This window comes from Acanthochromis polyacanthus, chromosome 23 (genome assembly GCF_021347895.1).
Source record: "Acanthochromis polyacanthus isolate Apoly-LR-REF ecotype Palm Island chromosome 23, KAUST_Apoly_ChrSc, whole genome shotgun sequence".
NCBI classification, from domain to species: Eukaryota; Metazoa; Chordata; class Actinopteri; family Pomacentridae; genus Acanthochromis; species Acanthochromis polyacanthus.
This window is the reverse complement of record NC_067135.1, coordinates 17,221,951-17,347,564: the sequence shown is the minus strand read 5'-3', so window position 1 is coordinate 17,347,564 and position 125,614 is coordinate 17,221,951. Positions and strand designations below refer to the sequence as shown.

General features: G+C 40.4%; 2 protein-coding genes and 1 long non-coding RNA gene across 5 annotated transcripts; 1 reads left to right on the top strand and 2 right to left on the bottom strand.

Moving 5' to 3' along the window:
• Positions 1 to 8,447: 8,447 nt before the first annotated feature.
• Positions 8,448 to 10,575, top strand: LOC110962999 (uncharacterized). Its single transcript, XR_007939921.1, has 2 exons — positions 8,448 to 8,693; positions 9,466 to 10,575. It is a non-coding gene; the product is annotated as an uncharacterized LOC110962999 (long non-coding RNA).
• Positions 10,576 to 16,921: 6,346 nt separating this feature from the next.
• On the bottom strand, positions 16,922 to 43,571 carry zgc:194930 (uncharacterized protein LOC557813 homolog). Its single transcript, XM_022211154.2, has 3 exons — positions 43,297 to 43,571; positions 26,928 to 26,980; positions 16,922 to 19,626 (listed from the first exon to the last, which is right to left on the bottom strand). The coding sequence occupies exons 2-3, from the start codon at positions 26,957 to 26,959 to the stop codon at positions 18,840 to 18,842; spliced, it is 819 nt and encodes a 272-aa protein (XP_022066846.1). The 5' UTR covers positions 26,960 to 26,980; positions 43,297 to 43,571; the 3' UTR covers positions 16,922 to 18,839.
• A 6,673-nt stretch (positions 43,572 to 50,244) lies between these two features.
• On the bottom strand, positions 50,245 to 123,406 carry LOC110963001 (NACHT and WD repeat domain-containing protein 2). 3 transcript variants are annotated; one of them, XM_051944257.1, is made up of 9 exons: positions 123,276 to 123,406; positions 122,088 to 122,255; positions 120,596 to 120,767; positions 105,417 to 105,505; positions 82,473 to 82,589; positions 65,802 to 66,005; positions 64,601 to 64,751; positions 61,059 to 61,648; positions 50,245 to 57,574 (listed from the first exon to the last, which is right to left on the bottom strand). In XM_051944257.1, the coding sequence occupies exons 3-9, from the start codon at positions 120,744 to 120,746 to the stop codon at positions 53,642 to 53,644; spliced, it is 5,235 nt and encodes a 1,744-aa protein (XP_051800217.1). In that variant the 5' UTR covers positions 120,747 to 120,767; positions 122,088 to 122,255; positions 123,276 to 123,406; the 3' UTR covers positions 50,245 to 53,641. The 3 variants fall into 3 exon arrangements, with proteins under 3 accessions (XP_051800217.1, XP_051800216.1, XP_051800215.1); XM_051944256.1 differs by lacking the exons at positions 122,088 to 122,255; positions 123,276 to 123,406 and adding an exon at positions 121,383 to 121,872; XM_051944255.1 differs by lacking the exons at positions 122,088 to 122,255; positions 123,276 to 123,406 and adding an exon at positions 121,685 to 121,872.
• Positions 123,407 to 125,614: the final 2,208 nt, after the last annotated feature.

The following is a 125,614-nucleotide window of genomic DNA, read 5'->3' as shown; positions in this document are numbered from 1 at the left end:
GCTGCTCAGTTGTTGTATGATTTGGGATGAACGGATGAAATCTTGAAAACATTTGTGGTAGAAATCACAGCACTATAGAATGTGGCCATTAAATATAGATGTACCCCAAACAAAATGACCATGCAGTGAGCACAGGTGTGTCTTATGCAGGTGTACGCTATGTACAGATACCAAATTGCGTGACCTAAATATGTAGCAGGAGGCAGGAATGGATGGGACTCGGAAACACCCGCACAATTAAATTGATTGTTCCTTGTATCATATCCAACAGAGTCCGCAGCGGTGGATTTTGTAGTAGGATCACAATCATGTGATCATCATCAGCAGGCAGCTTATGTAGTGCTCATTTGTCATAGTTACAGTGATGCTGTGTCACTATCTCGTAATATACAGAAGTCTTTAACAATTCCGTGGATCCAGACTATAAACTGCATCACTGCCAAAATCTATCCACTTGGTCCTTGTGTCATTTCTGACCTTCCCTGAAAATTTCATCTAAATTCGTTGGTCCGTTTTTGAGTAATGTTGCTAACACACAGACAGACGGACAGACAAACCAACGTCGATCGTAACATAATGACCACAATGACAAATGAATACGCTTTAGCACAGACTCTTTCTACAGTCATCAAATAATTTTTTAAATGCTAATTGACACCAAAAATGAGTCAATCTTGAACCCCAGTTTAGCAATACTTGCACAAAAGGAGCGTAACCAAAGTAAGTTTACTAATCTTAATAGTCTGATTAATAGTCATGATTCAACCTAAATACTGTATGTGTGTATGAGGTAAATAACCCTGATGATGAGGAGCCAGTTTTAGGAGCTTGAAATATACTCAAAGCTAAAAGGGTCACTTTGACGCTGAACTACCAGAGTAGCCCTTTAAAGACCTTTGAGAGGTGAGACTTCAATCAGACATCTTTATTTTTGCATTATTTGGATTCAAATGTATCATTTTGGGGTTTTCTTTTCACCTTTGTATCTGTGAATGTCTTTTCATTGTGCGTAATTTAAAGAAAAAAAGTCTGCACACCTTTTTTATTCATATTATATGACTGCATTGTTATTGTTGAATAATGAAAACAAATAAAATGACTAACACCTACGGTTCATTTTGTTGTATAGCGGTTACATTACTATGATAAAAGCTGGTGTCTGCTGACCTGCAGGCTAACTTCTCCCTCTCCTCCCTCATCTGACTCAACCATCCGTCTTCATATTCCATTCTTTCTCATTTCCTTCTTTCCTCAACGCTGCTTCCCTCTCTTTTCTAATGAAAAGATGATTTGTCTTATTCATCTCGGGTAGGTAGTCCAACGACCCCCGGCTCTCTATCATATCATTTCCAGATAATAGAGATGAGATGGAGACGGAGAGGTGTTCGGAGCGCGAGAATGAGGATTAACAGTCCTTGACTCTTCTTGTCGCCTCTTGACCTGCTGAGTCTTGTCAGGTTCACTCATGCAAAGACGCTTCCTGATGAATATGCAATCCTGTGACCTTAAAGAGACCACATGAGGCCAGAAGAGAAGAGCAAAATCTGTTAATTCGGGTTATTACTTCACTCGGTTGTTAACAGATGCCTAACTGTTCCAAGCAACAGCCGGGATGTGATTAAACGAGGCTTCTGAGTGACATATCATCGCCACCGGTGTCGCTTGACGTGCGCTGGAGGGAGGATTGACTTTCAAGGTGTTGACAGGGATGGGGGACATTTACATGCAGTGGAAAAGAAACCACCCCGCCCATGACTGTAGGCCTCAAAGGACACCTGCCTTTTATAAACACACAAAGATGGCTTCAGGGAGTTAAACCTGTCAGAGAGATGGCGGTTGACGGAGCAGGACATGAGCCGGGTGCAAATATTGACTCCTGTTGCATGTTGGTGTGTTTACATTAGTTCTTAAAAAATAAAAGGGCAGATGTTACATACATACCCAACCGCTAGAGTCAGCAACCAGTTGTTGTTGGTTTAGGTAAAGCAATTTGTTGCTCAGTGACAAATTTAACATAAAAATGGTCAAACAAAGAAAAAAAAGATTGGTGTTGCTAAATCAAAGAACAAGAAGAGCTATCAGAGAGGGCAATACTCCTCCAAGGCTGCTCAGTCGTTGTATGATTTCTGATGGATGAGTCCCGGTAAGTCCGTAGCTGTCGATTTGTAGTAGGATCGCAATCGTGTGATCGTTAACTGAGGGAACAGGATGGCGGTCCAATCAAAGAGGTCGAAAGGTGGGGAGAACAAATGTTGGAGGGCAGATCTTCAGCTCCAGACTCTTTAGCTGAGATGACTGGTAGCTGTGGTTCTGGAGAGGCTCTCAAACCAGCCACAGATGGGCCTACACTAGACATCTCCCCATACAAAGGCCCAAAAAGACTGCAGAAGCAAGACGGCACACTATCACCAGTGGCCGTAACAGCAGACATCACCGGAACTGTGCAAAAGTTTCTCGCACCCCATTAAAGATTCCACAAATTAGGTATGCACATGAAACAAGGTCCTGATAATAATACAGCTCCGATCTGTCTCTTTTGTGTGACTTCATAAGCCGTAAATTTATCTCAGGCACTGAATTATTCAGGCCTCCAGGCGACAGGGTTCCCACGCCGATGCCAGGCTAAGTGCCCTACATCTTATCTCTGTCTCTGGCTATCAGCCAAGAGGACGGAGCTCTGGCTCAGGGGCTGAAGCTGTTTTTTTTTCCCCCCGATTTTTTTTTCGGGAAACATTGGGGACCACAGGGAGGAAGTCTAGTCAGTGTTTAACACCTTTGAGCTGCATCAGGAGCACGGACTTTATGAGATTACTCTCTGCCTACCTTTCCTCAACTCCAGGGGTGTGGCTCCACTGTCCTAAAAGCTTGTCAGACATGGACAGTGAGGAGGCAGAAATGAGCATCTGGAGCAGCAATCTACCCTCTGAAAATAGAATCAGAATAAACCTTTAAAACCATGAGTAGTTAGACAAAGTACTGTTTGGGTCCAATTTACTCCTAGAACTGTCAGTACTTTAACAGGATGTACTATTTTGGGTGGAGCAAACCTTGAAAAACACACAGTTGGTAGGTGGCACAGCGGTGGAAAATACGATCCAAAAACTGTGGCCTCCTCTACTGCAGAAACACAATAATGAATAAAATTGGTCTGGTGTGATCAGTAGCCTTTTAAAACCCAGTGCTTAACATCTGAAATTAAATTTCTGTGATACTGAGCTGCCTTACTGATTTCATGAATGATGTGCTTCTGTGCCGTTGTATTATTTTATCATTTAGCAACATTTGATGAAAAAAAAACCTCGAAGAAATGCAGTTTCTAATTTAAAAGAACATCTAGTTCAGTGAAAGTGAAAACGAATATTAATATATAATATTTTTATGGCATTTTTTTTGACTCAGACATTTTTATTCTCTAAGATCACAAGTTAAGTTGTTGCTAATGATCAACATATCCCAGAGTGTGACAATAATAATAATAATGATAAACTTTGTGAAAGTGGAAAAACATTAATACATAAAATTTGTAAATATTTTTATATAAATATTACACTAGTACAGAGCACTTTATCATTGTATTGTTATAATAATAATAATAATAATAATAATAATAATAATAATGATAATTGATGAGTTCATATCCTGAAAATCTATTATTTATTTTCCTTAATTTAATAATATTAATAATTATTTACTTTGTAATAATTATAGAATATAATTAGATCATATATATTAATAATTATTATTATATAATTATAAAAATATTGCATAATAATAGTAATAATTTAAAATAATGAAAAAAAATTACTTCTGAAATGTAAGACATTAATATACAATATTGGTATATATTTTAAGGTATAAATATTACATAAATACACAATATTTTAACACTGTAGTATTTTATCACTAATATTCTATAACAATAATAACATCACCAACAATAATAATGATGATGATAAAAACATTGCTATTATTATTATTATTCAATTAAAGAGTTAAAATCCTTAAAATCTATAATTAATTTTCTTCATAATAATAATAATAATAATAATAATTTACTGTCATAATTATATAATATACTTATGTAATACATCATTATATAATAACAATTAATATTAATATATTGTTTGATAATAACATTAATAATAGTGATAATAATAACAATTATTAATATTATTGTTTTTAATATTATTATTATTAGTAGTAGTAGTAGTAATAGTAGTATAAAATTAAAGAGTTAAAATTCTGACTCTCATTTTCCTTAGTTTTTTCTTCTTTTAACAATTCAGTTATTTTCTCTTTGTCACAGAACATTTATTTGCCTGATAGAGGTGTAGAACCAAATATCACAAATAAACATGCAGGAGTTAGTTTAAAATTATGAAGCCTTTTGGCACTAAAAACCAAACAGTGACCACTTCAAGAAAACGTCCCATTTTCGTTTCCAGGTTAAACTTTTAATATTTACCCCTGGGTGAAACATTAACACGATTCCAAGGATGTTGGCTGAATTCCAACAAAGGGACTATTTTGAGCTGTTTTCTCAGACATTTAAAAGGTAACAGATTACATTTGATGTCGACTTTGACTCGTGGGTTATTGAATGGCTTTTCAGGACAGCGAGAAGTTAAATCAACAAGAAGGCTGACCATTAAAAGCAGCAGCCTTAACAAAGAGAGACCAGGAAATACATTCAGAGAAAATACCTCGACAAAGCCACAGCTCCAGATAAGTGGGAATTTCACAAACAGTGTCAGGTTCATTCTTTTGAAAAACTTATCTTAACTCATACAAACCTGGAACGATGTGATTGAAAAGCAGCCTTTAACCTCAAAGTAATTCTAAGCTAAGAGGGTAGTTACAACCATATTATTTTCAGTAGAAAATAGCAATAAATGTATCAGTTCCAGACGGTTATTGCCTCTTTAAATATACATTCTTACCTTTTCCTCTGAGACGAGGAAGTGTGTTTGTGTGCCACAATTAAGGATGACATCATTAACTCCAACAAAGCCGTGAGAAAAACAAACATGTTAAGCGAGCGCTCACACCTCGGGGACTCTACAGCCGGCTGCCTAATGGACCTAATGAAGACAACATGAAGGAATCTGACACACAAGTGCTCTTTATTTGCCCGCATACACTCCATTTGTGCTCAACACACAGCAGGTTGTGGCACAAATTGGCTCGTTGCTGAACCACTTTTGCGCCGTTATCTTGAGGTGGGGTGAGATTACTGAGTCACTGGAAGGAAAGAACAGCGAAAGATGGAAAAATGGAGTCCATAAATTGTCAATTTCCATGTTTCAGTTCAACAAAAAACAGCTGGATACTATAGATTTCAGAGAATGTTTTTCAGTAGATGGCACTCCATTCGATGGGAGCAGCTTTAGATCATTGACTGTATGTAAAAATGGACAAAGCTAATCCAAAACTGAACAAAGAGGTGAGTGGGGCTGAGGCGGGCCATGCAAATGCCTCTTTAAACCTTAACATAATGTATACAAGGAAGTTATGTAAAAATTAATCCCGTTATAGTTGTCATGAATGGGGAAAGCAGCTGTCTAAGTTTTAACATGGAGGTTTATGGGGACTGACTTTGAGCCAGCGTCAATGGTCATTCAAGGAAGAGCCATTTTTGAGACTTCCATGTTGGTCTTTTTGGGGTATTTTTGAGAGGATTACTGCATTAATAGCTGGTCAAATGTCAGTTGGCTCGCTGGAAACAAAGCACATGGCTCTCACCTGATCACACTTTTTAAAATATCAGCTTAACAATATTTTCATGATGTTGAAGAGCGACAGATACAACAATCAAGTTAAGTCGGTAAACTAATATGATGGCTGCTCCACATGAAACCTGTAGCCTTTGCGCATTTTCTTGTCAAGCATTTGGGTAATTTAGAGGTCGTGAATCACTGAAGTCACGTTAAATCCCTTATATCGTTTTATTAACATTAAGTACGATCTTTTTGCTCTTAAAAACTGTCAGTCTCTTCCCTCTGGTCTCATCTGGTTTCCAGGTGAGCTCCAAATCTCCATCTCATCATCTCAATTTAGCCTAATGACATCAAATAAGACACACCTGTGCTTTTCCGTGAACACACACTTGGGAAATGTAATTCAGCCGTCGCTGCTATAATTCAAGCGCATAAGAAGCTCCACAGACATATCCTATAAAAGCCAAAATTGCTTCCTAGACATACTATTTCCCCCCGCTCCTTTAAACATTCATTTTCTCTCAGCTGTACTGAAGTCAAATATGTGTTTAGTGTTTGGGAACTTCATTTCCCATGTGTACTTGCATGAAAAGTCACAGGTGTGCCGTGTCTAGTGTCATTATAAGCTTGGAGATTTCATTTCACAGTTGAGGGCCTGAGGACTAAAAGCTTCATTTATATATTGATTCTTTAGTCAAATAGCTTCAAGCCGACATCTGCATTCTTTTATGTTGGCTTTGAGTTGAGAGCGAGGTTTTCAGAAACTGCTGAACAAAATGTTCCTCTACTCATTATGTAGCCTCTGGTAGTTCATTTTGGGTTGGTGCTAAATATGAATTCTGTAGCTGTAATTTCGCAGAAGAGCACAAAATGTTTAAGAAATATTTGCTAAAATGCCGCAGTATTTTGGTAATATCTTGAAAGGTTTCAAAGAGTATCTGCTGTGTTTTAGATAGTGTAGGGAAGGCAGGAGGTTTGAAGATTCACCAACTGGGGATCCTTTAGCTGCAAGGCAACGGTGCTAACTACCAAGCCACTGTGCAGCCATTAAGATAAGATGGAGATTGGTCGTTAAGAGCTTTGTATGTCAGGAGAAGGATTTTGAATTCTATTCTAGATTTCACTAGGCTAGCCGTGCTAGACAACCCACGGCAAGGAATTTAATTCTCTGCCAGGGTGGGTCGAGTTACCCTCCATAAGGCTCGTGGCTGGATTCTCCTAAAACTGGCCGGACCAATCACCATGAAGTGTAGAGTCAGAAGGCGGGCGTAACGAAGTGACGACAGAGGCATGACGATTCTGACAGAAACAACCAGCGCACAATAAACAGTTATCTTTCGACTCGGCTTTGGCCACAGCCCTTAAAGATTTGAAGCTAAAATTCAACTTGAAAGATAAACAAAGGACGGCACTGAAGTGTTTCATTGAGAAGAAAGACGTATTTGGACTTATGCAGACGGGATATGGCAAATCCTTAATATACCAGTTGACTCCGCGGCTCCGCTGGTTGGGAAGCTAATGGGACTTAGCCACAATCCGCCGGTGCTCTCGGAACTACGTCAGCCTATTCGTTGCGCTGATTGGTTGTATACCTACCCAATTGCTGCAGAGTGATTTGATAGACAACCTTTTAGCCCGCCTCCCTCCCTGTCGAGCTTCCCTAGACCCTGGTGCCATCAGAAACATGGGTATAGCGTGGCTAGGCTAAGATTTCACAGGAAGCCACTGAAGAGAAGCCAGTAAAGGAGAAATATAATCTCTCTTGCTAACTCCTGTCAGTACTCCGGCTGTAGGTCTCTGTAGCTGTTTCAGAGAGCTACTGGGACATCCTGATAGTAAGGAATTGCAATAGTCAAGCCTGAAAGAAACAAATGCATGGACTTGTCTTTCTGCATCACTCTGAGAGGGGCTGTTCCTGATTTTTACAATATTTCTCAGGTGAAAAAAGACTCGTTTTATGTGCCAGTTAAAGGGCATGTCCTGGTCAAAGATAACTTCGAGGTTCTTCAACTGGAGGTCAAAGTAATCTAGAGTAACTATATGTGTGAACATCCATAGCATTTTTCTGCCACTGATGGATTCTATGAATATTCAGTGGATTTTAGATTTTTTTTTCTCCATTGGGTAATGTATTTGGATCAAGGATGTGCACAAAGCTGGTCTATTTATTGGTGCCCAAGCAGCAGCCCATTAGCCATCTTTGGCTGAGCTGCTGTTTCAGAAAAGAAAAAAAATCACATTGTTCCTGATGTGGCCGCATACGAAGTATCATCCAAACTTTTATTAGTTTTTGGACTGGTGTGGCCAAAAGGTGTAAAAAATGATTAAAGACAAATATAACCGGAGTCACTCCCTCTGAATACAAATTGCCACATGTTCTGATATTACGCTTTGTGGCCAAACTTTTCTTTCTAAATTCTCTTTCTGCAAACATTAAGCTGCTTTTTTATCAGCCTGTACACAGGTATAATCTACCTCTCTGTGAATCCTAGAACTGATTGAAAGGATCAAAGTAATCTGGTGACGCACAAGCTGAGCTCGGCTCTGTTGTTGTGCCGCGAAACGATGCACTGATGAAAAGATGAGTCACTGGTTTGATGAAGCTGATTCTGTTGTCATCACACTGCGTGGATATATGGAAATAGCCTCTTATTTTGTGAAACAATCACTCACACAGTATTAACACCAACTGCAAATACAGGATGCGCATTCAGAACTTCAAAAGTACTCACTCTAATGACTTTTGATTCAGAAAAAGCATCCCACCAGCAGATTTTTTTTAATATAATCACAAGAAGGTGCATTAATGAACCTTAGAGTTGATCAGTTATGTAGCAGTAGCAGCATGTATATTACAGCTGTTAATGCTGGGCTGCTTCAACTGGTGGCCAACCACTGAAGTGGGGCGGGGCATTTAAGCTGCGGTCCTTCCCCCGTTTCTTCCGCTGCTTCCTCTGCGTCACGTCCGTGTAACAGGTAAGTCCACTCACTGCTAGGGTTTTTCTGTGGCTATGCTGCTTACGGCTTTTGTTTTGTGCCTTAGAGCAAGTGGTGGCCCCATTTGGTGCACTCTAAGAGTCCGTGTGTGTAGTGCGCGCGTCACCCGCTCCAGGCTGCAGTACTATGTGTATGTGTCCTCTCTTGTACCGTGTTACTGGGTACGCTATCACCTGGCTAACCCTCCTGTAAGCTGCCTGGGTTTCCGTCCTCCCTCCTCGCTAGTGTGTGCGCTTGCCGCGACAGACAGGTACCTATGTACACTCCTCATTATAGCGACCGCGCTGTGTGCTAACATGTAGCATAGTAATGCTAATATCGTTTTTAGCTGGATTGGAGGCCCCTGCGCTGCTGGTGTTAGCCAACTGGGACTCCTGCTGCTTTGTCTCCCGTTGTTTTGTCTCCTCAAAGCTGCTTGCTCTCCGCCACTGTTGTTTTCTTCCACTGTTTACCTCTGCAGTGTGGGCTTCTGTTTTGTCACCTGCAGACTTTTGTGTATGCGCATGTGGACCCATACGCTATATTTTACCATCTAAATCTTAATTGTATGATTGAGAAATGGTATTAATTGGTTTGGACTGTTTTGTTGATTGATTCATTGTTTCTGTTTATTTGGGGGCATTTAGTGTTCTATATAATTTATATAGTTTAACTTGAACCCCTCCTATTTAGTATATTTTGTGTCATTAGTATATTTTTTTGTATTCATCGCTTGTTTTCCCCCAGTAATTTGTTTTTGTTTGCTTTTCAGTTGCTGAGGGCCTGCGGTGGTGGTGCTGGTGTCCGGTGGTGGCGTCCCCCTCCCTTTGGTGTGCTGTGTCCCTGGGGAAGTGGTTCATGTCCAGAGTGTGTGTCACGTGTGCTTGGGGTGTTTTTTTTTTTTTTTTTTAAATATTATTTTGGGGTACTTCCTTCACCTCCACTAGCCCCATCCACCGAGCAGCCAGCAACTGATTATAGTTCTCTTTTGTTTCTTTTTCATTTGGCCCCTGGTGTGAATGGTGTTTATCTGTTTTTTTGATTCTGCTCTTTTAGAAAAATTATAATAAATTGCTTTAAATTTGGATCCATGTCTCAGCCTCCTGTAGTAATGAACTTGCGTGCCTTAAGTATTAAAGGAAAACAATTCACTGGGTGAAATTCCCAGGGTGGCGTTGTTGGACATCAGACTTAATTTTTGAACTGGTGCAATGTACATTGTGCTTGTGTAGAGTCGCGCCACGACAGTTATTTAACATGTTTTCATTGTGGGTTGTCTCTTTGTGTGTTTGTACCTCAGCTTGTGATTTCACCACCCTGTAACCTGCTGACTAAACACACACCCGCTGTATCCACAAGTTGTCTATCAGGAGGGAGAATAAAATCACAACAGTGCCTTTAGGGGGGACACGTACTTGGTGGTTCACTTGCTCCAAGGTATTTCGAATGAAAGCCTTGCTTAAACTGCATGCTTTCAGACACGAGTCTCAGCATAAACTCAAGGCTGCTGATCTTTCCCACTGTGTGACAGGATGTGACATGACACTGGTTTCATGTGGTTTCCTTGCGATGTTTGAAACTCAACGCTGAGGTGGACGAGTGGAAGAATTTTGTGAAATGTCAAGACAGGAAATATTTTTTTAAAACCCACCAGAGATTCTGGTACAAACTCGAAGATTAAACTCTCCACAAGGATCCAAAATAAGTTGGACTTCTACCTGAGAGCTTTAGTTATTCATCTACTTCCTGAAAAGTTTGGTCAATAAAAAAGACAAACTAATATTTTCAGCTGAACCAAAGACAGACTTTGATTTTTCTACTCAGATGTTGTGTTGTTGTAAAATTACTCTTTCAAATAAATAGCCTCCGAACTCCCTGGAAACCAGTGTTTGTCCTGTTTTTGTTGCTCCTTGGCGACCCTAAACAACCAGTCGTAATGTTTTTGAGCAACACGCCATACTATGATGTTTTTACAGTGGAGGTTCTACTATGGAACCAGTTTGACATGTTCAGGCGTTCTTTGTGTGAAAACTCATATTTCAGTTATCAGAAGGTGGTTTTCAACTTTCTTTAACTTTCTGATTCAACTTTAAACTAAATTTACTTCACTAAGCCAGCCCTCTGGACTTCCAGTAAGCTGTGTTCCTATTGGCTGTCCTGGTGGCTGCTTGGTGTTATCAGGAACACCTGAGCAGCTCAGTGTCTTCCTGCTTTATGTCTGCAGTCAAACATTTCCTCTGCTTCTCTTCACTGAACTGGGTTTATCTCTGTTGCTTTAGTTTTTTCTTTAGGTGTTGGCTTGCAGCTTCCATCAGTAAAATCATCTTTAATGTGTTTCTTGGTGTGCTTTAGGGCTTTGTACTGGATAGTTGTCTTGGTAAATGTGGTTCTTTAGCCACAGTTAGCACATGGTGCTAATGTGTGCAGTGATTAGTGGATTTGGTGCAGCTGAGTTGTCTTCATCTTGGCTGTAGTGAGTCTTTAGAGGTTTTTGGTCAGACACATTCTGTGTTCTTGTTTGTGAACCAGCGTTGGTTGTCCAGAAGGTAAGAGTTCTTGTCCTGATTCTCTGTTTAAAGAGGTTCTCTGGTAGGCTGCAGGAGACTTTTGCGTTTGGGTTGTGCTAGTTTGGTTTTCGTACGGTTTCATTTGGACGACTATCTTGAGGCCCCTCCATGTGGTTTAGTGAGGTTTTCTGTAACAGTTCTACAAAGCAACCTGCAGCAGAAGAAACTTTGAGAGTTTTTAGGAAGTTCTGGAGACCAGACTTTAGAGCAGCAGAAACATTTGTCAGCAATTTGAGCAGGAGAAGGTGAGCTTCAGAGTAGAAATGAGAAGGAAACCTTCTTGACCCGTGTGGTGAGGTCCTGTACCAAGAGTTCGAGCAGGTTGTGAAGAGTCTGTAGTTCTTTGGTCTGACTCATTAAAGGAGAAAACAGGAGATATTGTTGGTTCTTCTGTCGCTCTGCAGTTTCCTTTGACTGAATATCAAGTTTCTATTTTAAATGATTTACCGTGTGAGCCCAAGAAGACTTCAATAAACTCCCTCCATCCCCTGAACACAACAGATTAAATCTTTTTTTTAATCCGTTTTTGAGTTTTAGCATAGTTTTTCTTTGCTTGTGCAGTTTTGTCATCTGTGTGAAAGGTGCTAAACAAATAAAAGTTGAATTGATAAGCTGAATAAGTGACTAATGATTGTGACAACAGAAGTATTTTTATTGTGATTTGAGGGTTTGCTTAATTTTTAAGTTTGGGGTTAAAACCTTGGCAGAAAAAAGATTAAAGAAATAAACTACATTTAAAAAAGCAATTAAATCAAAGGAAAAACCATCTAATACAATGAAACATTTGAAAAGAAAATTAAACATTAAATGCAATTAAATTATATTAAACAAAATATTTAATTGGATAATAAAACAGAAGATAGAAAACATAATTCTGAAATTAAACATTTTTAAATCAAAATATTAAATGTTAAAGATGAAATATTTTAAACATTTCCAAAATACAATTAAACAAGAAGAATATTAAAAATTTAAAAAATGCAAAACATTTAATTGTTATTAAACCTTTAAAAAGACAAAACATTTAATTAAAAATGAAATGTTTAATTAGAAAATTAAATCTTAAAGACAAAACTTTAAATAGGAATTAAACAGAAAATACAATGAAGCAAATAAAAAGTAAATTAAACATTAAAAGGTGGTGAAACATTCAAAAAGAAAAACCTTAAAGATTTATTCTAAAAAATAAAACATTGGGAAAGAAAAGAAAATTTTTCAAACAAGCCGATAAACATTTGACAAAACAATTAAACATTAAAAAGACAAAACATTTAGAAAGCAAAGCAGACATTAAAAAAGAATTAAAGGTGAGAAAAGAGCAAAACTAAACATTTAAGAAGAATCAAACTAAAGACAAAACATTTGAAAAGACACCAGTTAGACTTTAGAAGATCAAATTAAACAGAAGAGACGATAAAATGATCAAAAAGAGCAAAAACAGATGAAGGTCTTAAAGTGTTTTCTAGTCTGAAATGAAAACATCAAGTTGTTTCTTCAAACATTTCCTCTTTCTGTGTTCTTGGTTTGATTGTAGACAGAATTACTAAGAACTCATTTCAGAAAACTGCTTTCCAGATAAAGTCTACTAGTAGCTGAAGGCATCGATCAAACTAATGTTACCTTCTGATCTCCACAAACTTTACTGTTCAGTGAAGAGAATCAAAGTTTGTTCAGGATTTCTAAAGAACCCACAGGTGAAGGTCTGAGAAGAACTCAGATGGATGGTCTAAATGTGAAATCAAGACTCGTGGTCACAAGTTTTAAGGCTTCTGTTAACCACAAAGTTCAAACTAACAGAACTGCTGAGAAACTTTTAAAACTTCAGTCCTCAGACTGTCTGAAGGTTCAAACTAACAGTGAACTACTCAGGAACTTTTAGGATTTCAGTCCTCAGACTGTCTGAAAGATAAATCTAACATAGATCTACTGTGGGACTTAGAAAATTTCAGCCCTCAGACTGTGTGAAAGCTCAGGTCCTGAGGACTTGGGAGGTCTGGAGGCTTGGGAAAGTCTTGGAACTGAGGGTTCAACCCTCCAGCACAAAGGCAAAAGTCCAACCTCTTGAGAAAAACGGTCGAGTCGAGACTCAAGTTTAAAAACAACAACTTGAAAACGGCAAAAAATCGATGATAAATGCGCAAAAAAAAGAAGAATTAGTATCTGAGCAAGAAGCTCAGGGGGTAAGAAGAGCGACTACCAAGTGGAAGGTAGTAGGTTCAAGACCCACCACTGGCATTTTTCTTTCTTTGTCTAAGTTTTTCACAAAATTTGAGAATGGCCTGGTTTTGAACCAGTAACCTGCAGCTCCATAGGCAAACCCTTAACTCACTGAGCTACAGATCAGATAAATAAAAATAATTTCGTCGTCCCTTTGACATCGTCGTTTCCGTTCCTAATAAAGTGATCACATGGGTGGAGCCAAGGCGGAGTCTGGGTGGGGTCAGGGCAGAGAGTGGGAGGGGAGGTGGGTGGCAGCCTCCCCCTCTACTCCCCCACCTCCCCCCACTGCCCACCACACCTTCCCCCGCCCGACGAGTTTTTCGAAAATCCGAGTCTCGACGGGTTTTCCCGAGTTTCTGGAGTTTCCACGAGGTCGGAGGCAGAACAAGTTGTTATGAAGAGGTGTTGAAGTCGGTGAGGATGGAGTGACTTTTTACAGCAACTAGAAGGAAGACGAGTAGAAGAGCAGGTCTTTAACCAGCATCCCTAGAATTCATGGAGTCGGCTCCAGAGAAATGAAGGGAGGTCAACTTTTATCAACCTCCATCCAGATGCTCAACTTGATATCTTTACTTTGAGATTTTTAGCACCACAAACCTTTAGTACCAAACTTTATTATCATTTATTAGGACTTTAATGGAATCCATCAGCAGATTTAGTTTTTGTTGAGAAACTTTATTCTTGTCGTCGTGGGACTGCAGGATTTAAAACTGTTCCTTCTATTTGACCATGTTTATTAGTTTTAGTGGAGAAAGTCATTTTAATTGTTGATTAATCTGTTTAAAACCAAATAATAAATTGGATTAGTCAAGAGGTTTAAATTTCTTACTTTGTCATATTTTAAATAAGACAAAAAATATAAAAATAAAGCGTCTTGAGACAATTTGACCTGTAATTGACGTTATATAAATAAAACTGAATTTAAATTCTGTGTATCTTGTAATGTTGGAGTTTAGTCAGAAAGATAGTTGATAATGTGTGAATTGTTGCAGCTTGTGAGCCGTAAAAGGTTTTAATCTTTGGGGCCGAGTGTCAGAAAACATTTAGAAACCAACATCAACAAAACACTCAAAGATTTGAACACCATTGATGGGAAATCCAACTTTTGCATGACAATGTCTAATAAAAGGACATTTATTTCCAACGTAAATGTGTGATATTCAGCCTCTGGAGCTTCTCTTCACATCGTCTTCCACCTGGACTGGTTTGGACAGTTCAGATAAGACTTGAGAATGAGCTTATTTTGAACGAACATCTCAGACTTTCTGAGCTTCAGCACCTCTAGCAAGATATTTTACCAACAAGCAACTTAAGAGAACCAGAAGTTGGAGAGAGTTAGCTTCAGCTGAGCCAAAGAACATGTGGGACACTAACCTAGCAAACATTTCAGACTTTTCTCTGTGAATTCTGAGAAATAATTTCCTATCTAATGACAGAGCTACACATCTGAACTCAGTCTCATTAAAACAGACTCTAATTCAGTGTCATCCATCCATATTAAAGTGCAGTTACCCAAAATGTTTGTTGCATGAGCTTCAACAAAACCTGTCCAGGTAGAAGGCCACTTTGACAAACAGGAAGTGGAAGATTCCAAGCAGATTTATAGAAGGGGGAACCGGACTGTACTAAGTGTGGTCGAGTATAGAGGGGTGTTTTGTGGGTTTTTAAGGCTGATAATGATTATTAGTGAGACATTTGGAGGAGATATTCATTTGCAGTCAATGAAAGTATTTAAAATCTTGGAGTTAAACTTAGAAGAACACAAACTAACAGAAAACTTTGTTGATACGTTTTTGTTTCAGTAATGTAAATTTCCAACAAAAATTTTGGGGGGGCACACAGGGTGGCCAATCAGATTTACAAGGGGGGCCACTGCTCCCCCGTGCCCCCACGGAAGATCCACCACTGGGTGGGAGAGAAGAATAGACAAACGTCCAAAGAAAAGGCAATTTTGGTATCATCGGGGCTCAGTTCCACCTCCTGAGCTGAGAGAGACACGAGCACAGACAGCCCCAGTCAGTCAGATGATCAGGATATTTTTTTAACCTCGGCTGAATTTTCCACCATTTCGACATGCTGCGTTTGAGCCAAGTCAAAAAACCTCAGAGGTATTCATTAACAAAGACCCCGGGGACCCCGGATGCTGCCTGCTGAGGCTCTAACTGCTGCGATGGTGAGGTTTAAACACCTAAATCCCACTGTGATTGCACTTATTTATAAAGACGGAGAGAGGCAGCGCTCATAAACAAGATTTTGAAGTGCTGTAGGAGGGAATTTTTAAGATTTACTACAGTATATATGAAAGATTATGTCTAATTTGTAAGAAAGTGCAGAGTGTACAGCTAACAAGTTGCGAAAAGGAACCTATGTTAAAGGGAAAAAGCAAACAACTGAACTTCTACTTAAAAATAGTGAAATTTTGTGTTGAATCACCTTAATTAGAGTTTAAGTTTGGTGCCCTGTGGCTAACAAATATGCGTTGTATACCAGTAGCTAGCCACCACAGAGCTAGGGACTGAACTTCAAAGCAAGACTAATGGGCTGGCAAAGTATGTTGGGCCTATAGCCAGAGTTTTCCATTTCTTTTAATCGAGCTCAATCACTATGGTGGTGGCACATCTGCTAACATAATTGCATAAGGGTTTTCTAATCACCAATCTGCCTGTCTGTCTGCCTGTTTGCAACATTACTCAAAAATATACACACAGATTTGGGTGAAAATTTCAGAGGTCAGAAATGACACAAGGACCAAGTGATTAGATTTTGACAGTTATGTAGCTTATAGTCTCGATCAACGGATTTGTTAAAGATCTCTGTATTGTGAGATAGTGGCATGGCACCCCTGTAACTATGACAACAAGTGAACACTGCATCAGCTGCATGCTCACGATCACATGACTGTGATCCTACTACAAATCCACCGCTGCGGACTTACACCGGAAATAATACAAGGAACAATTGACTGAATTGTCCTATCAATGACTTGAGTAGCCTATGGAGTTTAAGTCTATGAACTCGAAAGTTTTAAGAACTAAAGCGTGCAAGTGGCTGCACTGAGTGTGCATTGGGTAGTAAAATAAATATTTTAACTTCAGCAATTAACAATTTTCTACCAGCATTTCTCTCTTGCATCATTTGCGCTACATTTACACAGTTTTATATCCCTGCATGACAACAGTCTGTTCCATTTGACTGAAGCAGACAGCACATGATTGGTCCATTTTGTGCAAGAAGAAAGTCACATAGTTTGATGGTACACAACTCCTGAGGACCACTTTTCCTTGTTGCCCCTGATGACATAGCTCCTGAGGGTCACAGTGATAAACCCCCCCCACTGCGATCACGTGGCAATTCTTTGGTATCTCCAGATCTTTTTTTAAAGTGATGCGAAATGGGGTGCAGACTTTAACTTCAGACACAACATACATAAAACATATACAATGAAGTATTACACGTACCTTTTTAATTTTGCAATACAAATATCAGTAGAAATGATTTGGCAGGCAAACAATGGCTGAAAACTGAGTTCCACAGAAACAAATTCAAAACTTATGGTACGTTACATTTGAACCGGGAAGGTTTCACTTCGTGTAGTCAGATTTCAGAATCAGAAAGTCGGAAAAAGACGACTAGTCAACACATCGACAGTGGTGAAAGCTGTAGCAATGCGCTGCCTCTATAAATCAGTCTCACATACTGTACAGTCCAGCTTCTACTTACTGACATGGTGTTTGTATGTGCATACACTACCATTCAAAAGTTTGAGGTCACTCAGACAATTTCATGTTTTCCATGAAAACTCACACTTTTAATCCATGTGCTAACATAACTGCACAAGGGTTTTCTAATCATCAATTAGCCTTTCAACACCATTAGCTAACACAATGTAGCATTAGAACACAGGAGTGATGGTTGCTGGAAATGTTCCTCTGTACTCCTATGGAGATATTCCATTAAAAATGCCTCGACTGTATTTCTGATTTATTTAATGCAATCTTCATTGATTTTCTTTCAATAATAAGAACATTTCTAAGGTGAATGGTAGTGAATGCTATCAACTGGTGTCGCTAACCTGAAAACAAGAACTTTCCTGGAGGCAACTTGATTTTTCGACTTGTCGTACTGGAACTCGTTCAACTCAGGTGCGATATTATTCCAATCTCTGACTTCCGAGGTAAATTAAACACAGCGTTAACTGAGCAAACAGCTTATTCATAGCAAGCCATATTTGTGTTTAGCATGTCTGGCCTCAATTAGCTCATTTATAGGCACATGAGCTGAACTAATGTCACAGGCCTGAGCAGAAACACAAAGCCTGACCTAGAAAACAGAAAACAAACTGATAGTCAGGTGAAAGGATGGCCTCTCTGTGGTTTAGTCAGCAGTGGTTTGACATTAGGTGGTCTTGTTAATCCAAAGCTGGAAAAGATCAGAATCTAAATAAGTACAGCTGGGTCTGATGTGTTTCACTGATATGACACAAAATGAGAAATGGTCTTACTTCTGAAAGACTTTCAGAGTGATGGTGTGCAAGGAAACTGCTTGTAACTGTCAAGAAAATCTGAACATGTGTCTGAAGTAAGTTATTTTTTGATAATTATTCCAAATCATACATAAAACAAAATATTCATTCTGCTTTACACTGAGATCAGTGGTGACACACAAGTTGAAAGCGATATGTAAAAGAAATGCTTCCTCGTCCTTGTGCTCTTCTACTCTAGTCTTTCGTAACGTCCTCTTTTTTCCACAATGAATCCAAAAAAGTGAGAATATTTCATAAATAACAAGAGCACACAAAATAGGAACAAAAACATGAGTAGAGTATAAAAAATAATGTGATGACCTTTCCTCTTTCACCTGCTCAATGAAACAGGGATGAGATTCCTGAAGAAACTGGAAATTATGGGGTTGGTGCTGAAAATATTGACTCTATGCTAACATTTAGCGACACTATGCTCCAAATTCGATAAAATGAACATGTGGCGTGCAGTATGGACATGGCAAAGCAGTGGGTGAGCACATTGCTAGGACTGTGGAGTGTTAAATACACTAGAATATGGCTGCAGGTAATAATCAGTCTGCACACTGATGTCTCTTCAGTTGCGGCTTTTTGCAAAACCTCGCAGCATCGGAAACATAGCCTTCCTCCCAAGGCAAACGTTATCTTCCGCCATCACGACCACAATAAAAAAATACCCACGAGTTCAAAAATAAATCTTCTTGTAAACAGAGTTATCCTTCATTCATTCATGTTCTCACATAAAAACGTTATTTGTCAGAGCCGTGGCAAAGATTCATTGTGGTTTGGAAGTCTTATGAGTTCCACCGTGGTCAGTGAGATTAAGCAGTCGGAGATCAGTCACTCGAAATCCTCCCCTGCAGTGGCGGCCTCCAAAGCAGCGAGAGCCTCCGCTACCATCGAGTCCGTGACGCTCTGTACCTCCTCCTCCTGGTTCCCCGCGTCCTCCTCCTCGTCCTCGCTCTTCGTCACAGAGATTCCGCTCTCCTCGGTGGAAGCGTCTGGAGTCTTTGGCAGCGTGAGCTCGTCCCTCGTGTCGGCTGAGGACAAGCTGGTGGTGCTGGTATGGATGTCCACTGACAGGACGCTGCTTTCGTCCCCCGTGTCGCAGGGGTACTCCGGCGTCGCGACCACGCCCTCGTCTATCTCATCTGTCGACTGGCTTTTGCTGCTGATCTCAGCGATGGAGCCGTCAAACCCGTCCCTTGTTGTTTGGTGCCCCTGTTTGCCATAGTTCCTCTGGTTCTCATACTCCTGTATGTTGGGGTAAACGGGCACCTGGCTCGGACCTGTATCATGTATGACCCATCGCGGTCCCACGACTTCTGGTTGGATGATGTACAGCTCGCCCTCTGCAGGCGGTGCGCTGCTCTGACGGTGCAGCTCGTTGGCAAGCGTAGGTCGGTGCAGTCGGTGGTTGACCTGGTTGTTGTCGGCCTCCAGCTTCAGCGTGCTGTCGTTGGACTTGTTGTAGCCCAGGTTGTGGAAGCCCTGCTTCTGCTCGTTGTGGCCGCTGAGCTGGTCGCTGCTGGACGCCCCGCCTGGATAGGCGTGGGGCTGGTAGAGCGAGCTGTCTGCAGAGTCGGCCTTCCTCACATCTACCGCTGCCGTCGGGTCGTAGATGTAGCTGTGATAGAGACATGGACAGGTCACCGCTAAAGCTAAAACCAATACTGTTTCCTGTGAAGTCTTATATAAAGGGCAGGTAGAGGTCAACACAAACAAATAGGCCAAGTAAAAACAGAGAACTGATATTATCAGCAGTCATATTATACCCACCAGCATGTTTTCATGCTCTAATTAATTCCAGTCATTTCTTCTTCGTCGTACACACTGATGTTAAGGAACAAGAACAATGACCTGGTTTGGTATCCACCAGCATTTGAGAATTTACAGTAAAAAAAAATTAAAGTTGGATGTTATATCTGAAATATCTCAAAAATGACTGAGTGGATGAAATTTGATGCATACATTTTATTATGGATTTATCTGCCAATCATTTTCTCAATTCCAGATTATTTGTTTTGCAAACATTTAAAAGTTGCCCAGAACCCAACATGAAATGTTCACAACTATCTGGTCCAACTAAAAATAATTAAATGCACTGTTGCTTAACATAAAAAATATCTTTGAAAAAAAAAAGTTTCCAGGTAAATATTAATCTATGTTGTGACTTAAGCTGTCAGAAAACACAATATTTATCTGTGAGATGTAGTGGAGTAGATCTATCAAATAAAAATTTGTACATAAGTGCAATATTTGATGATTCTATACAGTTACTTTTTTTAATTTAAAGAAGTTGCTTTGGCAAAATCATGCAGATGTGATTTTTTTTTCAGTTTTCTGATGCTTCAAAAACTTAAATATAAACATACAGCAGATGCAACCTAACACATTTAGAATACATAATTCTACCCACTTAACTGATCCCCAATTGTCTACAGAGACAAACAGAAAGAATGAAAGATTAATTTCCTACATCTTTCTAGCTTCCAGAGGAGTGACTCCATTTTGTTTTGTGGATCATTGTGGTGACAGACGGAGACTATCTCTGTCTGTCTGACCTGGGTCCAGGAGTCAAATGTTCCAACAACCGCGTACCGCACACTGACAGCAACAAGGATGTTTCACGGTGCTGCCGATGCACCTTTCTAAATGCCACTGTGATGTCTGAGGCATGCATTTGATGTTGAGACAGACTGCATGAGGCCTCAGCTGTGGTAAAGTTTGCACTGCTCATACAGTATGAATGTCGGATATATTATACAGACTGTTGTAGAATAATGGAAGTGCGCACAGGCCTGACTGCACTCCTGCTTTCTCTCTGGGTCAGACTGTGAAATATTGACTTTTTGCTTACAGATGTTGTTGTTTGTGCTTCTCAATTTCAGACAGGAGAGATAGCGACAAGAAAAAAAGGTGACAGAACAAACACAGATGTTTGGAGTATTGAGCATTACTGTTCAAAAGTTTGAGGTGACTTAGAAATGTCCTTATTTTTGAAAGAAAGGCAGTCTTTTTCAATGAAGATAACATTAAATGAATCAGAAATACAGTGTAGACATGGTTAATGTGGTAAATGACTATTCTAGCTGGAAATGGCTGATTTTTAATGGAATATCTACCTAGGGGTACAGAGGAACATTTCCAGCAACCATCACTCCTGTGTTCTAATGCTACACTGTGTTAGCTAATCATGTTGAAAGGCTAATGGTGTTGATTAGAAAACCCTTGTGCAATTATGTTAGCACATGAATAACAGTTTGAGATTTCATGGAAAATATTAAATTGTCAGGGTGACCCCAAACTTTTGAACAGTAGTGTATACCATATATATGTAACAGATTGATTTCTTTCTGATTCCAGCCATTATGCTAGGCTAGGTTAGCAGTCTCTAAGTGTAATATTGAGTTAATTTGCTTACATAGCTAACAGCCAAAAGATGTTTTACAGTCATGCAGCCTGAGGTAGCCTCTGCATCCCTTAATTGTTCCCTCACTTTCACGTAGGCATCATATTGACGTCAGAATTTGGTTATCATGACACACAGGGATATTCCAAGGCAATTTTTTAGCGACCGGTATCAGCACCAATCTGACACCATTAGTTTGCATCCACTGCCACATAAATTTCAGAGAATAAGAACTCAAATTGAAACTGGACACTTTGCATAAAACACATAAGTTCTAGCCAGAGGATAGAAAGCATTATAGAAGTCTCTGTCATAGTGCCGTTGCTAGCTAAACTCCCACAGTGCTCGCTGGTTGCCAACACGGAACTGCCTTTAGCCTGAAGGATAGCCTCCTCAGGTCACTACATTAATAAGCAGTATCTGGTGGTGTAACTAATAATGTTAGCTAATGTATAAAACAGTTTTTTTTGTGTCTTTTGGAGCCACCCTACCCTATTGACACTACATTTTAGATATTGCCCTACCAGATCTTTCCAAGGTTTGTCCACTTACATAACAATTAGGAACTGCTTGAAGACACAAGTGCACTTTTTTCCCCAATGTACTGTGGAGTTGCTGAGTTATCAAGCACATAAAATGGATTCATTTTAATAACTTTGATGTATTAGAAGTGTGTATTATGTGGGAATTGGTACTGGATTGGGACTTTCAATAAGCAGACACTGAATATTAAATAGCTCAGATTAGATCTGAGGCAAAACACTTTATGGGAACATCCATAGTGACAACTCTACATTCCATCTCTCTTTTATGTCCCCAAATGTTCATTTTTTATTACACTTTCTGCTGCCAGAGGATGCTGATCATCTGTTAACAGTAAATATGGTCCTTTTTTTGACATGAAGAGCTTATTCATCCAGTCCATTTCATTCAGTAAAAAACAAATAAATACACAAATTACACGCCAAAAACTCACGCGTTGTTACTTAAAAAAAAAAAAACACCAGAACGAACAATAAGCCTTGATTATGCCACACAGTCCCCTAATCAGCTCTTTAAGATGACTGATACTGAATACAACTGGGACATTTTCACCTGCACAAGGCTTGTTAGGATTCAATCACAAACAGCAAATGCAAATCATGCCAGTGTATTATTTGGCACCGCTGTTGTGCATTTCACTGCCTCATTTGATGTGTTTGTTGAATCTCTGTTCTCACCAGCTTCCTTTTCTCTGCTGTGAAACTAAATTTATTGCGTAATATTTGGTGATGTCCTGATTCCTTGTTGAATGGTAGAGCCTGATAAAGACTCAGTTAAAGTCCATTTAAGCTTCACACCTTCAGGCTGCAATGACTGTCTGACATCCCCACTTTGAATCATCTTCTTACAAGGGGCACACAGACAGGTGTTGCAGGTTGTTGGCAGGGGGGCTTTACTTTGTGGAAAGACTAACAGGCTGGCAGACATTACCTGCTGTGAGTGCCTCATGTTTTTCACGCCCATCTTTTCTTCATTACGTTTGTTCCCTCCTCCAACCTGCCAGCCTCGTAGCCCCAGCAGAGCTTCCCTCCATCTCGCACCTCTCCAGGTGCTCCCTCTCCAAAACAACCTTCTCTTTGTGTCTCCTTCAGTGTCACTGTAATGGAGCTGCAGCCCACTAATCTACTAAAACTTTGCACTTGACTTCTCCTTGATTTGAGAGTCTTCCCTCAAGCTTTTTCCATCTCCCGCCTCCTCCTCCTCCTTTCTCAAGTTGTCCTGTTCACTTGTCTTTTTTTATCTCACCTCTTTGACTTTACGTCCCACTGTTCAGTATTCGTGAACTTAACAAGAACACAAGAATTAAGGATATAACATTCGAATGTATCGACTGATTAAATAACAGTTTTCTGTCTCCCCTTGCAGCAAGCAGACACACAAAAATGCCACCTGCCCACGCAGTTGTAGTCACTCATACACATGCTCACCCTCTGACTTCAGCACCTCTCTCTCACCCTGCATCCTTTCCTTCTGTCTCTCTTCACAGTGGAAAGCTAAGAAAATGAATGTTTTCCATTTCTTTCGCTCCCGGGCAGCGCTGCTGCTGCTGTGTCCCGGCTGCCAAGGTGAAATTGGAGGCTCGCTTTCAGAAAAGTGAGACACACACAAGGCGTTTTACTTAGAGAAAAAAAACGACCAACAATTCATAAAGCTGGACTAAAGCTTTGTGGGGAATTTAAAGCATTTTCATCAGAGACCCATTCAGTCTTCAGGTTATTTTAGACTACTTGTTGCTCCAATTTTGCCTTTTGTTGTTGGACAAACAGAAACATCACCTCAACATAAAGCTAAAAGCTGCCTTTGCACACAACATCTTGTCTGGTGCTCCACTGATTTTAAAACAAGTGTAAAGAGTGACTTCTAGGATGGTGATGCACCCCACCAACTTTAGTCTGATGCTGATTTACATGAAAAAAAATCCTCCATCATTTTTAAGCCAATTGAATGATGTAACCACGATACCAGTTCACCTGCAGTACAAAAGAGATTGAAGCTGATTACATCTGTTCTAAAATACAATAGGTGCAGAGATACATATGGATTTTATGCCCTAAACCCATTAAACTGCTGATGAACATCCTAATGTTTGTTTTCCATTCAGGGAACATTGTCCTCTTAAGTTAATAAAAATGTCCACCTTGCAAGAGCAAAGAAAATAAAAAAAAAATCAGTAAAGCTGCAAGCTAAAGCGAAGGTAGGAAGGACTCCATTAACATCGGATCTACAGGGTGTCCCTAAAGTCTGGACACATAGGAAATCTCATTAACTGTCATTTTATTTACAGATTAAATATGGCTTTGTCAAAAGAAGAAAGAGTTGAACTGGTATTTCTCAGTGGACGTGAAGGATGGACATATTGAAATTTAGGGTTAGGTTTAAGGTTTAAGATGGGATTTTTTGGGGCGAGCATGGATTTTAGCAACGACCAGTTCTTTAGTTTGATAGATTTGGTCGTCCAGAACAGGTTTGTCCATGACACTGCCCGTTTCTTTAAACTTTTTTAACATCTTTGCCACCATGGAATCCTTCTGGGATGGTGTGCATTAAATTCATCTGCAATCTTTTAAAATGTCCATCCTTCACATCCACTGAGAAGTACCAGTTCAACTCTTTCTTCTTTTGACAAAGCCATATTTAATCTGTGGAGGCAAACATTTATGGTTAATGAGCTTTCCTTTGTGTCCAGACTTTAGGATCACTCTGTACAATAAGACGTAAGACGTGCTGCATTGTTCTTGAATAAGCAACACCTGGCGTGACAAGTTTTCTCTGAGGTTATTGGGAATCTGCAAGTGTCGTTTTGGTGATTCTGAGGCTGCACTGTTGACCCAGTAACCTAAAGGCCCACCATGCCCAACCCCAAACTCTGCTAATCCCAGAAATGTGACACTCCAGACAATTAGGGAGGTATGTGTGCGTGTCACAAGCATTCACATGTGTGTCTTTGACATGGGAAAGAAAAAAAAAACACCACAGCACGGACGGGGATTACGACTCTGGTATGCGAATCACAGCGTGCCCTTTCATTATTCTGCAATCAAAATCTCATTTCCAGGCCCTGTTCTGTGTCCTCGCTTTCCTCAAAAAGCACAGAGGTGTCGAGCCCTGACAATGATGCCTTGTAGGCTTTTAATGAATAGACAGTCCTGCAAAGAAATACAGTAACCAAGGGTGATGGCTATTGGCATATTGACTCATGGCTTGTACTAAGAGCCCACGTGAGGCTCACAGTGCCGACATGTTATAAATGGACTTCTCACTATCTGCATAAAACAAGACAAGAAATCATTATGTGGCCAAGGAGACGTTTGAATTGGCACGGTGGAGTTGCAGATAAGGAAATAAACAGCGAAGGGTTGTTATTGAGGAGGTGGACAGTCTTCAGAGGTTTAAGGTAACTGATAAGCCAAACAGACATTGTGATGCATTGGAAATTCATACAAGCACACTGAGACAAATCCACCACACAGTTAGACTGCATTCAGACATTTATCTTGTGCTCCTACTCATTTATCTTTGCTCCTAGCCAGCTCTCCAAGGCTGTACTGAGCCACAGCAGCTTAGAAATGCAGCCCAAGCTGATGCTAATGTTAGTTTTTGCAGGTTTTCTTTGGTGCTCTATGGAGGCAGTGTTCCACCTCCAAACACATCATCAAAAATTAACATACCGTACCAAATAAAATATTAACCTTGAACAGAGAGTGTAGAGGAGCGACTTCACAGTGCATATACCACATATTTAACGACTGTGGTTCTTATTAAGGTCATTGTAAAACAGATCGCAAAATGAGGAATATGACATTTTGGGTTTTTTTTTGTGATTAGAACTGCGGTTTAGAGTTTTATCATGACTTCATTTGACTTTGTTCCTCTTCTTTATGGCATTAAACAATTAACTAAGAAAAAATAAAGAAGGAAAATAATCATTAGTTGTGCCCTATGGTGAACATAATGAGAATTAAGACAAATAACAAAATAATATATAGACTCCTGCTAGTTCCCACAGCACTGACTGAGGTTACCTACAAGTCCTAATAATACTTCAAAAAATATATTTTAATCTACTGTTGAAGATCCGTTTCAGATATATTTATTGCTTCAAATAACGTTCTTTAGAGGCATGCATTAACTAAGACATTACGTTTTTAACTGCAACAGTCAGAGGATGTTTTGCAGATGTTGTCAGAGCCACAGATTATATTACAAAAGAACAGCCTCAAACCAACAATCTAAAAATGTTTTCAAGGCATTACTGACCGTAAGATGACCGAACGTCTTGTTCATGTTGCTGGCATAATACGCGAAAGGTTGTTGTATCAAACATTACCTTAGTTTTACACAATGTTACTTTAAAACAAAGGAGGACGCATTTCTAGAACAATAAACATTTCTAGAATGTTTTTGGCCTTTTACGAAGAGCATCCTGGGAACTAAAACAAGAAAGCTGCTGAAAATTGTTTGAATATTTGTAGAACAAAAAAAAAATTACTATTGCTGAGCTACAGCGCCCTCCATAATTATTGGCACCCCTGGGTTCTATAATACATTTTTGTACAATTTTCAATGTGTGCGTATGCTTCTGCAATAAAAATTTTCTTTTAAGGCTTTCAACACATCTTAACCAGAGGTGCCAATAATTATGGAGGGCGCTATATGTTGTGAAACGTGAAGCTTTAACTGGCAATAGTACTATTAAATTAAAGTGTTTTTGATTACACTAATGTTTCAACCCTTTGAGTCAACAGAAACAAGTGATTGTATTATTGCAAGCTGCTTGATAATGATCTTATTCTTCATAGTAAGTTTAATGAGAGGGATTTTTTCTTATCGCTGTCGGGTGTTACTGCACAGAAAATAAACTGACTTGACGAGAATGTTGTGACTACACCAAAGCAAGGTTGCGCAAAACTGAGAAGTGGCACATGACAAACAAACTAGGAGAGGAAATGACATTAGAGTCAGACAGTTCTCACCTTGTTATCATCCTGCAGCATCGGCACCCCATTTGGCCAGCTGTGTCGAGGAGCTGTGGAGGGACATTAACAAAGTGATTACACTTCAATCACACCTTACGACTCAATGCTGCAGACAAAATCTAACGCGATGAAACATTGCAGGTATCATTTTCAACAAGCCACGTTTTCACTCATGGAGGAAAGGCTACGGTCAGCTCCACAGGCTCTTCACGATGACACACGCCGACTATTGATCGGACAATAGTCGGTGTGTGTGTCACCGACAGTTCACCACTTCTGACATGCCAATGGTTTTTAAATGAAGGCTTTTTCAGGGCTCTCTTCACCTCATCAGTCAAGTTTTTGCTTTGCCCTTGGTCTCGACGGTGTTTGGACATGAGGATGAAAACTCTGTCTGCCTGAAGCGCCGATAAAGATGTTATTGCCATCCATCACTGTTCAGTGTGTGTCTATGTGCAGGATGGGAGTGACCTTTTCTCTCCTGGTGGTGTGTTTCTCTCGGCTTTGGCATTTCATTGCCCGGGTAAATAATTAATCACCGAGTCTTGAATAGGTTTGTCTGAAAGCGAAGGAGAAAGAGAGATCGACAGAGGTAGAGGACACAGCGTCTCTTTGTGAAACAGAAAGGAAGTTTCTCATCTCAACCTTAACAGTGTCTGACTTGTCGGACTTTATTCTAGCTCTAGTTGAATCTTTGAACACAAAGGAATAAGAGCTTAAGAAGTGCAGGCGAAAATCAAGCAGAGAAACAGTGGTGCAGATCCACATTCTCAACAGACGATTAATTACAGTCCAGACTGGGAGCAGAGTGTAGTTTTGTTCATTAGCAACAAGCAAAGATGCAGCGGCACCTCACTCCGAATCCTGTGTTGTAAATAAAAAAAAAAAAAAGATATGACTAGAGTTCATTAAAATGATCGCTCTCACATTCTTGTCAACAAACCTCTGTAACCCAAGTCCATTTGTTCCAAACATTTACCAAGGCAAGCAAGGAAAATCTTCCATGATCTAGAGACTGGCTCATTAAAACACTCTGCTATATGGAGGAAACCATTTGATTCAGGTTGCAAAGAACCATTATTTTCATTGTCTGTTGATCTGTTATTTATTTTCTCAATGTATAGATTACATATTTGGTTTATAAAATGGCAGTAAACGGTTAAAAAAATGGATAATTGCGTCTCAAACCCCAACACAGTGTCCTTAAATGTCATGTCTACAACAGAAACACTTTCAGTTTACCGTTATAGAGGAGAATAGAAACCAAAAATATTCAAGTTTAAGAAGCACATTTGGATGTTTTTCTCAAAATAGTTGGCAATGCCAGTATACGCTGCAAAAACTAAAAATCTTACCAAGTCTATTTGTCTTATTTTTAGTCAAAATGTCTCATCCCATTTAAGATAAATTCACTTAAGTGACATTTCAGCAAGATGGAGGGACTTGTTTTAAGACAATGCATCTTAAATATCTTAAGTCAAACAATTTTGAAATTTTCCTGTTTTGAGTTGTATTTTACAAGAAAACTCAAAATAAGTTTAACCCTCGTGTCGTCCTGCAGGTCAGAGTTGACTCGTTTTAAAGTTTGAAAATGTGGACAAAAAATATATTTTCACAGTGAAACTTCTGATGTCCACATTTTCAACATTTTTGGGAAATCTTTGAACATTTTTTGGTGGGAAAAAAGAAATGTTAAAAATGTTTCTTTAAGAACATTCACAATAAAAATACCAACCAAAATCCAGCAAAATTCCCTGGATTTTGGTTGATTTTTTTTTGTGAATGTTCTTAAAGAAAACATTAGAAGTTTTACTGATATATATGTGATCATTTTAGATATTTGTAAGGATTTTTTTTTGGAAGATTTGCACTCATTTTTAAAAAATATTTACAAGAATTTTCTTGCCAAATTTTGGGGATATTTCTTTTCTTAAATAAGCCTTTTTTTAAAATGGGAATTATTGGAATTTTCTTCCTGAAGGTTTTGCAAATTTTCTGAAACTTTGTGGATTTTTTTCAGACAAGGAAACAATAATTTTTGGTGCCCTTAATGAAGACAGCAGGAGGGTTAATACGTCTCAAATTAGGAGGCTACATGAAAGCAAAAATCTATTTTTGAGTGAAAAGCTACTATTTTTTAGCATGTCTGGCTTATTTTAAGACACCTAAGCTTGACAATCCTGGTAAAATCTAGCTTAAAATAAGTTTTCCCAGCTAATTTTAAGATCTCAATATTTTAAATATCATATCTTATTTCAAGAAAGCTTACCAGGCCATTTTTAATTTGTTCTATTGGCAGATGTTTTCACTTATTTCAAGGTAAAAGTTTCTTGAAATAAGTTTTTTTTCTTCTTGTTTTTAGAAGGGCATTTTTTCCAGTGTAACAATATAGCCTTGGGATGTATTTGAATGATGGAGAACTATGGTACAGCGGGGTCACTTTACTGTTAGTGCTGGGTCATTTCATGAGATTTGTTGACTGTAGAAAAATACTGTTAAACCCCTTATTACTTATGGAATGTAAGAATGTGCCTCAGCTCTGGCGATGACTTGTATCCATTACTCTTGTTTATTTTCAAGCTGCGGCACGATGATGTAAGAGGTTTTAGTTGCCGTGGGACTCCATACATCTTTGTGCAAAGTCCTGGAGGGATCCAGCTAAGAGGCCTATGAGGGCTCTGCTTGGGGGATTGCTTTGTCAAATGCAATGATTGATAAATGGATCTAAAGAGGGTCTGCCGATCTCTATAATAGTACAAAGTGCCGTACAAATGACTCCATCAGTCCAAACAACCTTCATGGCCGGGTCACTTTCTTTTTTTTGCATGAAAGGGTGTATTTGTAGAAAAGCAACAAAGCATGACTTAGCTCTCCCAAGACATCTAATTATCCTCCTACAGGTCTGGTGCTGTGTGCAAAGACATAAAAAGAGTTCAGTGCCAGAGGTGGGTGTAGTCACTGAGGATGCAGGAAAAAAAAAAAAATCAGCTCATACACAGAACTAATCTCAGAGTACCATCCTTTAGTTTCTGAGTGCCCTCTACTCGCTCCATAGAACTGGTCTCTTGTGATCTGAGGTGCAACCTGGACAAAACAATCCCCGCAACACATTCATCTACATTTTTACAGGGACCTCTGTCACATTCACAGCTACTTCTGAAAAAGCCAAGAGGTCGCCCCACACCAAGTGCAATTCAGAGAAGCCTGCTAGTTGGACAGGCTGTGCTTTAAATAGAGGAGCCCGTTTCACACACTGCTGCTCTGGCAGCACCCTCCCAGCTGAAATGTCCCTTATCTTCCAGGAGGGGAGCAAGAGAGGAGGTAATTTCCCAGTGGGCTATGGGGGACTATCACATAAATGGAGCGTTGTATTAGTCTGGGCAGGGCGCTGAAGTCACTATCAGGCCGCTTTTACAATTACCAGTAACATTCAGGCAGGTCAATAATCATCTGACAAGCTCCAAGTCTCAATCCTCTGATCGCTCAGGCTGCTGGATTTGCTGATTTCCCCCTCCGCCGCCGCCATCAGCTTCCTCTTCCTCCTTTCTTGTTGTGTGGTGGCATTTCTTTCCTTGTGCATTATGTATATTCCACATTTCAGTGATATGTGCTTGCTGCTTTCTGCTCTGTACACCCTTGGGGGTGTTTTAATGTGGTTGCCTTGGAGTCTTGAAGGCTGCTTGAACTCGTCCGGGGAGCATCCTCAAACTCAGAGCCTCCTCTGCCAAATACAACTGCATATCTGCTTGTTGCAATAAATGGCCCTAAACTTTTTGACATAATTGACTCTGACTGAATTGCTATGAATTAATTATGAGTATGAATAAGTTTAGTTCCTTCCTGGCACCATGTCCTCACTCCAGATAAAAACACCAGCGCATGGATTATCAAGTTCTGCAACAGTGGAGTAATTAATGAATAACTTACTTCAAGTTAACTCACTCTACTGTACGGTTGTTTTTCAAAATAAAACAAAGTCAAACAAGATGATAGAAAAGTTGTAGACATGTTTTAATTGAAACTATATTAATGGGAATTTCCAGTCAAACTAAAAGTGACAATGAACAGCATGAAGAAGCAGGAAGAGACTCTATTTTGAAAAATTGACATAAGTGGCCAATGTGTTTGTAGAATATGGTAAAACTAAAAAATTGTAGCACTAATGCAAACAACCGCACACAGTAATCATTTCCTGAAAAAGACAAATCTCGATGACATTTACATTTTCTAAAACGTACTTTAGCTGCAACTAACAATGTTTTTTGTAACATTTAATCTGAAAATACTTTTTAAAATGTATTTCTAATTGTTAAATTCTCAGTCTATAAAACATTAGCTGTGGAAATTTTCCCATAGCACTCATGACAGCTATAAAATACTTATTCTACTGCACCGAGAGAAGATGGTAAAGAATATTTAGAGCCAAGGTGAGTCTCATGACTTTCCCTCTCATGGGAATCATCTCAATTTTAGTTGGAAAACAAGCTTGTGTACTAAAACGCTGTGTAAATATTAGATAATGATGATGCAAATGAAACAAAACTGGTGGTCATCATTCACTCTTACCTTAATATTTGCATTGCTAGGTCATTTTGCAACATTAATCTAATGTTATATAAGAATGCACTTTGGACCAACATCTGTCATTGTAAATGTGTTGCATAAATAACAGGTGACTTGATTTGACTTGTATTGTTATTATGAAAACCTTACAGAGTTAACATACTGAGTTTCGTAAAGTTTTTGTTGACTGCAGCATGTTTATTCAGCTCTTGAATGCTAATAGAGTCATAACTAGCCACACAAAACTTTTAGAAGTGTCAGTAAAGCAAATATTAAAGTTTCAAATTGATAATTATTGCAAACAAATCTAGCAAAGAAATGCAACTAAATATAATAGGTTTAATTGATGCTTAAAACAACACAAATTAAAGATTCTTTTCTATCTTGCTAGCAAAAACACATCATTTATAGTCTGACATAAGACTAAAATAAATAAATTTTGGTGTGTTTTGGTCGACGTCTAACATCCAGTGAGGACAAACTGTTGAACAGACTGACAGACAGACTAATGGCTGGCTGACTGGGTCGGAAAAAGCTGGTCTGCATCGGAATGGAGTTGGGTTGCAAATTTGCAAGGCAAAAACTGCCTCTGGGTTTGTGTGAGTGCTGACAGTGTGATTGCAGTGTTACCTGCCTCAGACTAACCGCTCTGCTGCTGGTCAGCACAAACAGTCCGAGGGGAAACTAGTCCTGCAGGCATGAGATGACAGAGTAACGTCTTAGCCCAGGCGGCTAACCACGCTCCTTCAAGCAGCAGGGGCCAATGACTAACTAACTACATCGTTACATCACTGCTTTGATAACTAAGTGACAATAGCATTAAAAGGCTCCCAACAACTCTGCTTCAAGAAAATGACAAGACAAACACAGCTAACAAGGCAGGCTGATGTATGTTCTGGCTCCAGTGTGTCTGCGTGCAGCTGTCATCTTGCCACGCTGTGTTTGCAGAGTAAATATCCATAGATACACATGGAGAAGTGGAAAAACAAAGGAACTGCATACTAGTGCAGTGAACACCCATAGATTCCCATCTCAGCTGTGTGTTCTAAGATTAATACTTGCTAAAATACATCAATACCAGGGTACTTCAAAATTTTTTTAGCTTCACCTGGAAACAAGGGGTACAGCTCCTATTTTGGGGCACAGCTGGACACAAAAATCCTGGAATCACTGTGCACAAAACTGCAATGTTTAGCTTCCTCCTGTGACATTTTCTAGTAAGGTCAAGAACTTTTTGAAGTACCCTAGTATGCAGTTTTCACTTCTGCATGTTTGAAAAAGGAGACTCAAGCCCGGCCTGTACACGTGTACATCAGAGCGGACTGAACCAGACTGCTAGTCCTAAATTTGAGACAAAAACAAGTGACCTGACTCACTGCTGCACTCATCTGACACACATGGATGCAGATAATGAGGCTAGTCAGAGAGAGAAAGAAAAGAATTACTTGATGACTCGAAATAACCGAAGCCTCTATAATAAATATTTATACTTTAACAGTGAATCTGCAAATGAAATGACTACGTGCAATGTGAAAGGAGTCACTTGTAATAATAATGAATGCACAGAGAATTATGACCAACCTCTTCTGTTCAGCTCTAAGAAGCTTATGTAACATCTTTGAGCTAACTTTGTGGGTTTTCTTTCACTCCGACTACTCTTATCTGCAGTTTTCCATGAAAAGCTCATATGAATCTGCCGACGGCCAAACAACAGACAAAGTGTTTGGAACACAGTGATCCATTTAGCAGGTAAAAAGCCCCATATTTCCTGGAACAGAGACCAAAAACAAGCCAAAAGGTGAGAAGATGTTGCAGTGTTTTTTCCACAAACATAGCGGATGGAATGCTAATAGTCGCTTAAATGCCAATGAAAGTAGGAAACCGGTTGCTGAAATGCTTGCTGTAGCAACAATCTTTTGCGATTTTACAAAAATATTTGTATCATATAATTGCTTAGCTTAATCACAATTTTGACAGCTGGCATTCTGTGGGTAATACTTGTGTCCTTCTATGCAAAATTCTGTCGTAACTTAGCTGTAGATAATGCAGGGAGGAAACTCTCAGAGGATTTATGACAAAGTGTGAGAGCTGAGATGCAAACCTGTCAGTAATAAGCATTTCCTATCGGCATCTAAAACCTCCCACAGGCTTTACAGTAACCAACAGCAGCTGACTGAAGATTCACATCAGAACGTCCAAATGACCAATCATGTTGTTCCCCTGGAGACTTTCCAAACTCATAATGAGATCAAGGATTCAATCTGTGCATCAAATGACTATCATTCATTCAGATATTGGCCATTGTTGGCTGGCAATAATAGTCCCTTATCTGCTCCCTGTGCCATTCAATATATTATATATTGCTCGTGTTTTTTATGATAGGAAAGACCGTAGGACGATTACTGAAGGGGAGAGATATTTCAGCGCTGGCAGCTTGGCCAGGTGCCCATTTTTTCGCTTTCTGAGTTTTCTTCAGAGGAAATTGAAACATTTCATCTTGAAGAAACAGGTGCAATAAAAGTGAGATTGCTGTAGAGTGTCCTCTAAATGTGGAATGGATTGAAATCCAAGGGATACCCACAGAACTAGCAGTCAGGGCCACTGGTGAACGATTGCTGCAGGTGGAAAATTTCATCCGATAAGATAAGGCTTAAACTAATTCTTCCTTTGGAGGAGTCCAGCTGAAGTGATTTCACCTGTTGTGAGATTTGTTTGGAAACAGCACTTATTCTGTGTGCGTGGAGCCCTAAATGAAGGGTTTCATTAGCAGAGTAAATGATACTATAATTGAAAAAGTTACTGCTAATCTGAAATGAGAACAGAAATGGAGAAGAAATCTGAGCACCTAAGCTACTCTTGGGAATACAATTAATACATTTTTAAAGACTGGGTCACTTTTATTTCTAATGAAATGACAAAATGGTTTCCTTAAATGCACACAATGCAATTTAAATGAGGAATTAGCTTTTTATCTAATCAGAATCCTTTCCAAACCCATTCAAATCTTTGTTTAACTATAAACATTTGCAAGGAACTTAAGTTATAAATAACTAAGACTTCAGAGATCCTGGAAGTTAGGAGTTGGTGCGATAAGCATCCACCCCACCTTAATGTAGTTAATGTATGACGGCTCATTAAATATGTGGCTGGAAGCAGACCATGCTCTGAGTAATCTATGATCAGGTTTCGTAGGATTTTGGGAATTAAGAATTAACATTCAAATCCTTAAGCAGCATAGAAAATTGGCTTAAGTTGAATTTATTTGACAAACTGAAGCAACAAGTCGAACCTACCAATATTTACACCTTATTATTCCCATGCTGCCTTATCTAAACACTGAATTCTCCATTCATTTAACATTTCCCTGCAGAACTACTTTTTGTCTTGTCATTTTTAAAGATGGTCCTCCCATAAAAAAATAAAAGAAAATAGGTTATTATGGCCCACAATTCACTGTGGAAGTGCTATCTAGTGGCGGAGGTCAGGGGCCGATGGACGGGCCAACAAAGCTTGAACATGGCAGATTGCTGTTAGCTTCCCATTTTAAACCGACAGACAATATTACTGCTAACCATCTTTTGTTATCATCTCTGCCACTGCAACTATGACAACAAAGTATTGCAAAATCAGAATTTCAAAAAATCTAACAGGCTAATGTAATTTCGAGCAATCCAATAATTTCTTCAACAAATCTGAGTATTTTTGGAAACAGCTCCCAGTTCAAATAGTCGTTTCAACAGTTTACATTTGTACGGTCATATACTGATGTGTATGAAGCAATATGGAAGCAGCTATTTGAAAGCACTGCTTAATTTCACATCACAATCAAAATCTTAGTGTTATAAAGATATAAACTTCACTGGAAATGCATTTTAAAACACAGGTGTTTGAACTGTGATATTGTAGTGATTCAATCTCTTGACCCCAACACCACCTCACAACAACAAAAACACCCTCCTCCACCTCCTTAAGATGGTCTTCCCTCACTCTTGCATATCTGACACCATTTGTTTTTGTTGTGCCCGTGGAAAACTGAAATCTACCCACAACCGTTTCTGGGTGACTGTGGGTTTGAGTTGCTGGTCCAAATATTACACATATCAACACGATAAAACTAAATACAGGTAGACGATGTTTAGAGACAAAAACAAGGCTTTTTAAAAGATCACTGAAATCCCTGTTCCCTTCTCTACTGACAGTATTAGTAATTAAATGAACATTGGAGGAGTTGTTGCCTGAGGTGCAGATGTGAATATTTCTAAAAGTCTCTAGTGAGCCTTTCAGAAACAGAAACAAAGAGTCTTTTACAGATAAAGTTTTGCTGTTCCGCCATTTTTCAGTCACCTGATGGATCTCTTCAGTTTATGTAAGCGGCGTGTCGCACTATAAAGTCATAGTTTTTGTCTGTACATCTACTCAAGGAGGGTCAGAGTGTGTGTGTGAAGGGACAGTGAGAAGGGAGATCATGTTCATGTGGGTGACATGGAAAAGGGTGTGGTGATGGAAAAGTGGGCTAACTGGTCTGACACCCAGCTCACTGTCTGTTGCTTCAGTTTCTTGTTTTCATCCTTTTCTCCGTCTACGGTGGATTTCGTCAAGTCTGCTTTCTTTAAATTTGCGCTTTCAAATCGGAAAGAACAACGTAGACAGAAATACGGTGTGAATTTCCACCGCTATGATGAATATCTGGCATGTTAAAAGGAAGACCAAGGGACCTGTCGGACCTAAATTTGAGTTATTTCCACATTTCGCTCACTTTGAAACTTACAAATCAAATCATAAAACACATAACACATTCTTTTATTTTATACTTCTATTTTATTCTTCTGCTTTTCTTCTTTTATTATGATTTTACAATGTATATCTTTATGTTTTGGTTAGACAAAACATTCAATTCGAAGATGTTGCCTTGGGCTCTGGTAAACAGTAACAGGCATTTTTAAATATATTGCATAAAAAAGAAAATTAACAGGCTGTTGGTGGACAAACTATATTAGTTGAAGCTGAATACCAATTCATTATTACAGTCGGTAATTCATCTTTTCATGCATTTTTTTTGGAAACAGCATAGTTTCATATCTACACAGGAGACATTTCAGCTTCAGTTTGTAAGTCATCCTTCTTAAAACTTGTTTGACTAAACAGTTCTGCTCCAGTTCTATACAATGCAGCCTCCAATTTGCTTTGCACATGTACAGATTAGACCCAGTACATACACTAAAGTTCAAAAGTTCGGGGTCACACAGGCAATTTCATGTTTTCGATGCAAACTCACACTTTTATTCATGTGCTAACAGGATTGCACAAGGGTTTTCTAATCATCAGTTAGCCTTTCAGCACCATTAGCTAACACAATGTAGCATTAGAACACAGGAGTGATGGTTGCTGGAAATGTTCCTCTGTATCCCTATGGAGATATTCCATTAAAAAATCCAGCTAAAATAGTCATTTACCACATTAACAATGTCTAGATTGTATTTCTGATTATTTTAATGTTATCTTCATTGAAAAAAAACAGCTTTTCTGTCAAAAATAAGGACATTTCTAAGTGACCCCAAAGCTTTTGAATGGTAGCATACCTTTATTCTCCATTTTATACTCAAGTGTTTGTGTAATATGTTCGAGTGCTGTCAAAATGTGTATTACCTACACTCAGCACTATGCCTAAATGCATCCTGTGTAGACACAGATGGAGCGCTGAAGCTGCTGCTCTGTTAACATGCTGCTCTCACAGACTGTGTAGACACTGTGTCCCGACCAAAACATGAGCAGCCATTGCTTTTCGGCACAGACTCTCATCCCAAACACAAACGCGTTCGATCTCAGTGGGATTAAAGACGTGAGGAGTGTGGTGCTGCCTTACTGTCACAAGACTGGATTGGCAGTGACAACTGTGACCGCAGTGTCATCAGCAGTTTGGCAGTTTCGGCAGGTGTGTGCGGGCAAGATAATAGTGGTCGTTTTATCACAGGAACTTTCAAGCTTTAACCTTTATGAAATCCACACAGAGAGATTACTCTGGAACTCTAACATAGACTCCAAAATCAAACCATTTTTGCAGCGTATAGAAGAAACACTTTTTTGTTTTATTGATAATTTGCTTCAAATATCTATCTTTAATAATAGAGTTAATATCTTTGGGTTGTGGTCTGTCGCTATAAGAGCATGTCTTCAAAAATGATCAACTGACTAACTGATAATAAAAACTAAAATTCTCACCTCAAGGTTAAATTCTCTTCAAACCAGCCCGGTTACATTTGACTTTATTGCCTGTCCCGACTTCACCTTTGTCCTTTTGAATCTAAAATATATTAAACCACTGAATAAACCATTTTTTCATTTTGTTATATTGGAAGCTGGGTGTGCTTCTGTTGCTTTTAGAGTGCTATATAAGTAACCATGGCTTGGCTTATCTGACTAGACATTTTAGTGGAATGTTGTCATAATTAGCTCATGAATTGTTGACCAAAAATGAATGGACAACCTAAACACAAAACAACATCAGCCTTGGTTGTTGTCAACCATTAAAAAAATGCTAACAATATAAACATTTAGCTAAGAGGACACATTTTGAAAAGGTATAAAGGGCAGTGTCATTTCATGTGAGTGAGTCCAGCTTTGAAAACAACCTTCATGTGACCTGTCTGTAAAGATATTTGAAAATGGGAGCCAATTAGCAATCAATATCACATCAGCCAATTGATCCCAGCCCTTAAATGTATCAGGAACAATCTTCTTTACCGTCCACTTCGCAGCAATCCTTCCAGATCTACCCGATTTTTACTTCTAATACAACAAGCACTAAACAAAACCTTTCCCTTTAACCGTTCTTGACCTGAGCTACCACCATTTCCATCCTGTCAAACCGCGGCTGGATTTTGTCTTGCACATATGTGATCATTAAAATGCACGCAGTCCCACGGTAATGCTGAGAACAAAGCAATTACTGATGGGAGTTCCTGTTAGTCACCGGCGACCGATGTGGCCCTCTGTTGAAACAGAACTGCAGCATTCGATAAGGTGTTCAATTTAGGCCTCTTATCAGCTCTTCGGCTTTTAAAATCCTGCTGAAATGTCAATACGCTATTTTAAAGTCGCTACAGTGTCAAAAAAAGAAGAAAAAAAAATGACGCCGCCTCACTCACAGCCTGGTACTGCTTTTCATAACTTGCACATACAGAAGATGAGATAACCCTCCGCACCTAATAATGCTTCCCATAAAAGAGCCGGAGCTGTTCATCTGATTGATGTTACTGTGCTCGTTTTCCAATTACAGCTCGCACAAAGAGTCCCGAAAAGCTGCTAAGTGTGTGTCGTCGGATGAAAAGAAGGGGGCTCCCTCCGAATACGCAACTTCTGATTTGAGCGTTTGACACGTGGCGCTTGACAAGCTGACCGCGAGGTCGGCTGATTTGAATGAGCCAGGTGTGATTAGGCGAGGGTAGCCATGGTGAGTTGTCACGGCAACCAATTTATGTGAAGTCACACCTCGTTAGCAGGCAATCTACAGCACTTTTTGTTGTTTTTATACACACCGTTGTTGTTCGGATTCCTGCTGTTTGAACAAGCTGCCGTGCAATTAATTAAATGCTATCAATCATACGGTCCTATTAAGAAATACCAAATGTCTAATTTCAGAAGCTCAGAGTTCCCGTCTGCCCCTGTGTGTGTGTGTGTGTGTGTAATATGCTGTGCTCTGTCCAAACATCCTTCTTCACATGGCCTTGGGCAGCAGTCAGATGAAAACAAGCCCTGTCTCCTCTCTATTACCCAGCAGCCCACACTTATCGATAGCTCTCCCCTCCTCTAGTGCACGCTGCAAACAGACCTGCTGCTGTTTTCCTCCTGTGGATCCTCCTGACCCAGGAGCCCCGAGTTGTACTTTAGAAAGTAAACAAGCCTATGTGGAGCCTGAAAGAAGAGCGCCGGTTTAGATGATGTAGAGGCGGTGGTACAGAGGGAAAAAGAGAGAAGTGTGAACGATATTTTTAGGTACTGCTTCATAAGGAATGTATGTATGTGTGCAGGTAGACCTTGGGCTGCAACTAAGTTAGTCCAACAATATCATACATGTCATTTTTTCCCCCACAACAAATAGATTTCCTACTGTATCCAACCAACACTCCAACACACAAAGATCTTCCATTCACACTAATGTAAAGCACAGAAACAGTCAATATCTTTTCCTCCTTAAACCACTCAAATTATTAATCTATTGTCAAAATTATTAAAGTACTGCATTAAAGGACCAATTATTTCTCCGCCTCTTCTGTCTGTACTATGACTAAAGATCCAAAAAAAGGCAGATAAATTTCTCTTTTAGCGTATAACAGGTGAAAAAGAAATGGAAAATGATCACATTTCCCAGAGTCTGCAAATAATTAAATAAAACAGAAAAAAAGGCTGAAACCCTCGCATTCAAAAGGCTGACAGACGTGACAAAGTTCTCTCAACAACCGACGAAGAATTTCAGCTTTATGAAATCTTAACATGTTTTTGAAAGACGTCCAGTTGCTGGTTTTGTTTGTCCAAAAGTTTCTAATTATGTAAAGCAGAATAAGCAGCAAATCCTCCCATCTGAGGAGCTGAATCCGATCTGGCATTTTTGCTTTATAAATAATAATAACAACTACGATAGTGAATTGTTGCTGAGCACTCCCCCCCCGCTGAGGTTGTTTTCCACCTGACCATATTGTTGAGTTATAGTCCAAAATAATGAGCTCTGTGTTTAGTCTTAAAATTAATGAGTGGCCCTACAGCCACAAAACTGCATTTTTAGAATCACATGAAAGGCAGACAGACAGTCAACCCTTTATTTCAAAATAAATAAATTATAGTGCCTTTATTTAACTCTTTATTTCACTCAGAGGAACTTGGATTGTTTATTTTGGTTTAAATTTCAAAGTCATTTTACTATTACACTCCTCTGTTCTATTGAAACTGTATGATTTCTAATGGGGATCTGTTTCCCTGCTGTGACACAACAACACATCCTCTACAGCTAAAAGAACAAAAGTTATCGGCACAACGTATTTTTTACACCAGGGGTGTCAAACTCATTTTAGTTCTGGGGGCCACATTCAGCCCAATTTGATCTCAAGTGGGCTGGAGCAGGAAACTCATTAAATAATAACCAATAAATAACGACAACTCCAATTTTTTTCCTTTGTTTGAGTGCAAAAAAAAAAGTATATTCTGAAACTGTTGACATTGAATAAAATATCTTTTTCAGAAAATACAAACAACCTGAAATTTCTTCTGAAAAATAAGTGACATTTTAACAATATTATGCGTCAGTTTATCATTTACAACTTACAGATCACAGAGTGTCTACAAAGGCACAAAACATTCAGTCACAGGGATCTGGAACTGAAGAATGTAGCATTCTACAACTTGTCAAGACTTAGAAACCATTTTAAATTTACATTTACTCCCACATCTGTGTCGTAATTCTGATAATTTGAACTGACAGCATATAAACTAAAGTGGGAACTATTAAGGAAGACATTTAAGTGTAAATGTAGAAAATTTATTGGTAAAAATGAAGAGTTCATTTGCAAAAACAGGTAACTCCATTTTCAGAAAACTCATCTTTTATTGTTTACTTGAGATAATAATAATAATAATAATAACACTAATAATTAATTTTTTTCTCTATTTTGTCATGTATTTTTCTACTGAGTCAAATCCACTCAACTTCAGTTCGATATTATCTCAAGTAAACAATAAAAAAAAAAGTTTCTGAAAATTGATCAAAACGGAGTTATCTGTTTCTGCAAATGAACTCTTCAAATACATAAAAGTTGGCAGTGCATCAACAACAGGGTTCCACCAAAATCTTTTGTACTGAAGCTACACATCATTGTGCAAAATGTTCCATGTCTTTAAATATTAGAACAATAAGTATTCATTTTCACACTTTGCAAAGTCATCCGGCGGGTCAGTTTTGGACTGCGGGCCGTATGTTTGACACCCTGTTCTAGACCATAATGTAAACAGCAGCACAGAGCTCTGTTCTCAGGCGTAGATCCTGTTTCAGGTGTAGTCATCCAGCAGCAGCAGCAGCCCTGGTACAAAACCAGCTAGACCTTAGGCAAACAGTATTTGCATACACTTTTAATGGCTTGTTTTGTCAAATGAGCCGCCAGTGGGTGGAGTCTGCCACTAAAAACAAGAAAATGGCTGCAGCAAACCGCGGCCTAGCACGGTGTGTAAATCAACCATCACGATGTGGTAAATCTCACCTGCCTGGAGCTAAAAAAAAAAAGCAGGTTTGGGAGACACAGTGATGGATAACAGTCTATTCACATCGTGAATGAGAGAGTCAAACGGCATGACGGGTTCGGGCCAGCTGACCGAGAGTTCAACGAGGTCACATGTCGGACATGGCAAACACAGCTCAAGGCCGCGTACATGAGGTCTGGACTGAATCAAGACCCCTCCTCCACCTCCCTTCTCCATCCTAACAAAAAACAAAGCAGGCCTCCGTTCACTCATTAACTTCACCTGCATGCGATCATGCGTCCTCGGTGTTATGGAAATTTTTTGAGGCAGGCTCCCATACACCGAAACACTGCGGCGCTGACTTTTCAGGTTGCATTAAAGGGTATTCAAAGTATTATTTTACTAAATAAATTTAAACTTCACAACTTCAACTCTTACGGAAAAAAAACACATAACAAGAAGAACATATGAAGACCATCCAGCGTTTCCATTTCACGTTAAAATGACATTTAAAACAAGGGCAGCAATGATTTCTCACTATATACACACTACTGTTCAATTACATGTTTTCCAAGAAAAATCTACACTTTTATTCATGTGCTAACATGATCGCACAATTGTTTTCTAATCATCAATTAGCCTTTCATCACCATTAGCTAACACAATGTAGCATTAGAACACAGGAGTGTTGGTTGCTGGAAATGTTCCTCTGTACCCCTATGGAGATATTTCATTAGAAATCAGTCGTTTCCGGCTAGAATAGTCATTTACCACATTAACAATGTCTATAAAGTATGTATGACTCATATAATGTCATCTTCATTGAAAAAAAAACTGCTTTTCTTTCAAAAATAAGGACATTTCTCATTGACTCCAAGCTTTTGAATGTATACAGATGTAGATTATTTTATTTTATGCTTATTTTTAAAGGAATACATGTCAAAATCCTCTCATTTCAGCTTCAAAAATGTTATGTCCTTATTTTTTTGTCCTTCTCCTCGTCCATAAGTAGTTTTTCTGCCATTTTATCGACAACTAAACCACTAATCTGATAATCAAGAAAATAAAAGCTGCAGCCTTATTTTATTTTGTTTTAATTTTTTTCTTTGTGCGACTGCCAATAGATATGTTGGAGGTAGTTATTCATATACCATCTGTACATTTGTACTTTTTCAAAATAGACTGTGTTTTAATAGCATCTGCCATTTACACAACAGGTGTTCTTCAGCGGAAAATGACCTTAAATTCTTGACTAAGCTGCTCAAAATATCAGCTTTTAAGTGCTTTGTCATACTTAAACTGTGTTTTATTTACTGTAGCACAGTTTCACCACACATAATTAACTATTTTCAATCGTAGTTCTTTGTTTACTAAGCAGGGCTCTCTCCATATGTCTGACTGTACTCACCGTACACCTGTTGCTGCCAATGACCGTCGAAGCAGGGCTACCAAAGGTTTAATAATGTTTAACAACACTTTTCACTCTCTGCAAACTTATTTAAGACGAGAGGTTTTAATGGAAGCCGCTAACAATGATAACAACACGCAATAACATTAAAAAAACCGTGTTGCAGCTTACCTGTCGTGCTAAGCGAAGGTGTGGCGCTTCAGCCGCAGGTGTCAAAAATGCGCGGATGTCATTAAAGTTGTTTCCCTTCCGGTGCTTGTATTGAGTGAAAATTGAGAAACGCAGGTGGAAAAAGTAGAGGCTCCAGTTAACATGTTCGGCTAGAGAAGACTTCCTTCCTCTGGGTTGAGTTGTTGTGGTGAGTCGCTGGGAAGAGTTGCCCCCCCTCGGTGACTCCACGGTCCCATGTCTCCTGCGAGCAGCGGTCTGCTGATGGGAAACTAATGGACCGCGGTCAAGCTGAACGCCGAGACGCACAGCTACTTCCGGTCACATATTTCACTATAAAACTAAAGTTACTGTTGTCACTTTTACTGACTCTTCCATGCCCTTGTTGGTTCTCATCCTTTAACCAATTAGCTTTAAAACGATAATTATAATAATTAGAAAACAAGATTGTAAAAGCATAATCTTGACTTGAATTAAAGATAATCAGGTACATTTTTGTGTTAAATAATACTGTTTGATATTAACTGTAATTTCTTAGATTCATCAGGCAAATTTGAATAAGAACCCCAAACATTCAAATTAATTCTGTAAATTAATACGATATCATAAGGGTGTAATATTTAAAATTGTTAGGTACATTTCTAAAATCTGTCTTTTTTAAAAAAAACTGGAAAGCACTGCAATTTAATGTCTGTTGTTTACTAAAGATATATTACTAAGGATGTTATGCGATTGGCATTGATTTGTCTGTTTGTCTGTCTGTGAGCAACATTACTCAGGTAAAGACAAACGGATTTGAAAGAAAATTTGAGGAAAGGTCAGAACTGACGCAAGGACCAAGTGATTAGATTTTGGCAGTGATGCAACTTATAGTCTGGATCCAGGGATTTGTTAAAGATTTCTGTATCACTGCCAGATAGCGGCATGGCATCAGTAACTATGACAAGAAGTGAACACTACATCAGCTGCCTGCTGACGATCTGTAGTTCCTACTACAAATCCACCGGGACTTATCCATCGGAAATGATGCAAGAAACAATTGATTAAATTGTAGGGGTGTCTCCGAGTCCCATCAATTCTGGCTACATATTTAGGTCACACGATTCGGTATCCATACATAACATACACATGCAGACACACACCTGTGCTCAACGCAAGGTCATTTTGTTTGCGGGTACATCTATATTAAATGGCCACAATCTATGTTGACGTGATTTCTGATCATCAATAACTAGTGAACAAATGCTGCATTTCTAAAAAAAAAAAAAAAAAAAAAAAAAAGCTGCAATTTCTGACAATTCCATATGGGGGAATGACTGATTGGTGTAAATATTGTTGACCATACTTAGATTTTTAAATATTCAGTGTAGCCGACTATGAATGAACATAAGAAAAAGTAAACCTGTTTGTTGAGAATAATATTATTTTCATATTCAATGATCTGTTTGTCATAACAAATGGTTTAATTGCCTTGCTTGCCTTTTAAATGCCGAAACACTGAATATTATTCCTCAATTACACATTTTTGTTCTGTTTATATTTTATAGAACCATAACCTTATAACAGAGACTGATTTATTTTAGAACGTCCCAAACCAAACAGGTTGTTAACCGCTCGTAAACATGCTACAATATCATATTAATGGAGTAGTTAAGAGTATGTTTTTTTTAAAGCGGCATACTATGGCTGATTAGAATTTAGATTGTGGATGTCTGCTTATTTTTTATCCCGACCTGGGGGTTATAAAATACCCACTAAGCCAGCATCCTTCACTGTACACGAGGCTTTAAAATAAGTGACTTCCTGTCTTGACCCCCTAACCTGTCCAGCTTGACACAGCTTAACCTGACCTGCCTCTTCACAGTTACCATGGTTGATCATATGACTTAGATGAGATTAGAGTGAAACAACCCCTGAACGCTTGTTCTCCACTTAACAAAACCTGGCATCCGTCCAGAGAAGCAAGAAATATGAAGAGATGCTTTAAGTTTTTGGGCTAAGTCTGACCTAAAACCTACACTCTGAGTTTTTTCTTTTCCCAAGAATCATCAATCAAAGGTGAAAATTCTTTTAAAAACATGTCTTTGTTAGTCTGTATTGAACACAAGCAGCTTCATCCCATCTAAATGACACTCTGCAAAGGACATGACATTAATAAGTGTATTATTCTTCACAGTGTGAAGAGGGGACTGATTACTGTGACTTGATAGACAAAATTACCTCCCTGAGGCTGAAAAACCGGTTCGGTGTTTACAGATACACAAGTGCATTTTAGTGGGGATTGAGAGCAGAGATAATGAGCAGCATTTGAAATGTATTTAGAGCTGTAACACAAAGAAAACATTCATGTAAATGCAGAAGGTTCAAAGAACAAATAGCGCTAAAATAATAGCTTCTCATGCAGCCCTCTACTTAAAATGATGCATATTTCTAAGTACATGCATACGTGTACTGTTGTTTTTATCCATATGAGCATGGAGGTGTGGGTTTTGTCGGTTTTTCCACGGGCTTTGGGAAATAAAAATGCTCAGAATGCCATTGAAACCAGACGAGAGATGTCTTGTCAAGCTTGACAGGATGGCGTTTAACATTGTGGCTAAGACGCCAAACATGACAACAATGTGACACATCAGATGCAAAATAGAACCCTGCCAGACACATTCAAAGACATGGCCAGTGGTGCCGCATAAAAGCTTTCCATCACTTTTCACTCCGCTGCTTCCTCGCTTTTTTTTCTGGGATTTGTTGGAAACACCAACAAAACACACAAGCAATGAGAGTTACTAAAAGTCATAAATAAATGCTTTAAAATATGATAAATACACAAAAATAAATACAAATTTGACTTTTTCTAGAGAGAATATTATCTATCTATCTATCTATCTATCTATCTATCTATCTATCAAAAAAAGACTTTCATGTCAACATGTAAATGGATTTCTACATTGTAATGTAAATTAATTAGAAAATAAAACCCATTTAAAGTGACTCACCAAATTCAACTCAGGTGCAGCCAGTTGGTGCTAAAAGTCACACAGTTAGTGGAATTAAGATCATCTTAGTGTAGTGAATGTGTCTCAGAGATTGGAGTATCAAGGCACCTGTATTGGGAAGAATCAGTACTCCTTCATCTACTTAGACTTTGAATACAGTAAAAATTCACAAAGTATTCTATGTAAAGGTTATTGACAAGCTTAAGTCAGAGGATTGATACAAAAAAAGAAACAACAATCGACTTGATTCAGTGTGAACGTTTCCAAACAAGTTGCCATGTTGGTTTGAAATCCAGCAGGAAACAGCCTGTTTTTGGATGCGTTTTCAGTCATTTGTCAATCTTTACCCAATCGTTGACTCCTTTTTGGAAAGATTTTTAGCTATTTTGAACATTTCTTTTGTCATTTCAGGCAGCTTTTTTAAACAGGTTTTTGAGTCATGTATATATCTGAAGTTACTTTGGTAAAGTATTATGTAATTTTGGATAGATTTTGAATCATAAGTCTTAAGCCCATCAAAAAATGCCATCTGTGGATGCAAACCGTTACTGCTGGAATTTATTCATGGAGAAACTTTAAATCAGACATGTAGAAACATGGGCTGCATGGTGGCTTGATCGCTAGTACTTTCACTTTGAAGCTAGAAGATTCCTGGTTTGCGTCCCAACCTTCCCAGAATCTTTCTATCCATGGAGTTTGCATGTTCTCCTTGTGAACGTGTGGGTTTTCTTCAGGTTCTCCAGCTTTCTCCCACAGTCCAAGATCATGCTGAAGTGATCCTAAATTGTCTGTAGGTGTGAATGTGATTGTTTGTCTCTATGTGTAGTCCTGTGATAGACTGGTGACTTTACCCTAAGTCAGCTTGGATAGACTCCAGCCCCTGCGACCCTAATGAGGATTAGCGGTGTATAGATCATGGATAGATAAATGTAGAAAACATTGATTCTGATGAAATATCATGCTTGTATGTTTAGATTTGGTTCATTTTCATCATGAAACTGCACCTCACATGCAATATATATATAATACTTCTACATTTTTTTTAACCTAATGAGCACTTTTAAAAGTTTGCCATAAAATGTAACTCATATATTACAAGTGTAAAAAATACACTACCATTGAAAAGTTGGGGGTCACCCAGACACTCCAGGGTTTTCTAATCATCAATGAGCGTTTCAACACCATTAGCTAACACAATGTAGCATTAGAACACAGGAGTGATGGTTGCTGGAAATGTTCCTCTGTACCCCTATGGAGATATTCCATGAAAATCATCCATTTCCAGCTAGAATAGTCATTTACCACATTAACAATGTCTAGACTGTATTTCTGATTCATTTAATGTTATCTTCATTGATAAAAAAAATGCTTTTCTTTCAAAAATAAGGACATTTCTAAGTGACCCCAAACTTTTGAATGGTAGTGTATGTCCAATGTTGACCCAATCAGAGTTAATGTCCTTCTTTTTTTATACACAAACCAATCAGCCACAACATCAAACCACTGATCTTGTTACAGTACAATGTTCTGCTCTGAAGCTTTGGGTCCTGACACTCATGTCGACGTCGCTACACACCTGAACATTTTTGCACCGCTTCATGACAGTAGCCTCACCCAGAAGGACAATGTGCCCCACCACGCCACAAAATCCCCAAGGCGTTGACCTGACCCCCAAACTCCCCAGATGCCAATGTGATCAAACATCCATGGTGATCCAGCTCGATCCATTATCTCATCACACGCAGAACCCAAAGGATCCACCGCTAACCTTTTGGTCCCAGACCTCACAGGACACCCCAGATGTCCCCAATGGTTGACAGCTGTGTGGTGGACCTACACAGGTTTTAATATTGCAGCTAATTGTTATAAATGAGAGTAAAATAGACACAACACACCACTGCTGCTGTTTGATCCAATTCGAAAATAAAACAGACACTGGGGAAGCAATTCACGAGCTACTCAGTAACACTACTAAATGGAGCTTGTGGTTAGATTGTTTCCAAGGTCTAGAATTAGCTGCGGAGACAATGACTTTGTGGTTTTGACCTTTCCTCCTGCTAAAAAAACAGAGCTTAAACCCTATTGTCAGTCACTTTTTGTAGTTTCAGAAGGCCTTTCATTCCAAAAGTAAGACCTTTGATCTGATGTCAAACACTGCTGAATGTCCTCATTGTTGGGCTTCAGTGGTGACGCATCAGTTGACAGAAATGCTCATGGACTCCGGTGTGAGCTGAGTCACGGCTGCACCAGTAGTTCCCTTTAAAATGAGGTTACTGTACATGAAAACAGAAGGCACCCACACTAAAAGGATTCGATTCTTTGTTGTCAATCTTAAAGATCCTGCGCCAGAGCTTTTGTTTTGTGTATTGTCCATTAACTGTCACGAAGTTTCATTTCCTCCTCTGCCTCCAGTTCAGATGAACCCCCCCCAAAAGCTGCAGCACGGGGTGGCCGCTCTAATCTCATTAACCTATGACAAGCAAACAGCTCTTCTAACATTTCCCATTTCCTACTGTTCACCTGAAATCAAAATAGAGCAACGGACTCGGAGCGGAGAGCCTTCGCATGACGGCGTCTCTCCTCCCAGCATGCTTCAGAGGAATTAGGTCAGGGCTTGTTGGTAGCTAGCTTTTCCTAAGTGAGGTCTAGTGTTGATGCGTTGGGAAAACGTGGGGGACGAATAACTGAGGCGAAATTAGCGGCTGTCGATTGAAGGGATTCGTCGAAACTCACCTCACAGGCAAAATGTACCCAAATTGGTGGGATTTCTCTGTGCAAACACGCCATATTTGGAGAAGGGCTTTTAGTTAGTCAAACACGAGCTACTCAAACAACCAGAGGATGTTTTCAAAGCTGATACCGAGCTGGGTTTAATTTCAGCTGCCAGTAAGGTTAAAGTGTTTAGCGGTGGCTGGTTTATCTGGCCTTCCAGAGAGGAGGGAGAGGGAGAGAGAAAGGGGGAGGGAAGGGAGAGGAGGAGTGACTCATAGGCTTCCCCGTCGTGGAAAATACAGGTTACAGTCAGAAGAAGGAAAAAAAAAATATAAGGATGACAAAAGGAGGGCTCTGGCTTATAGAGCAAATGCCGCTGACAAAGAAGGTGGCTATTTTAGGGCTGGGTAAATAAGAGGCAATGTCATAGCGTACCTACAGTAGGACACACACACAGAAACACACCGCGTGACCTGTGGAGACCTCCTGTTCGGCAAACAAGCGGTGTAATTATATGCCTGCGCGGCACTGCAGGTGGAATGTGCTAGCGATAGTCAAGCCCTTGTTGTCCTAAGGACTGGAAGCAGCCCCAACAGCCAACAGACATGAGCTCACCATCATTACAATGAGAGGCGTGGCCAAGCCTGTGACTGCGGCCGACCTGATGTTGCCGTGGAGACAGGACACGCACGCACGCACACACACACACACACACAAGCACACACACATGCACACGTGCTGACAGATTGGCTTAGAGTGACACCATTGGGAAATTAAAACGGTAGCCCAAAGCAACAGGGTTTTATTGGCCAATCACAGTTTGATGCTGGATGTGTTTACTTTGCAAGTTTGTGTGTTTCAGCGTGTGTGTGTGTGTGTGTGTGTTTGGTGTAGAATAGGTAAAGGGCACATGCATTGCCTAATTATAATGACAATGTCAGCCAGTGTTGGAAAAATATTCACCACGCTTGTCTGGCATTCGGCATCAAGCAATTACTGGCCTATCAAATCCTTTTACTGCTCCGCTCTGCGTGTGTGTGTTTGTCAGCGCTGTCAGTGTTTTGTGACTCCAGGACACACACAAAAAAAATAACTTCATGAATTACCTGTTTCACAGCCTGCTCTGCAGCTTAACTTACAGCCAGCAGTACTTCAGGACTGGGTTGATTGTAGCCAATTAGACGGAGCTTATTCACCTCTCGGTTGTTTGTCTTGTGCTTTAATGATTTCCAGCGAGGCGGCGGAGTGGAGGCAAAAAGTGAACCATTTTATTACATTAAAATGTTTCATACAAACAATGCATACACACTAGTTTCATATTGCTTCAGACATAAGTTTCTTTTCTGTTTGAATTCCAGTTAAACAACTCTGTAACAAAATGTCAGTACAACATTTATGAAAATATAAATCTCTAAACAGGTAAGTCAGTCCTGACAATACAAAGAATACCATAGAAACATTCATTACCAGTATGTCAACTATGAGTTGCAAACATGTAAGTTATTAAAAGTCATTCAAGTTACTTAACATACAATAATACCATTTACTGGCTTCCATATGGACACATTCAAATATACTCTTAAACTGGCATTCCAATATATTTTATGAGGACTCTTTTTTAAACTTTTTAGCAAAGATAGCACATTTTCTCTATCATAAACAGAATCACAGTCCAACACTGAAACAATTTGGTAACAATATAATTACAGTATAAGCCTCAAAAACCAATGAGACGGTCAACAAAATGAAACACAAACTAAAATTGGGACTTTGGCAATTACATGATAGAATCTCTTCTTTATTTCAATTTAGAAACTCTTGAGTTGGAGTGAAATAAAGTATTTTAAAGCTTGGTGCTACTACCCGGTTTGAAATTATCCAAGGGCCATTACCTCAACTGTTCAAAACTCGTAAACATACAAATAAGGAGGAATGGAATAGCCCTTTAAAAGTATATGTAAAAGTGAAAGTGTGTCGTGTTTTGTTTTGTTGTAATCATGCCTGGCAGATGATTTGAGTCAGAGTTTTAATACTGTTGAAAACAAATTCAGTTTTCGGTTATTACAGACATGCTTTTAAAAGCTATCGCGGCACCTGCAAGGTACAACCTCATAGACTCTTAAATATTCTTTTAGATTGTCAGCAGTTTTAATTTTTAGCCTGTCATGCTGCTATCAGAGTCAGTTTCTGCAGACTCAAATAAGGGTCAAAAAGATCAAGAGCCTATGAAATAGTGTAGGACAAAAGTGGAAACCTGTGGTTTATACCACCTTCAGTAAAACAAGGAAAAATCTCTGTCTGAGACAATTTCATTTAGCAGATGCTTTTATCCAAAGCAACATACATCTGAGAGCAGATACAACATAGGTAGGCGGGGAAGCACTAAGGACCTTGCCTAAGGGTCCTCAAAGGGGGTTTGAACCACTGACCTCTTCTGCCAAAATGAAGGGTGCTAGTCATTGAGCTATCCAGCTATTGAGTAATGCTTGTGTGACAAAGTACATCTAAAATGCAACTTCTACTTTGAATCCCTGCTCATGACAGCAGTCAAATTGTTCAACTACCATTCACGATCTTGAAGACCTCAGGCAAAGGTTTTTCGCTGCTTTGCAAAAGGCGACACACAACCACAGGCCCTAAAATAGGGATGTCATGATATTAGGTTTCCACTACATCGTGATGGTAGCTAAAATAATTCACAATTATTTTAGCTACCAATTTATGGTACTGTCTATGGAAAACAAAGCTATTCGTCCGATTCATTTTTAATATCTTTTATTGTGTGTTTTGTCTCATTTTTACCAAATGAAATACACTCAAAAGTGAAGATACAGTCTGTAATTTTAATTGTACTGTATGTTGTCCCTAGTTACTAGCACTTGATTATGTATGATATTATCATATGTATAATAGTGTGACATGATATCAGTATTTCATTTTGTAAATATCGACAAAATGCCTATTTTTAATTGCATTTTAGCAGTTCATCACAATCTTCACGACCCTTGTTTAATCCCACAGATGTTCAAATTGCTCCCCTCTGATACAAAATGCTAAGATGACAGCATCCTCTTTGTTATATATATTAGGGCTGATCCAAATAGCAGATTCTGAGATCTGGATATTCGGGTGTCTATCTATTCCCGCTAATGACAAGTATCCGAAAATTCGTTATCGTCGGAGTCCGACAGCTTTAGCATTAGCATGGATATCTCCGTCTTCGCATTTTGTCTTCTGTTTAAAAACACGGGTGAAGTGAAGCGTGACGTCAGAGTTGGTAGGTCCGCGTGATACCAATCCAAAGTACCACTGACCCCTGAGGTCACTGCAGTCCATAAGACTGAGATATACCGATTTTTAGTGATGATAAAGCAGCAGATTTCATAATAATTATTCGGATACCACCACAACAACCGCATGCTCGGATATTCGAGTCCAGCCCTAATATATATATGTAGAGACTGTAGCTTTTCAAGTGAGTCAGCTGTAGCCTGCAAGTACCTGGATGGCCTGTGTGTTTCTGTAAGCACACCCAATCCATGTTTTAAGACAAATCTAGATCACTCTAAACAATTTATACAATGTTTCATATAAATAAATCTAATAATTTCTCACAAACCACTCATAAAGTGCTTCCACCTACTGTCTACACTTCTATATATATTCACATGGCCAAGTTGTTTCGAACATCGGGCTAACCACTCCTGTCCTGTAACACTGGAACATTTTGAACAAACTCCACTAAACCTAAAGCAAGAACACTGGTTAAGGCGTGAATGTGTATGGTGCTATGCTACACTGTATGCTCAATAGTGGTGTTTCCCTTAAAAGGAACAGCACACAAATTGACGGAACTGCAGGTAAATTCACATCAAATCTATGTAAACTGTTCCAAGAAATATCCTACAGCTATCATTACAAAGAGCAATGCCATCCGTCTCTCGCGTTGTTGACTGGATTTCATTACACTGATCGTCTAGATTTAACGTCAATGCAAGTATTGTGTAACGGTGCGTATACTGTGTTTACAAATTCCCTGCATTTTCATAAATCTTGTAATCTGCACATAAAGAACATTTTAAATTCCAGGCACTCACTTTGATTGCATTAAGCACAACATAACATTTTTAAGGAGTTGCACAAATTGCAGCAGCCAAAAAGAGATATGTACATATGTTCATAGTTCTTCCTTTTTGTACAGTACGGCCTGATGTAAATACAAACATAAATATACTCTTTTAAGAACAACATTATGGCTTAATGTGCACAATGAAAATAAAGACAGTGTACAATGAAAGTGGCTAAGATCACTGGAATGGCTTTGAAAATGTTTGACCGAGACATTTGAATAATAACTTTGTTCTTCAAATGCAAAAGGACACATAATGGCAAACTAATACTTCACAGAACTGACATTTTTCTTCTTTTCTAAAACAGTATTTTTCTAACAGTCTTAATGTGTAAAACAAACATAAAATGTATCATAAGTTGGAAGTAAGTAATACATAATTTGAGTGCAGCGTTAAAACGGTCGGCCCATTAACTACCCAGAGGGCTGACATCTGCAGCTGAATCACGTGGCTGTAAACAAGAATCAACTGCGACCCCAGAGATTCTAAGCTTTGTCACCTGTGCCCACCCAACTACCTTAACTCCTGATACTCCTTTCTTCTCCACCTATCACTGGAGCAGTTCAGTCTTTTTGTAGGCGTTGTCGACTCACCTTCTCCGGAGTCCGACACGTTGATGGGACTGTCCCTGGAGAACACCTCTGTTGACTCCCTCCAAGTGCAGTCAGCAACGGTTTTAAAGGAATGGTTGCCACATTTGGGCCGCACCTTCTGCGAGGCGTTGTTGACAATCTGTCGGCTGTTGGAGGTGGCTATCTTTATCTTGAGAGCAGCATCCACACGATCCACAACTGTGTATGTGCCGATGCTGCCATCCTCGAAGCCAATGATGATGTTTAGTGCTCGCTGGGAAAGAGACAGGAAGGTGGGGGTCTTGTAAAGCGAGCATGTGCCGATGCTCTTACCATCAGCAAGCCGCATCACGATCAGATTGGATACGACACCAGCATCGTCGTCTTCGTCGCAGTTCCGGAAACAGATGTATACAAGATAACGGCCATCTCTTGATAATTTCTGGCGCCAGATTATACCTGCAGCGTGGACAAGCCGTAACTTCCCACTGTGAAGATCCAGGACGTTAATATTCTCATCACCTTTAGAGACGATTCCTAATTTCCCATTGGGAGAAATCTGGAAGTCCTCTAGATTTTTGAGGAAGTTGGTTGGGAGCTGGACACGTCTGCAAACAGACTCATCTGCCACGCTCCAGATAAAGACGGTCTCTGTGGACGTAATGAAGACCACGCAGTCAGGGCAGTCAGGAATGAGCTTGAAGTTGGCAATGGTGATACCATCATCACAGACAAACTTCTTTGACACGCTGCCTGACCAAAGGCTGACAGCAAGGAGCTTGTTTTTGGATGTTCCTACCAGGAACGTGTTTGCTGTGGTGATCAGTGCATTCTGGAGAGTGACTAAGATGTTGCACACTTTGTGCCCAGTGGCAAGCCTCCACACTCTGGAAGCATTCTGCTCACAGAGGGACACCACAAACTGGTCGTTGTGGGTGATTAGCAGCTGTGATATTCTCTGTCCGTTGATGCGGAAAATATTTTCTCCGGTGTTGGTTTGCCAAATGTATTGACTGGACTTGTCGTCAGAAGTCACCATGAGATCCCCTGAGGAGGTTAGGACACAGTTTTCCACTATGCCCTCGTGCTTGAAAACGGTTTCAATAAATCCAGTGCTAAAGTTCCACTTGTGGACAGCTTCTGAGCCATCCATGGTAAACACGTAGTCCTCTCTGCCGGACAGCTGCAAGGTCTGGATCTTCTTGCCTGTTTTATCAATGTTGGACATGGCGGTGATGATATCAATGTCCCAGACAGACAGAACTCCACTGCTGGCAACAGAAAGGAGCAGATTGTGGTGGACTGATTTGATGAGTTTTACAATAGCCCCTGAGATCTCAATCAGGCTAGCCATACACTGTCCACTGTCCCTCCGCCAGACAAAGATAGAGGAGGTGTTTTCCATGGATGCCACAATGCTTTGTCCATTTTTGGAGAGAACAGCTGCAACAAAGCGTTCACTACGTTTGGCTTTGAACTTCTCTACCATTTTCCATACTTTTGTGTCCAGAACCTCAATACTCCTGGCCTTACAAATGAGAATGGAACGCTGGTCTTCAGACAACTCGATGCCCACCACTTCACTGTCATCCCCTCTACAATCATAATCTTCCATCAGTTTCGGGTTGGTGATCTCTTTGGTGTTCCACACGGACAGACTGCCTTCATTGTCAACCATCACCATTTGGTTAAGGGTGTCCAGCACAAGGATGGATTTGACGAACCCCCCAGAAAACTCAGATGTCATAGTGGCCAACTTGTCACCATTTCCTAGATGAAAGACGGATGCAGTGTTGAGGTACTGGCCACAGAAGGCATACATTCCATCTGGTGAGCACTGGACACAAGTCACCTCGTACCAGCAGTGGAACTGGTAGAGAGGCCAGCCGTAGAGGAGGTCAATGACATTGACGTCTTTACTAGCTTCAAGCCAAGCCAAAGCATGATGGGTAGACAAAGTAAAGCCATTGATGAAGGCAACCCCACCAGTGATGCCACCGTGCTTGGACCCCTTGATTTCAACCTCAGATAAAAGGCAGGACTTGTGATTATCATAGATGAGCAGTGTATTTTTAGTTGTGGCCACGACCAGATACTTCTCATCAGAGGTTAGCCTGATTCCCAGCACAACAGATCTGGCTGTGTCGATCTGCCGTAGAAGCTGTCTGCTTTCTACATCCCAGGTGCTGACAGACCCGTCCTCCAATGCAACAAGGACTATGTTTGGGGCGAGAGTGGGCAAGATCTCCACAATCTGCATATAACTGGAGCACAGAGGAAGCCTTTCTGGACTGTAGGTGACATCCATAGAGGAGTGGAGAGGCACAATAGAGCAGTACTTTGGGCCATCTTTGTCACACTCCAGCAGGAGGTGTCTGAGCTTTGGAAGGGAGGTGACTACTGGCAGAAGCCTTTGCTGCAGCTCTGCTGACAGTGATGCTGGGTTCTTCAGCACTTTTACCTTAATGCTACGGAGGGTGGTGGCCAGAAACTTCAGCTCTTTTTCTTGGGTGTAACTGTAAGCTAGGTCAATGTCTGTTAAAGCCTTTTCAAACTGGCCAATCTTAATCATTGTGTAGAGCCAACTGAAGTTCATAATGACGCCAAACATGAGGTCATCGGTGCGCCCGCTTCTAGTAAGGTGATACACCAGCTCCGTCATCTTTCTGTGATTGACAAAGAAAATGTCAGGCTCCAAAAGATTGCACTGGAACACCCAAGGTTGTTCAGGGGTCTGTCTGTCATAAGAGTACTTATCAGAAGATGTTTTTTCATGGGACTGTTGATGGTGTGGGTTTTTGTGATGAGAAATGTTCAGGGAAGTGAAGTGGTTGTTGTCGTAGGTGAAGATTTTCTTCCTGCCTCCTGACCAAGCCCCAAGGAAGTACTCAGCTAAGAGACTGTGCATTTGATGCACATCCTCTTCATTACTAAGATACAGCTTCTGGGCAATGAGATGCAGGTGTCTGTTGGCCCAAACCATCAAGGTGACGTTGCGCACCTGACGCTCCACCAGGTAGCCATCCAGTTCCTCTTTAAGCTTTGCAACCAAGTCATAGGAGATCCTCAGTGGGTTTTTGAGGTAAGTTGCCACAATGACATCCCCAAGAACGATGTTATCAAGTGACAGGATATCTTCCAGCTCAACCTCAGTTAACCCAGCCTTGGCCATGGTGATATATCCTAATGCTCTGAAGACAAATCGTTGGCCCAATTTGTTCTCGACAGAGTAGAATAGTTGCTCTATGCTTTCATGCACTGTGGAACAGAGGGACCTATCATCCACATCTTTGTGAGACCTCCAGTGAACTACTTCTCTGTAGATGAGGTTGACAAACATTGGCAATGTACACTTGGCAAGTGCCTCATTGACATAGATCTGTTGGCCTGAGGTGACTTTTCTCTTCACCCCCAACAATTGCTGTTTTAATGTCTGGCTGCAGACTTTGCGGTCTCTCTGGATTAACTCCACATAATAGCCCTCATCATGGATGAGGTGACGGAGCTTCTGCAAGATACCGTGCTTATTGGGCAACGTTGATACTACAATGCGGACTGTTCGAGGCAGGTGTATGGGGAGCCACCACAGTTTGCGAGCTTCATCGGCATCTGAAAGCTGCTCCAGCGCATCCAGGATGATGACCAAGGGCCTGTGGAACGAGGATTCCCCTAGGAGGTTGATCAGGAGCTCTCTCATCTCCTGAATCTTGTTAGGCAAAAAGTGAATCAGGCAGCGGTAGTTGATTGCAATCTGTTCACAGATGCTCTGGAGGAGGGTTCGTAGGTCTGTGGAGAGCTGGCTGGAGCCAATAAAACGAACAATGACCACTGGATCGGTTTCAGGGCCCATCTCTTTCTGCAGCCATGTGTAAGCCTGAAAAACAGTAATGAGACGTAACTGTCAGAATACATAGGGTAAGATTATTTAACAGAAAGATTTTTGAAATATGACCGTTGAACAAGGATATAAACTGTGGATCATTTGAGGATTGACAACATTTTCAGACACTTGTATGTGCTTCCTGAATAAAACTGACTTGAGTTCTTCTCTTCAGTAGTTGAAGAAACCAGAGGCAATCAACTAGAACAATCAGGGAAGGGCTCATTATCACAGCAAGAAGGAGAGGTTTAATTTTTTTTTCACAACAGAATAACAGTGTTACACTTAAGATTACTTTTGATACACATGGCAAAATGAAAGAAACTCAGTAATGTTGATATTTAATGTCTTCATTTTTAAAGTCATGAAAATATACACATTTTAAAATGTTTTTTTTTAAGAGAACTAATGTATGAATGAGAACTGCTTAAAATTTGAAGATTCATTGATCTTTTCTTTTAATTTCATTCCTAAATGCCTTAAATGACCCAGACTAGCTTTTGGGAGGAATTCAGATGTTATTTGACCCTTATGGAGAAACACAGATAAAGCCTACAACACACTGAGCTCTGAGACAAAGGGAGATAAAAAGAGAGAGGCACAAAATCTGTCTTCATTTCCTGTATTTTAAATATGCTTTACATTTGTGCCAAACTCATATATCAGCTTTTAATCACCCTTCTTGATTTGAGAAGTCTTGTCTGTTAATTGATATTCACAGTAAACTGGAGTTTAACTATAAGCGGTGTTCCATATGACCTTCAATACAGCCACAATATAACTATGCAAAAGTCTAATTTAAACAATCAGCCTTAAATGAAATTCCATATTAATTAATGTGATTCTTGGACACAGTAAATGTCAGCTATTATCATGGGTCCAAAATTCATTTCAGACTAATTTCTCTATTGGCAATATTCTCTAACTGTGTCAAAGCAGTCATTGCAATGTTAGGAACCTATTACATTCTGCTGAATATTATGATTTTACAGTCTCTCTAACAACTAGTTGAATTTATCTTCTAATACATTTATTCATATTCTGCAACCGTGTGTGGTTTGGCTGATGATATGAAAGTCTGCCTAATGTTCTCACACACCTGTTATTATCACAGAGGCCTAAGGCTGCTGGTTTAACATGGTGACCGGAGCAGATCTGAGGTATTAACGCTCAAAATGAAATGTAATTGTAAATGTAATTCCCTTTGACATTATCTTTGTCTTTGCCACCCGATTATTTTCAACTCTTTTATTAAGCTGTGCGGAATCACTTGTAAGACAATCTGTGGCTGTAGAAATGCAATTGTTAAGAAAGGTTTCAAGCTTATTGCAAAAGTGTATTCATGGAAGACTGACTTAGAAGACTCCCATGAATGCAAGACAATTTGACCTTCCAATGGTGCGGCTTAATAATAAACTAGTAATCAAATATTTATCAAATATGTAAAGCTCGCTCCCACACTTTTATCTAACTTTACTGGTTTGCTTAATTTTAAATACTACTAAGAAAAGCTACAAACAAACCCCATCCCAGGCTACTTGAGGAGAGCAGAGAGACATATTTTCTGAGCGAGGTCTGAGCTCAAAATTGAGACCGAAATGCTCCGGGGTTCAGATGAATCAAACCAAACAGGCCAGGTGTGAATCACACCCACCGGACTCCAGGAGCAGCACAGTGGTCCCAGAACTCCTCTGTCTCTATTCAGTGCCTCCTTTAGGCTGACTTTAATCTAATAGAATCCCCTCTCCTTCACACACAAAAGCCACGTAGGAATTCAAACTGTTATTTTTTGTTTTAACCTCCTCTAAGTACCAAATGGATAGAGATACATACACAGGACAATATAATTGTGAGAAATGTTGGACTTCTGACTGAAAATACATAATCGTAAATGCCTGCTGCAGAAGTATTTAATATCCAGAGCTTTTACTAAATGATGAGGTGGACAGTGTCACTGCAGCTATAACAGGTAGAACACATGTAAACTGGGCTTATATGCGTATTAGTACAATAGGGTTGTGTCACAATTCAGTCTGCTTATGAGTGCTGGTAAATAAAATTGAATATGTTGTATTGAAAAAACATCTCGGCTTAATTTTGAATTGACAAAACTGGCACCGATATTGTGAGAAAGTAGAAAAAATGCTTCATCTCAGGACACAATGTGACTGTCAAGCTTTAAAAAACATCCACAACGACGATGTTACAAAATGTTGTGGCTCTCAGAAAGCAAGCTTGATGGAATACAAGACACATGGTCCAGCTGCACTGAAGCAGTAGGGCGAGAATAACTACAAATGATAGAATTGTTATTTCTATTTCGCCATTCTTTCAACGTTTCTCACAGAGCTCCCCCACCTTTACGAGTCTCTGCTCCGAGTGTGTACATTTAGTGTTGCTAGCCTGAAGCCGTATACCTTAAAGTCACCCCGTCTTTTATTTAAAGGTCCCATATTGAGCCACTTTCAGCACATTAATCAAAGTCTTAGGTGTTTCCATCGTGTGTCTTTCTGTTTCTCACCATGAAATATTACAAAGATGGTTCATTTCATCGTGACTGTACAACCCCTGGTTTTGCTTAAAAAAACAATGAGCTGCTGCTGTTCCCGCCCCCTTCAGGAAGAACACACTCTCTGCATCTGTGATTGACAGTCGGAGGTGTAAAGTTGGGAGACTGACTCGCTGTGTGGGAACTTGATAAATGGAAAAATAAAAATTCATATATGGGACCTTTAATCTCAATTCTCATTGTTGAATTTGTACTTTCAAACATTGTAACCGTGTAATCTTAAACAGCTAAATTAAGGCTTTAATCATTGTTTTGTTGCTGCTATTGTAACATTTTACACAGCTGCTATGAGCTGAATCTGGATAATATGAATGGCGCTTACAATAAATGCGGGTTTTATTGTGACACTTATTATGAAGGTTGGACAGGAGGGCTGGATAAGTGGGTGTCTGCTGTGTGATCTTGGCTACAGTGTGATCCTAATGTAGCCGGGCAGCCAGATGGCACACAAATCCAGAGCGAACAGAGAATAGGCTACACACACACACACTTGTGCATCCATCAAAAAACAAATGTAGCAATCTTCGCTGCGAAATCACCGCAAATGTTAACACATAGATGCAAGCCGCAAATCAAAGCACACCTAGTCTTACACAGATGTGGACAGACGTGAACAAACACACACTTGCGCGGCTTCACAGGATATTAGAGACGTGCGCATGGCAATGGACTGACTCTTGGCAGACACACAGATGGTCAAGCAAGCATTTGATGAGAAGAGATGAACAGTTGCACGCCCCCTCATACTCTGCTGTACAAAGACGGACACATGCTCAGATCAGACAGACAGACGAAAGCAAGCGTGAACACGCTGCGAGCCAGAGTGAGACAGAAAGGGGGACGGAGATGACACAAAAGGAGAAAGATAACAGCATCATTTTTTAGATATTCTCAGCCTGCATGTCTCACCTCTTTGGCCACCTCAGACAGCAGCAGAGTCTTTCCAGTGCAGGGTCCTCCGTACACCACTAGAGGGCTCATTCTGCTTCCCTTAGACGGCATGACATACTCCTGCACGTAATCCAGCGACTCGGCCTTGTACTCATAGAGGGCTGCGAAGTTTTTGCAGAGTGACAGGTGCTGCAGGATCTCATCGTACAACGGATCAGTCTCTGTGTCAAAGTTCTGCTGGACTGTGGCCTGGATGATATCCACCATGTCCTCGTAGAACTGTTTACACAGACCTTCGACGTAGTGGCTCTCCACTTCTTGGGAGTAGCCTAGCTTCATGTCGCAGTGAGTGACAGAGGAATAGACGCGGAGGTTGGAGGCAGCCACGACTGTGGGGATGAACTCGTCCCGAACCTTCAGAAGGCGTTCGTAAGCTTCCTGGTTGCGCATGACGCGATCGCCGCTGACCACAATGTCCATGTAGCGGGCCATCTCAGGGATTTTGGCGAAGCGGTCAAAGTTGGAGATCTTGCGAATGTAGCAGACACATTTCCTGAGAAAGGCAGGAGTTTGTTTTCCAAGGGCAAAGTCTAATTCATCCTCCAAGGCTGAAATGAGAACAAATAAAGTGAGGTGAGGAAAGTCGTTAGCAACTTTTTTCTTTCTTTTTTTATTTACTTCTTTCTACATTGCTTTTAGTACATTCTAAAATGGCCTAAATAACGTAATGTCAAGGCAAAAACTGGCTAAGTTTTAGGAGCTTTTAGTTTCTGATTAGGCAGATTTCTCCTGAGCTTTGTTTAAATGAAACAAAGTTGACAAAATCACATAAGCTAACAGTGCTGAACAAAGACCCCACAGACTGAAATTCTGCCCGCATCTCCTGTGTAGTTTAGCTCACATAGTAGGCTGTTAATTAGGTGGAGAAGGCAGAAATTGTGAAAGGGAATGTGTGAGTTCCAAGGGAAGGCACAACTTCCTTCATACAATATAATTAAACACTGCTTAAAGCCCAGCGCGTGCAATTAAAGTGCAAAAAAGCAGTTTTCCTGACACAAAAGAGCTACTTCCTTTTAATGTAAAATTCTAAAATGTTGGACGGCAATTACTTAATTAGCTTTGCATTATTCTTTATTCTCACAATGGATAAAAGCCATAAACTGTGCCTGGCTTATAAAACACAAACTTGTCATCGGTTCCCAGCAGCGCACTGCTTAGATCATGTCCCGCAATGACAGGCTGAGAAATGAAAAGGAGATGTCTTGAAAGATTAGCTCAGTGCTGTCCAAACAATTCAGCAATAACTGCGTGACTCCCAAATGAAAAGTCTTTTACAGACAGGAACTGATATGGAGCCCACTAAATCAACTTTACAGCGTGGAAAGAAAAGAGTGGGAGGAATTGCATTGTCACTCGACTTCACTCCTGGAGGTGTGAAGAACCCTGGTTTGGATGTTTAATCTAACCAGAAGTACATGTTGGGACCACCACAACATGTTGAATAATCATTTAGTAATTATATAATAATATCAAAATGTCCTAAAAGTCCATGGATAAAAGCAAAAAATGAATAGTCACTAAGCTGTTCCTTGCAGAACAAAATGTTTCCGGCTCCTGCTGCTTCGATTAATAACCGTGAGTCGAGGCTGCTATGTGATCGATCAATCACTGTCTGCCGCTGAGGTGACTCTGACAGATCTGATTGCATCTCATCTCTTGTTATCAATTTAGTTACAAGGTGATGGGCTAGAAAATAGAATCCGTCACTAAAAATACAGCCTTTGCCATGTGATTTTTTTCCAACTTGAAGGTTCATTTTACATTTGAACAATACACTTTTTTTGTCATCTCTGCTCTTTGGTGTAAAACACTGTTCAGAGTTGGCGCATAAACATTCTTTTATCTAGTGTTTGCTGTTACACACTATTACAACTAACTGTATGCATGATTCATGCACAGTACACAACAGAAGATAGTACACTCTTATCCAATATCACATAATCGTTAAGAAGACCTTCACCTCAAATGAATTGTATTATTTCTAAGCTGAACAATGTGTTATTTGTGCTTATGAAGCCAGAAATAGCTGATTCTTAATGGAATATCTCCATAGGGGTACAGAGGAACATTTCCAGCAACCATCACTCCTGTGTTCTAATGCTACATTGTGTTAGCTAATGGTGTTGAAAGGCTCATTGATGATTAGGAAACTCTTGTGCAATTATGTTAGAACATGAATAAAAGTGTAAGTTTTTATGGAAAGCATGACATTGCCTGGGTGACCCCAAACTTCATCTCCTTTTGCACACATACAGCCCCATATCAGCTCACTCTGACATCCGTGCTTCACTGTCAGGACTGTGTATTCATTGTGGTCGCAGTTGTCAGGTTCACAACTTGCTGGACTCCATTTGGCAGTTTTGTGACTGAGCTGTTACAGAAATACGAATTCTACTGTTAGCCCCTATGCTAAATATGAAGTACTGGCACACTTGGTGTTATTTTAGGGGGACACCCACTAAGGCTGGGATAAGTGGTAGTGTAGCTTTTCCTATACCTCTTGATTTGTTTTTTAACTGATTTTTAGTTGGTCACAGATCTTCAGATATCGTTTTTTACCTTTGTGATGTTTCAACCAGATTTTCAGTTTCTTTGGCAAAAACCTTGTGAAGCCATGATGGAGACATGTAGATAGATACAGTCGAGAGGTCCAAAAGTGAGAAAGTTCTGATGTTTACAGATCATTTCATGACCATATTCATACAGCTAAGAGCAAACCACACGTGTAATCAACTTTATTTCAGTACCCGCAGGGTTTCATTGATGAAAAGTGTATTCACGTCTGTTGCAGAGTTTCTACTTTGGGGACTTCATCTTCATTGCAATGTTTTTAAAGTCTATCCTTTTATTGTACATACACTACCATTCAAAAGTTTGGGGTCACTCAGACAATTTCATGTTTGCCATGAAAACTTACACTTTCATTCATGTGCTTTGCAAAAAGGTTTTCTAATCATCAGTTAGCCTTTCAACACCATTAGCTAACACAATGTAGCATTAGAACACAGGAGTGATGGTTGCTGGAAATGTTCCTCTGTACCTCTATGTAGATATTCCATTAAGAATCAGCCCTTTCCAGCTAGAATAGTCATTTACCACATTAACCATGTTTAGATTGATTAATTTAATGTTATCTTCACTTAAAAAAAACGTTTTTCTTTCAAAAATAAGGACATTTCTAAGTGACCCCAAACTTCTGACCGGTATTGTAAGTAAAACTGTCTACCTGGCTACTAAGAAATAAAACAATTATTGATATGGTACATCATTTTTAAATCTTTTAACATTTAAGTGATATACTCATTTCTGTTGTACCCTGAACCTTCAGCACTCTTCATTTATTTTAGTACCTACTAGGGTTGTGAATTGGTGAAACACAGGGAAAGACAGAGAGACAGAACTGAGTGAAGACCCTGCAGCCTTTCAGAAATGTGGGAGACATTTGAAATGATATGATACAAAAAGATGAGAAAGAAATAAAAAGTAGACCTGAAACCAACCAGAGCAAAGGAATTTCTTGGCCTGAGCACTCTTCATGGTCCCCTTCTCTTGAAGCTGCAGCACCGCTGTCCGGAAGATCCTCTTGATCTCCTCCGACACGTTCCTCCAGGCCTTGTCATTCTTGGTCTTGGCTGCGCTGCTTGACTCCATCTAAGCAGGACAGGGGGCAGGGAGAGGACAGTCTGACTTTTCAGTTTCAGACCGAGGACTCTCATCATGTACTCAGGGAATGCTGTCATTCATATTCATGTGCTGTCAGAGATGTACAGTAACAAAGGGAATATTCATGTGTTTCATGTAAGAAATTCTCATTTAAATGCTAAACTGCTAAAACCTAGAATTCCATCGGAATGATTGATTTGGGATTCTATTAAATACCACGCCAGTCAAGGATATTCTGCTTTTATGACTGAGGTGAGAGCTTGTAAGCAAAAACAGCCAAATATTTCATTACCACTATAAAACTAAAGGTAAAACGTGGAAATTAAACAGTTTTACTCAAAATTAACTGTGCTGAAAGAATTGTTGTTGAGTGACTTCTATGGGTTGATTTGCAAGTATGCAACAACTGTGGAAAAACATTAAAGCACAGGACGTCAAATGGGTTTAAAGCTGCCTGACACCAAATAACTTTGCTCAAAAATGCAAAGCAAAGATGGTCGTCTTTTGTCTACATGCATATAAAATATGTTTATCAAGTCGAATTAAACTCTTTCACCACAGACCTGAAGGAAAATAATTTATTATTAGCACCGTTAATGCCTCCGTTTAAGGACACAGATACACTACTGTTCAAAAGTTTGAGGTCATCCAGGTAATTTCATGTTTTCCATGAGAACTCATACTTTTATTCACGTGCTAACATAATTGCAACAAGGGTTTTCTAATCATCAATTAGCCTTTCAACATGATTAGCTAACACAATGTAGCATTAGAACACAGGAGTGATGGTTGCTGGAAATGGAGATATTCCATTAAAAATCAGTCGTTTCCAGCTAGAATAGTCATTTAGCACATTAACAATGTCTACGCTGTATTTCTGATTCATTTAATGTTATCTTCATTGAAAAAAAGCTGCTTTTCTCTCAAAATAAGGACATTTCTAAGTGAACCCAAACTTTTGAACGGTACTATATGTAAAATAACACGATCAGATGTGATTTAGGAGTAGCTCACATTTAACAGATTTGCCAGACTTACTGAGTTCTGGTAGTTCTTAAGCATTTGGGCTTTGGGTTTGAGGTAGTATGCGGGTGGCACAGAGTTTTCATCCCTGCAGTACCACTCTTCCAAGATGTGTGTGTCCAGCCCCGCCTCCACAGCTGCATCCAAGATCATCTCGAACTCTGCTGATTCCACCTCCCCCGGCACTCGGATGCTGCCATATTTTTCTCCTACCAGGCCCTGAGGATGGAAGGAAGGAAGGAAAGACAAAAGACAAAGGGCTTGGAAGGTGAGAGACAGGAAATGTGCATCATCACATTCTTTCAAACTGTTTTAGGGCTCTATTTTTTGGATCAGTGACGCAGGGTGAATGGTGGAGTCAACGATGCACACAGCGCGACTTATTTAAGGCAGTTTCAGAGCCACGGGCGCAACTGTGGTACAGTTGGGACATCTACCAGGCAGTTTGTGACATCAGGGATGTAGCTGCCACAACAATCCCCTCTCTGTGGTGCACTGTTGTGCACACTGACAGCTCTATCTCGGTTGGAAATTGCTTTACACCACAGCCACATATGTACAGTTTGCAGTTTAAACAAGAAATTGCTGCAGCTCTCTTCCCACACAGGAACTACACTTTGCAGTGAACATGGGAAAACCTGTGCTTGTTGGTTTGTTCAACTCACTGTGTTTCATGTATTATCACTTAAAGACCATCAAATAAATAAATGAAGAAAAAAAAGACACTTAAAGCTTTAACCTGTTGTGCTTCAGTGTTCCGCCCGCGGAACACTTTGAGATCTGCAAAAGCATTTCCTTAAATGTCTGAAGCTGCAAACGCAATTATACAAACACTATACACCGACGGAAAGCTTAGATTCTCATGAATCCGCCGGTATAAACTATTTTCAGATGTGATTACCACAGCGGGTAATATAAACACATTTGTCCGACAAACAACGAATATCCATCCATCCGTTCTCTATTCATGGCTTTAACGTACACAGCGCGACTCACATTTCCGGGTTCATTATTACACACAGATGAAAATATTCCACAAAAAACGGCCATAATCCAACCTTGGACATCCAGACGAAACAAGCCAGTAAAATATTTTGTCCAAAACATGTCTTGAAGTCGGTATATACTCCACGAATAGGTCGTTTTCGAGGAAATGCACCTCGCGATGCGCGTCCAATATTCCCTGTATTTCTCGTCATATTTTTATTTACAAATAAAATATTAGCGATTTTTTGTACTGAAAATGGCTGGAATTGACTGCACCTTATAGGGCTATAATACGGATAAAAAAAAGGACAAGGGCACCTCATTACACTGTTCAGATATGAAGAAACTGGGGAAGGAAATAACGTAAAATGGTTTCAAAGCAACATTGCTGTTAAGCCTCATTGTTGCTTTAAGTACTGGCGAGACATGAAATATGATCAAGGAAGTCCAGCTTAGGTAACAGACACAAGATTTTGAAATACTAGGATGCCAAAATGCTGATTAAAACTGAGATAAATGCAGCATGTAGTATTTTATTAAAATCTATCTATTCTGTTAAACATAGGAGCATTTGTTGCATATGAACAGTCATGAAAAAATCAAGTATGCACTATAGTGGAAATAGTAATTGTAAGATAGAGAGTGTGGCATAGACTAGATATCCCAACTCAGTAACAAGATCTGTGATGCATAGTGTTAATGAAGTTTTCAATGGTCCATCCAGAGCATCATGTGACATATGGTAAATTATTTATTAGACTAAAAATTGTGGAGTTGTGGGCATTTAATTACCTGGCTATGGCCCTAAGTCATGACATGTCAGAATCCAGCATGCCAAAAGTACCTTCTTCTCCTTCTTCTGCCATATGTGGCATCATGTGATGTGAACACAGCTGCATTTTCAAGTTGGATTTAATATTCAGTGGTCAAAGGAATGTCTGTGTACTGGCTACGCTATCGAACATATGTTATCAAACATAGTCCTCTTCGGCTGCCCACCTACAGACAATTTAGAATCACCAATTAACCTCAGCATGTTTTTGGACTGTGGGAGGAGCTGGAGAACTTGGAGAAAACCCACGCATGCACAGGGAGAACATGCAAACCCCATGCAGAAAGATCTCAGGCTATGGGATGGATTTATTCAATGACTGATAATTTGTCCAGAAAAAAGTCTATTTGTGTGCAGTGTCTATATTTTTGTTTACTGCATTTTATCCTTCACTGCAACGTTTGTCAGGCAAATTTTAGAAATGTGCTTCACGTGCGAAACCGGCCTCTGCAGCATTTGCTGGATGACACTTCGAGCAAAAACAGAACCAGGTCCAACACTGCATTTTTGGGACTTTTTGTTCCACAGCCCACAAATCCTGCGACCTTGGCTGAGTCGAAAAAAATAGTCTAATTCAAAGAAATTATGTAGCTGTGCTATTTTTTCCCACACATAGCTCAAGTGGAATCAAATGTGACACAGATTGTAGTCAAAAGTCCATCTGAGAGGGCTTCAGACTACACCAACTGACTTAGGGTGACCCTGGACAGGTCACCAATCTATCGCAGGGCTACATATAGCGACAAACAAGCACATTCGCATTCACACATATGGAAATTTAGAAGTATCAATTAAAATCAGCATGTTTTTTGACTGTGGGAGGAAGCCCATGCATGCACAGGGAGAACATGGAAACTAACACAAACCAGGGCTCTGACAACAGTGCTAACCTGCTAGCTACTGTGCAGATCGTAGCTAAAAATCTCATGTTAGAATTAGGGCTGGCCCGAATAGTGGTTTCTGACCTCCGAATATTCGGGCTCTATTAAAGACGAATATCCGGATATTCGTTCTGCCCGTAACGTCCGACCAGTGGGGGGGAGGGGGAGACGGGCCAAATATTTGGATCCGTTCGTGTGGTTCGTGCGGCGGCGTGGCAGTGGCGGCGGAGACGGCCCGAATAGTCAGATCCGTTCGTCTGGTCTCCCGGGTCCATATTTTGCCCCCGTTTAGTCTTTAGTTAAACTGAAGAATTCCCAAACACCGGTCTTCAGCATCTTGTCTTGTGTTTATGCAACGAAGTGAAGCGTGGCTTCAGAGTTGGCAGCCACCTGGCCATTCGGGTGGTGGTAACGAACAGGAATGGAGAAGCCGAAATGAGCCGAAGAACACGGCGGGATGAGCCGAAATGGGCCGAAGGCGCAGGGAAGAGACGAGCTCCGAATATTTTCGTCTGGGGGGAGGAGGGGGTGATCACATCCACATATGTGTATATGTTATAGACATATGTGTATATGTTTATGTGATCACAGGACGAGATGAGCCGATGTGGGCCGAAGGCGGAGGGAAGACAGTAACGCTGCATATTCTTTCCGCCTGGTGACGTCCGACGGCGGGAGGGGGGGGCGAATATTCGGATACCAAATTAATATCCGGATGGTGCGTAGCGAACGAATATTCGGATATTTGGGATATTCGGGTCTAGCCCTAGTTAGATTTTTCTAAACGCATAGGAAGAGTATTAATCATTTCCTTTCTTATGTCTTTTAGCATAACATACACTGGTCAATCCTAAAAAAGCAAAGGATATAATGCCAAAATAGTTTGAGTTGCAACATTACCTTGTCTGGAAAACAGATAAGAACAGATGGCAACAGCATTGGGCAGTGGCAAATAGTAGATAGCTAAACCTAATTTTATTGTTGCTAACATCTTCATGACTTCAGAGCAAGTCTGGATTAAGTGAGATAGAAACCCAACCAACACTCATCGTGCGATGATTGCTAGTCTTCAATTCTACACAAGTCTGGTTCATCTGGAACAAACCTGCTCAGACAGACCCATGCCAACAACATCCAAAATCACATTACTACATAGTAAATCAAGTGGGATTCTCTTCACACTTTTTCTCTGTCCTCACCAATGATCCTTCACATCTTCTCTACACCTCATAATGTTTTCAATGGAGGTTCGAAAAACAGAATAGAATCTTCTGTCTATTCGACCACAAGCCCACTCTCTGCTCTTCTACGCTTTATTTTGGTGAAGAAAAGAAAACAGATTTGTTCTGCTACAGCACAGCAAATGTTTGAATGGCACACTGTTACGTAAAACACACACACTTGGCCAAATTCCTCAGTAATCAGTGGTATTAAGAAAATGAGCAGATTTGCTTTTTGTATAGAACAGATGGGGCTGTCTTAAAAGAAAAGAAAGGAACACATTAATTAAACGGGGAGGTGTGTGTGGATTCGTAGACTGTAAAATCTGATTTATGTTTGCTTTTGAGCTATAAATTAAGGTTATTACCACCACAGCAACTACGCCAATATCCAAATTTCTCCACGGTCTTCTCGTCAGAAACAAGAACACTCAGCACAGTGGCTACATAATTAAGGCATCGTCCAATCAAACTGTAGCCTTTTCATCCCACTACTATCTCCCGTTTCCTATTGCATATGCACCGTAAGCTCCAGTGAGTCTTCAATCTTCCCCTCGGCATCAACGCACATGTTTCATGAGTGACAGCAGATTCAATACCATCGGAAATAATCAGGGCCACTTCCTGCCGCGGTTCTTGATGTTCTCTGTCAGTCAAACTTGAGGACAACAGAAGCAAAGACAAAAAAAGAAAAATCACTGTAAAGCCCTCCATTACATGACCAGCTGATCTTTACTCCATGTGTCATAATTCACATGCACCTAAAGCCTCGGGGGGGAAGACGCAGAGCGAGCGAGGGACATGCCAAATGACTGTGAGCTCCGATGAGCAGGAAAACGACGTTTCTACGCTCTCGGCAATGACGCTTCAAAGCCATTCCATGTTGGACTCCTCGTTCCCTTGGCATTCGCAGTGGGAACAGATGCAGAGAACAAGCAGAATCAGATGATGGCATGTGGCATGGTCCGTACGACAGCCTACTCTAAAAACCCACAAATGCCCGTGATACATTCATTTTTCTCGGCGCGGTTTCATGCAAAATGTCCAAAACGTTCATTTGGATGTAGAAGATAGACAACCATGGACACTACCAGTTCTTTTGGAGGAGGAGGAGGTGTCACTTCTAGGGTTGGTATCCAAAATGAATATTTACATTATATAAGCATTTAGCTGCCACACTTTGGATTAAAAATAGAAATAAAGCTCCCAAAAGAAAGCCTACAGGTCAAACTATTACAGCCTTTGTACTAAAACAACAGGATTAAACTTCACATTATGCTTGATTAAGAGCTCTCATGTGACTAGAAAGTCAAGTATGTCCATTAAAGCAAGCAGCCTAATAGGAAAAGAATGCTAATTTAAGAACAAACAAAAGCCAGGTGCATTTAAAATACAGGTAGCAAATGAAGGGAGAAGTTTGGGATTCCCGCTGTGTGTAACTCCCTGGGCTCTCTTCCTGCCAAAAATAAAGAGTTTAATAGATAAGTAGGGCATGTCTGCTCACTATCTTCACTTGTGATTGACAGAAAAGGTCATCAAGCCGTAAATGTTCAAGTGACAGGTTCTAGTTCAGGTTGCTTCTAAAGAAATAATTAACTGCACTACTTTCTGGATGGAACCTGCCAAAGTAAAAGTTTGGCGTAGAGTTCGAACGACCCAACCAACTGATGTTTCGATTTCCAATGAACTATTAAGTTTTGTGTTCTCGGATGGTTTCCCAATTTCAGGGATAAGTAAACAACAGCTGCTCACCACTGATTTAGTTGGGTGTTGCTAGCTATCGAAAACGAACGTTGGCTCAAAGTATTGGCTGAAAACTCTGCCTCTGACTGACCATGCAACCCAAAACAGAGCAATCCGAGATTTCTGACCTCCGCCAAGGGAAGATCCTTATCCGGATCAACACAAAATTTGAATGGAGTCTTTCCTGGGCCAAGATCCACCTCTGGTGAAAATTTCATGAAGATCCGACAAGTAGTTTCCGAGAAATCCTGTCCACAGACACGCACACAGACAGACAAATAAATAAATGGACCCGATCGCATGACCTCCTTGGCAGAGGTAAATATGTTACAAGTGACAAAGCAAAATCTGAGATCTTGATCTTGCTGGAAATGGCTGTTTTTTAATGGAATATCTACATAGGAGTAGAGGCCCATTTCCAGCAAACATCAACCCTGTGTTCTAATGCTACATTGTGTTAGCTAATGGTGTTGAAAGGCTAACTGATGATTAGAAAACCCTTGTGCAGTTATGTTAGCACATGAATAAAAGTGTGAGTTTTTATGGAAAACATGAAATTGTCTGAGTGACCCCAAACTTTGGAACAGTAGTGTGTATATTTTCAAACTGCAGCTATTGGATTCTGGAGAAAGATGGGTGAAATTTAGCTAGCTATGTGCCAGATCTACCATTATAACTGCATAATTAATACAAATTAAATAGCAGGTTACTTTAAAGTCAACAAACACAGAGTTTAATCAGTTTTCTATGCGTTTGCACTCATGTTTTTGGTTTTAAAGTCAAGTTAACATGTCCATGTGGTGTTTGTTATATGCTTAAAGATATATCATGAGAAAAATAAGCAGTCAAAAAGGTGGAGTTAGATGCACGACTTTGTTGAGCTGCACATTATTGAGGAACCAGCGGCATAGTGTTACACCGGAGCCATTTTAAAGCAGGAGGGGATTATTTTCATGGGAAAAAAATGTCAATGTAATCTTACACACAGAGATGAGTTTTATGGGGTATAATCAATAGCTGGCGAAGGACTTTGAAGGCAAAAAATTAATACTTTTCTCCTAACTTTTCAGAAAATCAATACCGCTTGTACTACAGCTCCGTATTCACTGCTTTGCCACATGGAGAAATCCACACAGGTCATCAGTTTTCATCCTGGATAATGTAGTAGACAGTGAACATTTTGATCCGGCTATTTTTGCACTTCATATAACATCAAGCCATTTTAGCTGTCTTTTAACAGTCTACAAACATGTACGACGTGACTGTTTGGGTATACCTTAGAACTTCTAAGAACCTTTGAACACTGGGGTGCCCTGCAGGTCACCTCGTCTGCCTACTGTGAGTCACGGTGCTGCAGTGATGTGTCAGTGGAGGATGCAGGCACTGGGCTGAGCTACAGTAATACTGAGAGTGAGACACATAGTGTGTGTGAGGGGTAGAGCCAGCAGAAAGAACAGTCACTCTCCAAGTTGCTGACAAAGTCTCTGTCAGCTTGCCTTGCGGTGATGTAGCAGGATGAATGGAGTGGGTGACTGGCTGTGCGTGTGTGATTGTACGTGTGTGGAGATACGGATTAGGATAAGAGCGACTGGTGTTTCCTATCAAAATGACAAAATCAGGTATTTAAATGCAAACACATCACCAACCCACCCCTCAGTGTAATCTACTGTCACCTCTGTCACCCACTTGACTTACTCAAGACAAACTGTTAAAAAAAAAAACGTTCAAATATTTGCCGGGTGGTTTTAACACCCCGTCTTAGCCAGAGAGCAGGCCTGGAATGAGGCCATCTTAAGTGGATTACGGCACGGCAGCTGACAAACTAGAGCTTCACGCCTCTCCGTGTGAGTTCATGTACAGTATGTGTGTCTTCCCTCTGCGATGGGGTTGCAGTAGTTCTTATTACACTTTAGGAGCCGCAGGTGCAAGAAACACAGGAGGCTAAAGTGACAATAGCGAGGCAGATAGCGGCCAAATGCAATTCCAGTTTTAGCAGCACTGCTCCCCCCCCTCCCCCCTCTGGTTTTTCATCCTTGGAACAGGTTTTTATACTCTGGCTAAGTGCACTTTATCTGATGAGCCAGTTGGGAGAGGCAGCTAAGATATTGTACACAGCTACAGTATGAATTAACAAATCAATCACTCACGCGGCCAATTAATCAATGAAACACACAGTCGGCTGTTCTGATATTTGCTGCGTAAGCTTTGGCACTGCAGAGGGAAATACAGTACATCTCAAAACAGAACCAGATGATCTGATTTGAAGAAATATTTTTGTTTTCGGTAACACATGTCTCATTCACAGAGTGCTGTTTCTTTCTAGTATGTGCCAATTCCATCTTACATCCTATTAGTATAAACAATAGTGTGCTAAAATTGTCATGATATCTTGTTGTTGCAGTTGATGTACAAAAAAAATCAGTATACTTTGGTAGTAAAATGGAAAAAGCGATCTAGTGATACCTTTTCTTACCATTATCTGATTTAAAAAACATCCAGTATTCTACTAACAAGTGCTGGCTAAGTAGCCAAATCCGGATATTCCTCCGTGTCTTAGAGCCTCATTGTATGGTTTTACGAGTTGGCAGGATATTTTATAACAGGAAACTGGCACTATAGTGTATTTTGTGTCACTGCCACATTCGCTGTCCTGCTCTTGTGAGCACTCACTAAGTCAGCAAATGTGTATTTATCCCCTGCTGAAAGTAGTTCCTAAAAAGGGCTCCTAATTACACTGATAAAGGCTTTCTAAAAACGACAAGGCACAGACTTATTAGGAAATTAATAAGCCTCTTATAATCATGAACCTCCAAATTTGGGGCCTGTTTGTAAAGATTTACATCTTGAGATGGAACAAATGGACGGATACCAGAAGTCAAGAAAGTATCCTTTAGTTTGAACAGAAATAATGTTGGTTATTAATAATGCAAACTTACATACACTACCGGTCAAAAGCTTGGGATCACTTAGAAACGTCCTTGTTTTGGTGAGAGAAGCAGATTTTTTTTTCCAATGAAGATAACCCAAAATGAATCAGAAATACAGTCTCGACATTCGTAATGTGGTAAATGACTATTCTGGCTGGAAACAGCTGATTTTTAATGGAATATCTTCATAGGGGTACAGAGGAACATTTCCAGCAACCATCACTCCTGTGTTCTAATGCTACATTGTGTTAGCTAATGGTGTTGAAAGGCTCATTAATGATTAGAAAACCCTTGTGCAGTTATGTTAGCATGTGAATAAAAGTGAGTTTTCATGGAAAATATGAAATTGCCTGGGTGACCCCAAACTTTAGAACAGTACTGTAAATCTTATCATTGTGGTGCAATCAAAAAGTTCTGGGACTACTAGGAGCACACATGCATGAGACCTTGTGAGATTCAACCTCTGCTATATATGTGACGACTGGTGAGTGCACATTTGTGATCTCTCTATAGATCTCAAACTGGAGAAGAGCGGAAAACATCACATTATGTGTCAGTTGAGGACTGCGTCAAGGATCATCACAGGTGTTGAGAGGTGGTTCTGCAGCTATCACAGAGAGAAGAAACAGCAGTTTCCACAGTGGAAGGACCTGGGATAATCAGAGCAGACACACACCAGCAGCATGCTCATTGTTTTCTTCAAAATTTACATGGGGATTCAGTCCCCATTGTTAGACTGTCAAGGCAGAGTTCTACTGTAATGTCCTGAGGTGTAAGTGGGAGAACATTTGGTGCAAATGATCTGAACTGCCCTGATTGCATGTGAGTGCGCCAACAGCTCTGAGGGCCCAGTCACAGTGCAGTGATTTTTTTGGCCACAACAACACAATTGTCGCTTTCCGCTCACCCTACTTGCAAGATTTGGCTCCCTTTGACTTCTTCTTTTTCCCCTAAAATAAAAATTTGAGTTTAAGGTCGCCATTTTCACAGTTTACTAGATTCAGTGCTCAGTGCAGATGGTTTTTGACACTTCTAAGTAATGTGACCTCTAGGGAAGGCTGCACAGTAGCTTGGTGGTTAGCACTGTCACTTTGCAGCTAGAAGATCCCCAGTTTGCATCCCCGCCTTCTCGGTGTCTTTCTGCATGGAGTTTGCATGTTATCCTTGTGCATGTGTGCGTTTTCTCTGGGTACTCCAGCTTCCTCCCACAGTCCAAAAACATGCTGAGGTTAATTGGTGACTCTTAATTTTCTGTCGGTGTGAATGTGAGTGTGGTTGTTTGTCTCGATATGTAGCCCTGTGATAGACTGGCGACCTGTCGCCCTACGTAACTTTTGATAGACTTCAGCCCCGTGACCCTAATGAGGATTAAGCAGTGGATAGATAATGGATGGATGGATCTCTAGGGAGCATTATAAGTGTTGCAGAATCACTGGGAGCAGTATATCACTGCACACTGAGACTACACTGACAGACACAGTAGCCAAAATGATGAAGAAAAAAATGGTTAAAAGACAGTTTTTGCTTGCTTCCAAGATTTTTGAATCACTGTTTACTTAAACACGACCAGTAAAACGTTTGGACACACCTTCTCATTCAATGCTTTTTATTTATTTTGGTGCTGTCAAACAATTACCATTTTTAAATCAGATTAATCACAGTGTTGCTGTGGATTAATTTTGATTAATCACGATTAAAAATCACTCCTTTTTAATCTATATTAATCGAGTTTCATTTTCCATAGGCAAAGAGACTCAAGAAAAAAGGGTAGACTCAAGATGATGATTATATGTCATTAGTGGATGATTTTCTGCCAAATAAACTACCCATTTGCGCATGTGCGGCGGGATGTGCGATGGTAATTCTACTTGGACAATCTGCCCGAAATGCATTGCCAGAGATGTTGCAGGGATTTTGAGTCTGTCTACGCTACAGATGGGTTGATTTTTTAAATCAGATTAATTATCATGATGGATTAATCTGCATTAATGCATTCATTCTGACAGACCTAAGTTATTTGTATTATTTTAGATTAACACTTTTTATTTACAACATAATTGCATTTGCATTCTTTTATAGTTTTCATGTCTTCAGTCTGAATCAACAATCTACAAAACAATAAAAAAAAACATCCAGTGAGAAGGTGTGTCCAAACTTTTGACTGTTAGTGTATATATTTTTTGATATCTATGAGTAGTTAATCATCATTAGCATCGCAGTCAAAAATCAAGCATGTTTAATATTAATATGTATGCTGACCCCGGGTCGAACATGATGCCGGGAAATTTTGCTTTGAAGAAGTATGCAGTCTGAATTGCAGACGCACATTAAGCCGTCCATGATGCAACGGTTGAATTAGAGCAACCTTTGCACAAGCATGAAGACATAATTTCAAACATCACTTAAGATGAGAGGCAAACCAGCCTGTCTGAGCTATCAAATTAGCAGTTACATCATGTCAACTGAACGAAGGAGACGCGGAGAGAAAAAATATAAAGGCTACAGTATCCTCAGCTATCCTCTTACACCCAGTAAAGGAGCGATTTGACCAGCAAAAACTGGAGGAGCTGCATGCTGTTTGCTGATACATGTCCTTGAGGCATTTATCAAGTTTTAGTGTTTTTGTTTTTTTTTTTCTTACATGAGGGAATTTGAGACTGTTCGAGAGCAGAAGAGGGGAGAGGGAAAAAAAAAGTCATGGCTCATTGTCATGCCTAATCTCCGGGTCAATGACACCATCACCATGCCAACCCCTTCTATCGCCATGGAAACCAGCTTTATTGCATCGACAGGTTAGAGAAAAGCCCCTATTACCTAGGTGTGGTGTGTGTGTGTCTGTTTAACAACCCTGCACTGCCACCTGTCTTGTATCCAGTCGTGCCCTTTGAATGACATTTAACGCAAATGACACTTACTCGGAAAAAAGACCGACATACGAGCTGTGTAATAAGATGGACTATTAGATGCTAATTTTGACAAGCCAATTACTGTGAAGAGTCTTTACATAGAGGCTGGAAAACAGCACGAAGATGTGAAGGAGATGTGGAGGTTAGACCACATACCAAAGCTGCTGTTCTGGAGTACAGCGCAGCCCTGAATAATTTCTGGAGGTCAATTGATGAGCAATGTATGTGAAGAACAGAGCATTTCCAGTTGTTGCACAGATCCTATGTGGCAGCAGGAAACACACCTACACTGCATATGTCAATCCTCCTCTGTTCCCTCTGCAGTGTTTCTACAGAGAGAGCATCAGGAATCAATGCAGCTGTAATTTTGCTTTTCAGAGATTTTTCCTCCGCCTTTACTCTTTCTTCTGTTTATCCCCTTTTCTCCCCTCTGATCCGTGCAATGGGCTCTGTGACAGTTGTTGTGGGCGGCCGACTCCCAGAGCAGCCTCTCTTTGAAGTCTCCTCTTACGGCCATGTGGATGTGTGCATGCATGTGTTAGCTGGGGTGGACAGCACCTGAGCGGGTAAAGGCGATACGAACGGCGTGCCGGTGGCGTGTTACAAGTTGAATAGGAAAGACAATGAGATACACAGTGAGATTTGACCGCGACAGCTACATGCAAGTCATAAACTAAAGGCTAGTTTACACGACAACGGTTTTAGGATGAAACGCAAAAAACGGAAACAGAATTTTTCTCAAATATAACAGCCACCGTCGCCGTGTGAATGAGTAGCCGGAGTATCCAGTCAGAAGTCTGCTCTGTGTATTACAGTTTTATTCTAGTTGCCATGTGTGAACCGGGTGACAACAGTAATGAGTCTCATTCAGCAAAACGTGCATTTGTTCATTTGATCAGTGAAGACGCATTCAATATAGAAGCCAAATAATCAACCCACCTCTACATTGGCGGCTTTTTCTGGATGTGGAGGAATGGATGGTGGTTATGTGGGGTGTTCCTCTACAAAGTTATATCACCGACTACCAGCCTGGCATGCACACTACAGCTTTTTCAGTCCTTCCAGCATTCCAATGTAAATGCCAATTTTTACTCCGCCAAGGAATGCGGTGGAGTTATGTGGCGATCGGCGTCTGTCTGTCTGTCTGTCTGTTAGCAACATTACTCAAAAAAGGACTAACAGATTTGGATGACATTTTCACGGAAGGTCAGAAATGAAACAAGGACCAAGTGATAAGATTGTGGCAGTGATGCGACTTATAGTCTGGATCCACGGATTTGCGCAAGATTGCAAGACCATTGCTTTATAGCAGCATGGCGTCACTATGACTACAAGTGAACACTACATCGGCTGCCTGCTGGTGATCACATGAATGCGATCCTACTACAAATCCACTGCTCTGGATTTATCGGTACGTATCTGTCGGAAGTAATAAAAGGAAGAACTGATTAAATTGTGGGGGTGTTTCCGAGTCCCATTAATTTCTGCCCCTTGCTACATATTTAGGCCATGCAATTCGGTATCCGTATGTAACGTACACATGCATAACACACACCTGTGCTCAGCGCAAGGTCATTTTGTTTGTGGGTACATCTATAGTAAATGGCTACATTCTATAGTGCTGGGATTTCTGCCCCATATTTTTTCAAGATTTCAGCTGTTGGAAATGATACAATGACTGAGCAGCCTTGGTGGAGTACTACGCTCTCTAAGTGCTTTTCTTGTGTTCAGTTTGTTGTCATGTAAACCCACTAAGGCAAAGGAAATACTTTTGTGTTTTTGGGTGAATGGTTGTCATATAGACGGGACCTAAAACACACACACTAATATCTACTGAATGTCGTTGCAGAAAGAAGGAGACCCTAAATTCTGCTGACGTCTTCCCCGTCCTGACGTATATTTCTAGGTCTGCCACCCTGTAAAAATAAACAACGGTACTCCGGAGATGGCCCAGACAACCCAGAACTGTCAGAAACGAGGATCCAAGTCCCTGATCAAAGAACCCGTCGCCACTGCTTGAAGCTCCCCAGTCCTGGAAACGGGGCCGGACGCCCTGTGTGGCGACAACGGGGAGTCGGGCAGCAGGGACCGAGGCAGCTGGCTTTGACAAGTCTGAATGAGACTGAATTCTGTACAGCTATTGTGGGCTCCTTAGCATAAAATCCTGCATTCACCGCAGAGAGCAGACCACTATAATATGCCATTAAAGATTTAACCAGCCAGATGGGGAGAATGTGCGCTATACATGCATGTGTGCGTATCTCTTCAGTGTGTGCACGTGTAGATGAGTGTATCACCCAGAGTTAGAGTACACCCAAACTGATTCTGAATCTCATGACAGAGAAAATGCCTCGAGTCAAGATGCTCCGTTTGCTCCTGTGTGGGTGTGTGTTTGTGCGTGTGAAAAGCAGGATAGAGGAAGACAGGTGCATCAGAGAGAGGAAGAACAAAGGGCTACTGTATGCGTGTGTGCGGGCCGGAGTTTCAACATGTGTGTCTGCTTTCCCTCGGTGTTTTGTGCGGTGTTGCTCGGGGTCAGTTGGGGTTAAGATGGTGAAATTGCAGCAGGAACAGAGGGCGGCGAGACTGAAGGGAATGAATGAAATCAGCGCGGCATGCACAACACCACACCAAACAACAAGCCAGCAGCACAAAAGAGGCAGGCTGTCTCTTCCTTTTAACTCACATCTGATCATTTCAGCTCAGTTCAGCCTGATTGAACTTAGATTATACAGTCGAACATCATATTCAGTGTCTCCATGGGCTCAATGGGATGCACTGTAAAACTGATAAGATCCTATATCCAACGCACCCTGTGATAGACGTGGTCTATTCAAGCTTTCAGAGAAAGACCTCAGTTTGTACCAAGCTCCACAAACTTGTGTTGGTGTTTTCACTGTCTAGAGATGCCATTGAAAGCCATGAATTGGATTTAAATTAGCATTCTTAGCATTGTTTCTTTAAATTAGCATTGTGCTACGAAGCAAGTTCAACATAGTCAGGCTTTCTTTTTGCTAGCTGGCTCAACAAAACCTGAAACCCTAATAGTGATAATAGGTATCATGATGGGGGATATCAGTTTTCTCTGCACATGTTCCCTTTAAAGGCAGTTTTTGACGCATCAATCGGCTCCTCTTCGGCACAAAATAAACCGCTAGCATGCCGCCTACTTCAATCAAAAAGGAACAGGCTGTTGGACTAAAAAATGTATTACAACAAAATGCACTGTTGCTGCAAATGACGCAAGAGAGGAATGCTGGCGGGGAAAATTTTATATTTATTTTACCACTCAGTGCACTCCCAATGTCTGCTGCTTATTTCTAACATGACAGCATTAGAGCTCTTCAACTTTGAGCTTCACACATTTAAAAATGATACTTAAGAAGAGCATTAAGGTCTCAATGAAGGCACTTAATATAACATCCCTTTAGCTTTTGGCTAAACCATAATAATACTACTAATGTGCTAAACTACTGTAACTGCAGGGCTTGTTCAGTGGAATACTGATGTACAGCTAAACAGCTAAACAGATTTGAAGATATGAGGTATTGCCTCAGCTGTATCACTCAGCGAAGAAACAAATGAATGAAAAGGTGGCGCTTCTCCCTAACCCATTATTCTGTCTTCATAGTAGACCCGTTTTTCCTGGTTGGTGTGTGTGATTTCAGCAGAAGCATCTGGTTGTTTAATGACTTTTCTGCATATCTGTTTGTAGAGTGCGTCTTACCTGTGATGACTTCAAAATTTCTGCTACACAGCCGCCATCTGGCTTGAACACGCGTAGGATTTTCATTTCTATTTAGTGCAACTGAAGTTAAGTTAAGCTGACTGAGCTCATTTCCTGATTCTGATACTTACATGCTGTTGATTTATGGATATGGCTGCTCACTGTGAAAACAAACGCTCAAGTCTGAGTCCATTCACAAGCTTTTGTTTTCAGATCTTATAACCACAGATGAGTCTGAATTTACCCCGAATAGTACTGAAGTTGGTGTATGCTCTAGATGCCAATTCATGCACTATGAATGCACTTCTGTGAGTTCCAATTTAACTGTGCTGCAGCCAAACAAATCGACTTTTTTTTTTAAAAAAAACTGATGACTTCCCAGAGCAATTTCTCTTGTTTCTAAAGCAGCTTTATCTGTTACAACCATGTTCCTGGAACAAGTGACACAAGCCCAAAACACAGAGCATCAGTCCACTGGAAATAATTAAGAATGAATCATCAAAATGCTGATTTGTTTTTGTAGTGAGGTGCGTTTGTGACGGGCACAGAGCAGCGATTTTTTGAATGAGACGGGCAGCAGGCTGCAGTGCATGTGAGGTGGGAGGGGGAGGAAATGCAAAACTCAGTCTGGGGAAGGGGATTATGCTCCCTGGAGGCCAAGGCTCCTGTTGTACCCATAATGCATTACGTCTCCCTGTGATCTCTCACCTCAATTTAAACCTCTCGAAACGGATCTGTTCCATTTGAATAATTCACCATCAATTTCTCTTCCTGTCGTCCTCCCCGCTATACTCCTGTCTTCATCCTTTCCCTTCCTTGTGCCTGGTTTTTTCTTCATCTTATGTGGTCTAAAACAGTCTCAGAAGATCACCGAAATGTCAGCCGTAATTACGTATCATGCCAATCTCTCGCCTCGCAGAGATCTTTGCACATTGACTCTCAATACTTTCCAGTGTGCCTGCATTATTTGCACTACGGTAAAAGTGACAATGCATCTTTTCCACATTTATGTAATTGTTTCGTGTGCTTTTTACTATTCTCAAAAAGGGGGATTTCCGCTCTCAGAGCTGAATATGTTAAAAACAGATAAAAGAGAAATCCACATCGTCAAATTGTCCGCTGTCTAACAGAACAGACACATTACTTGGACACTGGGTCTGCATATGAAAGCTACAACCACAGAACTTCAAACGCTACTCTATGTCTTGTGCCAGCATAAATTTTCAATCATGCAACAACCTAATTAAAAGAGACGTCTGCGAAGAAAAACTGCACTCTTAATAAAGTAATTTCACCCACGCAAACAATCCAGTCTTAATGCTATATCAAAACCAAGCAATTAAATATAAAGGGATGGTGGCAGAAGAAGACACTGATGTAACAGGTTTTCTACATGGTATGTAGGTCAAACAGATAAATAAACCATGACGGGCAGTGTAAAGTGTGAAGCACATAATACTCACAACAAAACATGGTCCAGCCGAGGTCTTTAGACATTCCTCCAGAAGTTTCATTCTGAGTCGCTGCAGCTCTGGACTGTCCCACTCCTCTGGATCGACGCCCCAGTACAAGTCCACCACCTGAACACACACATAAAAAAGCATACAAAGAGAAATTAAACGCTGGAAACTGTCCTACAGCAATTTAATAGAAAGGGTTACATTTTGGACTGCGATACTGGGTTGGCCGGTCGATTGGTTGATGGATAAACTCTCACCTGATGAAATTCTCATTAGTTGGATATTTTCCAGTGTTACTTTCATGAAGAGAAAGCCACTAGATCATGTAGTTTCAAACAACGGTTGCCAGACAGTAAATTATTAACTTTGCAAATAGCAGATGACATATCACAGCTCAAAAACCAACACAGCACATTACTTAATAGTCTTAACCCTCGTGTTGTCCTGACCAAAAAATGTCATTGCCTTGTCTGAAAAAAGACCAAAAATTCAGAAAAAATTTCCCCAAATTTATAAAAATTTGCAAAATCTTCAGGAAGAATATTCCTGTAAACTTTCCCTCAAAAGTTTTACTTTTTTAAATAAAAAATCCCCAAATTTGACAGCGAAATTCACTGGATTTTGGTTGATTTTTTTTTCTGAATGTTCTTAAACATTTTTTATTTGTTTTTTTCCACCAAAAAAATGTTCAAAAATTTCCTAAAAAAATTGAAAATGTGGAAGCTTTCACTGTGAAAATATATATATTTTTTCCACATTTTTAAAACTTTAAAACAGTTCAATTTGACCCAAACGACGACAGGAGGGTTCAGCTGACTCCGTGGAATCCAGACTGTAAGCTGTATCACTGCCAAAATCTAATCACTTTGTCCTTGTGTCATTTCTGACCTTCCCTGAAAATTTCATCCAAATCTGTTATTCCATTTTTGAGTAATGCTGTTAACAGACAGACAAACAGACAAAACAACGCCATTCGTCACATAACTCCGCTGTGGCTCCGCCTCCTTGGCAGAGCAACAAAACTAACCTCCTCAAAAAGTTAAAAAGTGAGCTGTAGATTTCAAATGTGCAGACATATAGTTTAGATTTTGTTCTAGTCAAAATACAGAGTGTCCATAAATTGAAGGAAAACTAACAGCAGGTTTTTGCATTTTTATGAAAGGAACAGAGCAGAATTAAACAAGAGAGAGACAGTTTGGATAAAGATCAGTGGGTTTAAACTCTAAAATCAGTGTAGAACCAAAAACAGTCCTGTTTCTAACACTGATGTTCACACACACACCTGCTCCGTGTCACCAAAAACCTCCCCGCCAGTCTCAGAGAGCAGCAAGGAGACGTGACTGAACCCACACACACAAACTCACACATTCTCCCTCAACACATTCGTCACAAGTTTTGGCAGTTGAGACAATTCCAACTGTAAACACGCCACAGGGGGAATCTCCCACTGGAGGGGGGAAGGCTGAGGAGATGCCTGTGAATGTGTGTGTGGCCCACAGCACAGTGCTGCTGGCTCAGCCTCTACTAGGGGGCCCTCCTTTTGGCAGCTTTGTGGGTCTCGGATAGCTTTCAGTCTCTTGGTCTGAATCTGACATGTGGCTAACAGTAGGATGCATCATGTCTGACGGCCCTAGAACCCTTAAGAATAGTTGGATAAGAAGCATAGGAGATGGAGAGATGGATGCTTCTTTGCTCACATTCCACTCCCCAAAATGTACAGCGTTCGCTTTCACGTGATGCTTTTCCCTCTTTATCTTTTGCTCATCTGCCTCTGCTCGCTGCGTTGAGGAGCAAAAAGTAGGAGGATGTTCGGGGGGACGAGGTGAAGCCAGTGATTCAGCGGCAACTTCTGCTGTCTCCCTTCATGCTCTGCTGCCCCCCAGACTAGCTAGTTCAAATGAGTTTAGCCTGGCACAATGACTGACACTTCCGCACTTTGGCAGGGAACAGCAATGACTGACAGGCCTGTAAAACCGGACAGCATTGAAATTGAGAGCGTGGGACTTGGCGTTGACAGCCTGGGAGATATTCGCCTCCTCCATTATCGGCATAGCGCCGGAGCTACACCTCAGCTCATCTGTTTGATTGTTGTCGTGCACCTGTGAGCAGCTGTATTTCTGTGGACAGCTGTCAACTAGCTGCATATTTCTTCCACAACCTAAGGCTGCAGCTAAGAAGGATTTTCATTAACAATTTATCCAGTGTCCCCAGCGTCTCGCATTTGAGAAGCTCGAACCAGAAGACGAAATAGTTGGTGATTAATTCTCTGATTGTTTTAGCACTGCTAGCAGAGACATAAATGATGTGAGTGCGGATGTGGGTTAAATCAAATTAGCTGATTAGGTACAGTTAGAGGCCCCTTTTCCTTATCCTCAACCACCAGAAAAGCTCCCACTCACTGGTGCCACGCATGATAAGATCCCCTCATGTTGGCCTGTTGTGAAAAACTCACTGCTTGGCACATCAGTCACTGCGTATCAGTGTCACTAATCTACTTCCATCACACATGTGTGGGGGTATGGAATGGCCTCGTGTTGACAAGAACCGGAGGGAAGAGGAATGGAGCGAGCTGAGCGCCCCTGATTACGCTCGGTTTCTACTGGGCTTCAGCAGGTGATTGGGAGGATGCACGGTAATTAAAAGCCAAATGAAGACATCAGTCATATCTGTTCACTGCGTGCATGTGTGTGGGGAGGATATACTGATTAAATTTGCCCCGTTACCTGCCGCGCTTCGCCGACGTACGGAGGGATGAGGAGATGGATGACAGAAGACAGAAACAGTCGAGGAATGTTTATCCCAAACAGGCAAGGGCACGTAAATGAAGTTAAGAGGGAAAGTATTTGGAAGGGGGATTAGTTAAGGAGGGCTTTTAACGAAGCAGGCACCGTTAGATGAAGAAAGACTCCCGTGGGACTAGAATTTGGCTGGAACTGCTTCACAGTTTCCTTGTGTCTTTTCGCCCTCCTTCTCTCTTTTTCTTTCACGCCAGCTTCGTCTTCGCTGCTCCTCTCTCTGATTACTTTCCAACTCCCCACTCTTCCCCTAAACTACAGTAGTGGGGGTGCCATTGCTTACGTAAGAGACGAAGCAGCTTCTGCTAAGCAGCTTTCTAATGCCCTTGGAAGGCGTTTGCCCATGGCGGGTCAAGTGCAGGAGAAGCCTTTTTTTAAATTTATTGAATGTTAGACTATTAGACTTTGGGATTATGCCCAAGATGCTGAGGAAGAAAGGGCATGAAATCAGGCGGGAAAAAGGCGAGAAAAACCACACCAACGGAAAGACTTTGGGCAAAAAAACAACGGTAAAAATAGATACAGCGCCAACATAAATATATCTTAAGCTCTCGGCTCCAGGCAGTTTTTATCAAGAACATGTAGTAAATCTCTAAGAATGTCTGATGAATACTGGCCCTATGTTCCTTGGGGAAAGTGCAAGTTTTAGCTCCAAATATAAAATGTCTACTGTGATATGAAATGCAAACAGATTGATTACATGGAGAAAGACAGTTGAGCAGGGGTTTTGACTTTAATGTTAGATATCCTAATGCTACATTACTAATTTCAGTAGTAAGAAGTCAAATTTAAGAGCTTGAATCTAATAGAGTTGAATCAGGTTGTCAATAATGAGTGTTGAGAGGAAATTTCACATGCAAGCCTTGGAGGGAAATCAAGCCTTGATGCACTGGGTTAATTATGGTAAAGTGTTTATGATGTTGCAGCTCAGTCGTATCAAGTTAAGGTCAAGAGGCTGTCGAAGACATGAGGTAATAATGAGATCAACAGCAGAAGAAGGGGAGGGCCTTTAGGAAAACTGCATTTTTACGACAGAGGAGTCTGCAAAGGAACTCCAAGGCTGCCAGCATCCTTAAATAAAAGCTGCTTTTACACAGCTTTGGGACCGGCCTTCCTAATGTGACTCAAGGTTTGTCTTCTTAATAGCATCCACGCCAGATGGAGGTACTTGAGCGCTAAATGAGAGAGGAAATAGCTTGGAAGCTGCTCAAACCAAAAAGTAAACCCAAAAGAAGAGCTGTTGACCAACATGAGGGTGATGCAAACAAAGGGTCAGTCTAAACCAGCCCGCATGTGCACACCAGTGATGTTTTCGTTAACGATGACGAAATTATTTCGTTGACGCTCCTTTTTTCATGACGAAAACGAAACGATGACGAAATAAACGCGGCTCTCTGATGACCAAAACATGACGAGACGTGTGCTAGTTTTCGTTCAAGAGACGAGACTGGACGAAAACGTTAATGGATGGTTTCGATCAACTGGTGATATTCAGTGAGCGAGGCTGTTACAACGGCAATGCATAGCATAGGTGACTGTACTGATGCCTGTTCAAAACACACAGACGTCAATAAACTGTTCCGAAATGTTCTTGTTGTCAGCTTTAGCATTGTCGTTATTGCTCTGTTTGGACTCACGGCTGTTCAGTCTACCAGTAAAATTCTCGGTTTAATGAGGACTTCCACCTAACGGAGTGGAAATATCGCTTCACTGCGGCAGAGTGTGACGATCAGATTAACTGGTGACAGTCTGTGGTCTCAGTCCGACGGTCAGACAAAAACACCAAGAGAAGTTCTAATACCTTTTTCAAAGCTTACTGTGATAAACCAGTTGGGCCTGAGTTGTTATACTTTTAAACAGATTTTAAGTAAAACAATAACATCATATAAACCATCTGACCACATTCTAACCAGAGATTTCACTTCCAGCCTTCAGAACATCGATATGCTTCATCTAATTTTTCCCCCATTATTCAGGATTTATTTATTTTACTGGGGCATTGCAAGTTAATCAACATTGTATTCTATAAAATCAATGCATTGTAAATTAAATGCACTGACTTTACAGAACACAGAATTAAAGGTATTTTTTTTATTTCTAAAGACGTAGAACAATATTAGAGACGAGGATATTTATTCTACAAAACCTTAACCTTAACATACTACTCTAAACTGACAAAAAATAAACCCGCAAGTCCTGAAGAAGGAATATCTTTGTTGGCTTTTTTGTAGTAATGAACACTGATTCCACTGTCATTTTGTCAGTGAGGTTAATAATACTTAATTTGTTAAAAGGCTAATACATCTCGACTAAAACAAGACTAAAACCTTTTGAGTTTTCGTTGACTAAAACTGGACTAAAACTATCACTTATAGAAATGACTAAATTGTGACTAAATAGAATAAGGATTTCGTCCAAAAGACTAAAACTAAGACTAAATCTAAATTGGCTGCCAAAAACAACACTGGTGCACACTGCAGTGAATTATAATAATTCTAGGGCTGAAACGATTCCTTGAGTGATTCGATTGCTCCAATTACATTACTAGACCCCAGGTAACTAACTGGTGGACCGTGGTCTGAGTCCCAACCCAGACTTCATCCTATGCGGACCTGAACCTAAAATCATTAATTATAAGGGGAATTTGACAGGATGCTTTTATTTTAAATGGCCCAGCTTTTCTTGTGTTTAGCAGGTCAGAGGACTGACCTATGAAGGCAGTTGACAAAGTCAGACTTTCTTTGTGTGAGTCAGTTCGACAAAAACTAAAACCTCAGAGTTAACAGGTATGAACATGGTTTTCGACTTTCTTTGTTAACTCAGACTTTCTGCTTCAAACTCGTCCACACAAACAGGAGCGTTTAACGGGTCATTTGACTCGTTTTCCGCACAAAATGAACCGGTTGTTTTAATGGAGAACAACGAGGACATGTACAATACCCCTGTTCTATACTATGTACAATACACCTGTATTATGCCATATCTGTACAATATACTGCAAATGTTCTGCCAGAACAGTTGTTTCTGTTGCACAGCGCACTCACTTCCGCTTTTAATGCTATAAAGTCCTTGACTAACCACCACAAAAATCCACAGACTACTCGATTACTAAAATAATCAATAGCTGCAGCCACAAATAATTCAACTTCTTGTTTGCACATTACAAACATTCGCAAAACTGATTTGAAAACCCACTGCTTGTCCTGTTCAGGGAGGCTCAGAGAACAGACTTAAACCATAACAAAGTTAAAGACGTAAAATTAAATTGTTCCCCCTTCAGCTGATATTGCCTGTGGGACAATCAATCTTTAGACCATGCAGTCAGGATGCCTGGTAGTCACATTTTTTCCGAAAAACGAATGAGAACCAATATCTGCTATGAGTAGGGACAAAAATAACTTCTTCCTTATCCTTCTCTTCCCTTCCTTTCTTCCCTATAGCCCAATCGATGTGGACATTTCTACAGGCACCAAAACAGCTTTGTTAGAATGTAAGCATTTTCAGCTGAATGAAAGCGTTTATATCCTGGGGACTACAGACTTTTTTGCATTTTAACTAAGCGTGGACCAGACAGGATACACTCTGCAAGTCAGTTCTAATGGTGTAAACACACTGTTTGCACTTGGGGGACCAGTTGCTCAGAGTACATTCATTTCTCTAATCTGAGAAACATTGCCTGCAGTATATCATTTGAGTAACATTGTGCTTCAGCCGTTTTAAGACATAGGATATGTAACATTGCTGGCTTCATCATCACTGTTGCTCAGACGTACCTACGAAGGAGATGAAGAGAGCAACGACACACAAAATCCGAGATTGTGACTCGGTATGAGCTCACATATGAAAAGTATAAAGCGTGAGTTGCTGTCTCTATGTCAGGAATTATATATAACTAACCGTTCAACCATCTTTGGAGACGCTCTTATGGATCCTGCTGGTGTTCGATGCTACTGGAATGTAATAATGTCAGAGGAAAGACTCCTCCAAACAGCTGGAACCAAACAAACTAAACTTGAGCTTCGTTGGTGTTTTATTAGCAGCTGAACACAGTCTGTTAGCTAACATTAGCAGAAAAAATTGCTGAATTTTTGTCATGCGACAGTTGGTCAGAGCTGAATGGCTTCTCACTTGCATCGAAGAATCTCTAGCTTTTTGCCTTTCACAGAATTTAGTTAGTGCAAATGATTTATTTTGAAGTCTTTTTGGAAGTACGACATGTAGATTTTCAAGAAATATAAGCTTAGATCTGGTGAAGCTTCCCGACAGAACCACACAATACAGATGAGTAGTTCAAGGACTGCCGGAAAGTCTGCAAACCGTGCTTTCAAGCGGCCAGTTCTGTGTTTGAACAGAAATGTTACTTGGCCCTGCCTGGTTAGACTGCCATTGCAACTTTTGCAGAAAAGTTAACATGGCGCTCATTCAGGCATTAAGCCGACATGCTCAGATGCTCCCATTTTAACGGAAAGGAGAGCATGTCTGATGGGGGGTTTTTTTCAGTCAATGAGTGCATTGCAGACTGCAGTGGAAAATAGTTGTTTCTTAGTCATTCTGGCCACTGGGTGAAAGAACACTGGGGAGAGCTCAGCCTGCTCGAGGGTAAGAAATGTAGGAAGTGTAGGTGTTACTAGACAGAACAGCATTAGGCTTCCTCAAAGTTCTTAAATATCTCTAAAAACATGCCCATTTGCTGTAAAATTTCCCAGAAATACGTTTGTTCCTCGAAACAGATTGAGTGACAGAAGTGAAAATACAACTGTCATGGTGGAGGTAATGACAGCTCCTCTTTACAGAATGAATGGGTTATATAAATAGATAGTAACTGAGGCCTTAGATGTGTTTCATATTTGATTTTTGATCTTTTTTTGATTGTCACTCTCATTCCTGAGGCAGCAGTTAGTATGCTGATATGTTTCTGTGAATAGAGATGGTGGCCTACTGCCAACAAGTGGAAAAAAAGAGCCACACACTGAGAGAAGAATGAGAAACAAGAAATATGGCAGCCAGGTAAACAGATGGGAGAGTGACAAATAAGTCAGGTTCATGCCACATTTCATGCTTTGAATTGTTTGTCCTTTTCAAATCTTTAACTTCTGAAGTTTCAGTCTGAAGAGAGAGATGAAATATATCCTGGTAAAACTACATTTTTATGCAATTTTTCACACAAAAGCAGCTAAAAAATGTAATTACGAGCTTTTACAATTTAAGTGGATGACATATTTTAAGAACATCTTTTTTTTTTGTGACAAAGCCAAATTGACAGGCGCTTTCCCCCTTCTTTCTAAGAGCAAGCATAATAGAATACATGAAAAGGCATTCTTTTTTAAAAATCATCATGAAATGTCGTCTCCCATCGACGCAAAAGCCGTGTGAGTGACAGCCGTTATACAGATCTGCACAGCTGCGGCCAGAAAACTTTCATTAGAGTTGCAATGCACGAGTGGGACGGCCAGCAGGCTTGGCAACCGCAGATATTATTAAAAGAACTGCTTTCAGTGGCCCCGAGATCCAGTTTAACTCCTGCTTTGTGGGAGGAAGTGATTGTATTGTAAGATGATTTATGAGTGGAAGAAATAGAAGATGAGTGAGAAGAAGGGGAAGTGGGATTTTAGAGCAGCGCTAGATGAGACGCTGACATTCCCACAATAAAAACTGGACTAAGGAGCAAATCTATGGACTAATCCAAGTCGTAGGAGGAACCAGTCAATAATGCTGCGGCAGAGTCTCGCTTACGATCCCCTGCAGTCATGTTGGGGTATAAAAATTTTACTTATTAACTGCTTTAGTGCAGCTTTTGGCTATAAATACGTCTAGCAAATCCTGCAGCATATACACTATCGTTCAAAAGTTTGGGGTTGTTTGGAAATGTCCTTATTTTTGAAAGAAAAGCACTTTTTTTCAGTGAAGAAAGCATTAATTTAACCAGAAATACAGTCTAGACATTGTTAATGTGGTAAAAGACTATTCTAGCAGAAAATGGCTGATTTTTAACCCTTCGATGTGCTGTGTGGGTCAGGAGATATCCATTTTCTATTGGATTTGGGTCACTTTTGACCCATGTTGTGCATCAAAGAGTTATTGGAATATCTCCATAGGGGTACAGAGGAACATTTCCAGCAACCATCACTCCTGTGTTCTAATGCTACATTGTGTTAGCTAATGGTGTTGAAAGGCTAATTGATGGTTAGAAAACCCTTGTGCAGTTATGCTAGCACATGAATGAAAGTGTGAGTTTTCATGGAAAACATGAAATTGTCTAGGAGACCCCAAACTTTTGAACGGCAGGGAAACTTTTGTCTGCTGTCATAACTAACATTTACTCCACCTTGACTGATAAAAAATGAGGCTGTACAAACATTAGAAGCACTTCTACGTATTGTTTAAATCAAAACATGAGCGCTACAAACTGCAGTCTTGAAAATCGGTGCCTGTCGAAACCAGTTTCACTGAAACTAAAGACTAACCTTAATAAAGGTAGGATTTATTGTACTTCTGTTTGATTGGACAGAAGTGGTTTCAACAAAGTGTGTCTGTTAAACTGGATGTTGACTCTGAGTAGACTCAACATCCTGAAGCTATTAATTTCAGTAAATCAGCTCAGTTTTATTGGATACCTCTGATACCTCTTATCACACGTTGCAATAACGGTCTTCAATCTCTTTTTGTTATTGTCTTTCTTGGTTATAAAAATTACAACAGATCAGGGCAATACAGGTGAAGAAAAAAGTCTGTCACAATACAATGTTATATTTCAGTGGATATCAGTGGCTTTTTAATTACATATTTTTATTAAACACCAGGAGAAAAGGGTTTAATTAGAATTTAACCATTCTAACCAATTTATCGAGGTACACAGGTAGTAATATTAAACAGCTAAAAATGAACAAAAATCAATTTGGATGCATAAATAATAAGAATGAATAAGAATTTTATATGGAGAGCAATGAAGGGTAAGGGAGCTTTGTTATCAGGGGTTATCATAGGCTGTTAATGAACCAAGAGGGGTGCCTGCTTTTTTTATTATTCATTATTAATCAAACTTTGCATTTTGATTGCAATTAGGTGAAATTATCAAAAATTATATCAAATCCTATTAAATAATTTTCTTGTTGTTCATGATAAACAGTAAGTCACCACTACATATTGCTGTCGTTTATCACCCATGGCAACAATAGATAAATAAATGAATTCATACCTACAAGGGAAAGTAGTCTGGTTGTTGCAGAAATCACATGAACATCAATAGCATATGAGCTAAAATATAAATTAGCCTCTTCGTGCTTTGCAGCAGGTTTCCCCACAAAGACATTAGCAATGGATATGCTAATATAATGCTAGAAATAATAGATGTGCTGATTTATAACCAGAAGTTAGCAAACTATGAAAAGTAGAGGCGTTTGATTGAACGACTACACATTAGAGGTCTTCAGAGGTCAATGTTTTTGGACACAATTCAAAACTGACTCATGATCAATCCACCAACACCGGATTATGTATGCATTAATGAATGTTCAAAGAAAGACAATCTCATCTATAAATAAAGATAACTAGACCTAATACAGGGTCGCACAGTGGGTTGGTTAGTACCATCGGCTTGCAGCTACAAGATCCCAGGTTCGCTCCCGGTCTGGGTCTGGGATCTTTCTGCATGGACTTTACATATTCTCCCTTTACTCCGGCTTTGTCCAGCTGTCCAAAAACATGCTGAGGTTAATTAGTAACTCTGAATTGTCTGTAGGTATGAATGTGAACGTGAATGTTTGTCTCTACGTGTAGCTCTGTGATAGACTGGTGACTTGTCCAGGTTAACCCTACGGCCAACTTTACACGACAATGGTTTTAGGATGAAATGCAAAGGTTTTGTTTCGCAGCTGCCTCTCGTTTACACGATTTAGATGCCGGGAAAGACTGGAGTTTTCAGTGAGAACGCTGACGTCGCGCTCTGCTTCGTGCATTATACGTTTACTGTCGTTGCCATGCGGGAACTGGACAACAACAGTAAGAATGGGAGACTGCCGTGTTGGGCTTGTACTGCTGAGTCTACTGAATTTGTTTGAGTGTCCTTCAGCAAAATGTGCATTTGTTGCACCATTACTGCCGTCAACGTGGACACATTTAATATATGCGGCAGATAATCAACCCACCACTACATCGGTGGCTGTACTTCTAGTCTGTGGAGGAACGGCTAGTGGCCATGTGGGGTGTGCCTCTACAAAGTCACATCGGCATGCAAACCACAGCATTTTCAGTCCTTCCAACGAAAATGCTGACTTTTTCACTCCGTTGTCATGCAAAACCCAACCAGGCAAAGCAAATACTTTTGTGTTTTCGGGTGAAATGTTGTCGTGTAAACAAGGTCTAAGTCAGCGGGGGTAAACTCCAGCCCCCCTGCGACTCTAATGGGGATTAAGCCGTGTATAGATAATGGATGGACTGTGGTTGAAAAACACTGAGAGAAAAAACTGGCAGCAGCAGTGATGGACTACCAACTAACAAGCAGTCGTAGTGGAAACAGCAGTAATGTATATAATTTGACCCTGCAGATAACAGCTCCACAGTCTGTGTCAAAAAGCACACATTTCTCCTGAGATGATTAGAACACAGCATGTGTCTCACTATCATCTCAGTTTGGGCATTAGATCAAAGATAGGCAGCACTACGATGGGATCTAATTTGGTAAGGTTTTAAATATAAACCCCAGATTAGTGATGTGAGCAAAGGAGTGATAACCAACTACTGCAGGGAATGCCAGTAAATAAATCAGATGGTATTTGAGTGGCCAAAGACTCAACCACAAACATGAAATCCAGCGATTAATGTCTGACCAATAGCTCCATATGGTTGGAGCCTGGATATTTAGCTTCCACTGAATGAAGCCGTATGAGACATGCCAAACCGACAGTAGTATAGTGTGGTTCGAGAGGCCCTGATCCTCCATTTCTAGATTCTATTTTTTAAAAAACGAGCATACGAATGAGTGATGAAAGACAGAAAAAGCAGGAAACATGGGGGATAAAAATGGTAAAAAGGGATCATGGCGCCTGATCCCCCCGCTGCTGCTGTGCACTGACTGAATGAGGACGCAGCCCTCGGCCTCTGGGCTGGATTTCCGTGCCCTATCCCTCCCTTTGCATCTCCTACGATCCTTCTCCATCCTTTTAAGTGAACGTTCTGGATGGAAACTGAGTCAAGTGATGAGGGACCGGGGAGAATAGGGTTTCATCAGCTTGGCATATGTGTGTCAGTGTGTGCCAGCGGACGTGTGTCTGTGAGAGAAGGGAGGCGGGATCACACATAAATTACAAATCAAAGCCAAAATATGAATGCCGCTAGAGAAAGAAGCTACTCACGCCGCAGAACACTGTACGTAGGAAATCGTGCCTGATTTCACACGTGCAATGATTCATCACGTCGCTGAACAGATCATTATTAAATTCCGGTAAACCGTGATTTCAGCCGAGGTGCCAATTCTCACATGGCGTGGGTGAGGATGAAGAGTGGAGGGAGGGTTTAGTCGAGGAGGAGGACGGAGAGGAGTGTAAGTGAGTCATAGTATTAACTCCCAGGCCTTCTGCATAATCATTCCAGCTCATGCTTCATCACAGCGAGCTGAATCACCAGACAGGCACGTGGCCACAGATAGCCGAGCCAAAACGTCTCTGCCTGAGTTGACTTCGATTCTCTCCCGTGTCTGTATCTCGTCACGCCTGAAAGATGTTGCGTACGTCTTTTTGCCTAATTATCGCAGCCTTGATCCTTTAACTCTTAAGTTCACTCATGTAGATTGACTCAGCTGGCTGTAGGTGGAGTCTGTAGTGTATATGAGAGGCTTTTCTTTCAACACAGTAGGGTTGTCAAGATTAACCGGTTTCACGATTACCGCGATTATAAATGGACACGGTGTGATAGTCGTAGCTATATTTAGAAGCCACGATAACCGCAGAAATGTCTCGCGAGAGGCGCAAAGCGAGAGACGTAAGTTTCGGGGAGGCAGACACAGTGGCGCCACGCCAGAGCACATGCTGCAGTCAGAGCGGTCAGAGCACAGAGCGGGCTTGCTTTCACTCACCGGTGAGAATGGCAGAAGGAGGAACTCCCCGGCCGGAGTTGCATCCACCAAAAAAACGTTTGAAATCAGCTGTGTGGGATCACTTTGGGTATCCAAAAGATGATAAAGGTGAAGTAATTGCAGATGGACACCCGACGTGCAAAGCTTGTCGTCGGAAAGTTGCAGCAAAAGGCGCAAATACATCAAACATGATCCAACATCTTCGAGATTATCATCCTTCTCTCTTTGTTCAATTCAAGGTAAACGCACAGTTCCCCAAAAAGCATGTAAAAAGTTACAGCGCATAGGCGAAACAAACACACACGGGTCCTGGAAGCGCTGTGGAGCGGGGGAGAGGAGAGGTGCGGGAGGAGGAGGAGGGGGTCGGGGGCTTACGCGCAGCATCTCCCTTTCAGCACGAGTGTTGATTCCACATATAGTGTATAATATATTGATAGCAGACAAGTAAAATAATGAATAGCCTCTAAGAAGTAAGAAATACTAATGTTATTTGTTTATATTTGATATTACTATATTAAATAGTTCAGTACATATTTTATTCTCTTATTCAAAATTTAATATAAACGTATTCATTAATTTATTTTAAAGATTTATATTTATTTATTTCTTCCAGCAAAAAACTCCAGGTGCCCTTCCTGCTGCTACTGCCCAGCCAACAGTTGAAGAGTCATTTTCCAAATGCATTAAATATGCACCTTCGTCCAAACAAGCCAAAGAGCTCAATCATGCAGTTGCATATTACATAGCCAAGGACATGTTACCGTTTCATAGTGTGGAAAAACCTGGATTTCAGTATTTGATGAGAAAAGCCGTTCCACAATACAAAGTGCCATCACGAACCCACTTTTCCACAAATGAAATACCCAAATTGTACATGGAGGTGAGAGCAAGCATCGAGGAACAAATAATAGGAGTGGAATGGTTTGGGGCAACAACAGATGTGTGGACAAGTAGTGGAGGTGGAGGAGAACCTTACATCAGCTTCACTGTTCATTATGTGAACGCTGATTGGGAACTCAAGGCTCATTGCCTTGAAGCCTTATACTTTCCTGAAGATCACACTGCAGATCATATAACAGAAATGGTTGAAAACATGCTTCAGGACTGGGGCCTCTCTACAGAAAACCTAACTGGCATCACCACTGACAATGCAACAAATATGAAAAAGGCTTTCACAAATTTTCCTTGTGTATGGTTTTCATGTTTTGGGCACAATCTGAACCTGGCGATAAGTAAAGTTCTCAAAATCCCAAGAGTGGAGAAAGCTGTAAGAGCATGCCGCCATCTTGTGCAAGCTTTCTCACGCAGCTGGAAGAAGAAAAGAGAACTAAAGAAGAAACAAGGAGAGCTTGATATCCCTGCACATGCCCTAATTAATGATGTGGTCACCAGGTGGGGATCCACATTTGCGATGATCTCCAGATTCCTGGAGCAGCAGCAAGCAGTATGTGCTGTTTTGGCTGCAGACAGAAGTTCATGGCATCTAATGCCATCTGATTCAGACATCACTGTCTTGGAGACAGTGCACGAGCTTCTGAAACCACTGAACGAGTTCACAGATGTAATGGCTTCAGAGAAACAAGTCACACTCTCCTCCTTGAAACCAGTGCTCGAACACATACAAGGTCAAATCCTAACCCAAAACCAAGAAGACAGCAAACTTACTGAAGAAATGAAGAGTGCTGTTCGAAATGACCTGCTACTTCAGCTGAGGTACACAGAAGAAATGAAAAAGGTCATTGATATTGCTTGTTTTATTGATCCCAGGTTTAAAGGCAACTTCACAGAAAGCCTAGAGGACACTGTGAAATCCTGTGCAGCAGAAGCTGTTGCACTTTCTCCAACTACTGAAATGGCACAAGAACAACCTCATTCAAGCGCCACTGCTGGGGATGATGACAGTGCAGACGAAGGCACCAGCGCTGCATGTTCTAGAAAGAAAAGCACAACGTTGTCAGGACTCCTTCGAAGAATCACAAAAGCTCACACACCAGCTGCGGTACCCAAGACATCTCAGGAAAAAGTAGACTCAGAGTTGAAACTGTACCTATCACTGCCAGTGATTAGTGCAGATGAAGATCCATTGTCTTGGTGGAAGACACGAAAAGAAGAAATGCCTCTTCTTTCAAAACTGGCCAAAAAGTTTATGTGCATTCCAGCAACAAGTGTGCCCTCTGAGAGAATATTCAGCACAAGTGGCCACATTGCATGCCCTCAACGGTCCAGGCTCAGCACTGAGAATGTGAACATGCTTACATTCTTGCATCATAACTTGCAATGACTGAATAAGTTCTGAAAAAAACTCTTGTTCAACAATCTATATTACCTCTGTTATCATGTTATTTATTTGGTTAAATTGACATATTTGTTTTGTAAATTATGTCTACATTGTATTTTTATTCCAGTAAAGGCAGCAAAAGTAGCTTAAAATCTTGTGCCTACAGTTCCTAAAGTTAATTTATGTTCATGTTCTATTCTATCCTTTATTATATAGTGTGTAGTTTTGTACCTTAAAACACTGGATGTTTTAAAATTTCACCAATAAAAATGTTTAAAGTAAAAAACATAATATTTCAGTTGTTTTCTTTCAAAACGCCGATAATCGCGAATAATCGCGAAATCGTGATTATTTCTCTGACAATAATCGTGACTGAAAAAATTGACATCGTGACATCCCTACAACACAGTGCTGTGCACTTCATTCAGGGTTGAAAAGTGTAATGAAACTGACTTTGGTAGACATGTACAATGCTTTGAATGAAAGGAACTCCGCTGCATTCAGTAACTGGCTGCTCTGCTTATGGAAGCGTGTTGATGAATATTTGCAAGAGGCTGAGCTGAATAATAACTCAGGTTTTGGTATCAGCAACAACAGTTGCTTCTGAATTTCAATCACTTGCAATTTTCTTAAAACAGGCCTCTGTTAGGAATTGTGATTTCACTTTGTGATGTTTGGCGGCACAGTGGGTCAGTGGTTAGCACCGTCACCTTGGAGCTCCAAGATCTCAGGTTTGCATCCCCGCCTTCCTCTGATTTTTCTGAGGTTAACTCATAACTCTAAATTGTCCATAGGTGTGAATGCCAGTGTGATTGTTTGAATGTGTATGTTTTTGGACTGTGGGAGGAAGCCAGAGTACCAGGAGAAAACCCAGGCATGCACAGAAAGATCATGGAAACTCCATGCAGAAAGAACCAGGAAAGATCCAAAAACATGCTGAGGTTAACTGGTGATTCTAAACCAGGGGTGTCGAACATGCAGCCCGCGGGAAAACCAGCCCTCAAGAGGGTCCAATCCGGCCTGCAGGACGACTTTGTAAAAAAATTGCAAAAATTACAGAGAAGACATGAACTGCAAATTGTACATTTGTAAAACTACAAATTTCAAATAATTTCTAGACCATGACAAGTTGTTTTGATGATGAAGTAAAAGACTCTGTTGCTCATTGTTCCTTTGTCATTTGGTGTCTCATTTTTGTAAATTTTTGTCTTGTTTTTGTTGTTTTTTTGTCTTTTTCTGTCTGACTCCTACATCATTTGTCTCACGTTTTTGTCGTTTTGTGTTTCCTTTTTGTCTCGCTTGTGTTTTTTGTCTCATTTTTTGTCATTTTTTTGTTTTCCTTTATTCATTTTTTGCGATTTTGTTTCTCGCTTTTGTCATTTTTTTGTGTCATTTGTCTATTTATTTGTTGCTTTATAAATTTTGTGTCTCATTTTTTGCGTCTTTTTTATTACTTTGTGTAATTTCTCTCGTTTTTGTCATTTTCTTTCTCGCTTTTGTCATTGTGTCTCATTTTTGTAATATTTGGTCTTTTTTAAAGTAAAATACTATATCTCTAACATGCTTTACAAGAGATTATGATGTGATGAAATGCAATAATACTGCCAGTGGGTTTTAAAGGCAAGTTGTCTTACAAAAAATACAAAAACCACCCCATTTATTAGAGACAGAAATTGTAAAACTCGAAAGAATCCACAGATTATAAATTTTCCGATGACCCTCAAAGTACTCCTCTGTGACATCCCATTCCAAACGTGATTAAGTATAATAGTAATTACAGTGATAGTCATCAAAAATAACTTTTTTCTACATGTCCTATTTAAAATTTTGACAAAAATAAACAATTTGATCAACAAGATTCTGTAAAAAAAAAAAAAAAAAAAAAAAAAAAAATCAACCATGAAGCTGTGTGTAATTTATCTGTGACCAACAGTCACGACTGAGGATTTATCATTATGCTGTTGTTTATGACATTCTAACTTTGTGAAGACATTTTTGAATGTTCCTGTACTTCTAGAAATGGCTGTGCTTGTTATAATAGAAGTGCTTGGGGTTCAGGTGGTTAAGAAAAGTGAGGAAATCTGCCTTACATGACAAAGAATGAAACATTTCTTTGACTCCAGCCATAAGCTGTTTCGCTCCCAAATGTAGAACTGCCACAGTCATGCATTAAAGTGAACATAAAAGTTGTGTGTGAACCATGACATATTTCACTTTTCTCGAATTGAAACAACCCCCATCATACAGGAGGCCCTTAAAAATGTATCACATCTCCTTCAATAAAGCTACTCAGGACAAAAATCATTCACTCTGACCTCCATTAACATTAACAAACGGCCAGAGAGAACTTTGTATTCGAACACATGCACATATTTGCATGTCCTGCATAGCCGTACATAGATTCAGACAACTTCATTGATCCCAAGAAGGGCCATTCATTTGCAGCTTACTCAGTCTGCGAACATAAAATTCAAGACTTACAAGCAAGGTAGTTACATGTCAGAGGCAACAGATCAATATACAGGGGTCAGTATGAGGGAGCAACAAGCAGCAGAAAAACATTTGTTGTAGTTTAGATGAATTATAACTAATGTAAATAAATAACTGTCTGCTTTTAAAAGAAATTAACGATCATGTAAAATCACATCAAGGTTTAACAGCCTGGTAGCAGATAAAATGAAGGAGTCGCAGTAGCAGTTTGTTCTTCTAAAGGAGGGAATGGAACGCTGGTCTTGGCGCATTACTGTAAATCCATTCAACAGAACACAGACAGAATTGACTCAAAATTACACCGCAAAGGAGGCAAAGTTACGTGACGATCAGAGTTGGTTTGTCTGTCTGTCTGTCTGTCTGTTTGCAACATTGCTCAAAAACAGACGGATTTGGATGAAATCTTCTGAGAAAGTCAGAAATAAAACAAGGAACCAAGTGATTGGATTCTGGCATTGATGCAGCTTATAGTCTGGATCCACAGATTTGTTAAAGATTTCTGTATCATTGCAAGATAGCGGCACAGCATCACTGTAACTATGACAAGTGAACACTATGTCAGCTGCCTGCTGACGATCACATGATTGCGATCCTACTACAAACTGACCGTTGAACAATACAAGAAACAACTTATTACCGTAATTTCCGGACTATAAGTCGCTACTTTTTTCTCACGCTTTGGACCCTGCGGCTTATACAAAGATGCGGCTAATGTATAGATTTTTACGTGCGAGCTTCATGCCATCATTAAAGCTGCTGTCCGGAGTTTCCGTTTGTTTTCAATTTATGTATCATTTTTTAACAAAGCTTAAATGTGTTAGTCTAGTTCGATACTATAATATAAAGTTAGTATAACGCGATATGAAAATTTATTCCTGAGCTCCGCCTTCCTCTCATAGACCCCCATGTTATTCCAAAAAGCGCCGGTCACTGCCGACCAATCAAGTTTGAGCTTCCGCTTTGTCATGCTGTCAATCAACGGTTACGCGCACAGCAAGCAAGCCCATGCAGAGGTGGGCGAGCTACACACTACGCAACCGCGCGCACATTTGTTTTGCTTGTGGAGGAGAGAGCATCAGGGCTCAGCAACTTCCAGAAAAGTTACCAATCCCACGGCTTGTCAGGCCAAGAGACTGCAGGACGTTTTTTGGCTCGGGGTGCTCGCGTCGCTCCCCGACCACGGCCTCCATAGCCCGCCTGACGGCTTCGTTTAGGTGCCCGACCTCTGGAGGAAGATGTTGGGGCGTCTGGGACATACTCTTCGTCAGAGGAGTCATGCAATTCTGAACTCTAGATAGAAATAAATCAACAATGTAACACATATACACGCGTAAATGCACTAAGTTTGATAAACAACGTCATCGAGAGGGATACACGAGTGTAATCACATATTGAAACTTTACTCGTTAGTCCTAACACATTCATGTTATTTTGGTATTAGGACAAGTTAGACTCAATACAGCATTCTAACGTAATTCCTTTATTATTTACTAAATGTACTAAATGTAGAAGAGGGGAAAACAGCAAAACAGGCAAGATGCTGCAGCACTCCGGGCACTTCTCTCATGTACTGCGCGCGTGCACAAATAAAGGGGCGAAATCAGAGGGAGGGAGGGTGGGACCACCAGTGTTTTGGGAGACGCTGCGATTCAAACTCCGGACAGCAGCTTTAAGTTTAGCCTCCTCACATCAGACCAATAAAATTACCAAACAGGTCCCAGTGGACCATTTACACTGTTCGAATTAAATCAAACACGCACTAAATTCTTCAGATCAGTCATTCTGCGCTTCATGCACACACCCTCATCATGGAAAACACTTGAAGAAATGCGTATGATAAAGCTGTTGCAGTCCAAGCCTGCTCTCCTTTAACCTAGGCAGGTTACGGTGTGTGTGTGTGAGTGTGACTTGAGGAGGAGCGCTGCAGCTGTGTGTGTGTGTGTGTTGCAGAGAAGAGTGTGGAAACGGAGGCAGAGTGAAATGATTCTGATGACGATGATACCGAACAGGCAGGTGAGGCAAGAACCACAAATCCCTCTCCACATATATACAATACAGTAAAAAACTTAAAGATAAGTTTTAGCAGTAGCGTGCTAAGCTAAGCTCGCTAGCTTAGCGCTCGCTATCTTAGCGCGCTGGAGTTGGCAGTGTGAACTGACTCAATGTGTTTCACTGCCGTGTTACAGGCACTGTTTGGGAAGAAAGTATGCATTTAATTCCAAGTTAAATAAAATCTTTCTGTGTAAATATCTCACGTTACAACGTGGACACCTGTGGCTTATAGTCAGGTGTGGCTCATATAGACCCTTTATTTGTTTACAAACATTGTGACGTTTTTTGTGGGCGGGGCTTATGCTGGAGGCAAAAGCGGAGCGAGAAGTCAAGCGGGACTGGGAGTATATAGTTTGCGCTGGGAGTTTGCGCTGCAAACTCGAGCATTTTTAACCCGTTAAACTTCAGTGTACCGCCGGCAGTACACTTACTAATTTGCATAGGAATTTAAAGAATGTCCGAAGGGTGCAAATGCGATTATATAAACACTATACGCGGATGGAAAGCTTAGATTCTCATGAATCCGCCGGTATAAACCACTTTCAGATGTGATTACCACAGCGGGTAACGAATCCGTTGTTTTCAAGGAAATGCACCTCGCAATGCGCGTCCAATATTCCCTGCATTTCTTGTCATATTTAACGGGTTATTGTTTTTGATTGTATTTTTTTCTGTGTCTTGTTGTGTCCTTGTTCTTATGGTGTGTGTATTTGGACCCAGTGTCTGGAATAAAGCTGAATTGAATTGAATTGAATATTTTTTATTTACAAATAGAATATTAGCGATTTTTTGCACTGAAAATGGCTGGAATTGACTGCAGCTGATCGTCTCTGTCCAGTCTTTTCGCCTCAGTGCATTTAACCACAACTGTCTTTGTTCCCTCTGAGCACGAGTGTTTGGTGGAATCCTATAAAACTTTAATTTGCGTTCGCCAATGTCATTCCTCCTATTCTGGCATCCAAAAACACAGCAGGACGACATTTTAGAAAAGTTGATAGAGCCTAGTCCCTCAGTCTTTCGCCTTTCGGTCACGGCTGCTAAAGCTGTGACGTCATTTGTGACGTGGGTCATTAAAGGGTCTATATGTACAAAACTTTTTTCTTTTTAAATTTAGTGGGTGCGGCTTATATTCAGGTGCGCTCAATAGTCCAGAAATTACGGTAGATTGTGAGAGTGTGTCCGAGTTCCATCAAATCCCATAATGCATAAATGGATTAATACACATCTGTGCTCAGCGCAAGGTCATTTTGTTTGTTGGTACATCTATATTAAATGGCCACATTCTAAATTTCATCCGTCGGAAATGATACAGCCTTGATGGAGTACTATGCTCTTTTCTTGTTCCTTTTGTATGTTGCTGTTAATGTTTACCGTACATATAGGAAGACTGAATGATATGTCCACCGCTGGTATTGGAATTATTTTGACATATATTGTGAAATGTGCTACGGTTTTAGTGGGAATGGGAAGTTTTGTCCTTTCTTTTCTCATGAAACGACTACTATAAAATGAAGATTTTTGCTGCAGTTCGTACCAAACAAGCATGCTACCTTACGTCTGGAGAACAAGCTTTTGCACATTGGATCATCTCTCTGTGTTGCGACACTTTTACTTTTATCAAACAATTGCAGCTCCTGTCATATGGATGTCACACTCAGCCGTACTGTGATTTCAGGAATATTTAATTAACTGTCCAGCCTTAACATATAATGCAGAGTGTTTCCTATTTTTTAGGTTTTAACATTTGAGATTTCTAACACAGAAGAGCAACAAAGGTCATCATTCCTTGATACAGCATCTGCCCGTTTATGCTGCTGTAACAGGGTCAGTTGTGCAGCAGTGGTTGAGGGTTAAATACACATGCCCCATACATATATAAAATTTTATTGTTTCATCTCTTGTTATTATGTTTATTGTTACACAAAGTTTGGTTGACTCTCAGTTGTTTGTGGAACCTTGGCTGGTGTGTCCCGGTACCCCTACGTATATTTGTAGCTGCCCCACGTCATCCTATAAATGAGTTTTTCCCGTCTTACCTCTTCCGTTTTGTTCATGTGTTGAGAAAGAGAGGCAAGTGAGATTATGCTATTTTAACATTCATCCATCCATTCTCTATACACCGCTTTATCCTCACTAGGGGCGCGGGGGGTGCTGGAGCCTATCCCAGCAGACTCGGGCGAAGGCAGGGGACACCCTGGACAGGTCGCCAGTCTGTTCTATTTTAATATGTGTGTTTTAATGTAATATAACTCTCCTTATAAGTTTACTTTCTCATTATAATATGGCTATTCATTATTTATTTCTGTAGGAGTACAAGTCTTGTGTGATGGAAGATTTTGTGTGTCGTTTTTGTCAACTGTAATAAACGGAGATCGCCTCCGAAATAGACCCATGTGTCGGCTGAATTAACACAACGCAGAGGAGAGAAGCCACCGGTTACACTGCCGTAAGCCTGCTGAAAATAATCACAATCTGTTGTTTGCGTTCTGACTGAAATAGCATGCAAAAAATGTGAAAACATTTTGTTTTTGTAACTCCAACATTGACTCAAATCTGAACAAAAGCTAGCGTGATAATTGTGCATATGGAGGAGGGACTCTAAACACTACTGTACTTAGTCTTGTTACAAACCCTTTAGATGGAATATGCTCGGAGCTGTTTGTGATCCAGGCACTCTTAGCGTAAAATGAGAATTAGCTGCCGACACCCCGCTGACAACAGTTTTATGGAACAATTCAGGGGTCATGAGTCCCATCATCGGAAACAAATCTCCACAAATCCTTCCAGGAATAATCTTTGGCAGAAATCTCCCACTGACTTGAGGGCTCTCCAGGATTTGTTAAACAAACAAACCTCTGATAGCGATCTTTCCGTGTACACCGATGCTGATTTGCAATGCAAATGATCTTGATCGGTGGACACCACGGGGAGAATGCGGCAGTTCTCCGACAACAACAAAGGGAAAGCCCTTGCATCATGCTGCCTTATCCACGGCTCGATTCGTGCCAGCCCTCACCGAACGAAGCCTTATCTCTGCTGGCCTTCTGTCCGCTTAAAGGGACAGGGACCACTGCATGCAGGTCTTTGGGGGGGGGCCTCCCGGCACTGTACAGCTGTGTAAGCCATGATGTTGATTTGGAGGCACTTAACAGTCAATACTGGCAAACTAAAGCTCTGGAAGTACCAGTTCTCTGGAGCTGTTGGATTGTGGGACTTCAAAAAAGAAAGAAATTTAAGAAAAAAGAAAAGAATCATAGAGTTACCTGGAATTCAATGCCATAGTTCTCCCTGCAGAAGTCTCGTAGTTTGGGGTAGACGTGCTCTTTCAGTGCGTTCCTCTCCGCCTCTGTGTCTGAAAACCAAACACAAAGGAAATATTCAAGAGCAGCCTTACTTATGTGCCATAGAAGGGAAAAGATTAAATGAAATATGCAGCACATTTAAAAAGCTATTTGCTTTTTCAGTGAGAGTTAGATGTAAAATCTAATAACACACTACTGTTCAAAAGTTTGGGGTCACCCAGACCAAGCATGTACACTATTAATCATGTGCTAACATAATTGCAACAACGGTTTTTTAACCATCAATTAGCCTTTCAACACCATTAGCTAACATTAAAAATTCCATTAAAAATCACCCGTTTCCAGCTAGAATAGTCATTTACCACATTAACAATGTCTAGACTGTATTTCTGATTAATTTAATGTTGTCTTCATTGAAAAATTGCTTTTATTTAAAAAATAAGAACATTTCTAAGTAACTCCAGTCTTCTGAATGGTAGTGCATATATCTAGGAAATAAGTGGATTTAGAGCTGAGAGCCAAAAATTAGCTTAGCTTAGCATTAAGAATGTAAGCAGAAGAGAGGAGTTAAAAATTCTGCCCACTTGCTGTAGCCTGATTAATACAGGATTTTCAAAAAAATATACTGATAATTGCATTTACAATATCAGTTAATATTCTTATTTTTTTAATTTTGGTATTTGTTGTGTCAATTAAAAAGACTGAGGGGGACTTTTTAGAGTTGAAAAATTAACTTGTGACAAACTATTAAATGAAGAGACCTTGTCAAAGTATGTTTTTTGGCATTTTGGTTCTTCAAATTATATGTATGTACACTACTGTTTAAAAGTTTGGTGTCACTTAGAAATGTCCTTATTTTCTGAGAGGAAAGCATTTTTTTCAATGAAGATAACATTAAATGAATCAGAAATATGGTCTAGACATTGTTTATGTGGTAAATGACTATTCTAGCTGGAAACTTTTAATGGAATATCTCCATAGGGGTACAGAGGAACATTTCCAGCAACCATCACTCCTGTGTTCTAATGCTACATTGTGTTAGCTAATGGTGTTGAAAGGCTCACTGATGATTAGAAAACCCTTGTGCAATTAGGTTAGCACATGAATAAAAGTGTGAGTTTTCATGGAAATATGACACTGTTTGGGTGACCCTAAATTTTGAATGATAGTGTAAGCATTCTGCTAAATCCCAAACTACATTTCATGAAAGCCTGTAACAACTTAAAATGCATTTCATTATCAATTTAAGCTGATAGATTATTTTTTTCCAATCTGCCAAACAGCCACTTCATCTGTAAAATGTAAGAATGTAGTAAAATGTCATTAATAACAAAGACCCAAGGTGATATCTTTAATTAAATTCTTTCGTTGTTCGATCAAAAATCCAATGTATTCACGAGTAAATAAATCTGCTGATTGACAAATACTTTAGTAAGCCTAAATCAGCATCATATTAGAGTGTAGGTGTATGATTTTTAAATATGCACCCACAAAAATATGATTACTTTGAGCCGGTGCTGACACACACCGTTGAAGAATGTGGGATTATCCAGCATTACAGAGGCAGTGATCATATTGGACAGTTGGAGTGTCACAGAGTGAGTGCCCACGGCTTGTTGTTGTGTCCCACTTTCTTTCCTCCCCTCTTTTTTGCCATCTTCCAAATGGTTACTGTAATTCACTTCGACAGGCCCAGTCTCTTCCTCCCTCTCCCTTTCTGAAGGGTGTGGATGGATAGTTAAAAACAGAATATGCCCAACAGAGAGGCCCCCTGTGTGACCAAGTGGCTGACTTGCACACGCACACGTATGAGGGCACAGACATGGTGGACGGCGCGTAAACAGCCCCTCAGCCGCTAACCGTGTCACACGCAGCATGTGCGGAGGAGCCCACAAATTTAGTCTGACGTATCTATCTCTCGTCTATCTTTAGTAAGGCTTTGGGCCGTGACCGTACATGTATCCGCCCACAGCTTCACCGAGCAAAATGTCAAATCCAAACCGAACGGCTCAAATAGTATGCTAATTAAATAAATGGCAGCTGATGTATCAGCTCTCATCTGTGACACGCTACAGTAAAAAAATGTAGAATATCTTATGGTGAGATGGGACAACGAAACTGCAAAAACAGCAGCATTTATAGAATTATTTTGTGTGTTTGAGAAGTATTTAAAGATAGAGAAGAAGTCCAATCCAAAGCTGCATCTTGCTCTACTCTGTCTCGATGTGACCTGACAGACTACACTGTTGTTTGTATTGTGCTGATAACAGCGAGATGCCTCTCGCCTTCTTTCTCTCTCTCTTTTTTTCTTGTGCGGGATGATGATGAGTTATGGCAGCCTGACGTATGTGTGTCTGTTGTCTACACACCCCCATGCAAAGGAACAAAGACTGGATCCTACGTTCGCCTGCATCTTTCTCACTGTGTGTGTCCCTCCCTCCAATTTTCCAATCTGTTTATTTCAATAGTGCAGACCAATCTATCTTTCCTTTCAGATATGTCCTGTCAGCTCTCTTTATTTTCCTTCCTCTCCTCCTCCCTCATCCTTCTGGGGAACTAATGGGCAGTCAATTCAACAGAGAAATGCTGCCAAATGTCCCTGATGCTTTCTTTCTCTTTAGTCGTTCCTTCACGCTCACTATTTTTGGACTAAAATGTAAAAATAGTTGGGAAAAAAATGTCCATCAGGAGTTCCTCGAGTCCAAGATGACACCTTCAAAATATTTGTTGAAACAACAGTCCAAAGACTTGTTTTATGTCATTTTAAAGTGATGTAAAAGAAAGAAAAGCAGCAAAGATACACTTTTGAGAAGCTATGAGAAGATAAGTAGTGATTTTTCTGATATTTTTTGCTGCCGTTCAAAAGTTTGGGTTCACCCAGAATTTCATGCTTTCCATAAAAAATCACAGTTTTATTCCTGTACTAACGTAATTGAAGAATGGTGTTCTAATCATCGGTTAGCCTTTCAACACCGTTAGCTAACACAATGTAGCATTAGAACACAGGAGTGATGGTTGCTGGAAATGTTCCTCTGTATCCCTATGGAGATATTCCATTAAAAGTCAACCATTTCTAGCTAGAATAGTCATTTACCACATTAGTATCATCAATTTAGTGTTATCTTCACTGAAAAAAAATGTCTTTCTTTCAAAAACAAGGGCATTTCTAAGTGACCCTAAACTTTTGAACAGCAGTGTATGTGCCACTATTTAATCAAAAAAATCAAAATACAATAATATTAAATCATTAAGGCATCTTATCTGACCAAATTCTCATCTGCCATCAATCATTTTTGAGGATGAATCTGTTATTTTTGGCGGGAACAACACTCTAACCGTGAACACTTCTGCATTTTTCCAACTTTTACCTTTCACACCTAACCTAAACTGCCAGATATAACTTATTTGTCCTTTATTGCACATTTCTGCAGAGGCAATTCCACACTAAATGACACTATGTTGAGGAAATCGTTGGTGATGCTGCATTTTGTCAGAAGAGACGGCCAACAAATCATGGTTACAGCTCACGACCAACATGGCACATCATGTAAAAACAGCAGGCTAACTTGTCTGCCTCAGGATGTTCTGTCATTTTATTTTTTTTATTGGGCTTGAGGCTTCGGAGTGTGAATGTATCAGAACTGGCATATTTTAATATGCTTGGCCTAAAAGCTGTTTTATAACGGCATCCAGCAACACCTTCGATGGTTCCAGCGACTGCCTGTAGTAATAGCTACACCCAGATCAAGCTGGATGTGAAGCCTCCTATCTTCCCCATGGGAATTATCAAACTAAACAGCGAGATTAAAAACAGATTATACTGCAAATACGAGCTTATTGTGTTTTTTTTATACTTCATTTTGGCTACTAAGGCCAGCAGGAAAAGTAAAAGTTAATTACAGATCTTTTTTTTGTCCCTGTGACCAATCAATTCCTCTAAGAGCAGATACGATTTTAGTCCACCAAGATTCTGGTTGACTGCAGCCCGATTAATTATACCGACATTGCTTGTGCTGGTCCCTCATTCCTCCAGACACCGGTCACTCTCCAGCTCCCCTCTCTGAGTCTCATCAACAAGGCTCTGACAAAGCAATCACTGGGCTCTCATCAAGCTACAACGACACTTCAGAGGCACTCGGTATACGCCCCTGCACAGCTACACAACTAGAGATCTGTGATTAAAAGAGAGAGGGAGTGAGGTCCACAAGACAAGTGTTTCAGGAAATGGAACAATGTTGTGAAATAGTAGTCGCCCGCGTTAATACGGACGTTTCAGTGTGTGTGTATTTCTAAGGTGCTTTATGGAGTGCTTGGACAGGTTTCTTAGAAATCCATTGCTGATATTTTTGCCACCAACCCGATAATGTGTGAGTTTCATTTCTTTTGAATTTCAGAATATCACGAAGTATCAAGTCTAAGCTTTAATTGGAGAAGGTTTAGATACACTGCTGATCAAAAGTTCTAGAATGCCCCAATTTTGCATTTTTTTAAAATTGAAATTCAGTATTTCAAGTCCATTAAACAGCTTGAAATGGTACAAAGGTAAGTGGTGAATTGCCAGAGATAAAAAAAAAAAGTAAGGTTACCCAGAATTATACAAAAAAGCCTTTTTCATGGAACAAAAAACGGGTTAACAATGTAAAGCTGTTCTGCAGCAATAGAGGCTGATCAAGCCTTGAAAGTTGGGGCTACCAAATCCTACAAGTGCCCCAACTTTTCTTGATGACTTACAACACCCTCTGTCTTCATAAAAGTAATGATGGAACACACTGTGTTACCAAACCCTCCAGAGCATTATTTGAACAATATTGTACCACAGAAAGTAGTGTGTTGCTCTAAAAATGATAAGGAAAAAGCAATTAATAATTGAAGAGAGACAGACCATCATAACACTTTAAAAGGTAGGTCTTTCCTACAGAGAAATTGAGAAGAAAGTCGAGGTGTCAGTGAGTACAGTTTTCTTCACCATCAAAAGACACTCAGAAACTGGGGAAAACTCTGACAGGAAGAGGTTTGGAAGACCCAAAGCCACAACAGAATCAGAAGACAAGTTTCTGAGAGTCAACAGCTTGGTGATAGGTGGCTCACAGGACAACAGCTTCAAGCACAGCTTAATAGAGGTCATAGTAAGAAGCCTCAGTTTCAACTGTGAAGAGAAGACTTGCAGGTTGCAGGTTTGACAGGTGGAGTGGCAGCAAGAAAGTCATGGCTAAGACGTCAGAATGAGAAAAAGAGGTTTATCTGGGCCATGAAACACCACCAATGGACTACTGAAGACTAGAAGAAGGTGTTATGTTCTGATGAATCAACATTTAAAATCTTTGGTTCATCACACAGGATTTTTCTACGCCGTCGAGTAGGAGAAATGATGATTCCTCAGTGTGTGACATCAACTTTCAAACATGGAGGAGGAAGTATGATGGTCTGGGGCTGTTTTACTGGATCCAGGGTCGATGACTTGTACAGAGTGAGAGGAACCCTGAACCTAAACTCCTACCACAGCATTCTGCAGCACCATGCAGTACCCTCTGGTATGTTCCTAGTTGGTCAGAGGTTCATCCTACAGCAAGATAATGACCCAAAACATAAGTCCAAGCTATGCCAGAACTGCCTTAGGGAAAAAGAACAAGATGGTAAGCTTGAGAACATGAAGTATCAGCACAGTCTCCAGACTTAAACCTCATGGAGCTGGTTTGGGATAAACTGGACAGAAGAGTGAAAGCAAAGAACCTACAAGTACCACACATTTATGGGAAATTCTGCAACAGAGTTGGGAAGAACTTCTGAAGAATATTTGATTTCCATTGTGGAAAGAATGCCACGAGTGTTTTCAGCTGTTATATCTGCCAAAGGAGGCTACTTCGATGAGTCCAAAGTTTAGAAGATATTTTCGTTTCTAAATTGATTTTTTTCTTTACTTTGTCTATTTGTTCTGTGCTTTCATAGAACAAAGAGACATTAACATGCAGGGTTTACATTAAAAACTGGAAAAAATTGGGCTGTTGTAAAACTTGAAGTGTATATTGAAACATTAGTTGGTGAGATATAGTCCTTTAAACACATGTTTAAATTGCCACGATTCAAAAGTAAGTGTGCATGTGCCTACTAAATGTTTCTTGAGTTGTTTGGGAGTTTAGGTGCAGACAAAGAAGATAGTAGTAGTATTGGTATTTTTGGTATACCAAAAGCAAAGCTCAGTACATTTCAAAAAGGCAGAAGCGCACAGGCTAACTACAAAATGTTAATACAAAGAGCATAGAGATGGTCAGAAAATCAGACGCACGCTAAAGATAAACCATTTATGACTGCACAGCAAGGATGTGTCTTTCATGTCTTTGTCAATGATCAAAAAAAGGCAAGATGCAAACCCCTGCTAAGCCTCAAAAACATAAAGGTCAGTTCTCACAAAAAAAAAGCACAAAAAGAAACAGGTAAAGCGCCGTGAACTGTTACAAATACATGTTTTCATCTTAGTTCTGGTCTGATTCATATTTACACTGACATTTTACCAGCAAACAAAGTCTGGATTACATCACATCATAGAGACTGACAGGTAACTTCCTCATTGGACTGCTTTAATGACATCATCCTGCATCATGGGGACCCAAATTTAAAAATGTAATTCTGTAGGTGATCTGTGATGCTTCCTTTGTTAATATTTGTGTTCTCTGGTGACATAAAGAGCTCGTAAGAAAAAATAAAAAATTATTGCGAGTAAAAAACAGCCTGGCAAGCCAGTCCTTGCGCTCTGATTGGCCCCTTTGTCATTCTGCCTTCGATGTCCCGCCTACCCCATAGCTGATGGCTGATTGGATAAGACGCTAAGTTGTTATCATGTATCGGTGCTACCTTCTGTTTATTTTCTGTTGAGATAGAGTAGCAGTTAGGTTTTGTTGTTAGTCACATTAGATGTACCCAAGCTTCTAGAAGAAGTGCTCTTTTGGTATTATTCATTAATTTTATGTAATTAACACCCTCTGCTCACAGTTCCTTATTTTATTATTTGTTAAAATACCTGTCTTTTAATAACCACTGACTTCTGGGAAACAGTGTCCATATGCCCTGCCCATCCTGGTGGCACCAATATAAATAAATCAATAATATACAGAAGTGCTTTTGATATTGTACAGACCTTTCCATATGTGGAAGAATTTTCTATATCTGCTATGAAGAATACTGTTTCCCTTTGCGTTCAGACCATACATGAACTGAACCTCTTTGAGTCGGACCAAGGGGTTTGGGACGCATCAGGCTCTTTTTATCAGCTTTCTCACCAGCCCAAACAAACCGCACTAACTGAACAAACGGACCAGAATTCACTGTAACTGGACCAAAACAAATATGAAAAGACACAGTCTCCAATACAACAGCATAAACCACACAAGACCGCAAAATAAAACTTTGCTCCCTCTAGATTTGTGCAGCTGTTTCTCAGAAATTTCAAGTTCATGCCATTCACTGTACCACACAGACTCTACTGTGCCGATCTGACCCGCAATGATGTAAATGCACAGCCAGTGAGTAAATCGATAACGAATGACCTGGAAGATGCTGAAGGGAAATTGTGGCTGTGTAAAGCAGCCATCCATAAATGCCAGATGTTGCTGCATTTCCTGAGCACAGGGAGACCCTACAGGTTATGTGAACCAAGACGTAGGAAATCCACGGAAGATTGCTGCGCCACCACCCACACCTGATGCTGGGTGTTGGAGGGGAAACAACAACGCACAGTAAAAGATGGCACTGTGGGGCAGGATGTAACAGTGAGCAGGAAAACCCCATGTCTCCTTGACGGTAACTTAATTTGATTAAATAACCAGAGCAATGACTGCACAAAGAACCTGTGCTAGTGTACCCAACATAAAAAATGCACTATAACAGGTTCATTGGGCAACAGCTGTGGTAGCAGCTGCTGCCTCAAAAGCCGCTAGTGGGGCATTTAGGGTTTAACATGTTCATATTTTTGCCAGAAAGGCACTGGACATTTTACAGCTCAGTTATACTGAGCTGTTGTGAGTAGTGATTTTCAAGATCTCTGATACTCTCTGTGTAAAAGACAGCGGGTAACCATGGACACTGCACGCTATAATGTGATTCATGGAAGTTTCAGACTCAATATCCTGCTTCCTGACAAAATCTGTTACATTTTTTCATCCGGTGTCATCCTGTAATATGAGCTGGATGCAATGCATAGAGTGACAAAAGGTGTAGAGTCACTTCAATAAAAATAATAGAAAAGTGCATGTAGTAGCGGCGACTTAAGCCAGCTCTTTGGTTCGACTGTTTTCTGAGTTTTTATGGCATTCCACATGCACAAAATATTTGGGAAATTCTTGCGTGTTTTGTCACATTAACACATCTGGGGGGTGTTGAAGCTTCTTTGATGTAATTGTGTGATCTGATGCAAAACAGGAGAGAGATTTAGCCTGTCAGCCTCATTTATTTTCTCTCTTGCGCTGTTAATCACATCTATTCAATACCACCAAATTCGAAGTCTCATAGCCAAATCAACACATTTCCTGTGATGGAACAATAATAATAACAGGAAAACTACTCAGAGAGCGCAGTACTCCACAATCATGTGATCATCAGCAGGCAGTGGACATCGTGTTGGCTTGTTGTCATAGCTACAGTGATGCTGTGATGCTATCTTGCAGTGATACAGAAATCTTTAACAATGGATCCAGACTATAAGCCGCATCACTGCCAGAATCTAATCACTTGGTCCTTGTGTGATTTCTGACCTTCCCTGAAAATTTCATCCAAATCCGTTGGTCTGTTTTTGAGTGATGTTGCTAACAGACAGACAGACAGACAGACAGACGTACGCCGATCGTCACATAACTCCGCCTTGTTCCTTGGCGAAGTAATAACAATAATAATGTTAGAGCTGCACAATATTAAAGAAATGACATGGGGGCATTTTATTTTGCTTTGATATACTGTATTGTCTCATGAAAAAATACAGGAAATGGCTTAAATACATTTATTTTGAAAGAATTAATCACTCCAGAATGATTGGGTTGATTAGCTGAGTGGATAGAAAAGAAAAACTAATGTTTTAAAAGCGGGAAAGTGATTTTTTTTTTGCTGTGAAGAGTTTTATTTTTTAGTGTGAACAGTTCAGAATCTCTCCTCATATGGTGCAACACTGGCAAAGGCATCTGAAATAGTTTTTTTTTCTACTTTGGATGGGATTCAGATCTGGCGCTGTCACACAGAGTTCCGTGGTGCTGGTTGAAACGGTCAAACAAATTAGTCCTGTTGCGTCATGTGGTGTAAACAGTCGCAAGGCACTGCCAACAGAATACCTGTTTTTGGTCAACAGCATCTTTTCTGTAGCCAAAATGCTTCCACATAACTGATGAGGGCTGCACGAATACGGCCAAAATGACAATCATGAAGATTTTCATCAGTCTATTTATTACAATTACTTGCTGATTTAGACAATATATTATTATTGCATTTTCACATTTAAATAAACAGAGAACTGCTTTCACTTTCATGCTCTCGTACATTCCTCCTAATGTCTAAGTTTGCATCAAAATTAGGTGTAAAACAGGAAAAACACTCCGCTGCATTCCTTGCCGGAGCAATAAGGTACCTGAATTAAATGTACCAAATAGAGGATAGGTCTAAATACTACTGCACACAAAAAATCTCACTTACAATATACTGTACAATCTCCAAAATGCTTCAAACGAAGCGACAGCAGATGCTCGCTAGCCTGCTATGCAAAAGAAGCCTCTAGTCTCCATACTTAGTTACTGCAGTGATGAAAACCAAATTTGAAACACAAAATAAAATACGGCATTCTACTGTCCGATTTAGCCAAGTTGAAACCAAGTTTATCTATCTCTGTTGACTGTCAATGAGTGGAACACATATTTTACTGCACAGAATCATGTCCATCTCATTGCGGAATGCCAAAATCATGGTCATGATTAATATACCCCCCAATAATTGACTTTGCGTTTCTTTTTGCAACCAAATCTGTGCTCATGTGTAACCTACATGGTGACAAACTGTGTCTACACAAATTATGCTAAAAAAAAAAAACCTGTATATCCAAAAATAAGGTGAACAGTGTTCTATCAGACTTCTCTAGTAGGCTAGCCGAGGAAAATGAGGACCTTGTAAAATTGCTTTTTTGTATAAAGCTGCAAAAAAATTTGAGACATATTGCATTTTAGTTCAGACTAGCTAAACTAAGATGGTAAACATTATATATGTATAATATCTACACTACCATTCAAAAGTTTGGGGTCACCCAGGCAATTGTTTTCCATGAAAACTCACATTTTTATTCATGTGCAAACATAATTGCACAAGCCTTTTCTAATCATCAATTAGCCTTTCAACATGATTAGCTAACACAATGTACCATTAGAATAATTACAATAGTCATTTACCACATTAACAATATCTACACTGTAAATGTGATTCATTTAATGCTATCTTCATTGAAAAAAAACTACATTTCTTTCAAAAATAAGGATATTTCTAAGTGATTTCTAGTGTAAAAGCAGCTGATTTCATGTAATTTTTGATGTGAAGTTGCGACTCATCAGCATTTATTAGAGTAAAAAATATCCCAAACATTACACCGAGAAATCAGTTTGAAAACATAAATTACTCCTCCCAAGAAAAAACATCACCCTGGCCGTCAGCCGGACTCAGATAACGTTCAGAGAGCACCTTTATGGCGACATTAAGTGTAGCCAAAAATAGCACAAGATTCCCAAATTTATTATCTTTGAAGAAGACAGTGAATGAAACATGCATCGTAAGCTACCGTTGTTCAGTTTGCAATATCCATTATCACAATTAAGCCCTTAAACTCAGCAAGGCCCCTCATGTACACCTAAAATAAAACTCCCATTATTTATAAGCTGCTTGCAATCCTCAGTTAATTATGTTTGTGACAAGTGGATAATATATAAATTTACTGTGTTGTATCTAGTGGGCTGCTTGCTATCACCACCATCATTCCCTGATGAAATATTTTTACAGTGTGTTCCCTGAAATGGCTCGAACACCCAGGGAGTTAGAGGAGTGCGTCTGATTTTGTCAGAACGACGTCCTGGGGGGGTGCAGAATTGCCTCACAACGCTCCGGAAAATTCAAAGAGAGGTCACTAAAAGCTGCTGCCAAACTAGTCAGAGTGAGCTTCAGGAAAAAAAAAAGCAGAGGCAAGGAGGCAGAGGACGCCATGAGAGGGGAGAAATCAGCTCGATGGCACGCGTCATAAACTTTGCATGCCGCAGAATGGGGTCGTCCAAAAAATCCTGTGCCCACCAGCTCAGGAGAGGCAATTTATTAAACAAAAGCCACCCTTGACACAGTCTCCCAACCTGTCATCTCTCTCTCTGTCCTCCCTGCCATCACCCCACGCTCCCCTTTGTTCTCATTTCAAAAAAGTGGATAATTAGGGAGAGATTTTTCAAGGAAATCTGCACTAAGATCCCGAAACACACACTAAAGAAAGATGAATATAGCAAATCAGAACACGGGGAATAATTATGGGGTGAAACATAATGTAATTAGTGGTCTCTGTGGTGACATACTATAGCCTCAGTGATGATGCGTTGGAGGGTTAGATGATTTTTACGCCTTGCATCCCTAAGGCCTCGTGCTTTTATCAACTTTAAACAGCTTGAGTGATAGCTCGCATACAAATAGCTGGCTACAGCAGACAGCCGTTGCCAGAGCCCCCTGAGGTGACTACAGCAAGGTAAAGGAGTTGTCTTGGATATGCTTCTGTGGATCTCCATGAACACACTGACACGCGTATATCAACCGACGAGACGGGCTGCATAAAGCGATACGCACAAAAATAAATCACGGCTTTTCTCTGGGTTTGTAGCGGGGTTTTTAATTGATCGACTGTAGCCACGCACACCTGAGCCAAGAACTTCCTGTGATTCACTGACATCATGGCGGGAGGATGTAAATTCACTCGAGTTAGTTGTTGGGCTTACATTTTAGCTGACGCTTTAATGCATCTATAGACTCTGTATCACCAAACTTATGTCAAATGCATGCTGTTCTGATGTCTAAAACTACTATCTTCTGAGGTAGGCCATGTGCTTTTCCTAAATTACTTTTAAAAATGTGTCATGCCCCTTTATGGACAACACAGCAGAGGTCTGTGAGAGTCTGTGGCTTTTTATTCAGGCCATTAGGGTCAGTATATTCAGCCCGGAAAACACCATAACACAGAGCACATCAAATTTTTAGTACCCCTGATCAGGTTCACTAGCATTCGAAAGTTTGGGGTCACTTAGAAAAGTCCTAATTTTTGAAAGAAATGCAGTTTTTTTTCTATGAAGACAACATTAAATGAATCAGAAATACAGTCTAGAAATTGTTAATATAGTAAATGACTATTCTAGCTAGAAACTTTTAGTGAAATATCTCCATAGGGGTACAGAGGAACATTTCCAGCAACCATCACTCCTGCGTTCTAATGCTACATTGTGTTAGCTAATGGTGTTAAAAGGCTCATTGATGATTAGAAAACCCTTTTGCAGTTATGTTAGCACTTGAATAAAAGTGTGAGTTTTAATGGAAAACATGAAATTGCCTGTGTGACCCCAAACTTTTGAACAGTAGTGTGTAGACACAGTGAAATATCCTGTTATGACAGAGCGATTATCACTGCGGGAAGCACCGCTCAGCTGTGTAGTGTCTGGAATTGCAAATGGTGGAATTACAGTTATATGCAACATATATTTTCTAAACTGCTACCGAGGGAAGTTTGTCAGAGAGCGAGTGAGTCTGCCTGGCATCCAGCAGCTCCGTCATGTCGATGCGTTTACTGCTTACACTTTTAGCCCTTTGAGAAATGGAAGGATAAATGCTTTGCTCCGACAAAGAGCTGCTGATTCAATTTCAAGGCCGAAGCTTTCTAGTTGTAAGCCTAAACATACCAGCTCCACTATTTCACTAAATGTACAGTACGATTCCTGCGGTATGAAGGCTTTCTAACTGTACTTGAGTGCCATTAAAATGTGACTTTTAGCCATTTCTGTCGAGTTAGTAGCTCTCTGATTGAGCCACAATCTGCATGTAGAGCACTGTGAACGGTAATAAATAAGTGTATGGATAGCCCCCTCTAGTGAACATGCAGAAAGAGGCTCTGTAGCAGGGCTAACCTGGGTCAAATGTATAAACGACTGGCTTCTGTTTTACCGACAAGTAGCACCAGCAGGGTAGGTTAGCCACATAGCAAAGAAAGCTAGCAGGAGAACAATATGAATCTGGTACTGAAGCTAACGGACTGAACTGTGATTTCACTTCCCAAAAAAGGATCAAAACAAATGCAAAGAATACCCGGCTCCAAACATGATTTGACTGAGGTGAACTTGCAGGAGAATCTGCAGTGTTTCTGTGCTGCTGTTTGAAAGGAGACAAAGCGCATCTCCATTACGAGGATATGGCACTGGAAACCAGCACCTCACTTCACTGGAAGCGGCAGCTCATAATTAGCTCTCTTCATGCCTCAGGCGGAGATGTGTGTGTCTTTCCGTTTGTGCGGATGGTGTGAAAAGAACCACTTGGAATAGCCCCCTCATCGTTTTTCCATCCACGTGTAGGTTGGAGCGTTAAATTCGTGCTGAGACGGGACGGTTTGAATGACTGAGTCAGCTACAGGTGGCTAAACTATCTACTGCAGCAGTAATCTGAGGTCAAGTCATTCCTTTCTTGCGGGGGTCCGAAGCAATTTGCTCAGCGCGAGAAAGCGAATGACAATGATACATCGACAAAAGCAACCTCACTTTTAATCCTTGGCATGCCCTCCTTCTCTCTCTCTGCCTCTCTCTTAGCCTACTCTCCTTCCCTTGCCTTGTTTACTCCAGTTTTACTAAGCCTATTTTTACCCCCAAGCCCAGAGGGCATATTCAAATACAGAGCTGCAACTGGGTGTCTCCCTCTCGACCCGACTGTCTTGCACTCTGCTCGTACCACGCGCGCTGTGTTCGGAGCAATCTGCTGTGACATTTCATTACTGGAATAAGAAGTCTCAATTTTTTATTTATTTTATGTCAAATTGTCGGATGTCATTTCAACTTAATCTGCGAATCCTGACTTTTCTTCCCAAGTGATGTAAATCAATACTGGAAGACAAAATCATAGGATTGCAGATTGCAGAACACACTACCGTTCAAAAGTATGGGGTCACTTAGAAATGCCCTTATTTTTGAAAGAAAATCTTTTTTTTTTCAATTAAGATAACATTAAATGAATCAGAAACGCAGTCAAGACATTGATAATGTGGTAAATGATTATTCTAGCTGGAAAGATCTGGTTTTAAATGGAATTCATATTTTTTTCGATTCTTTCAAAACTGTAAAAACAAAATGACTCTCTCTTTCACGTCAGGCTTGGAAAACAAATAGCAACACGCTGCAGCTTTTCACACCTGTAACCATAAGGCGAAGATGCAATTAGAAGTGGATTAAAGTGCCTTCAATGAACAGAGTATGCTTTTAACACTCTGATAGTCGAAGCTAGTGTTGTTTCCGCCAAAAATAATAAATTTGTCCTCAAAAACGATTGATGTCAGATGAGATGCCCTAATTGGGGTCACTTAGAAATGCCCTTATGTTTGAAATAAAATATATTTTTTCATGAAGATAAGATTAAATTAATCAGAAATACAGTCTCGACGTTGTTAATGTGATCAATGACTTTTCTCGCTGGACATTTTTAATGGAATATCTCCATAGGGGTACAGAAGCCCATTTCCAGCAACCATCACTCCTGTGTTCTAATGCTACATTGTGTTAGCTAATGGTGTTGAAAGGCTAATTGATGGGTTAGAAAACCCTTCCGCAATTACGTTAACACGTGAATAAAAACGTGAGTTTTCACTGAAAACATGAAATTGTCTAAGCGACCCCAAACTTTTGAACATTAATGTATATTAATCTCACACTGTGCTACATTTGGAGTAAAATTAGTGTGGCTGAAAGCTGTAAATTCCACTTGTAACTACTTTTAAAGAACTTATCTTACCAACCATTGCTATAATAATTTCCCTGAAGATGCAGCAAATTATTCTTTTCACGCCTTGTGTCATTGGGATGCTCCCCAGAGTGTGAAAGAAGGGCGTTGATGTGGGGGGAGACTCTTACCGTCGGGATTGGAACAGATGAAGACCCGGACGCTGCGGCCGGTGGGGACGTGGTGCGGCGGCAGGGCGTTGATGTTGCCGCTGATGGCCGCCCTGCGCAGCGCCGACTCCCGCGGGCAGGGCTGCCTGCTCCCCACTCCCGACGGCCACATGGGAGGCGACTTCCAGCGTGGCTGTACACACGCACACACACAGAAAGTGGGCACGTTAGCGCGGCCAGGGGCGCACACGGCAAGGCGCATGGACATGGACGTGCATGTTTGCGCGCAGATTCCCCCCTGATCCATTCACACACACAAACGCACGGGGCGTTAATTATAGCAAAGGCGTGGAGCTGCATCTTTTTAAATACATGTTTAACAATTTTGGTTAAAGTTTTTATTATTAAAACAGTATAAAATCTGCAAGTGAGATGCGCGTCCAGCCTTTCTTGCCACATTCATAACCCCCATGATTAACACACACACACACACACACACACACACACACACACACACACACACACACACACACACACACACCAATCAAGTTAGGATGAATATGTCAAATGTTCTCCATAAACACAGGGATGAATCTGAATGTGTTTGTTATTGCATTCATGTGGTAGGGATATAATAATAGGATATTACGCACAGCCTACTGCCGTCATTGTGCATGCGTAATTTGTATACATGTCCTTGGACGCATTCATGAATTTTCATGCCACTGTGGGACAAAACAGACAAACAGAACGAGACGATACAGAACTCGAATGAGCGAGCAAAGGCAAGCATCAGTCGTGTTCCCACCCCAGAGAAGATGCTTGTAAAGGCGAATAACCGCTAAGAATGGTTATTCCGCCGGGAGCAGATGTCAAGTCGCTGGTTTTCCGGAGTTGGTCTATCCTGAAATCTTTGTTTCAAACACGGAAAACCTCGAAAAAGACAACAAAAAAGCGGGAGAAAGTTGGGTAGTCCACTACTGATCGCTACATCAAATCCTCCGAAAACAAGACAACTACAGATCAGTGAGGCACCGCATCCACAGAGAGTACTTGACTACTAGTGATGCTGGAGACAGGCACAACAACAGGATACTTCTTGTTGCTCACATTCATTCGCTTCATTTCGTGGCTTTCGAAAATATCCAAGCGCGGAGGACGGCAAAAGGTAGATAAAAACGCCCATCAGAGTTGCTGTGACCGAGAGGCGACGTCGGGAGACGGTAAAACGGACGCAGTGTGTCGGAGCGCTCCCTTTGGCATCCTGCTGTCTCTGCGAGCCGACCGAGCTCTGAGACAGGGAGCGTGTGAAGACGGCAAAAATAGAAGCCCGACTACCGGTTAAAATTTTCAAAATAAAATTATAACGTCGACTGTAGCTTCACAAGCCTGTGATTGCAAAGAAAAACAAATAAAACTAGAATTAAAATTTAAAGTTATCGCTTGTTTCGATACAGCTATTCACGCTTGCATTTATATGAGTGTGTTTTGCAGCCTCCACCTCTGTACTCACCTTGATGCCCCTGAAGTTAAGCCCTTACGTTGAAATACGCAATTCCGGACGCGCTCTTCGGTCTTATCTTTTCGTGTCCGACTTGACGGAGGTGCCAGAGAAGCCGTGGATGCTCCTTCTGCCTCTCTCCACGTCTCCCTCCTTCTCCAGTGGACGGACCCAGTCCCCCTATTAAAATTTCAAAGGACCGTGAAGTCAGCAGTGTGTAAGTGACGCTTCACCAAATAAAGTAACGTCCAGCGACGTTACAGAGACTCAAGTAACGCTACTCTTGTTTTCCCGCCCTGTAAACACTAAGAAAAGTTGAATTGGCCACTTGCAATTTCACAAAATACCTCAATAAGCACCTAAACTGGCTTGAAATTAGCCATGATGTAAATGCAAGCCAGGTGATGAAGAAACGCACGCGCGAAGTTATGACGTGGCTGAAATTTCTGTCGCTGCTGAAGTTCTGTACATATAGAAAATACATAATGTGACACCCAAAACTGAACAAAAGCGCATAATTTCATACTTTCTAATGGAGTAATTAGTTACTTTTAGGAGTAACGAGTACTCGAGTGTCCTTTCTGCGGATGGAGGAGCAGCAGCAGCCAGAAGAGGAGGAGGCGCTTGAATTAATTGCTTTATCGATAAATGTACCTCTGCTCTGCAGCCTCTGGTTATTCGCGCTGGAAGTTTAAGTGCATTGGATTTGTACTAAACGGAATTGATTACCGTGCTGTTCTTGTGAGGAGGAAACGCTGAACCATATATTTTTCTCTCCTCCCAGTCTCAGTGTTGAAGCATTTCTCTGAATCTGACAGTGTGTGTGTGTGTGTGTGTTGCCTGAATGCGAGTTTCAGCTTCTGTACTTTTAAATTGTGTTCATATAGAAGAAAAATCTGTCCTATAGATGCACAATGTCCTCTGCTAATATTTCACAGAAGATTTTTGGCATCTTACAGAGCTTTCTTTATGTCATTCTCAGATGCTCACATACATTTTTACACCCTCATGCAAAAACATTCAATAAATAAATAAACACAGACACTCGAACACAGAGATTTTCACAGCTACACTAAAAGCACAACAATGTTTACCCTTTCTAACTTGGCAGATTTTAAAGCCTTGAGGACAAATTACCATGGACACAAATGCAAATTGCAACACGTAGCTTCCACGAGATAAAATAAATAGATGACTTACTGTTGACTTTGTGCTGCAGGTCTTGATGATGTTTTGGGCTCTGCAGGCTCACAGTGACCCATTTAAGGCAGCCTGGAGGGCCACCGGCTCACACCAGAACAAAACTGAGACTCCGGAAAAGCTCAAGTGGAGCACCGGGGACCAGAGCTTCACTCCCAACAGTGTTATGACCTTTCTTTGCTTGATTGTTCCGCTCCCTCTCATAACACCCAGCCAGTTAATCACGAGTGCACCTGCGCTGGATTAATGCGCCGCAGTCTTTCCAGAGGATGCACTTTACACAGCTTGTTGGCATGATGTGATATGGCAGGCCAAAAGTGTGTTTTTGCACCTGAAAAAAGTTGGGCATCCTTTGAAAATAGCTCAAGGGGCTACAAAAGAGTAAAAATGTATGATCTTTGAAATGTGCCAGGGCTGCTGTCCAGCTCTGTCCCCTTAAATCATTTAGCATCCCCCAGTGTGGCACCCCTGAGTCTGAGTAAACACCTTTTGGGTGTGTGTTTGAGCATGTGTGTGCAATCAAGCATGCCTGCCATAACTGAGTTGTTGGGCTTGTTGTTGTGTGTGCGCTCGTGTTCCCGATCCCCAAACCCTGGACCCCTCTAAACAAATGTGAGTCACCATGGTGACAAGATGTGATGTGTCACCTGGGAGACGCACGGATAGAAAGCACAGACACTAGCTGTTCCCTTGGCACACGTCTGCACACACACACAAACACACACAGCAGCTGGTGATGAATGTTTGTTTCTGCAAAACAGCTGGGAAGACACAGAGTGAGTGGGAGTCAGAGAAGACAGTGGGGAATGTCTATTTCTGTGTGCTACCCACTGGTACCACTACATTAACTCCTTAATTGAAATGCTCACTCTGAGCTGGATTTTTTTTAGCTAGCTGGCTCAGAGATCAAGGGAATTCAACTACGGCTGTATTCTTTGAGGTTTTAAGCCAGTGATGAGAAAACTCCACTTCTTTCTATAGTCATTTAGAGTAAATTGTGGATTGCATAAAGTGTTTTCTTCTCAAAACCAAATGTTTCTTAGTTTGCAGTTTGTTACAATTTGAGAAAAGTAAATATGGATATTCTTTGGTGAAATCATTTGAAACAAAATACACCTTTTGTGTTTTCAGATGAGAAAGCCACACGTTATCCTCAACTGAAATGCTCCAAATTGTGTGTAAAATATTTGTGTTGACAGCAAAAATCTGACAATAGTTTACTGCTAAATGCAAAATGACTAAAGGGGCAAACAAATGATTTAGCTTTATTTCTTAAAGACATACAGGAGGTATTGTCTACACCAGTGTAGGGAAGATAGGCTTTATATATAAAAGATGGAAGCCAATGCAGAAGTGACTTAAACCTGCATTCTTTCTACTGGCCAGCAGGGGGCGACTCCTCTATTATTGGTTGTAAGTCTTTTTCAAGACACCATGGTGTTTATTTTATTATTTTTGTAAATTTAGAGAAGAAAAAAAAACAGGTGATATCACAGCCTATGTTTGATAGATGCCAAAGTCAAGGCTTAAGAATGTCAATGCAGAAACACATGGGTGACATCATGCTTGTACAGCAGGACATTACATTACTAAGAGCCATGCCAGCAACCACTGTCGGAGTTGCACGCAAACAGCAGGATGCTAATGTGCTCACAGTTACAATACTAACATGCTAATGTTTAGCAGGTTGGTAGCCAACATTTTTGTTAGTTAACAGTAGACATGCAGTACAGCTGAAGCTCTGGCAATACCATGACTGTTACAAATGTTTATTGTAAAAAAAAAAAAAAAAAAAAAAAAAGAGGTATTGGATAAATTTGTCTTGTTTTGGCACAAAATAAAATGTCAGTTGATCCTCAAACATTATAGTTCATCCTAATGCTAAGTGTCTGCTAGATGCGTTTTTCCCGCATTTAAAAGTGCCACATGTCTGCTCCTAGATTTCAAGCCAGACCAACTTGGCGCCTCAGTTGAAAAATTTGTCTTTTATTATGAAAACAGTTCAGCGAAAAGTATTTCTGAAAGCATTTAAGGCAAGAAATAACCCGTGCAGTAGCTGAACCTGTCTTTTGTTTTAGTTCAGTGATGGTTAGTTTAGATGTTTGACAAACATTTCGCGATTCGTTGGACCTCTGCTTGCGTCGTTGAATTTGCATAAAGTAGAAGTCAAGTCGACTGCTCTAGGTAGACGCACCATATCACAGCTCGAAACGCAGCACAACCGGACCAGCATGCAATGCGGTGCATTTCACAGACAATAAATGGGATGCAGGAAATTGACGAATCAAGTGGACACTTTAAGGGGAACAGGGATTTATGTACAAAATTTCTTGGCAATC

Coding starts and splice junctions, on each gene's coding strand:
- zgc:194930 (XM_022211154.2), bottom strand. CDS start 26,959: ATGGGGTGCCGATGCTGCAGGATGATAACAAG. Junction 19,627..26,927: donor TGCTGCAGGATGATAACAAG/GTGAGAACTGTC, acceptor TCTCTATCACAG/CTACATCTACGACCCGACGG.
- LOC110963001 (XM_051944255.1), bottom strand. Junction 64,752..65,801: donor TTAAGAACTACCAGAACTCA/GTAAGTCTGGCA, acceptor TGTCCTGCTTAG/ATGGAGTCAAGCAGCGCAGC. Junction 57,575..61,058: donor TGTCTGAGGTGGCCAAAGAG/GTGAGACATGCA, acceptor ACTGTTTTTCAG/GCTTACACATGGCTGCAGAA.